Raw genomic sequence first — 142059 nt, 5'->3', positions numbered from 1 at the left:
GTAGTACCAAACTTGCCTATTCTGGAAATCAAGACACTACAATGGCCCATTTTCACTGCCAACAGTATCGGTTCTCAACCTCCTCTTCCCTGTAGAGGTCTTCTTTGTCATTCAAACTGGAAGAATGTCCAGCAACCACAGTGAAAAACAGCATCACTTTACAAGTGATTTGCAAGCAGCCAGTAGCAGAGTCAACAATAGATGTATTTAACCCTGGGATCAGAATTGTAAGGAGGCTTTAACTCTCAGTAGCTTTGACTTGACATGTTGTTTGGACATGTGACTAAGCACCGTCAGCTGATGTCTGAGCTGGAGTCCTTGTAGAGCCAGATGCACTGAGTACTTTTGAATTGCTGCCCAAGTTTTGAATGTTTGTCATCAGGACATTTGAAGAATGTTAGTGTTAGAGTGGAGTTGTTTTTCATTCGTGACTTCATGTCAAAGTAGCAGTTGATTGGGTTTAAATGAATTTTGGTTTGATCTTGACATATTCTGATCAGATTCATCATTGTCGGTGTGTTTCAATGATTTAATCAGTCCTCCTTTCAATAAGGGGTCTCATTTCAAATCTAATATCACAGCAGGTACCGTTTTAGAGAGTATATTCGCTTATGAAATTGTGTTAAAATCAGTCAGTTTAACAGCTGGCATGTGCTTGGACTCTGATCTGATTTAAACAGATTTATTGAAAGAGAGCAATGACTCAGATTTTCCTTCATGTGTGAGAGATCTACGGTACTTCCTCTGCAGAAGGGTGGTCTTGTGTGTTGTGCAAATCCACTTGATGGGTGAGAAGGTTCCATGGCATCCACCCAGATATATCTGGATTTATTCCTCTATTTCAACATAATTATTATGATGTAAAGTCTGCTCTCCAGGAGCAACACAAAATGAATTTCTTCAGATCTCAGGTGATGGTCCTCATGACTGATGATCTGATTTTCTCACATGTTTGGGCTGGTTCCAGGAAGACGTTCAGGGGCGACATCAGATCAAACAGATGCCTGTGCAGCAGGTAAATAATCAATGTCCTTTTGGAGAATACAGGCCACTAGGATATGGCCAGCGGGACTGAGACTGGACTCGGAGCTCAGCTGTGAAGGCTGTGACCTCTTCAGTCTTGGGGGAGGTGAACAGGGAAGAAGGTCAGTGCCAGGGGCCTAATTCATTTCTCTGGCCCCTCTCTTCAGGGGCTGTTGTCAAGCCTCAGGGTAGGCAACTGTATCAACACATTCTGGGACTCCGTGTGGTCTCATTCACCCAGACCCCTCTGAACAGTCACCAAAGCCGACTGTGCACATCGAGCAAACACAGGGAAAAACAGCAGACGTTGAATAACTATCGCCCTCGGGGGGCAGTTTTTTGGGGTTGTTCAGAATTGGCTGGAAAGAATGTTTTATATGCAGGCAGCACAGAACTGCACATGTGCAGACTTTGGTGTATTTTGGCATCGGGGCCAATACAGTCAAACGTCATTAACAGAGAATATCTGTTAATTAATAGAATATAAGTACCTGACTCCTCAAAACATTATCATACCATGTTATCACATAGTTTGGCTTTTAGTGGCATTAGTAATGTTGTTCTTGCAATAACAAGCAGCATTATGAAAATAAATCAGTAAAATTAAAATTGACAACAAGGTGCGTTTACCCCTGCTCCCAGTCTTTATGCTAAACTAGAGTGGTACCAAACTTTTAATTCATATAGTTTAACATGAACATAATGTACAAATTCAAGCTGAATGTGTGCCTCATCACTTAATCACAACTCAAAATTATGTGTAGAAGAAGCCACCATCATGTTATAACATGCTTTCTGAGCATGTTCCCTTGTTATTATCCCATTTAAGTATTTGTGGCCTGTAGTTTACACAACATCAGTGGGAGGTGGTGTTTCTATTGTAAGCCTTTCTGTTGTAGCCCTCTATGTTCAGAAGAAAAGCATGATGACAATAGAATGACAGGTTGTCCTTTGCTAGTAAACACAGCATTACTCTGACATGACAGGCACCTCATGTGTTATGGCAACACAGACATCAACATGCTGCACTGGTCACCCTCATAACGATTTCAGAGTGTGTGTATAGAAACGCCTGCCTTAGCAGCACAGAGGAATTATTTATGTAGTTTAATTGAAAGACTGTCCATACCTGTATTTATTTGATTGATTCAGATGTTTGACGAGCAGCAAAGTCACAAAGTCTGCTAAACGCTGAGGGATTTTATTCTGAAAGGCTAATTGTGCTCCGCATGTGCTGCACATGAACAGGACGCTGCCTGGGTGGCCTGAATGTTATTTGGACTGTGCTCAACCCAGGTCTTGGGTCAGGTGTTTACAATATACCAACATAGTGGCAGGTTTTGGGACAGTAATGTCACTTTGGTCCAGAATGAAACATCTCGATGACTTTTCATTTGGTACCATTGTGAGGTTGACATCTCCTTGTTGGGTATGAAACATTTCAACTAGTATTGGATGGATTGTCATGAAACTTAATACTCACAGTCATGTTAGAACGGAATCCTAATGATTTTTTTGATTCCTTGATCTTTCATCTAGCCCCTCAATCTATTGGTTTGATTGCCATTAAATATGGTTCAGACATTCATGCTCACTTCAGGATGAACTGTGATAACCTTGGTGATCCACCATCAGGTCCAAAAATTTATTTGTCCAATATTTTGATTTATGACCAAATACCTGCAAAACCAGCTTTCAGCATGCTAACATGGTATGCTAAGATGCCGAACATGGTAAATGTTATTGCTCTTAACATCAGCTTGTTTGCATTGTCATTGCAAGCATGTTAACATTTAGCACAAAGGGGCTGTAGAGCCTTTGTCTTCTTTATGGAACTAGGACCAAGTCCGTCCATTGTGTACACTTAAAGTTTCAATATTCGAGGCATCTTGCTGTGCAGGGCCTGCCTGAATCTGACTGGTTTCTTTTTTATTGGTCTAGGATTTTTCCAGGTCAAAACTTGAGACTTGAATATTTTTGCTTTCAAGTCTTATGTCCATTCTTTAGTAAATGAAGTCTCACAGCAGTCGACTCCAAGTCAAGTCCTCATTTTTTCTACCTAAGTCCAAGTCTCAAGTCAGCTCTCTGGGCTTCACTTGGCCGAGTTTGGTATGAGAGTGCCACTGCGTGCTATTGACATCCTACTGTTCAGACCTCAGGTCACGAATCAGCAGCCCTGATCCTGTCCAGCCTCGGGGATCTGTCATCGCCAGTAGCTCTTATGTTTGAGAGTGTCTCGTTTAAGTCTCAGACCTCCGATGGATCCGGGCCCAGAGGCCTGCCATGACCCCAGGATGTACAGCAGGAGTTGCAGCAGAGGTTTTGGCAGGGCCTGTGGTTCCCGTGCAACTGTTTGCTAATGACCTGCACAGCTGTGAGATCAGGAGGAAATGTGTTGAATAACGTAACATGGCAGGCCAGACTTTCTCTTTCTGACCAAGATCCAGAACATTTTTCCTCTAAGTATTTTATTTTTTATTGTCTCATCATCAGAGCAAGACTCCATTTGCCCTATCAAAGCTTTTCTGCATGTAATAGATCATATTCTGTGCTTACTTTACGACTTCCCATAGCCTGTCTTGGACATGACAAGAACCTGGCCAAAAATCAGACCTTTTTTGGCAGTTGTACACAGACATAACATTTACATGGACTGTAATATTTCCAGTATTAACTTGATTAAGACAACACCCTGAATAAGAAACTCAGGCAACAGCATTTTCTGATTATACTGACCCAACAAAAGGTTATAACTGAATTAAGAGTTGGAGTATTTAAACTTTCACATCAATGAAGGGCGGTTGAGAAACGCAAACACTCTTAATCAAACAATAATCCTCATTTAAGTTTTTAATGGCATTCTGGATCACATACAGCAAAGCACCTGTTGCCAGATTTGTCAGTTCAGGTACCTTTTGATTGTGTTGTGCAGACAAAACACTAAGATATTAGATAAATATTGGGCTTCTTTTATCTGTATTTATATATATATATATGCTAACATTAGTATATCATCTACTGTATATTAGGCTGCTCTGTGAATTTTTCCATCACGGCACAGGTTATGAGCATTTTAAAGACAGGAAACCAAACTGTCAAAACTGCTATGAGTCTACAGTGCTCTCATGTAACAGGCCAAACCACAGTGTTTCTGTAACTGAGCAAAAATAGATCCCACAGTGGCAAAATGACATAAAAAGCGGTTTGGGGTGAAAAATGGAACATTTAAATGAAGTGTGTAGGCGGCATCAGTTGTAAAAGTAAACCAATAGATAAAGATTTACCAATACTATTTGGAAATGTGCAGTAAGATCAATTAGAGTAGGGTCAATACTCAGATCATAACATAAAGTTTATGACTTATTTGCTTTATTTTGTGAGCTGTTTGATGCTCGCTGCCCTGAAGAACCGCATGAGCTCTGCTGAGGTAACCCTTGGGCAAGGAAACTCTTATTACAGTTTATCATGGTTGACCTGAACTGATCCAGTCAAATAGATCGTTCAGAGAATAAAAGACAGATCTGAAAGGCACCAAAGGGAGAAAAGTAATTCTAACGGCACTACAGTAATATCAATGTCTCTGCTTTGCATTGTTGTCTTGCCAAGGAAACACTTTTTTATTCCTTTGATTTTCTTTTTTTTTATGTTTGATAGAAATGCATCCAGTCGGAACGATATCTATCAGTGTCTGATATTCACCTGCAGTGCTTCTCAAAAGAAAACTTTTAGCTCATGACAGAACTTATTAGTCTGGGTTCACAACTTGGAATTAATGAACATGGAACAGGATTTTTAACACAGCTTGCACCAAACACAGAGTCAGGGCGTAGACACAGACTGACCTAATTGCTCAGATATGTTTTGTTTTTTTTTCAACCTGTGTCATTGCCTCACCTCTTGGCTTTTCGTATTGATAAAGTTAAGTGTCCCAAGGAGACCGAGAAAGACCAAATTTTTGAAAGAAGTGATGAGAAATCACTCTGCAGCCACTTTGGGCTGGAAAATAAAGCTCTGTGTTTGATTATCCCGATCAACATAACATGTAAACCATCAAAGCAGAGCAGTGATGAAACTAATCTTTTGAGAGAAACTGAAGGTGTGTGCTATTTCTGTCAGTTTTTCTTTTGTCTTCTGTTTTGGGCTTTTAGTACAAGCAGACACTAGACACAACAGGACCAGACATAATGCTTTTAGGTCAGGCAGCAGAAACACAATGCCCTGAAACAGTTAGAGGCATCATTCATCGACAGTCTACATGCTTACAGCTGGAGCTGGAGCCGTGTCAGCTCTACTTTCATGTGCTTTCACGTATCTCTCTGCTCACTTATGTATCTTTTCACTCTAATGATTACATCTTTAAGGAGGGGAAACAGCCCACCTTACTTTGAAAAAAAAAAGAAAGAAAATTAGGAATGGCATTCAACACAACAGGAAGACAAAAGGACAACAAAAGGTCAGACTGAGATTAAGGGCAAAAACAGGTGTATTACTGCCCTGTTTAGTAAATAGTGAGATCCAATCTCTAGGCCTTCCCGTTCCGCTGTCTGTTTGAGGGTAAATACCACCATGTGGCCCTGCAGAATAAATAAAGAAATGACAAAACAGTTTTGCCCGGGGAGCAGGACTACTGTAATAACAATCCAAAATTAGAGCTCCCATTGGTCGATATGAAATATCCTGTAGTCCTGACTAGCTCAGTCTATCATCATACCTCATTATGGAGAAATCCAAACAGTCAAGTACCCGATGTTTGGGTGTTTTACACCACCAATCTCGGACTCACAGATGTGTATGCTCTGAGCGCTTGGTTGCATGCAAAATGACATAACGTTGACAGCACATGCTCTTGCATTACACTTGTGTGTTTGGGAGTGTTTTTCACTCAAGTAGATTACACTTATTTTCCATGCTGCTCATCCCTGTGATGTATTATCCACCTAATTCAACTGATTATGAAGCCTTGTTTAATGTATTTAATCACTGACTTAAGATAAGTCTGATTCCACTTTGCGTCTGTTGTTGGGTAGTTTTTGCTAGGAATCCACTTTGAAGTGGAAAGCCTCTTTCCTGAGTGCACCTTGCAGAACAGCACCAGTGGAGGGGACAGTGTTTTAGTGACAACAAAGGACAAACATGACATAAACACAAAGTCACGCTGCAAGTGATTTACTGCACCTAGGAAAGAGTGTGCGTTTCATTAAGGCTATTCGCTCATCGCGCCTCTTAGATTTTCCTAAAGTCAGAGAAAAGGGTCGTGTGTGGATTTGGGTTAGGATGCTGAATTAATCTCCATTGGGAGTTCGCTCGGAGAGAATAACCCTCGAAGCTTCCAGGAGGATGAGGATGAGCTTTGTTCAGACATGTACAACACAATGCTTTCGCAAAACAGCAGCCCAAAGCTTTTTCCCACCCAGAGGGAGGGGGGTAGGGTGGGGGATTGAGTTGGAAAAGAGGACTGTTTTACCTGGCCAAGATGATTACCTCCCGAGAGGAAAAGAAGAAAACATGGAAAAGTCTTGCAATGGAAATAAAAATATATGTTCTCATGAAGTCACTCACTGACTTAACATGTTTGGATTTAACTTAAAGACATTTTTGATTGAGTTGCCATTCACTGTGAATGCAACTGGAATTTTGTTGTCTTCGGCTGAAAGCTTGTTTCTAATTCAATTTAGCTGCTGCAGCTAGGCTTTATGAGCAACATTTCTATGAATTCAACAAAAGAAATCCCCACGCAACACTTTGATTGCCTCATATTAGTGAGAAAATGTCAGAGTACCTTTGCTAACTAACTAGCTGCTCTCAGAGGGGATCTTCAGGTCAACTTCACAGAGGAAATTCAGGGGAGGATAGTGAAGGGACATGAAGTGCATCAGTCTTTCTGTAGTCTTTCTGTTTTCTTTTAACCTTTACTACCTGTCAGTGACAACGCAAAATGACAGTGACAAAGTCTCAGTTTATGTTCACTACATAGTAAACTACTGACCTTTATATTATATAGTAGTAAATACAAAGTACAACTGAGGCTGAATGTCAGTAGTTGCATTTGAACATAAATCAAAGTAAAATTAAGGCAAAAGTCAGAGGATTGTTTCAATTCATCCTCTGTGGGCCATGAATGTCTATCAAATTTCATGGCAAACCATCAAATGGTTGTTGAAGTGAATTTATTTTGTTTGCTCACCTACAGAATGAGTGAAACAGCAACTTCTGCACTCAAACCCATATTGGTAATGATATCCCTACAGGAAAGTGTTTAAAGTGTTTCCTCAATAAGAAATTGCTTTTTTTTTTTTTTTTTTCAAAGAACACATTCTCTCTCCTTTATCCTTCCATGTATCTGTATCCCTACACATTCTTGAAGTCCATGTAGAAAATCGGGGGGGGGGTAGGTTTTGCAGGAGAGAGATAGACTAAGCACAATTAGGGGGCTTGCATTCCTCTCGTTTTTCTATAAATATCCTGCACATTTCCTCTCTTGTGTCTGTGATTCTCATTAAACCAGTGGAAAATCTGCCTGCATCGTGTGGTACTGAGAGCCCCTTTATTTCTCACGGCCTCTGAAAGGGGACATACTGGGTGGCAGTTCTTGTGGGGCAGGCATGTGGGGAGGATAATGGAGCTCATATAATGTAGAGGCAGTGGAGTAAAAAAAGGAAATATAGCTGTGTTAATTCACCTGCTTGGTGTGGGCTTTGCAAACTTCCTCGGATCAAATAATGATGTTGCATGGTCGGGCTTTGACTCACTAAAACCCAGCATTCATCTCTGATATCCGGTGAGGAAACTTTGCAACTATCAAGACTTATAAACAGAGTTTGGCGTGTTTCAGTTCACTGAGCTCCAGTCAAGAAATTGATGGGCTTTGTTTTCTGTACACGAGCTGTTAGCCTCTAGGGGTACGTGCTGCTTCCAGTACAATAGCCGCTCAAACTTGGAGACCAGCAAAATTTAATGTGTCAGCATCCTGTTATTACCCCTGTGTGGCTGTAGAGGCCACAACAAAGACCTTAAGAAAGTAGTAATCTTTTTTTTTTCTGTGGTTTTTGAAGTACTGACAAGTGACTGACAAGAACTTGCTGGCTTAAAACATTAAAGTTTGTAAGATATATCACACTGTATAACACAACTGATTTCAAAAGTGTTTCAGAAATCACTCTGGGGTCATAAAGGCTGCTGACACTGAGGGGGGTGAGATGTTCACATCGCATAATCTTTCCTTAAAGGCATTCAAAGTGTTGAGCACATTTGTATGAAAAATGATGAATGTGGCTGTCTGAAAAATAAGAAGACTTTAACACTTGAGTTTAAAACCTGATTACATTCTTACCTGGACAGTTGTTGCATGATGTGGGCATGTCTGTTGGATTGCCTACCCAATTTCAGCCTGTGAGAGGTACTTGGGTGGGGGTGGGAAGGTCAGAAACTGTTTGACAACCCAGCATTTTAAGTATACTGACCCTGTATGTGTCATCTGTTGTCTTTTCCTGTGTGTTTCCAAAGTTAGACTGAACTCGGCAAACCCAAATATTTGCTGAAATTAGGAAAAGATGCTTCATTTTTCACATACTGTCACAGCCAGGACTAAACTTACTGCAGTCAGTTATCAGCAGTGTATACAGGCATATATAAACACCACACAAGGAAAAAGTTGTATTTCTGCAGCAGGAGTTTGAAGCACTTAAGTCATCCTGGCCATAAGTTGGGTTCATCACAGTGGCATTTAGGTGACACTTGGAGGCAAAAATTAAGCGAGGAAGTGTCTCATTAGGGCACAGGTGTTGAGTAATGTGGTGGAGTAAGGGGAAACGTCAGCACTTAGAACAAATGTGTAGGAGTGGTACACCTTCCTCGTTGCCCACAGAACCACAGGAAGGGATGAGTCAAACCCGAGAGTGGAGTGCTCTGGTCTGATGTCACAGCATTGGAATTCTGGGTATTGAAGTTCAGAATTCTGAAATGGCGCTCTCTTGAGACTAGCATGCTACATTGCTTTGTGAAACTGTGACGCAATTGTGAAATCGTTGTAGTACTTTTTTATTTCTCCACTGTATCCTGACACTTAAACTAAACCAGTGTTAGTGTTAAAGTGTGCACTAAATGCAGATATTATTATGATTAATTTAACATGTCAGTGCTAGAGAAGTGCAAGCATACAGTATTTGCACTACCTATTAATCATATTACAGCATCCTGGACTCTTTTTTTCCTCTTTTTTTCGTGTATAGCTTACAACATAGTCAGGATGAATAAGATCAAGTTGTTTATAAACGATGAAATAAATCCTGTTCTGGCAAATACACAATGGATTACTTTGTTGTTCTCCTTTATCAGTATAAAACATAAAATCTGTAGTAAAATCAGAGGTACACACTTGAAGGGAGGAAGTCCAAATAACTTCAGTGTGTGTGAGCTCTCTTAAAACATAATGTTCTCTGTCACTTTGAAACCAAAAGGTATTCATAGGCTGGAAGTATTTTTATGGTCCAAGCAGCGGAAATGTTTGACTCAGGTCAGTCCATTCCCTGAAACTCCAATCCAGAGCCATATGGACACAATAATAAATGCATACAAGCAAACACTTGATAGCACATCATCAAGCTCAAGTGTATCATAAACCCTTGGACATGAGACGGTAATAATGAGATGAGGAGACACTGATCGATCCGCCCCGGTGATATAAGGTTCACTGCATGCTACTCTGACGTCAAGAGAAAACAGAGCTGCTCCTCCACAGGTCCTGTGGTTTCGGTGCTTGAAAGGGACGGTGCAGAGTCCACACGAAAACCCCTCTGAGAAACTCTGCTTCTGCTCCTCCAGTTCTGGCTGTCCTCTGTGTAGCTGCGCTGAACTTTCTCAAACCCGATCCCACACCCATGGGAAGAGTTTTGTTACCTTAATAGATACACAGCACTTGTGTGAGATTTGACAAACTCCTCTAATGGAAGAAAAATACAAGGTGGAGCTCTGCTAGGTGAATGGATGGATGTTACATAAAGGGGAAAACATATATAAGCCTAAAGTGCAAATAGCACTGCTTCTCCAGTAGTTAAAGTATTCTACTGGATTTTGGATATTTAATGCATGTAATGGGTAGATACGATAATGAACTGCAATGAATTTGGGTAGATTAATGTCTAAGTTATAACTGTGATAGTACTGAATATACTGTATACATAGAAATATAGTGGGCCTGTCACTTTTTGAAAATGTCAAGTATGAACATATTCAAGCTAACATGTAATTTGATTAATTTAATCTGACCTCCTCTCCCAGCGCTGTCCATCTGTCGGTAGTCAGCGACTGTGTCCTACCCTTCAGTGTAGTCTTTATATTTTCCTGTATGATCTCAGACAGCAGCACTGTGTCTTGTGATTGTTGTGTGACTGTGAATTTTAAATCATGGCCTCAATTCTGTTATCATGAAGAAAACTTTGTTTTATCTTTTCAGTGATGGCTGTTTCTGGGCTTCTGGCAAGGGTCCTCAGGATGAGTGTGGTGAAAGCAGGCAGTCAAACGACGATGCTCCACTCATTTCTGGTGTCTCCCATCCCACCTGGGCTGCTGCAGCAGGTGAGTCCTCAGGTCGTAGAGTTTTTACACAGCCTTGTCTGTGCCTCAGTGCCGCATGACTTTGATGGCTAATGTCCTCCATGGTTATTGATTAGTTTAGTTTACTGATAGGTCAGTGGGGCAAGAACAGGTCAAGCTGATTGTAAATTCATGAACCCCCTCTGCTGTACCACAAGACAAACTACTACAAACAGTCTGTTGCACATATAGACTGTGAACTTTGTTTAAACACGTTTCTACCTTTGTTCAAAACAAACAAAATAAAACCACCTAAAATACAGGTATGTACAGGTTTCTAATGAGACAGAAAGACAGATATTAATATGGATATATAAGATGTTGTAATAATAATATATACCATGTCAGTCAAACATACATACAAGGCTCTGTTCTTACTCCTTGTTGACACATATGGGCATAAAGTAGCAGGCCACTCATGAGAATGAAGCTTCCTGGCACATTTTTGTTGATCACATTATTTTATGTTATTGGCTCTAACTCAACAATTCATGCAGCATGTAACCGCAACTGAACTAGTTAGCAGAGGCACACAATGGCAAGGCTGTAATTCTGGTTTATCCAAGTCCCACTAGCTCTTTATACCAAGTACATATCAGGCAGGTGTCGACTGCAATGATCACTCTTTACGGTGTCGCCCATGTAAATGTGTCTGATGATTAAAGACCCAAAACACCAGACACAGCACCAGAGGGTGTATTCTAGAACTGCTGTACCAGTCTTTCTCTATATATAATCATACAATCTACCTAGGTTGATAATTAGAATTATTAGTGTTTTCTCCACTAATTGTCCAGTCTATAAATGATTGTGAAACATGGTTTCCCAGATTTCAAATGTGTTGTTTAGTGCAGCAAACAAAAAGAGAGGCAGCAAATCAAATTGAAATATAGCCTGAGGAATGCTGTTGAAACAAGGGTTACAGTGTATTAAAAGTTCCCTTTTAAACCATATTACCTCAGTTTTAAGCTTGAAGTCTTTTGACCTCATCAAAGCTCTGCTCACTTTCCCAAGGTGACATGTCAGCTGTGTCTAACTGCTGTCTTGAGAGGTCCACATTTCATCTGCCACAGCTGCACACACTGTGGACAAGAGGCCATTTTCTCCCCAGTCAAGGTCATTAGGCCTCAATTTTCCAAAATCTGTCCTTTGAACTCACACCACCCATCTCATTCTGTTGTACTAGTGATGAGAGTGTCCACCTGCGCACATGTCATTGAGACCTAGAAAGAGTCACTCGCAGGACAGGCCGCTCTCAGTTCATTACCCACTGTCCTCCAATCTTTTTACTTCCTGAAAGACCCCAGTTGCCACACATACAGCACAGACTTACATTAGCCTCCAAGGGGACTTGGCTAATTTAAGGCCCTGACGCTGTAATTGCACCAAAATCAAGGCAACATAATTCCAGACTGCCTGAATATAACCCAGAGGTCTGCGGATGTAGCAGGGGGTGAAGTGACGTAATGTGAGTGGATGTTCGTGTCTTTCCTTAGTTCTGCAGGTGAAACTGGCATTCTCAGGCTATATCAAACTGAATTTTTTTCTTTTCATTTACCCCAAGAAATATAAAATAAATAAATAATAAATATATGATTTTGCAAAGTAATTAAAAGTTGGAAAAGTTAAGGGATCACCTGAGTTACTATAGTTTATTCTGAGGGTAACATGAATGTCTGAACCAAATTTCATGGCAATTCATCCAGTCAGTTGTTGAGATACTTCAGTCAAAATTGCGAATGTGAACCTCGTGGTGGTGTTAAAAGAAAGGACAGGGCCTTTGGGATTCATTGTCTGGGGACCATGAATGTAGAAAGAAAATTTCATTGCAGTTCATCTTTGAGGTATTTCACTGGTTAGGTAAAAACTTTGACCTGATGATGGCACTACATAAAAAATCAGGGGATCATCAAAGTCAGGAGGATACATCTTCAGGGGATGATGACTGTTTTTATAAACCCAAATGGAAATCCATCCAATAGTTGTTGAGAAATTTAAAATTTTAAACTTCAAATATGTCTACTTGTTTGTGGTGATCACCTGAGTCAGTAGGATTAATCCTCTGGGGATGATGAGTGTCTGCACAGAAACATCAAACAGTTGTTGCAATATTTTACTCAGGACCAAAGTGCTGGCCTGACCAACACTAGCCACTAGCACAACTAACAATGTTCTTGTTTTTTGAGTTCTATTACCCGGCAGATGAGACAGTATGACTTTTGATGGCCATATATCCTTGTAGTTTTGTTATTCACGCTAGGGCTGTAATTAATGATTGTTTTCATGATCAATACATTTTCAAATGTCCATAATGACTCCAGATGGTTTGATTCATCTGACCAATGGTCAAATACCCAAAGATGTTCATGTTACCATTATATGGAGCAGAGAACAGCAGTAAATTCTCACATTTTTGAAGCTGAAACCAGAGTCAGTTGAACATTTTTGCAACAGACTATAAATGTCTTTAAAGATTAGTCAATTATCAACATTTTTGGTGATTAACTTTATGTTGATGGATTGGGTGAATAATGTAGGACTCATAAATGTCATAAATTTTAAAGGTAGTGCAAATACTGTATAAAAAAAATTAACATATGCTATCAAACCTAGACCTAAGGGCAATCTGGAGTGCTTGTAACACACACTAACAAAGATAAGCTTGCATAACCTACACAACTGTCTAGAGGAGACACAGTTGGCATAAAAATCTCCACATTTGTGAGGCTGAAACTAGAGACATTTTGATATTTCAGCATGATAAATGGTTTTAATAATTAGTCAGTCGTCAAAATTGTTTGGCAAGTAACTTCTGAGTGATGGATTAATTGATTATTGACTTCTTGACAAACACAGGAACTGTGCTGGTAATACAAATTCTTCCCTCAGCTCTTCCAGTTTGAGTGGCTGTATTTTCCCAGTGCTGAGTCCAGCCGCTGAGCACTGACACCAGACTGCCCGGCCAGACGGAGTCCGCTGGCCAATGAAGCAGCTACTGCTCCTTTTTATGAGTCTCCACTGCTGTTTAGCTCCAGTCTGGTAAAATAATTTTGGTGTATTATTACCAAGTGTGTGCATGTGCGGTGCATGTGTGTGTTGTAATATTTAAGTAGCTAAAAGAAAAAGGTCTCCACGGCCTTACAAATTACAGCTTTTAATGGGATGAAGGAGGCTTGACAGTTGGCTGACTTTAAACACTGAAGGAATCGGAAGTTAAGTCATTTAAATCGTATTTGAATTATTTCTTCATTAAGTGTGACACTATGATTGATTTCTTTATTTTCAAGAGGAGTTGTTTATGATCAATTCAGAGCAGCACATTGATGCGGACCCTGTTTGTGTTCCTGGAGAGGTTCAAAATGAGAGGAAAATGTGACATCATGAGGCGAACCATAAGTCAGGACAGAACTTTTGTGGTCGGACATGTTTTTCAGTAGTTACAGAAGCCTGAGTCGCGTGTGCCTGCCTCCTTTGTGAATCATCTCTATGTGACAACGTTCATTTTCTGTTTTACAGTTTTTGTTTTGGTGAAGAATTTTAGTTGATTTTGTTGCAGCTTTTTTTCCTCTTTGTTTTGTTTTTTTCCACTTGTGTCAGATCTTGTGGTTTTCGCATGACGAAAGTCCGCAAGCACAGCCTTTTCCGGAACGGGGTGAACAGACTCGGCCAATAGGTCCTTGAGTTTCCACCGCATAACAACAATGTTTCAATTTGTCTAATCGGGGGTATTTAGGCTAAGTAAACTATCACTCTTCAGGATTTCATCTGTAGCCACAGCCCAGTCATGCAGACTTCTTATTCAAACCATTTGTGTGCGGTCGAGAGTGGGAGTGGGGAGGGCAGCCAGTGGAGATGACAGGGGGATTGGATAACTCAGGGAGAAAGTCTGGGATGCAGAGAGTGAGAGATCTTGGCAAGAGGCTGGAAACCACACGCAGCTTGCGTGATTGTGGTTCTCTCACAACTCTCTCCGCTTTTCCCTCTCCTCTTCCTCTTGCAGCTCTAAAGCACCTGCATAGTTCGCTGCTTGACCTTTGTGACCTCTGAACTGTGATGCAGAGACTCGGTTCTGGCGTTCTGTCATGTCATGTTGTAGATAGATACAGTGTGGTCTGTAAATATTTGGACAGTGATGATTTTTTATTGTTTTGACTGTAGTGCTATACCTCAGAACATACTAATTGTATACAGTACTGACTATACTACTTTCTATGGTTTACTGTTGTAATTGCAAAAACAGTATCAACATATTTTACTGGTCATTACTAACATGAAATGTGTGAAAAGTGTGCCATCTGGCATCAATCAGAATGTGACTTGACTAGTGATTTTTTAAAATGAATTCATTAATATTTCCCGAGACCCAGATTTTTATTTTATCTTTTTATTAGGTTTTTTTTTTCAGTTGTGAGTAGTTCCTGTATTTTCTTTGTGCCATGCAACAGTGAACATCAACAACACATTCAAAAATTAAGTTTTTGTCAAAGAGGGAAGGAAGGGATTTTCTGTTGCAATACCACAAGTGACCACAAGGGGAAAATTTTAGTTTTCAGTATCATATCCAGCTCCCTTAATATATCCGTGATTCACACACTCACATAAAATGGCGGGAGGTGGATGTGGTTTGTTAGACTGGAAATACAGAATCATTTCTGAGATGCTTTTTTAGGGTGAAGTGGTTGTGACCTGATTTCGATCTGTGAAGCTGTGGGGTGAGTAAATCTACCACAGTTTACAGATGTCATGAACCACACACACACAGCCGGTGATAACTGCACTGAGCTGATGGAAACTGTTGGCTTGAAAGCTGTTAATAGTCCTCTTGCTAACTGGTTAGCATGCTTGTCAGCTGATTAGCTCACTTTCTGGTCAGCTGTTTAGCTCACCTGCTGTTAGACTGTGGATGATGACATGTCCTTACTCTGTGTTGTGCGACTTTTTTTTGGAAATTTGTAGCAAATATGATGTCAAACTCTGCTCTCTCACTTCTATAAAACAAGGGCCACACTATTCATCTGATATGAATGTGAACAACCTCAAATTAATGCTGAGAGTTGGCATTTTAGTCGCACAGTTATTTCAGTGGTGGAATGTAGCAGGGTACATTGAAGTACAAATTTGAGGTGCTTGTACTTTATTTGTTATTGAGCTACTAGTTAATTTTCAGATTTAGATTTTACACAGAAAACGAATTAATATAAGTTGTACATTAAACAGTATATAATATAGTTATATATATAATATAGACTAATATTTTCTCATTCTCAATCAACTACAACAGTAAAATGCTGCTTACAGTCTAATAATAATGATGATCTAATGATATTATGGAACTTACACAACTAATATTATACATACGTGTGTATATATATATATATATATATATATATTTAACTTGTAATGGACAGTTGTTACAGTGTGATAGAAGTACTTTTACTTAAGTAAAGGGTCTGAATATTTTGGATACTTCCACTTCCAAATTGCTGGAGTCAACACTATCGTAATGCTTAAGAACTACACTGTAGGTAAAGGTATGTGCAGTATTGACCCTCAAAGTGGAACAATACAATATGTGATGATGCAAATAGCCACATAATCACCAACACTACCTTTTATTCGTGAGGTCATGGCACTGCTTACCTTGCCCAACTCCTCCATTTCAGTTTCCTGCATCGATTTAGAATCATAACTGGCCTCATAAAAGTTTGAGAGGGGACGTGAGAGCCAAAATCCAGACCCAGCCAGCAAGTTTTAATGGTACAGGTTTATAATGAAACACTCCTTGAGCCTCTCTCCCAAAGCGCTGACGTTATCCACTGGACACACGCGCATATTAAAAGCGCACGCTATTTATAAAGTGTGGGACTATCAGCAAGGCAAGGCGGCAGGGAGTTGAGAGGATGTGTGTGTGTGTGTATGTGTGTATACTGTATGTGTGTGTGCAAGTGCTCCTAAATGACCGTTACCAGGAGGTTTATCTGCCTCTGTAACACTGTGGAGTTTTGTCATGAGGGGTTTTGGCCGTTTGAGCGGATGAGCGGAGCGCTGTGTTGTTGTAAAGAGCAGATGTTTTGAGGTCACTACTTCTCGATCTGCCTCCCTGCAAGTGTTGACACTTGTGGGTTGGAGTCGTACTTAATGAGGGAATCATGATGTGTGGGTTGTGGCCCATAGGAAACACAGAATGAGCGTCATGGTCGTTCATATCCTCGAGCACTCCTCACCCCACAGTTCCAGGGTATCTGCAGGTCTTAAAGTCTTAAAAAGCTTTGAATTCAGTTGCCTCAAAAAAGGCCCTAAAAGGTATTCAAAAGTTTTAAATTTCATTTGCAAAGGTCTTAAATATTTTTTCTTGCCTGCTGTTGACAGTTGCCAGGAAGCTCATCAATTCACAATGAACAAGTGTTCATTAGACTTAAGACTTAGACTGAAACTGACATTAACAAATGTATTATTTACTTTACTTAATCAGTTATTCCACCATTCAGGTTTACAGCTTATCTGTGCCCAGGCATGGAATGTATTATGAAACAATGGGTCCCTGGACATGGACAAGTAAAAGGCCTCCCATCCTCCTATATAGGTCCCCCACACTGAAACACAACACAACAAAGTTTTAAGGCTCTGGCCCCTTTGGGCCCCTGGGCCTGTGCCCAATAGGGCTGTTCAGTAATCCAATCCATGGGTACAGGTCATGTTAATTGAAGGATTATATTAGTGGGAGTTATTGTCATTTGCAGCTGAGAAACAAAAATTCATGTACTTCATAGATAATTGTAGGCAGTTTGTTTTTCATCATCCTTCGACTGCTATGACCTTGAAAACAGTACTGTGCATCCTGTGCAGCAGTAGAAAGGTCTTAAAAAAGTCTTACTATTTAATTTGGTGAGCCCTTCAGACTCTGAGTTCTTAGTGTCAAATCAGTCCAACTTCCCTTTTGTTAAGATTTCCAATGACATTTCCACTTACATGAGATATTTTAAGGCATCCAGAAGGAGTTTCTATAATTATTCATCCGCTGCAGCCGTCTTGTTTCAGGTAATGGTGCATTCAGTCCGTCCATGTTGTTCATTCCTGGTCAGAGCCCATTGCCTCCACCTGCCCAGTTCACACAGACTCTAATTATTTCTTCTGATTAAAGTTCAAATATTCCCATGTGTGGCCACTACCAGCCTGTGGCGTCTAGTCACCACTCTCACCCAGCAGGCTTCTTTCAACATTCCTGAACTGCCCAGCCAACAATGATGTCATTTCCTGCTTGGGGCGCTCCTGCTATTTCCCTCATGGTTAACAGGAAGGTTTTCAGTGCAGCAGACAGTATCACCAACATGACTCAGGTTAGTCTTGATCTGATACCTCTGAGCATTACCTCCTGCAATGATAGCAAACCAGTCAAGACAGTCATAGATAAACTCTCCAACTAACTTTTCGGTGTTTCCCAGAGCCTAAAATTACACACTGGATGAATTATGTTTGATGCACGCAATGCTTCAACAGCTGCAAGCCGGCCACAACTTTACTCTTGTATCATTTCCTACGCTTCATCGGCTTTGACTAAATGCTCTCAGAGGAGTATCAAGCGAAGACAAGGTCGTCATTCGTCAGTTGTAACTTCTTCTTATCACGACCAGGCAGGACCGACACATGGAAAACCCAATGACTTAATGCATCACAGAAGTTTAAAGTGCCCTGGTTTCTGAGGAAGTGATTGGTGGATGCTGCGACAGGAGTAAACATGAAGCACCATCTGTAGCTCTTCTGAGGCAACATCCACTGATGAAATCTCTGTGTGTAATGGGCCACAGCGGGAACTCAGTCAATACAGTCTGGATGTTGTTCACTGTGCTTCTGCTGCCATCTGCTGGCAGACAGGAGAACTATTACCATGCAACACAGACAGAAATTTGCATGAGAAATATCAATGACCACAAATACAAAAAAGAAAAAAGCCATTAGGAAGAACTGTTCTTCGTTAAGCGGTGGCAATTATGAATACAGGAGAAAGGACAGGGTCCCCTGGAGTCTAGACACTGATTGGCTAAAGAAACGCAGGCAGAAAGATCATTGGTCAGGTGTAGTGGCGTCAGAGTTGTGTATGCCGAATTTTATCGGCGTGGGAAAGTGGAAGTGACCAAGGAAATTAGTGCAGGAGGAAATAGCAGACATTCACCAGCAGAAGAATAAAGGCAGAACGTGAGAGAAAAAGATGATTGATATTTGGCCAAAGAAGAATGGATGATGTTTCAATCCTTGCAAGATCTTAAAGTCAAAATGTTTAAAAATGGTTAGCACATACGCTGACAGGCTGTATGATTACAGGTGTGATTAACCATCCATCCTATCTAGAGTGATAAATATCTCAAAATAATTTTATATGCATACAAAAGTACACCAGTCCAAAATATACAAATAGATATCCTCAAAAACTACATGGGACATGATAAAAAGCACTAGGTATAAGTATACTAACACATTCATCATTAAACACCGGTCGGTTTGTTTTGTATTTTTCAGAACTGTTCAGCTGGTTAGTGCAGATATGTATGAGCGCGATCATCATTTTTAACATTTTCTCTTGATGAAGATCCAACAGAAAAGAAAAAAAGTTCAGGAGTTGTAGGTAGATGCAGCAATATAGAGTATATTGAGCCAATTTTCAGCCAATTTCATAAAACATAATATGTTTAAATCTCCATCTCTTAACATGTATGGATAATATTTTTTAAAATACTCTGAAAATGTTAAAAGAAACTAAATTAAAACAATCACAAAGTCACATTAAATAACAGTTAGCATTACAAAGGTTGTGATGTTGGGAATGAGCATCACCAGGACAGGTTTGTGTTTATCAACATACTGTACAGTATAAATAATAAGATCATCTCTGATTGTTATTGAACTTCCTCAGACATCAAGGATGTTTGATCATGGAGTAATTCAGACTCCCAGAGGAGGAAACAAACGCACCAAGGCGGCTGCTTCCTCCTGGATACTCCTGGATTAAAAAAGCAACCTGTTAAATTTAGTCAAGTGAGGGTGTTTGCATTTGTACAGCTGCTGGAGGAGGTTAATGTGTCCTTGTCTGCAGGCGTGCGTGCGTGTGTGTGTGTGTGTGTCTTCTGCTCTGTGAGTGTATGCATAGTGTTGGGAAAATGTGAGTCAGAAAATGAGGATGAGGGGATTCAGACAGCAGACAGGCCAAACAGGACGTAGTGTGTGTGTGTGTGTGGGGGGGGGGGGGGGCGTAGTCAGATCTTAATGCTTAGATGTTTCTACATCACTTTGTTCTAAACAAATAAGAATATCTTAAACATCTGTTGGATGGATTATCATGAAATTGTATTCACTTTAGAGATCATCTGACTTTTCACATGGCGCCACTATCAGGTCAAAATGTGAATTTGTCCAATAATTAATTTTACGACCATGTAAAATCAGATTTATGTTGTAGCTTATTTTGCTTTTCTAATGTTTATAAAGATCATTTTCCTGATTTAATAAATGGTAACTACATACATTCACTGAGCACTTTATCAGGAGCACCATGATAATATTGGGTAGTTCCTCCCTTTGCTTTCAAAACAGCCTCAGTTCTTCCTGGCATGGACTCCACAAGATGTTGGGAATTACCTTTGAGATTCTGCTCCATGTTGACATGATTATATTGTCAGCTGCACATTCATGCAGTCTCCAGTTGTACCACATCCCTGTGGTGTTCTAATGTATACAGATCTGGTGACTGGGGAGGCCACTGAAGTTCACTGAACTGTTCATGAAATTTTGCATGCATGCTGGAAGCAGCCATTAGAAGATGGTAAACTGTGGCCATAAAGGGATGAACATGGTCAGCAGCAATTCTCAGATATGTGACATTCAGACCATGATTGATTGGTATTAAGGGGCCTGAAGTGTGCCACGAAAACATTCCCCACACCATTACACCACCACTACCAGCCTGGACTGTTGACACAGGGCAGGTTGGGTCCATGGAATCATGCTGTTGATGCCAAATTCTGACCCCTACCATCTGCTGCCTCAGCAGAAACTCAGATTCATCAGAGCAGGCTACATTTTGGAACCTATGGAGTTGAACCTGATGTGGTCCTCTGCTGTTATAGCCCATCAGCCTCAAGAGATGCTTTTCTGCTCACCACAGTTATTAAGAGTCCTGTAGCCTGTCAGTTCCAAGCAGTCTGGCCATTCTCCTCTGACCTCTCTCATCAACAAGGTGTTTCTGTTCACAGAATTGCTGCTAGTAGTAGTAGTAGTTGTTGTAGTTATATAGATATTGACATTATTGTCCAAAACCTATACAACTAAACAACATGAAGTTGATATAGTTGTCTATCCAGATGTTGATTACAATTATTATTATTATTGGAGGTACAATATTCGCACTTAGTTTTTGCAGTTGAAGTTGCAGCCAAGACAATTAGATCAGTTATTTTAGATAAATTAAATGATAACCATTTTGATAATTGATTCATTATTTGGGACATTTTCTCTGTGTAAATCTTCTGGTTCTAGCTGCTCAGATGTGAAGATTTGCTGCTTTTCTCTGTTTTATATTGTAAATGGGAAATAAAACACATCAAAACAATACACACATATACATGCCTGTTTTGCAACCAGTAAGGTTACAGTTTATTGACAAGAAATTGACAAAATCAAAGGAAACAAACAGACTCTGCATGTAAATGTAGTCATACTGCAATAATAAGTACAATTTTGACTTGTAACTTTTGCCATTACTACAGCAGTAAAGGTTCTCAGTGTGAAAGATAATTGGACAGGATTTATGAGAATATCTTGGCTTCTTATGGGAATATAGAGCTGCTGCTTCTTAGAACCACAACATAGTTGCAGTGGTCGGGTGTGACCACGGGAGGGCAGACTGGTCTCATTCTCATCAGGCTGAGGAGAAACAGAAGCAACAGGTGACTGAAAATGAGCAGCTGGGTTATTATTCTAACAGAGACATCATACTGTGCCCCTGGTAGTCTATTTTTGCAGCTTATATGTGACCATAAAAAATCATTGTTTAGTGCACTTTAATGTTAGTCTGGAGAAATGCGGGTTGTCTGATTCTTTCGAAAGGTTCTTATCACTGTTGTTTTCAATCTGTATAATTAGTTTTCCTATTTCCTTTTCAGTTGTGCAAACTTTAATTTAAAAAATCTTACTAAAAGCGTCTAATTGAAGATGACATTTCAAAGATAGAGCCGGTTATTAGTTCCTGCAAAGAAAAATATTTTCATGTTAAGTACATGACATTGACAGTGACATTTAAAAGTTGTCAGGATTTGGCAGAGAGAGAGAGAGAGAGTGGGTTTGGGAGAGAGCAGATGATCAAAGCTTGACTGTAGCTGTGTCTATCACTGTTAGATTACATGAATTTTCCGGGTCTGTCGCCTGTTGCTGCGTCTGGATGTGGAAATGTTGCGCGCAAATGAGGCGCGCGTCTGCACGGGAGTCATTATCGTTGGACAGAAATCGGACCGCGTGAGTTATGAATGAATATAACATAAAGATGAATCTGTCCTCGGTGAACTCATCCTCTTGGAAAGCGGAGTCGGTGGTCATTTCTTTGGGGTTTTCGCTCATTTTCCTGGTCGGCACCGTGGGAAACTCCCTGGTCCTCGCGGTTCTGTTTCGCAACGGGCAGATGAACACCAAAACCACCAACCTGTTCATCCTCAACCTCGGCATCGCGGACCTGTGCTTCATTGTGTTCTGCGTGCCCTTTCAAGCCACTATCTACACGCTGGATGAATGGGTGTTCGGACCTGTGGTGTGTAAAGTCGTGCACTTCATCATTTTCCTCACCATGTACGCCAGCATCTTCACCCTGACAGCTGTCTCCCTGGACAGGTGCGTCCACTGCATTTCACAAGCTCCAAGTGTTTCTACGCATAAAACTTTATAACTCACCTGCAGCCTGTACAATCATATAAAGTCACTGTTTCTGTAGATGTTTTGTCAATATTGCACTGGACTTACTATAAATTGATACCAACAGGTGGCTGGATGGATGGATGGATAGATAGATAGATAGATAGATAGATAGATAGATAGATAGAGATTTAAAATGCAGTAAATAAAATACAAAGAAAAAAGGAAAGAAAAATAACATTTTAAGGGTAAAAGGTTTCAATCATTTACTGCCTTTGTCCTCACTCCTATTTAAAGGCTTTGTTGTGAAAATGCTCATCTTTTCATGTCTTTGCTGTAAAATAACACAAATTAATTTGTAACTCTGGAGCATTAAAGCCGCTCCCTCTGCTCTTCTCAAATCATCACATATATGCATGCACACGTAACCACAAACCACACAAATAACATAACCACCATCGGCAGTTAAGCTCAATTTGTGTCCTGGAATGCACATCAACACACCCAAAGACCGATTTCATGGACAGATCAGTGTGATCTGAGTTGATCATTTCCTGCATCCTGTTTTAAATGATCGTTTTCCACTTATAACGTTGTTCCCAGCAAAGGAAAACATGTTAATCTGAAGAAGTATTTGTCTAAAGTCACGTCTCCAATTTCCCTTTAATGTTGCAGAGTATAGAGAGTTAGAGGTTAAAGTCTAGTTTTAGGTGGTTGTCAAAGTCAGAGGCAAACAAATAGCTCTGGTGGGTTTTTAAAACGGGCATTTTAATACAAACATTGGATTTTTTTTTTTAATCTAAAAGTCAATCTGTGATATTTAAAACTTAACGCTCGAGGAAAACAAATAAGTGAACTTTGAGTTTAGTATATTTTATCACAGATTCATTTGAGATTGAATAAAAGCTCATATCAGTAATGAACACTTGGATCACGTGTTTGCCCTCTGCTCTTACAGGTATTTAGCCATTTGCTATCCACTTCGTTCCAGGGAGATGAGGACACCAAAGAACGCCCTCACCTCCATCTGTCTGGTTTGGGCCTTGGCCTTGGTTTTCTCTGGGCCGTATCTGAGCTACTACACACAGATGGACCTGGTTGGCACCGTGGTGTGTATTCCTGCCTGGGAGTCCAAACCACGCATTATAATGGACGTGTGCACCTTCATCTTTGGCTACCTCATTCCCGTCCTGGTGCTCAGCCTCACCTACGCTCGCACCATCCGGTACCTGTGGACCAAGCGTGGACCCTATAAAGGACATGTCTGAGTCCCGGCGGGCCAAGCGTAAAGTCACCAAGATGATCATCATCGTTGCCATTCTCTTCTGCCTTTGCTGGCTCCCTCATCACCTGGTCATCCTCTGTATGTGGTTTGGCCGTTTCCCCCTCAACCACACCACCTACATTCTCCGCATCCTCTCCCACCTGGTGGCTTACACCAACTCCTGCCTCAACCCCATCGTCTACGCTCTCGTCTCAAAGCACTTCCGCAAAGGCTTCAGGAAGGTTTTTAGCTGCACGCTGAAGAAGAGGGAGGTCAACAAGGTGCATGTCATCCAAGCGGTGAACACAGTCAGCAGTGTGGAGACATCCAACTAGAGACAGCAACTTTGAAATTGGACCAAGATGTAGGAGAGGAAAAGCCACCTGAACATTATGAACTACGAACATACCCAGCAGTATTCATTTCACCATCTAGGCTGTGGAGTAGATCGATTAAAGTTGAGTCCTAATTGGAGACTGCTAAATTAATTAGCAATACCTTCCAATTGGATTTAACATCACTACCCTTTTGTGTACAAATATATGCTGAAATTAGTATTTGTGTGCATGATTAAAGTAACTCTGGTCCAAACCAATTGGTCCTTCTGAACAACCAAATTATTTGTACCTCAAACCTATACCCCAACTGTACTGGCTGAAGCTATGGTTTTTATTCACCAGCAGTTTGGTGCCATGTCTGTAATTGTAAATAACTGTAACACAATAGTTGAGAGCTCTCTTAAACAAACCTCTAGCACCAACATAAGGCTCACAATTATGGTCTCAACAACTTTAATAACTTAAATGATCTCTTAACTTTTCATCTAGTGGCATTATCAGGTCCAAACTGTTTTAATTTGTCCAGTAATTTTGTTTAAGACCAGATACCTGTAAAAATAATGACATTCCCATCATCCCAAATGGTGAACATTTGTATGGTAGCATTCTTAGTGTGGGCGTGTTAGTATGCTGACATTAGCGATTAGCTCATAGATGCATATCGTCAGAATGGGAAGAAGAGAAAAAAACATGCCTCGTTCCAACTCGTATTGGAGTGCATGCAAGTATTAAAGTTGGTTAGCCCTAGTGCTAATCTCGTAGTCACAGAAAACCTAAATTAGCCGTGTTTGTTATGTTTTCATAGCCGTTTGTTGCAAAGTGAAACCAGATACAGTGTATAGCTAATTTTAAAAGAGCTGAAGTGTTTGTATTAGTGTAAGTGCTAGATTTTATTCTGATGTTCCTGCCGGGTGTGTTGCATTTGCAGCCTTTCTGCCAACAGTTTGTTGACACGTCTAGAAGAGATCATCAGTGTCAGAAATTCTCCTACTCGACCATTTTTCCCCCTCAGCTGCTTGTAGTTTAAACAGTTTAAACAATATGATATGAATGGGATAAAATCACTATGCCTAAGTAAAGCCTCACGGAGCAGTGAGCATGGCTGTAGAGTCGTAGTCGTGTTCACCAAGATCAAAGAAAAGTGGTAACAAAATAAAGTGGACTACACTCAGAGTTTTATGCTTTAATGGGACAAACATGAAGTCCTCAAATACCTTGTTTGGGTTCATTATTCCACATGTAGTCAACATGTGGCACTTATTGTACAGGATGGGCAGATTTTTCCCTAGAAGTCAACATTGTCTTGAAAAGGGCAAAAGCCCTGCTGATAGAACATGTGCTTTATTATGAAGATAATTTCAGAGAATTTGATGAAAAGCACATTATCAGTAATGACCATATGTTAGACACAGTTACAGTATAAAAAACAAGTTAAAGTTTACTAAAAACAAAGAAAATATAAAAAAAAAATACACATTAAATACAGCTATAAAACATTAAAACAAAAAAATACTAATCTAAAATAATGTGTCTTTAAAGAGATTGAAATGAAAATAAAGAGTTACCTTGCCTGATTTAGGTCTTCAGTGTTACGCAACATCAACAACAGAAAAAGATTTTGTAGACAAAATGACTAACTGCATTTTTAGACTGAAAAACACAGACATGTTTAACATAAAGAGGGTCTGTGGCCCAGAATTTGGCTGGAAACTGCCTGAGGAGTCAAAGAAGCTGTGGGTGGTGATGGACTGAAAAAATAAACAGTCAGAACGTTATGCAACCAGCATTTGTCGGACAGATTTTCAATCATTTCTGCATTTCTGAATATACATCTGTTGTGTCACTAATCTTGTACGGATACCTCCACAAGCTTCACTGTTATCTCTAGTGATTTTGACTTTTGGAAATATGTTGCATGATAATTTATTGTCATTGGAAACCTCAGTGTTATATGCTGACTGGTGTGCAGTGCAAGTCCTGCCACATTGTTACAGAACATACACTTGATTTGTTGTAATGTGAGATATACGAAGTAACTTGTTTTATATTCAAGTGGACAGTATTAATGTGGTGTACAGAACATCATAAGATTTATGTTAAAATAATAAATATCACTCTTCACTCTTCATCACTCTTTCTTTCTGCTTAGTAAAATTGTCTTTCACTCCCAACATGGTTTGTCCTCTCAGGATTGTCTGTTTTCACAGAGCTGTGTTTTGTACGGTCCTTCATAGAGTTTACATCTGATGAGTGGTTCCTGCTAAATAAAATCACATTATGACTAATTTGCTGATTGAGTAGGTACACAGGAGGAGGCTAAGAAGTACAGATTATGAGTTCAGGACAAGGAATTTTCTGTTTTATGGAAATGTGAAACACAACAAAAACCCTTGGCTTTAGGGCTTATATACAGTAGATGTGTTACATATGATTTTCTGTTGTTTAATTTGTATAAATGTAGTTTCTGGGTTAAAACCTTGTCTTCATGATCTGAATTCATCTTTTCCGCCTCCAGGAGAGATGCAGTCCCAGATGGTCCAACAGAAAAGCTCAGAGTGAACATTGGCATCATTTTCCACTGCTGGAGACCACTCTTGATGTGTGAAGGAATTAAGTTTGAACTCAACATTGCTTCTAGACTGGTAAGTAAACAGCTGGTGATGTTAATGTTAGTAATGTGGTGATAGCAAAAACTACATATAGCACCTTTTAATAAGATGTACTTTTGTCAAATCAACCAAAAATACAGAAAACACCTCATGAGGAAACAATGAGCCCATTCTACATTCAAAGGCCATGAATGAAACCGTCCCAGTCCCATGGAAAACAAGACTGAGTGACGGCTCCCATGGTTTAGTGGATACCTCTGTAGTTCAGTTTGGTCTAAGTTAATGTTAACAATCTGCACTGACTTGCTCCAACCCCCCAGATATTATGTAAAAGAACTTTGTATTCATAAATCACTCTGTTTACAGCACATATTTTTCTGTCTTTGCAGAGCAGAGCTGGAGTCTGGAGTTTGAAGACATCATCACTGATACTTGAAGATCATGAAGCTAAGGTGAGTAATCAGTTTTAGCTTCTTTCAGTCTGTTGTTTTGGGTTTATGGCCCTGCAACTTCAGTGTTTTGGTTCCTTCTTGCTGCTTTCATACTCCCCTCTAGTAGCAGGCAGCTGTTTCAGGATAATAGCTCAAAAAACCCACTGTCCACTACCTGCTCAGCGCCAAACAGCAAATGGTTAGAGCAGCTGGTGTACACAGTGGAGTATTTAGCAGCTAAAGAGCCACATATATTCCTCAGGAGTTGGAAAAATTGAGCTAAAAGTAAAGAGAATAGTGGACAAAAAGTGTATAGGTAAAGGACTGTTTGCTAACATGGTGGCATATCAACGTTCTGCAGTGATATGTTGTTTATGTGTTGTATTTATAGCTTGTTCTGCTGCTCCCCAGTGGCCAAAAAATCAAATAATGCTGTTTTAAATCAAGATCAGTCTGACCTTAATGTTTGAAGAGTAAAAGACACATTATAAATCATAATAATATCATGGGCTGTGTGCAGACTCTCTTTTAACTGTTGTCATTCTTTTTGAAATAAATTACTGTTCAGTTTAGAGAAGACAAACAACAGGCACAGATATTGAAGCTGCTGAGGATTAGCAGTTCATGACCCATTTATGACCCATTTCTTCACCAATTGTGTCATCATCCTAATTAGCATAAATGTAATTAAATACTGCTTTTATCTATTTGTAATTATTTAAAATTGCACTGAAAAGAATAGCAGATCACACAACATGACTCTGGTAATCAAGAAATTATAGGAAATATGAAATTATAATGTGAATCTGTACTGTACTGAAATTCCATCCCTACCCAGCCTGTACTAGCTATTATTTTATTCTCTATAATTAATTGAATACTGGCTTTTATTTGAGAATTTTTACAGTATTCTGATTTACGCTGCTTGACTGTCAAGTTCTCCTCCAATTAAAAGTTCCATTTAATTCGGATCAATGTGAAAGAACTTGGATTTATTCAAACTGTGTCAAATTTATCAACAATAAACCTACATTATTTTATGGCCACTTGAGGGCAGCAGAAGCGACCTGATGCTTAAAAATAATTATTCTCCACTTATCTGATTTTAGTCTCCATCAACTCCTGAGAAAAATATCAGACTATTGAAGTTTCTTTACACTGTGCACTTTTAAGCTGTCTTATCTCACTGTGGAATATGACCAGTGATAGTCAGCTGGGTGGTGGTGACTACTGGCTGACATTTTGTAGGGACTGATTGTTTATGAATAAGAGAAAAACTTTATTTACAATCACATGCACATTATATAATCTGACATGCCTCAAGTTGATATTGCACATTCTGCTAAATGCTAAATGTTACATTCAGCACATGAAGTCATTAACTGTGTCTGTCTGCTGTTTGGTGCTGGGCAGGTTGTATACAGTGGGTTTATCAGTTTATCAGTTTGTCATTGGTGTCGTAGTCGTTGTAGTAGTAGTAGTAGTAGTAACATAAAGATAATGATTAGAGCAGCCTTGACCCTCCAGTCTTTTCCAATGAGATGTGCTTGTGGAACATTGGACTGTTGTCAAGTTACGTAAAAGAAAACCAAACACAGTCTGGGCCGTTGCACTCGCTAACAGGCTCTCTCCTGCTGCTTCACTCCCTCTGTTCAAATGCATTTTAAGCATTTGAGCTCATTAAGTGTTTCTTCACAAACACGTCTGCTGAAGACATCTTCCTGAGGAGTGTCTGTTAGTCCCATAGAAAGCACTTCAGTGCTCATTAGGATGCACATAATCTGCTCCCAGCTCTAATGATGTGTTTTCTGCAAAGGGGTATGGGGAGCAGCAGCAGCTTATTCAAACAAAAGCTCTTATGTGGCAGTAAGCAATTCATGGTATATTTAACTAAACTGACAAAAGATGAATTTGCAGTAATTTAGCGTTGGGTAACAAATGAGAGATGCTGCTTGATGTTCACGTCTGTTATTTTTCATGTCAGTAGGCTGGGCTGATTACCTTCTCTGGTCTGTGCTGTTGTGTAAACGGTGTCAGCAAAACAAATTACGTCTCCAGCTCATTCAGAGTTCCCTTTATTTGTTTGAAATGCGAAGCTGGAACGGCTAAATTACATAAATACATCATGTTCATATTTCTGTACAAAACATTAATCAGACACAACGAGGGTTGACGGTAGTGTGAGGAGAGGTTGAGTGTGTCTTCTGTTAAAGGAGCTTGTTGTTACTGTGTGCAGTGTGCGCGGAACACGAGTTGGGGCTGATCAAAGTGCAGCTCAGGCAGACGTGTCAAACAGCCTCTCAATCATCTCCTCCACCTCCTCCGGTCGATACTTGTGATACTTCTCAGGGTTCTTGGTGAAAGAGATGTTGGCGCATCTAGAGGAAACACAAAAGAAGGAGGCATTAGTTAGTGTGAAGGGAATCAGACTGCAGACAGTTCTGATCGGCTAGCACACGTTGGTTAGAAAGCTTCAGTTGTTATTCCTGTGATTCAACTGTTTGTGATGTAGTTGAACAGTACTGTTTTATAAAGAGAAGGTGTTTCTGTTATTTAACCTACCCTCACTGATTTAAATGGGGTGGACAAAATAACAGAAACAGAAAGTGCATTAGTTGTATAATTGTACCTAGCAAACTGGCAGCGGAGTGCAGACAGTTGTATGCTAAGGTTTGGGTGCGCCTGGTCCATCACATATTTTGCTGTCATGTCATTCTCAGATATTACTGAAAGCACATTCATTGTGCACTATGCTGCAAGTGTTGGCCCGTTGGTGTAGGCGAGAGTGAATTAGGTCACGCCCCCAAATCCCATGGCGCTGCTGTTTCATTGGGCCTACCTGGCTGCATGTAATTAATCCTGACTTTGAGCAGCTGCTGCGAAAAGTTCCCCGCAAGTGAAGACCTGTAACTCAACTGAAGTAAGGACAAAATCTAACATCTTGGTTCTAAAACTCTGATTGTACTTAAGGGGCGTCAGCACATTCAAAATGGAGAGTAACGCCACATGGCTTTTTTTCCACAGAAGCAGAGGCCTGCGCTCAACAACTGAACAACGTAGGAGCCCGCCTTAGGATTTAAAACCAAGTAAGTTCACACCAACGGGTATCGACACAAAGTCTGTCAGCAAATTTTACAAAAAAAAAAAAAAAAAGATAATACAGCTGAGCACAGGACTGTGTAGCTTACATCCAACTAACTAACCTTTCTCTTAACCTGGTATCTTCATTTTACCTGAGCTGGCCTTTGAAAGACATGCTACTTTGTTTACCCAAGCCAATTCCTTAACACACTGTTAACAAAGCTAATATCTCTGTTATGAGGCCAACTCAGGTAAAATGAAGTTACCAGCTTAAGAGAGATTAGTGAGACACATTGTGTTTTCACTTGGTATTTTTTAAACAAAAGCCTCTTGCTAGTCTATTTATTGTTACCAAAGGGTTGAATGTTACCAACCTCTCCAAATCCTTCAACCCTCCTAACACCTTAACCTAACATGTCAAGCTAGCACTTACTATGAGCTTTTAGTGCACTGCTTTAATTCATCTCCTCCACTCCCTCATTATTTGCCTCATATTGCTGCACACTCCTGTCGAGTAAATGTAAAAACAATAATGATTTGAATGCAGCCTTCCTCCCTTACATAAAAGTCATTTAACACTACAGTAGAAAATAGATTAGTAACCCTAACCCTAACCCTGTTTGCTGAGGAGTCCTTAATTCTATTGTCTGCAGATTTTTAAAATGTGCAACTTTAGCACCCCTCTGTGGTAATATCAAAAAACCAGACCGTACCAAACCAGGCTTGAATTAACAGAGAGTACTTTATATATCAGTCTCAAATTGTTAAAATGGATTTCTAACGTTTTTAACACACCTTTGTATTTGTACATATTTATACTTTGACTTTCTTCTCTGGTTCCAGCTTCTCATTTAAGGACAGTAAACTGAATATTTCAATTAAGAGAAAATAAAACATTAGGATAAAAATATAATTAATTTAAATTAGTTAAATTGATAATGACCTTTATCATTACTTAATGGTAATATCTCCATTTGAAAATATCCAACTGTAGTGCCCCCACATGGTGAGAAATAGCAGTGTATCTTAGCACCAATATCCCAAATAAAACTATATCATTATAACTTCATTATTATTTGAATAATTTGAAAGAAAGATCTTACACTCAGTGCCAGCAACATATGATGTTAATGAATGTAACATTAGGGCTGTAACTAATCATTGTTGATTAATTTGATGATAATGGTCTATTCAACGCCAAACAAATCATGATGTTTTAAACGTTTAGTCTAAAACTCAGTTATTCAGTTTCGCCCCCCCTGAGTCTGGTTCTGCTCGAGGGTTCTGCCTCTTAAAAGGAGGTTTTTCCTCTCCACAGTCACCTAGTGCTGCTCATGGTGGATCTGTTAGGTTTCTCTCTGTAAATTTTATAAGATAAAGAGTTCGGTCTATATGTACAGTGCCTTAAGATAACTTCTGTTGTGAATTGGCGCTATATCAATAAAATTGACTTGACTTGCCAATGATGTATATCACAGAAAAATCCCTCAATTCTTTCATTGGAGGAGTTGAAACCAAAGAAAAATCAGTTCATCAAATAGCTTGATAAATGACTTAAATGCTTATTAAACTATCACAGTTGCCAATTTTCAGTTGATCAGATAAGTTGCAGATAAATGCAAGAACCCGACTCCTGATTTGTTAATTGTGTGTGCGTGATGTTTCTCTCACCTCTGCAGGAACGCTCTGTAAGCATCCGACACCACCTTCTTCTGAGCCTGTCGGATAAAGTCTCGCTGCTCTTTGTCTGGGATGGCCCAGCCCTTCTGGATCTTACACAACTCCTCCAAACCATCATTAAATCCCTGAGAGGCAGCCAGGAGAGAGACATGTGAGAGGTCATGTTTATGCTACAACAGTGTAGATTTTTACAGGCTCTGGTATGTGGAGAGAGATTTGAATATGTGGTGCCAAAAGTGATCTCACCTTGAACTTGTCTTTGATCACCTGTCGTTCTTTATCTTTCAGCTGGAGGACAACAAGACTTCAGTTAGAAATTTCATACAAAACTCAGACACATTGACGACAAAAGGCAACAAGATTCTCAGAGAACGCGATCATGTTAAAATGTTACTGTGTCCTCTGTTTGTCAGATCTGTGTTTTTGGATTCATAAGGGTGAAAGAATGTAAAAATTCTGAGACTTAATTGAATTTATCTCATCCTATTGGAAACTATAAGACTGTCATACAGATATAAATTAGATTTGACAGTATCAAACTATTTGAGCTAGAATTTGTGAATAAACATCAAGCTGATGGAACGCTGTGTCCCAGACTATCATCAGCAGTAAGTCTGTGTTGGGGTTGACCTGTAGCCCTCACTGGGCCTCTGCTGAACTGGCACAGTATAAACTTTTCATCAGTGCCAAAACTCATACAGGTGTGTTGAAGTTGACACGTCTGTACCAAAGTTGGTGAAGTGTTTGCTGTTCTCCAAGAATGAAAGATAATAAAGTTCTGACCTTGGTGCCAGGTTGGAAGACGGGCATGTTCCTGTCTGTCAGGTGCTCTGTGACTTTCACCCAGCTACGACACAGTGAAATACATTAGGTTAAAACACAGGTGTGAAAGACATGAGGCATGTGTGGGTTCATTTTTAACATGTCTGAGTTTACCTGCGCTGGTACATCTGGATCTGCTGCTCAATCAGCTCTCTGTACGAACGCTCAGCCACCTTCTGGGTCACTGTCACCAGCTGGATCAGCTCAGACCTGAAGACATTTACAGATGAGACTGAACAGTCAGATATGTATCTGTACCACAGATTTATCTACTCAGCTTAAAGAACCAGAGTTGCTACTTTCATTATCAATGAATCTGCCATTTCTTTTTTTAGCTTAATTGTTTAGTCAACATAACATCACAAATGCACAACTTCACTGAGCCAAATCATCTTCAAATGTCTCGTTTTGTTCAACCAAAAGTCCAAATACCCCCAAATAATTCACTTTTCAATTATATGTCATTACATAAAGCAGACACAGGGATCAAAAGCTGATATCAGAGAATACTTTGTGTTTTTGCTTGAGAAACGGCTCTAAATATATTTTTTGTTAAAGCTAAAGCTGAGCAGCTAAAACCTACAAAAACACTGGTATGGTCCTTAACTGTTCATTTGTAAATTACAACTACAAATTTATGTCTATTTTTTCATTTGTGTTGTGAACCAGTAAATCATCATATCAATGGTAATAAATATATGTCCTAAAGGATTCTGATTCATTGAGATGAGTCTTGATTTGCCAAAGCTGCTGTGATGACAGGACAATGAACAACACAGAGAAAATCACACTCACTTCTCCAGAGACTTGAGGATGTAGTTGTAGTTGTTGTGAAGGAAAATGGCGCTCAGAGCTGAATCCTCATACACTTTGGATTTACTGAGTAAGTTCAGCTGCAGGTTGCCCAACACCTTACCTGAAACAACAAAGCCACCCATCAGTTCACAGAAACACAAAACATGGACATTCAACAGTAAAAAGGTGGAGCACATGAAATGGAGTTCTTGTGTACTTACATATATAAGTGCTGAGGAGCCTTTTGTTGAAATCAGAGGTGTAGCTAGTTGCTGAACTTGTCTCTGGAGAAGATACAGAAGGTGTGTCAGTTTTACTTCATTTAATCTTTTAACACTTCTTTTACTTCCTGTTTAGATTAAGATGTCTACATCTCCACTAAAACTCTCCTCTTGAAGATTATTATTAGTTACAGTGGAAGTACTTTTTTTTTCAACCTGCACTTCAGCACATGCACATCAGAGCCCAGTGTCTCGTCTCATGTTCTTCTGACGCAGTAATTAGCTACAATTACAATTTCAAGAGCAAACATGAAAACAGAAGCAATAAAACATCGTCAGACTTCTCAGGGGCCTGCACACGGGCTTTTGCTTACCTCGGGGGTCTAAAGGGATATTGTAAGTGTCCCCCAGTACTAAAAAGGGCCGAGGCAAGGCAAAAGAGAAGAGAAAGAGAAAGAGGCACAAGTGCAAAAAGGTTAGAAAAGATTTGTTAGTGCAGAGTAAGCCAAGTAAGCAAACAGTCATCAGCCAGGCAGCGAGGGTTTGAGGAGAGTCGGATAATGGAAAGGAAGGAAAGTAAAGCTGCAATCAACAGGGAACAGGAGGGAGCCAGAGACCTCATGCTGATTTACAACCCCCCAAATGTGAGGTGACTGGATTAACAAATCTAATTTATTACAAACAAATGAATAAACATGATGCACAGCCCCTGAATCTGATCACATGCTGGACAGAAGTGTGTCACTGAAAGAAGAGAAAAGCAATCTGAGGCTGCACATGGTGAGAAGAGGAAAATGAAGGGGGGGGGGGTGCTCAGAGGAAGTTAAAGGTACAGAATGTGTGAGGGGAGATACTTGGAACACTGGCAGTGGTGAACTGGTGTTACTGAGACACAGCTTGTGAATGAGGTCTAAACAAACACGTGTGAGTCCATGTGATCATTTTCTATATTTAAAGATCATTTGTTCACCTCTTACATCACCTATCTACTCATATAGAGCTTATCTGGACTGATGACACACAAATACAGGATGTGGACAGTGATACATTTCTTTCTTGTCCCTCAGTGCTCTGACTGAGCTTAAAGCAACAATAGATGATTTTGTGGCTGCAAGAGCAACATCCTATAAATACTAACACTGACATTCATATGACCTATCACCTCATAAAGTTTATATGGTGAACTTATTACACATCCATCAGTTAAGCAGCAACGTTATCATTCATTTATTATTTAGTGTTAATTAGCTGAAGTTTTAACTATTTCAAACAGTCTCCATCTTTTCTACAGTAGCACCACATTACAAACTCTGCTCTGTCCAGGAGACTTCCCAACAATTTACAAATATCTGTTCCAATCTAGGAAATTGAGGGAAAATATGAGGCCTGTATAATAAAGCGATACCAAACACTCCTCTGACTGGCCTTAAAAATGTCCTGGTAGCTTTTGATTGATGATGATCACTGTCCTGCTGCTTTGTCCTAAGATTTGGGACTGTGTATAAAAAGGGCTTACAAGTCCTACACTCATCACTCACTGTGGGTGTGAACAGCCTCAGATTAAAGCTTAAAAGTCAGCACTTTAAATCAAATGTCCTGAAGAAAGGTGCCAAAGAAAGAAAAAATACCACTGTCCAAATACTGAAAGAGCAGTTATGAGTTACATGAAGGTTAATGGAGGACCTACACTAAATGTTCCAGGTTGTGCTGTAATGTTAGGTTAGATCATAGACATCTGACAGGTACCACTGCACCACAGGAGACGGCACTTTACCAGCATAGCGAGGCAGCAGGAAGTCTAAGCTGTGACTGTGACTGTACCTTGTGAGGCCAGCATGGCTCCAGCTGTCTCATGGAAGTCCAGCAGCTGCTGCAGGAACAGGATGGCCTGCAGGAGAGAGGTCAAGGTAAGCATCACCTCAGCTTATTCATTAAACAGACTCAGCGCTGTTAGCCGTTCCCATGGAGACCACCTGGATCCCCAGAGACAGACAAACAGCAAAATCCTTGTGGACAGGTGTTGAGTTTCAAGTGCAGACAGAGCACAGAGTATGGAGGTAAGTGAGGGTTAGCTTACGTTGCTGGTCAGTTCGTGGACTGTTCCATCTTTGGGCATGTTGTACTCTTTATCCGGGTCATTCTGTGGTTAGACAGGAGAGAATTCAATGAATAATGTTTTAATGATTATCACTTGAGTGATGACAGAGATTTAAATTCAAGTTTCTCGCCTTAATGCTGTCTGCAAACTCCTCCAGAGCTTTGGCTCCAATCGTCTCCATAGATGTGATGAGAGTAGGCAGCTTGTTCTTGGTGCTCGCTGCTGTTCCCTGCACACAAAGACAAATACATTTAACTCCACAAATGAAATATAAGCCTATTGCTATGCGCCATGTTCTCTCACTCCTACATAAAACAACGCTGTGCAAATACTGAGACGTCACTGATGGAGACCTGTAGTGTTGCGTCAAACTCAGACTTGTTCATTTTCAGGTGTCTCAGGATGGGGAAGATGGTAAGGACAGCGGAGTAGTCGTGACGCATTATGGCCCTGCGAGCTGCAGACACAATGTTGTCTCCCTCCAGCATCAGGTTGTCCAGCGCCTCCTGTGGACAAAGGACATAATGAAACTGATGTCGACACAACGGTGCAGAGGAAAGAGGAAGTAACTTATTTGGCAACTTTCTCTCGTCTGTTGCCCGTAGCATTTTCTCTAAAACCTTTTCTTTTATGTCTTTTGCAATTATCCCCATCAGTTCTGCAATAACTCGTCCATTTACTGGTCAACAGAAAATCAATCTGTTACTACTTTGATAAGCAAATAATATTTTGTTTTCAGCTTCTCAAATGGAAGGATATGTTGGTTTTTTTTGCATGGCAATTGTTTCTGCTTAACGTTTGCAGACACCTAATGAACATAACTGGAAGATTGAATTGATCTGAATTGATTCAATTGATCTTTTTAAACAGCATCTGACCACAAACCACCTGCTCTATGTTGATGTCAATAAAGGTGAAGAATAAACTCTCACACTTGCCTGTGACAGCTTACATGTTGTTACACTGAAACTTTCTAAAGTGTCAAGAATGAAAGAAAGATGTGTTTGTTGTGTTTGTTACAGCAACAACACTTCCTGCTCTAGAAGCTGGGATAATATACATTCAGACGTGTACGAGGTATGGCTATTAAATAATGAGACTGTGCTTATGAGGATAAAACCACATGGTTCACAGTCACACTGAGTGTTGTATATTAAAGGTTGGGCATTCACACACAAACTGCTGTAAGTTTCCTATAAGCGACGTCTTTAGTTCACTGCAGCTACTGATTGAAGTGCATGTTTTTGCTAAGGTGTCAGAAAATGATTAGCTGTTGAGCTCTTGGTAAAGCAGTTTCCCAAAAAACTGTGTGACTTCTTCCTTTTTCCTAAGATCAAATCTGTGCTCAAAGGAACACGTTCTGAGTCTGTGTCAGAAGTTAAGAAAAGAACCACAGAGGTTCTGAGACAACTGAAGAAGACCTACTGCACTGCTCTGATCAGTGGAAGACCTGAATGCAGCGCTGTGTTGATGCAGAGGGGGAGGATGTTGAAGGAGAAAGACACTGAAAAATGTTTATGTTCAGTAAGATTGTATTACAGCATTAGTCTCCTTATGTAATAGCCATACCTTGTAAATGTTGCTTGGCAAGTCACATTTTGTTGCTTTAACAGAATCTGATCAACTCTTTTCAACAAGTCAGACTTGGGAACACTGGAAACCTCGGGCTCTAGCGTCACTTGATGGCGAGTATCTGACCTGAATGAGGGAGTCAAACGTCTTCTTCTGATGGTGCTCCGGGATGATTTCTGTCAGGAGTGCGTACTCGCTTTGAGCCAGTTTGACAAAGGCACTGATACAGTGGATGTAGGAGTCGATCTCGATGTCCAGGACATCGTCCTTCCCTGAGAGGTACACGAGGAAACATCGAGTCAGCCACAGAACCAAAGGATTCTGACATAAGACATGAGTTCTGGTGCTGTGGCTGGCAGCTAAAAAGCAGTTACTGAGTCAGTGTATGTATTCACATGAGGGTATTAATCTCCAGACTATGTGTTATGCTGCAGGCTGTGACTATAAAGGGAATGAGACGTGTTAAAGCTGCAGCAGGTGAGACTTTTATATAAAATGACACCTTTCTTATCAGCCTTGTTTTGGGTAATGTTCCTTCTCTGTCCCACACGTGCCCGTCACTCACCTGTGGTGGCCCCATGCTTCTCGGTCAGGGCATCAGAGTGGTGTTTGACCCGCAGGTCATGATCGTAACCTGGTGGGTGGGGTGGGGCAACAGGGAAACAGGTCTAGTCAAACCACCGGGGTCGTGACTAGACCAGAGGGAAGGGGGGACAAACCTGAACCTGGAACAGCTGCACCAACCACCACCAAGCACCAGAAGAGGGGAGGAGGGGAGGAAGCAGGGCACACCCACTGAGGTCAGCTGGGGGGAGGCTGAAGCCCCCAGAGAGGTTTGTTTTGTGCGTGTGACTCGAATCTAAAGTTAGTCAGTGTGTGTTACAACTACAAGACAGAAACCTGCTTCAACAAAAACATCACAACAGCTTTTAATTCACCACAGTTCTTCCAGATAAATTCCCTCCTCACACACTCTGACACTGGTCTACTGAATTCCTTGTAACAAGCCCGGTCAGCTCAATTTTCTTACATTTCAAACCTCCAAAAGGATATTCCTGTCTGTATCCTTGAAGCTTAACAAATGTGTCAAATGCACTTTCTTCCTCTTAAAAACATTTTCAGGTCTAATTTGGAGAATGATCTGATGTTGACGTCAGTGTTTGCTGACTTGCTGTTTTCTTCTTTGGTGCCTTTGCTGGTACGTTACTACATTACCGCCACCAGCTGCCAATCAGTGGAACAGCAAGACTTTGTGTCATCCACATGCTAACGGGTAAAGCACAAGATACAATCAGTTTAAACTCAGCGACACAAAGACATCACCTTGGACTGGAAATTTAAATGGGGACTAGACAATTAATCAAAAATATATTTGTGTGATAATCTTGATTATAACATACTAAAATGAAGGCTTTCTTATTTTATTCCAGTTGCAGAATAATAATGCTAGCACAGTTGTTCACATTCTTTTGTTGCAGACTCAGTTTATGTCTGTATTTATTATACTGCAGTTGTGTTGTATTTTTAATGAGTGCTGCAAAAAGATTTTTCCTTCAAGTGACATCCAGTATAAATGATGGATTTTTAACCACTGCTTTTTGATTCTGGGGTATTTACTCTAAAAACTGATGTCTATTGTCTTTGTTAAATATAATGGAAATACTTTCTCCAGTGCTTTTTTAAGCTCTGCTGGGAATACCTAATCTTGCTGTCATAAAAACTGTATATTATTTACTGTATATTTATCCACAGAGAGAAAATGACAGAGCAGATCCAGAAATGATTAGCACATTGTTGAAATACTTGTTTAACAGTGGATGAATCTACTGAGAGGTAGATCTGGCCTTATTCAATATAACTGAAGTTTTAATAAGAACCTGCAGTGTCTAAAAGCTGTTGTGACTGTTGTTGGGAGGTTTCACTTTGCCTGTTGCTCTAACTGAACAACAGTGAAGCACAACACAAGTAACACCAGTACACTGTCAGCGAGGAGAGAGAAACAGACACCGAAGAGAAGACAGAGGTGCGTTACCTTCCAAAGGAGTGAGGTTAGAGCCCCCCTTTTTCCCATCCAGCCCATGCTGTGAGTACTGTTTCAGAAGGTTCTGAGCCTTGCGAATGGTCCCTGGTCCCATAAACACAGAGACAGAGTCCAGAAGAGGAGGAGTAGTGAGGGGGGAGGGGGAGAGTCAGCGAGGTCCAGACAGCCAAGAAACAGAAGATGAAAGAGAGAAGAGGAAAAGGGAGAGCTAGGAAGTGAGTGATGAAACATAGACACCACATCCCTCCACCACCGAGACAGCCAGCAGAGGTTTATATCTATGGAGGAGGGTGGGGGCACCGCCTAGCACCACAGCTACACAACAGGGAGACCAGGTGAGAGACAGAGCAGACTACAGCTACACTGGGGCACATGTGCTGAAACACACAGTGCCCTGGGTAATGTAAGAGCAGAATAAACTGGTTAGGTCAGTGATAAACATAAAACAGCCATCACAATTCATACAGTTAACAGTCATATCCAGAATTAATGTCACTAATATTATCATCACAGTTTGTTACATGGTTTAAACAGGCAAACATCTACAGTACATTCATATTCTCAGGATTAAAAACAGAATATTTCAGCTTGGTTAGTGAGTTAGTGAACATATTGCACACTTAAAGCTGCTTCATTGATTAGTGTTTGTTTTGTTTGACACTTGGAACAGAATAACTGCACAACAAGCTGAGAAACACAAACCTCTGACTTACTGTTGAGACTTTAAGGCCTAAGTGTTAGCAAATAGTTGCCTCTCTTTACACATGCAGAAAACACAGAGCAACATTAGCATCAGACTCATGTCCACTCATATGAGAATTTCATGATAGGATTTTTTGGCCACGTCACTGGAAAAAATCTAAATGTCATTTTGTAATTGTTTTCTAGCAGCAGTTTGTATCTTCAAAGGTATTTCTGTGATTCCACAGATGTCTACTTTCTGTCCAGATTATGTCCCAAGCAAACATACACACAACAGACGTCTGTAAGACCACAAAAATACTGTTAAAGGTGCAACATGCTGTTTTACATACATCTATCTCTCTCTCTCTCTCTCTATATATATATTATAATATATTCAGTTATAATAATATCAGATATATTATATAGATATATTCAGTAACTAGCATATCTCAGTTATAATAATTCAGATATTTTATAGATAATCAGTAACAGGCAGACTGCTGAAATCACATATTGAGCTTGCTCCATTTTACCAGCTGGCTTCTAACTTTGTGTTTGGTGCTGAGCAGACAAGAGTACAGTGGGTTACACTCAGAACAGCTGCTGAGACTGAAGCACACAGTAAAAGTGCCACAAAACCAGAGTAAGTGAGTTAAAAGTGACACTAGAGCTGGGTGAGAATTCTTGGGTTCATCATCATGAGTACAAACATAAGTTCAGTAGTGGAGCTTTAACAGAATACGACTGGAGCTAAAAAATTCTCTCATCTATTACAGCAGCTACCACACTTCATCTGTCCTCAACTATTTTCTTGAACTCTCTGGAAGAACATCATTATTTGTGTTGTTCTAGCATTTCAGCACAAGCAATAACAAGACCAAAGCTGTGAGCGCATGTCGATGGAGTTCATTCAAATTCAAGCAACACTGTCAACAAAAAGCCTGTTTCATCGTTTAAACAGTGCAAACAGATTAGTGCGAGGAGCGAGATTATCAGCTGTTCATTAGCTACAGACTCTTCTGATCAATACTAACACAACTCTGTTACAAACCTGTCACTGCACACACATCGACTAATTTACACAAAGACTGTGGAAACTCTGCAGCCTTTAGTTTCATGCTGGTGAACTGCTCGTAACACAGCAGCGGGAGCTCTTCATCAAAGTCTCAACAAACACTCCAATAAATTCATGATTTGCTCCTTGTTAAAAGCACTTCTCACCAGCAGCACTCACTGAACCAGCAAACTGTTCCAGCTACAGGTTACTAAAGGTGAGTGATGCAGTCCTTCCTCTAGTGCATCTCCTGCTGCTCTCGTGACTTTATAGACACACAATCTATTTTCAAAAATCACATCATCATTATTTTGCAGGTGAGGGAACTGGAATGGATGCATACACCGATCAGATATAACATTATGACCACTGGTAGATGAAGTGACGCAATGTTCTGCTGAGGAACCTTTGGTCCTGACATTCATTTGGACGTTACTTTGTCACATACCACCCCCCACCTAAATACTGTCACAAACCACAACACTCCCCAATGTCAGGGGCCTCCCCCAGCAGGATAATGTTCCCACCACACCATAAAAACTGCTCAGAAATGTCTCCAGGAACAAAGAGCCAAAGCTGTTGACCTGGCCCCCAGACTCCTAAGATCCCAGATCTGACCCAGCATCTGTGGGATGATCCAGAACAAGTCAGATCCATGGAGGCCCCATCTGCTGCCAATGTCCCGGTGCCAGACACTACAGGCGATCTTCAGAGATCCCATGTCCAAGCCCCAACAGGTCAGAGCTGTTTTGCCAGTGTGAGGGGGACCTATGCATATTAGGCAGGTCCCACAGGTACTGAATCAGATTGGGATCTGGGGAGTCTGGAGGCCAGGTCAACAGCTTTGGCTCTATTTCTGAGCAGTTTTTATGGTGTGGTGGGAACATTATCCTGCTGGGGGAGGCCCCTGACATCCACCAGTGGTCATAATGTTATGGCTGATTGGTGTAAGCCACTTCAGAAATTAAACACTAATTTGACTGGAGCCAGGCAATGAATCAAGATAACAGTGATATTATATATGATTTATTTTGTATAGTCCTTCTCAGGTATTTTCTGAGCTCACTGAGCATTCCAGCTCAATAAAATTAACACTGCATCATTCCACTTATTTAGTTTCTGATAGAAACCTTAAAAGTGAGAGGAACAAGAATAGGATTTTGAAAATATTTTGACATTACGCCCATTCACACCACTCACCGCTGACTCTGAAGACAAAGGAGATGCATCTGCTCATTTTTAAAAAGATGGAGCAAGTTTCAGAGTGAGATGATATCAGTAGCCGATTTGGCTGTTACAAGGACAACCCACACAGCTCATTATTTTTAATTAATTCTACCTTTTCAGTCGTTTGCTCACGCCATCGCTGCAGTTCCCACTAGCACACAACACCATGAAACCAGAGGCCCTATGTGGATGCTAAAAATAACCTGCTACATCTCTCTAGAGAACAAATAAACTTCTGCCAATGCCACTTTTACACTCTTACTTCTCATTACTGAGGGGGAAAAAAAACAAAACAAAAAACTCATGCTGTCTCTCATGTGCCGTGAAATGTGGCATCTGACGAACAGCAGCAAGCACGAGGCACACACTAAAGCTTTGTGTTTACCTGGGATGTAGACTGTCATCACAACACAGGGATTATGAGAGAGGAAAGGATGAAGGATTAGTTAGAGCGGACTGTAAAATCACAGGGATACACAGTGTGGGCTGGTAGCAAATAGGATAATTATTACAGAGAGACTGTGGAGGATACTTAAAACAGAATAATGTGGCTGGATGGTAACCTAATCAACAGACTGTGAATGTAATGAAGATGTGGAGGGTTGTGTGATGAAAGAGTGCCATTATTTAATAATGCAGAATCATGCTCGTGTGTTAGGCTAATCTATTAAAGAGGTCTTGTGCACCGGAGTGTGATTACAGACTGAAGTGGAGTGATAATGGATTTTGTTTGAGAAGGCGTATCTGTTGCTGACCTGGTCTCTTGGGAGCCTTTTTGGTGGGCGTATCCTTGCGTTTGGTTTGGACAGCGGGCGAGTAGAGGATCCCGGAGGAGGCGCTGTTCTTGCGGAAGTGATCCTTGAGGCCTTTGATGGATCGATCCAGCTGGTTGGACCTGATCTGGAAGTAGACGTTCATGAAATCTGCAGGGGAGACAGAAGGAGAGTGTATAAAGGAGGAATATAACAATGCTCATCACCAGTGTTTTTCTATATTTCTTTAAATGTCAACATATGCCTGTTTAAGCTTAGCAGTGCCACGTAAATCTCTCTGTACTTCACAGTATACCAGAGTTTTAAATCTCGGGTCTGTGGCAACATTCCTGCACTGGTGCACCTGTAGTAGGAGAGTAACTGTGGTGACAGGCAATGTTACAGCAACTAGTAATATGGTGGAAAACCTAGCAAGTCTCCAAGACAAGTTTCTGATACTCCAGATGAAGAAGAAACTCTGCATTCAGAGTGAGGATTACAATCCAAAACAGAGAGCAATCGACAGCGAGGACAAACACGGAGTACCAGTGGAGTGGCTTCACCTCATTGGAGAATGCTAAGAAAAGTAATTACACTACTGGGGAGACAAAAGTTCAATACATCAGTTTGAAGATCACAAACATATATTTTCTTTTTTCTCTTTTTAAATTTCAGTCATTTCAAAACACTGTAGTTTTAACCAAATGTTACTCAATTCGACTGTGCATTTGTTGGAACTATTTTCAGCAGTGGATGAATCCACATGTAGTGCTCCATTGAATATTTCGCAGCACGACGGAATACGACATGTACAGCTTTGGATACACAGATATATTATTTGTTGGTTTTGGCCTTTTCCTGAAAGAGTTTTATGTCCTACCTTTTTTAATCACCTCATGATTCCTCAGATTTATCTTGAGGCATCAAATTCAGCAGCAGGATGTGACTGAAGAATTCCAGTCATTCATGAGAAGCACCAAAAATGTTATCTCTTCATCTTTAATCCATCCATCTACTCTGGTGAATGTGTCACTAGCTTGGCCACAGACCTTTTCTCCAAGTGTGAGTTCCTAGGACACCGTTCAGCTGTTTCATTCTCACCATGGCCTCAGTTCAGCGAATACTGAGACACCCTGAAGCTACAGAGAAGAACTACCCTGTTACAATGGAATCTTTCTGCACATGTAAGGCTGGTGCTCTATTGACTGACTGGGAGATTATAGTATATGTAACATTAATGTACAGCTATGCATCTCATCGCCACTGTCTAATTATAGAACAAAAACACTCAATACTGAAATTTCACGCCTCGGATTCGACCACCTTAACAACCTCAGTCTTCTCTCTGTGTGACGCCTGAAATACAGAAAAACTAAAGGAGGAAACTGAAATAGAAGGAAAAAGAAATCTGGTCAAGGAGCAGCAAAGAGACCACATCAGCACAGACTACAACCAGCTGACGGATAAAGTCGTACCCTGGTTTCGTCCGTATTCCACCAGCCAGCCGGCGATGCAGATGATGTCTTGGCAGCACGGCTTCAGGCAGGTGCTCGAGCACCACCTCCTCCTGCACCTCCAGCTCCTCGTCCACACTGATGGCGTCCAGGATGAGGATGGGGGGAACGGGTTTACTGTAGCGGGTCAGCAGGCTGCGGAACTCAGCCTCCAGCAGCTCTTTACCCTTCTCAAAACGTGCTTTCTGCAGAGGAGGAACATTTGTCTATTTTCAAGGACTCTTTGACTCTTTGTGTTCTTATCCTGCTCACATAAAACCTTTACATTCAAACCAGAGTGTACATCAGCTGACATATGCTGCATATATGTCTGGTGGAAAATATGACAAAAAAAGAATCTAATACATGAGAATACTGGTTCATTTGTTTGTGTTACTGTGCGACTTTCAGTGGTGGAAGACCTTTTCAGATCCTTATTATTGGTAAAGGTATCACACAAAAACACAAACAAACTAAACATTAAGTTGAAATGTTTAAAGTTAACACTGTACCACTGTGTTGAGTTCAGGGCTGTCAGGGTTGTTGTCCTGAAAGTATTCCACAGCTTTCTGAATCTTGGCAATACAGGCGAGATACTCATCCAGTCTGCCTGTCGGTCTGGGGAAAAAAAATGCAGTGTATGAAATCAAAATCCATCACCATTTCTGAAAAGGCAATCGTTAGTCTACCAGCCAGACAAGTCTGTCAGAGTCTCACCCCTCTCTGATGATCCTGTCGGTGTCTTTGGCCACATGGTAGTAACTGATGACGTGGTCCATGCAGGACAGAGTTTTGTCCACGTTCTCCTGCAGCCGCTGCAGGTTCTCTGTCTGTTTGTGGACGGGGATGATGGAGTTCTCCAGCTGCATCAGGCGGCTCTCAAACGAAGACAGGATGGAGACCTTCCACAACAAGACAAACACATCAGAACACATGCAGAGAGACACTTCCAGGTATCTCACATCTGTTTCCTCAGGTTTAACAGCCTGGACAGTATTTATCAGACATGCCTGATATTTAAATCAAAATTAAATAAAATCATATTTTGCTTGCAGATTTCATGTCTTTTTTCTAACCAGACCACATCCCACCAGTTGTAGCTCAAACAATTTAAACCTGGTTCAGAGACTCTACAGACTGTTACTTAATTGATCAATTAGACACAAGATGGAGGACCCGACATAGCTCATTCTTCAGTGGCACAAATTTATAACAAATTTGCAATTACTCAAATTATGTAGACCCAAATGACCTATGGCCTCAATCAGACTGGCAAATAGACTTCACGGCCTGGTTAAAATCCTGGTTCAGATTTGTGAAACCTTTATTTTATGCTGAAAACTACAAACCACATAACGCCAGTTTACAGACCTGAACCCAATACACCTGATACTACACTGAATGATTCTTCAGCTATGACTTCATGAAGTGGATGTGTTTTTTAAGTAAATGTAAGATGAAGCAGACTTCGTGTGTCTGTGTGTGCTTTGTATTCATACCATGCCCTTAGTCAGCTGATCACTCTTCTCCAGGTTTTCTCTGATGAATGACAGCGTCTCCTGCTCCTGTAACAATACACAGAAAAGCTGTGACTCGCGTCTCTCATAATGTAGGGAGAACATGGCATTTTATTTGTCTGTAATTAACAATATAGGAATGTAAGCACAATTAATGAACAGTAAGAAAACACAGCTGGCTGGGATGCTTCCTTCCTCTGCAGCCATGTCTGACCTGCTTCAGTTTCTCCTCTATCTCCCGCTTCCTGGCGGACGCATCCTCGGTAGGAATCATCCTGGGTGTAATTCCTATCGAGGACGGTCAGCGGTGAATTAAAACCGACCAATTTACTCGTTTAAATCATAGAAATAACAGCAACGACGCCCAAATGCTAATGGTGATAGCTAAAGGCAAGTTCGAACAAAGTATCCAATACAGAACATCCTCTTCCGGTTAGAATTTCAAAGTAAAACACGCTACTGTCGGAAGTCGTGATAATTCATTCAAGACCTCAAATGTTCTCAACGCAGATATTAAGTCGTCACTTACCAATAGAGTCAAGATTTTTACATTGTAATGAATATACATCACATGCACCCCAGTATGTTAGGTTTCACATCTCAGCAATTAGCTACTACTTTTTTTATCTGTGAAAAAAAAAAATTGATACGCCTTTATTTTGAAGGCACGCACGCCGGTATGTGTGTAAACTTGACGCGCTCAAAGTGGCGAGGCTTCTTTTCCGTATCCACCTTGTGATCCTGTGTTTCTGGAACAAAATTGACGTCATGTTTATTGTGGCAAATACAAATGATTAAGTTTTTTAATTTATCCTTTACATGGTTATGTTGCGTGCTCTTGGTGACGGCTGTAGCCATCACGTAAAGGGTTGTAAAATACTAAGAATAAAACTGTACCCTCATGAGAGGGTGCATGCAATGACCCAAAAAAACCGCTGGGGTTCGCTGTAGTCAACTGAAGGACCAACACACACTGTTAAACATGAAAACCCATAGTGTTGAATATTAAATACATATATAAATGTGACATTAACCCATGAAGTAAATAACCATATGAGCAAATATTGAAAAAAATTAAATAATAAAAGAAAATGCATAAACTCAGCTCGTTATTATGTAATGTGTTTTCACCCAGCTCATTCTCACACGTTCATTCTGCTGCATCAGTACTTTAACTTTTGATATTTTTTGCTGTCTATCTTATTCCACTTAGGTAAAATTTTGAAGGCATGACTTTTACTTAAAGTGGAGTAACTCTACCACGAGGTATTATTAGTAGTATTACTTCAGTAAAAGATTTGAATATTTCTTCCAAACAACAGAAAAAATCTGTTGTAAAATAAAAACACACTCTGGAAAATGGAAATGTTTAGCACTGCAACCAAAAATGATTTTCATTATCAATTAATCTGCTGATTACTTTTCCAATTTCTTGCTTAGTCAATGAAATGTCAATAAAATAGCAATAAATAAAAACATAAAACCACAGAGTACTTGGGAGAAAAAGAGAAAAATGACCTAAATGACTTTACCAAAAATCTGAATAATTGATAATTAGTTTTCTATCAGTCAACTATCAATTTGTAGAAACTTTACAATAAAACTGCTGCTATGAAACAAAATGACCTGCAACAAAATCTCAGTTCATGGTATTATTCATATGATTATTTTTCCCCATACCAATTTTTTATTAGTACAGTCCATAATAAAAATCTCGGACTTAAAGAAGAAAACATATCAGATTTATAATTATCATAATTATTTCACAAGTTGTGCAGTGTGTAATAACTATTCTCATAAATAAAAAAACTACCACAGTGTTCGGAAAAATGTTACAAATGTATTTGCACAAAAGAAGATGTTGCACATAGTTTCTTTACATACATATTTACAAATCCCCTGGAATACTTTACACTGTTACTTTAAAACCCTGTCCATTATACAAACAAAAAAGTTTGTACAATACCTCTCAGAAACTATTTTGTTATTTTAATTTTATAAGGATTAAAGTTAAGAGGCGATGAAAACATAAACTAAATAAGATATCGGAGGAAGCTGTGAGACTACATGACACATCAAACTACAGTCAGTTTAACATTTCTAGCACTTGCACCTGTTTTTCACTCATGCATTTACACTAAAGGATCAGTTACAGTCTGTGAGGATTTATTGCTGAGCTTCAGTTACGGAAAACAGCTACCAGACCTCTGACCTCTCTGTGGAAATTCTCTCTATTGGGACTGATGGAGTCACACATTACATTACAAAAGAAAAAAAAGTCTGTTATTTTCGATTCGTGTTGCAAAAAAGATCTCTTTCTATGTGTCCACTTGCTAAAAGAATACATATTATAGCATTAAGAATAATGCAAAAGTGTTAAAATCGCAGAGCTGCTCTCTACGATTCCTCCTCTTTAGACAGTGTCTGTAAGAAGAAAAACACGACACACATCAAGATTTTGTGGAAAACTGATAAATGACACAAATATTCGGTGTTTCACTCAAAACTGAAGTCACCTGTTTGAGGAACTGTCGTCCAAAGTAATTCGTAGCCATGTTCTTTAAGCTGGTCTTCCCTCCCACTTTACACCTCACATATCCATAGAGGTTGGCTCCTTGCAGAACCACACCCATGATCACTACAGGCTGAGTGGAAGATCACAGACAACAATGAGACCTTTGAGGAGTTTTCACTTTAATAAATCCCACACTTTATAAACCTTTGGCAAGATGTGATCGGTTTGTGTGATTCTATACAGTAACGTGATATAAATGGCTCTGCCTTCTGAGATCTATTCTGCAGAAAGTAATGCATAAAATGTTAGTAGAAAGTACTAATTGATAAAACATTATGACTCACCAGTTTATCCAGATGAATTTAATAAGATACAGTAAGGTCACAGTCATTTCTGCCATGTTACTGCATTTATATAGCTACAGGATATCTGACTGCATATATTAAGTCTGTTGCTAGAAATCTTGGCATCTGGTTTGAGCTTTGAGCAGCACATTACAAAACTTGTACAAACATGTTTTTACCAGATACCACTGCCAGAATTTAACCTGTGCTAAGCTTTTACATGCTTTTATCTCATCGCTCCTGTATTTCTGGAACAGCCTTTTGCTTAAATAGAAACAGTCAGAACCCTGCAAGATTTTTTAACCAGAGTTAACAGGTTGGAAAACGTCAACCCTGTTTTAGCCTCTTTACACTGACTTCCAGTATGTTTTAGAATTGATTTTAAGGTTGTTTTATTCACTTAATAGTCTAACTCCACAGTATATCTCGGATCTTTTATCCCTGTATGACCCTGCTCACACTTTGAGATGCTCGACCAGGGGCCTTTTCTCTGTTCCAGACTCTCGGCTGAAGACTAAAGGAGGGCAGAGTTTTTCAAACACCAGCCCTGAGGCTCTAGAACATCCTGCCCAAGGAAATATGACAGGTTGAGTCAGTGGCTTCTTTTAAATTCAAGCCTAAAACCTTTGTTGCACTGCCTTTTTCTGATTTCGTCTGATTCTGTTGATGGGTTTTACCATTTTTAATTACTAATGTGGTTTACTGGGGTACTTTTATTCTCTTACTGCTGTGTTTTTATGTGGTTTTTGTTTTATGTATTTTTTGCTGACAATTATTTGGTTTTAATACACATAAGACTGTATAAATAATTAATACACTGACACAACGTTTTAGTGTTGTTTAGATCACTATTTCAAAGACAGGATAGAAGCTTTTAGGTACTTCAAAGTTGTTCTTAATTTCTGTGTTTTCAGTTGGAAATACTGCTTTTGCTTTTTTACTGTGTGCTATTACTGTGAACTCAGTAGTCCTCTATGAAGCTGGTCATACTATATTTTCTTATTGTCTGGATGACATGATCCTTTATCACCATGTACTCACACTGTAGTTTATTTTGACTCAGTCCCACACACACCGTCCTGCTGTAAATACTCACTAAAACACCAAATGTGAATTAATCCACCACTGAAAATAGTCCCCACCAAATGCACTTTTTCCTCCTGTTAAAGCAACTTTTTCTAAGAACTGCGGTGCCCAGCTGTTGTAGGAAATAACTGAGACTTTTTGGGTTTGAGAGCCACAGGAAAGACAAAGAAGTATTGAGAGACAGATAAACACATTTTTGACTTTGCTCTGGTCATGGGATTTGCTAAGAAAAAGAATTATGCCAGTTTTATCCTTAAAATCTGAGGACTTACCACCCATTTTATCTTAAAAGAAAAGAGGGTGCTGAAGGCAAAGATGACCCAAAGGATTGGACAAATAATCAGTCCAAGCCAGAAGATTCGGGACTCAGAATCTGACCCTTGTTGCTTCCCAGTACCCTGAAGAAAACAGGATATTCTCACAGTTAGGACATCTGCAAATACCATGAGGCCAAGTGACAGCAAACAAATGGTCAATGTCACGTAAGGTTAAAACCCCACAGAAATTATACTGTGACACCAAAGCACAGAGAGCATCATGGAACATGATAAGGAGCATCGTACCTTTCTCGACTCAAACACCCAGTGGCTTCTTCCATCATCATCCACCTGGTTCCACCACCTGAGACCAACCATCAACCTCCCAGTGATGTTCTGTTAGTATGATGAAGATATTTATGGAATTGTCACAGAATTGATGAAAAAAAGTAGGGCTGAAAATAACAACTGTTTTCATTATCGATTAAGCTGCTGATTATTTTCTCAAACAATTATGTAATTTTTAAAAAAGTCACGAAATAGTGAAAAGGCTCTTTAGATTTTCCCACAGCCCATCTTCAACAGTTCAAGAGGGTACATCTAAAAGAGTAGACATACAAAAGCTATACGTCAAAACATCAACAATTTATCAAAAAATACAGTTCTAACATAGAAAAAGGGGAAAATGTACAAAAAATGAGGAGACAATAATTAGAAGCTAACCCTTAAATATATCTAAATTTGATTTTACAAAAAGATATAAAAGTACTCCCTTTGAGGAAGGAGGGTTTTCATATCTCCTCCTATGATATAACTGGATACAGTGAAAACAATCACAAATTTATCTTGTAAAAGTAAAAGTAAAAGACGAACCTTGACTGTCCAGAAGTCACATGACAGCAGGAGGATGATTGCAACCATGCAGGCGATGAAACTACGACTGAAAAACTCACAGAGCAGGTAGATGATGATGGCACTGACTCTAAAGAAGAGGTGGAAGAAGGACGCCACTGGATGCCTGGTGACAGATACTCATTATGTTTAACTCAGTGTGGAGTAAGTTTTATCTGCTATATTCTATGAAAGGCCTGTAACTAATGATTATCTCCATTATTGATTGATCTGCAGATTATTCTCTACATGATTGGTCTAAAACATTTCAGGAAATAGTAAAAAATACCCATAATAATTTCTTATAAGAATAACTAAAACGGTGTCCACTGTGTAGCTGTTCAACAAGTACTGAGAGGAAGTTAAACTTCTCTGTAAACTTACTTAATAGTCTTCTTTGACTTTTTCCCTGCATCCTCCTCCGCATCAAACAGAGACACATCTTCATCATTGGTATCCTAAGGGATCAATAAGGAAGATACTTAATCCTTGGGGGCACACATGTAAACAAAACCATCCCAACTCATCTTTGTTTGCATATGGACTAGTCATGGGTCATGTGAACTTACGAGATAACAGCATGTTAAAAACAAGAATCCACGTATGAAAATTACCACACCCTTTACAACCAGCACTGAAACGTTTTCAAAAATACCTTCGTTTAACTAAATAACAGACTATAATTTAAGTGTAAGCAGGTATTGCGTTTATATGTTATGTTATATGCAGAAATTATACCTTCTGCTATGAAGACATCTGTGTTTTGCTGTATAGTCGTTCTTTTACTGCCTCTACAATAGCTACTACTTATGGGTGTCCGCAGTTAGAGTTAGAGTTAGAGTTGTTGACAAATACGTTAAAAACACTCATATCTGCTTACAAGTACATTACAATTATGTGTATACACACTGCTTATAAAAGCTAACGTCGAGGACTTGAAGTGAAATGTTAGCTTCTTCTGTATTTAGCTAGTTCAGCCGTTCAGGTTGCTAACTGATAAATACTGAGCCATATTAAGACATTTACTATCTTTAATGACATATGAGTACTACTACACAAACGAGCCGATGTCAGGTTTATCAGCAGGAGTGTTGTCACTAATTTGATTTGAGGGTTTACATATTTGTTTAATGACTATAGGGATGGGGCAGGGTAGCAGCGAAGCTAACTTTAGCTATGAACCAACGTTAGCCATCTCCGTAGCAAAGTTTGAATAGAAGTCTACATGCCGAAAACAAAACAAATACTCTTCTGGGTGTTGGTCGGTAGAAAACTGAACTACTATATGGTTTTAAGAGCGGTGAAGTGAAGCTAGACTAAAGATACAGAGATGTAAATAGCGGCTAAACTTAGCGTGCTATCTACTTAGCAACATTAGCACGACATATGTTCACCTCAGCTGCTAAATAATTTGAGCTGATTAATTCATTTTACAGCCATTATTCAGTCATGTTAGATGACGGTACATGGGCTGTTTGACAAATAAAAAAGTAGGTAAAAGGTAACGTTAAAATGCATCACTTACTTCTGTTATCATGGTGAAATTAGAGCAGGCTCTTCCTGCTTACATGCTCAGCTCCACGTCACTGTACACTGAAGTCACGTGGCCAAAGCGTGCCACGTATATTGTTACGTGATTGCAGCGTCATGTCTTTATTTTAGTGGTTGAAAGTTTTGTTCATCTCTCTATCTATTCCCTTAAAAGCAGAAAGGACAGTTTCACAGTAAACAGTTTTCAAAATAAAACACTCTGAGAAAACATCTGGACTTGATTTTAGTGTTCTGACACATTCTGACACACGTTTTTTTCATCCTTGTATGAAATGGTTAAATCCAATCCTCCTGTGTGGCCCTGTAATTTATTGAACGAAAATAGAATCCTTTTACCATCTTTGTATATGTTTAATTTTTTTGTACCTGTTTTTGTTTTTTTCCTGGTGTGCACACCTGACCAACAATAAAATCTACCCTGAACTTGAACCTACACATTAACTACATACTGTACTGTGCAAAAATGTAAGGGTTCTATAAGTTTGCTTAGAACAGGTAAGCTGTTCCAAGCATCTTGGAGATTCAGCTGACTCCCTGACAAGACTGAGTGATAGATGTGTCTAAGCCTTTGCACAATGCTGTATATGACATGCAAAAAGCCAAAATGCCATCTCAGTCTCAGTCAGTCTTTGTGGTGTAGTTGGCATGTTTCCCATTTATCCACAAGACAATTTCCAGGGAAATCCACAACACAAAAGGCCAAATGTTCCCACAAACTGTGAACAAACAGCAGACTTATCTACAAATGAAGTAACAATATTTTATTTGCATACAGGACATTTTCTGAATTCACAGTGTGATGAAAAGTACAGTAACAGTAGTCCACAACATACACAGGAATATAAATATGACTTGAGTCCAACAGATACACAGTTTATCATATTAGTTTTACCACAAAAATAATCTACAAATTTATTAAGGTAAGACTTTCCATATTTGCATGTCTCATTTATAATAAGTCTATTGTTAACATTTTATGCAACAGTACTCTCCTATTGTTGAATTGTCACTTGAATCACTGAAGAACAACTGACTTCTATTCATTGCTGTGCTGCTGTTTATGGAATAACAGCTCCATTTGCAGGTGAGGTGGGAGGAGAGGGGCTCTTGAGCCGTAATGGTTCCCCAGGTGCCACCAAGGCGACGATGTTCTCCTTCTTGGACAACCAGAAGGCTGGGTAAAGAGGCTCCAGGAACTCTGCCTTGTACTCGTGGATGAGCGTCATGGTGTCCTCCTACGCCGTAGAAAGCCAGGAGGCCTCGTGTGTAGTCCACATACACCCCGACACGAGTGAACTTCTCCACACTGAGGGGGGTCTCCACACCGCTGTGCCAGGCAGAGAAGGTGCGTCCGTTCCACTTGAGACACCAGGAGAAGTCGTTTCCCGTGATGCAGCTGTTGCTCTCACTGCCTTTGCGATCGATGCTCTTGTAGGTCAGGCCCATGTGTGTGCCCTCACCACTGATGTCTGCCTCAAAGTAGTGCCGGCCCAGGTAGAAGCTCTCTGTGGCCAGAACTTGGCGCCAGTTCTCAAACCGCTCAGGTACATCGGGATAAGGATGCTGCCAGGGTGTGGTGTTAGTCACCTTCCTGTTTTCTTCTGTTAGGCGCAGGAACTTGTGAGCTGTGTCAGCATCGAAACTCACGTGGGCGGAATCTGGGAGAGGAATTTTGAAATGTTTGTTTACTATAGGTATGTAACTACTACCAGGGTGACCAAGGGGTCTGAGCACTAGATCCTCTCTGCTCTCAACTTGCAATAAAATGCACTTGAACACTATCATCTTCTGGTTTTCCTGTTGATGTGGGAATGAGGGTCTTGGACTCAAAGCTTTATTAAAATCCTGACTACAACCATGACGGCACTGTCTCTGTCCACTGACCCACATTCAAACATATAAAACACTTACACTTGAGGAAGTCAGCGTGCGTCTCTGGATCTGGTATTGACATGTTCTGCTTCGCTGCAACGATGGCATGAACTGTCGTCTTTATTCCCATTTTGTCTGAAACGGAAAAAACTACATGTCTGTGTCTGATATACAACACAATCTAGAAGTATTCATATACAAGTTAACTTCAATTGGCACAGCACTGCACAGAGGGAAACATGTATTTGCTGCTAATCTGCTCCTGCTGGTGACCCGATTTGCATCACACACAAAAGAAGTGACTCACAGAAAATACATGTAGATTTTACTCAAGCAGTCAAAGCATATTAGACACATGTTATGTCAGGCCAGCTCCAATTGCACGGGCAGAAAATTCTTGACATGTGTGAACATGCCCAGATGTAGCCTATCTGTATCTGTGGATAGGGTAATTCGCTGCTGGAGTGTGGTTTCCCCAGTCTTTAATCTTACCATTCTTGCACGTCTCTTTAACTTTTTCTATGTATGAAGACACGATCATGGTGCAGAGTTCCTGCGTGGAGTCTACGATCACACGACTGAAGGAATTCAGACGATCCATCAGGCCGATGTAGACCCCAGGCAGAGAAATATCAGTGGCTTCTTTCTTCCACTCGGAGTACTCCTGGAAAACAAACCAGGGGTTTCTGAGGGGCTCATAAAGTAACATTTAAGACGGTTTGAAACCACATAGACCTAATTTTTAATGTCTGTTAATATAAAAAAATATTCCTACTATTTTTTCCCACTGATATTTTTCATACGTTTCAAGCATTACATGTTAAACATGACCTAGTCCTGGATAAGCAGCAGAAATTGGATGAATGAATTTGTGGGACAGTCTGGGACAATAGTTCTGGGTATTTCTCAGCTGCTTTGGCCTAAAATCACCTCCATAAACATTTTATAAGTAATGTCATTGTCAATGGCAGGTTAGAAAAAGTATTTAAGAAACTGATATTAGTGCTTTTTAAGCTTTTTCAAGACCTGCAGATATCCTGACAAACACAGTGTCTTCAAGAGGATTTCTGTGGCCTGTAGTCATTTATCCTTGAGAGACTCAATGTCTTGATCCCAGTGATGTTACCTGTAAGAAATCCACATCATTCTTGTTCCTGGAGAGCTTCTCCACCTGCGCCTGAGTCTTCTTCAGCTCGGTGCACCTCTGCTCCAGGTGTACCCGGATGCCCTCGGCCTGCTTCAGCGCCTGCTTCTCCTCGCCCTCCAGGATCTCCGTGACCTCCCTCTTGGCCCGCTCCATCACCACCTGCAGCTCCTCGAACTGGGTCTCGATCACCGCTCGTACCTCAGTCACAGATTGCTGTGGAATAATTTCACATCACATTGTATGGACTGAGAATTCTTTACATCCTGAGAGAGGAGGAAAGCGGTGACAGATAACAGCTGAGGAATGCCTCAGATCACATCATGTAACTGCTACTTTGTTGAGGAGACACTTTGTTACCTCACCACCACCACCCTGAACAACATGAAAAACATGGGATTTCCTCCCACACCTCAGGGAAACCTGTCCGGTCTGGTTGGTTCTGATTCATTGGGGCTTATAAGTAGCGGGGGCGGGGGTTGTTCTCAAGCCAAAAATAGAAGCCACAGACTTATTGATTGTGACATTCATGTGACACACACAGACACACACAGTAAAGCGAGGTTTGAGATCAGTCACATGATGGTGTTTACCTCAATGGAGACTGTGTTTAGCTGAAGTTTGTTGATGGCGTTCTCGGCTGCTGTCACCGTCTTAACCATCTCAGTCTTCTTCTCCCTCAGTTCCTTCTGTGAACACAACGAAACGAGAACAGACCTCAGCGTGTCTCCTTACAGAAACCACAAACCATGCTGTAATGCTGAAAATATGCCAGATCCTGGCAGAAGAGAAAAGAACATGTATTTGCAAATGTAAACTTCTGGGCTGTTTCTTCAGGAAAACTCTGTTGTGTACCATTTCCTCTACTCTGGACTTAAGTTACACATCCTGATCTACACTCAGATATTTGAGGTTTTCAAAGCATCGTCTCATTTCAGATTCAAGTCTGAATTCCTTGGGCAGGTTCAGACGACTCTGGATCTGAGGCTGGTGCTCAGGGAGAATACCTCTCCAGAAAGTTTAGACCCTGAGGGGAACACTACACTTCCTTTGCTTCATACAGTGTGACGGGCCATGTTAAAAATGAATCAACCTGAAATTTGTAAAATGACTGTATAAATACCCCACAGCTACAACGCACACTAATAATATACTGTCTGGAGAGTTTACTTTGGACAGAGCTACAGGAAGCCCTCTCTCCCAGATCCTCTTTGTATCAGCTCTAGAACCACTTGCAGGAATCTTTGTGTATCAGTGTTGGTTATTGATGCTAGTTGTCTTATTTACTGCATCATGCACTTGGACTTAGAGGACAATAAAAGTTGCAGGGGTGTGTATGACTGGAAATACCTTCAGAATGTTGTTAAATGACCCTCTAGATTTTAAAACATCACTTTGGGTTTAAACCCCTTATTAGACAGTAGCTTTGAACAAAACAGAGGTATGAGTCATGTAAAGAGTTCTCCAAAAGGACACTTTCTAAAGTGGAACATTCGCTTTGAACAGGAAGTTAGTCCACTCTATTGTCCTCAGTGTTTTTTTTAGAGTTGGTGTCTGCTCTGTGGAAGTAAATCTCTCTAAAGAAACAGAAAGTTGAAAAATGCAAGTTGAGTTCCTGCATCTAATTTCATTTAAACTTTAGTATTATTATGTCCCTTCATGTTTTCTATTCATGTAATGTTAGAGATTTCAAGAATTTCTTTTTTGCAGGACATTAAATGCATCACAGTGGCATGTGGTATTTTCACCTACATTTTCAAACTGCTTTACCTACACCATGAGCCTCGCAGCAGTGTTTGCTTTACAGCTCTAATGAAGCAGTTTGAGGTTTTGCAACCACACACTGCAAATAACAGGTGTAGGCTTAGAGCTACAGATCTCTGCAGGAATGTTGAGTGGAATGACTGAACCTGAGGGTCACAAAGAGAGAGAGAGACAAATGACACTTCAGCTGAAGCCTGAGCTTTCTCTGTGTCAGAGCGGCTAAACAGATCTGAGTATTGAGTTTCCAGACGAATGCAAAGCCTAAAAATGTTGTTAATCAATCAATCATTATTTGACCTTTACAGTGGATATTAAATGAGAATTACTGTTTTAATTGGATTAAGTATTCAGAGCTGCATTGAATTGCATTTTGAAGACACAGCTCACCCCCCTCTCCACTAGAGCTGAAGGCCACATCCATCAAAGCAGCTCAGTTGGATACTACTATATATATATCTGTTCTACAGTCTGTGAAAGCAACAGTGTGGACAAGGGTTTAAAGGATTACATCTGAGCTCCTGAACTCAAACTGCACATTAATTACATGTGCACTGTTATATTTTGTTCTTCTCATGTTGAAAACTTGTATTTACCCAGTGTGGTTATTTTTATGTCGATCTGCTCAGACAGTGGTGAACTCCACCTTTGCCACTAATCGAAAAATAAATAACAAAAGGCAAACAGTCAGCCAAGGCTTGGATGACTGTGTCTAATCTGAGAATGCTGTGGACTTACTGTTTGTTGAAAAACTACAAAAACTAAGAATTATTTTCATTACAGATGACTTTAAATAAAAAAACAAAACAACTTCTAATTTAATTAATAAAATGTCAAAAATGTGTGAAAAATGCAAAGATTTGAACCACTGGTTCCTAATCTGTGGGTCAGAAAACTTTGGGGACACCCTTTTTCTTTCTTCTTTTCTTCATGGAAAATATTGGAAACTTTCCCCTCTAAAAATCCCCCAACGATACAAATTAGAATAGAAAATGGGCTATTAACTGTGCTGAAAAAGTTTGAGATTTGAATTGAAAATTGATACATTTAAAGATAATTTCTAAATGTTTCAGAAGGACAGATGTACATTAGACCACAGGTAAATTTCAACTAAAGCTCTAATTAAAGGACAATTATACGGAATAGTAGAAAAGTATCAGAGAACACTTGCTTCTATTTGTTTGCGAGCCTCCACCACAGGTACGGTGTTGTGGCCCTTGTGCTCCTCCGTCACACAGTCCTGACAGATGCAGCAGGCGTCAGCACAGCAGAAAATCTCCAGGGGCCACTTGTGGTTCTCGCAGGTCCTCCTTTCGATGTCCCTGAGCGGGTCCACCAGCCGGTGGTTCTGAAACTTTGGGTTCTCCAGGTGAGGCCGGAGGTGGGCCTCGCAGTATGACACCAGGCAAGTGAGGCAGGACTTCAGGGCCCTGGAGGGGCTTTCAATACACGAGTCACACACCACATCGTCGGGGCCCAAAGGTTCCTCTTTCACCTCTTCTTCTTTTACCTCCTCTTTTGCTCCATTTTTCTCTCCAGCTATCTGTTCTTCTGGTTCTTTCTTCTCCTCCTCCGGCTTCTCGGGGTCATCGGACTCCTTCAGATCTTCTTGGATTTTGATCTCCTCTGCTGTCTTAGAGTCCAGATTTTGCTCCTCTTTGCTGTTAATCACTGGAGATTCAGCCTCAGTTCCGTTCTGTTTGAGACCGTCAGCAGCTTCAGGCTTGTCAGGACTCTTCAGACACTCTGGACATCTTTTACTTTTGTCCCCGTGGCAGGAGCTGCAAACAGAGTGACCACAGGGCGCCTGGCTTGTCTCCACTCAGCACACCTGAGCAGACACCACACAGCTGCTGTTTGGTGATGGGAGCTGCTTCTACAGCTGCTGTATCTGCCATGTCTCCAGTCCTTCTGCCGAGCCTCACTTCCAGAGAATAACTGGCTCAGGCACTTTTTGTCAGCCGGCAGTTCCTGAATCTCACTGAAGAGCTTGGAAGCCACACCTAGATGATGTGAACGTCAGTCCAACGCTTCATAGTTTCAGTCTAAATGTTATCCGCCCCCTTAGCACTCACATGCAACCAGGCAGCCAGGGAAACACTGATACACACACACACACGCACACACACACACACAATCACTGCCCTCCCCACCCTGAAGGAAAGAGAAGCCACAGGGTGGAGCTTGCAGCAAATGAGGAACACAGAGGTGTAGGGTTGCATTCCCCAACATGCATTGTATTTGATCATGAACTGACACTTACTAATCTGTTTGTCTACAGACTTCTTTTACTCACCGTGCTGATGAACTCAGTTACTTCATTGTTGCTCTGTTCTATCTGCTCCAGTGTGACTGAGCTGTCTTGATAAAGCTGAGGAAATCATCCCTGCAGCCTTTTGTCCCACTTCCTCCTCCTCCACGTGTAAACCTTTCTGCTGTTCCAGAGTGGAAAACCCAGCTCAAATGCAAATATTGGATGACTCAGCAAGGTCACAGAGACAATTCAGAGCAGATGCTGCCACCAAGTGACCAGAGCCAGTGACTATCAGAGAAACACCCAGAAGGACATTACTCTTGAGTATGTGTAGAAACTGAAGTGAAGAGTAAGAAAGTTTCATCAGGTGACTCACTCACTCTCTCAGCTGCATGCAGGAGTGGCTCTCGTGTGGTCATGTAATTAATCACATGTGTGCTCAGCCAATCAGAGACATGGATTTCACTTTTTTGTTCTTTCTTTGTTTTTATAATTTTATTTAGATATTTTATCTGTTAATCAGTTTAGTTCTATCCTATTATGTGTGTGTTTTTACATGATCATCAAACAAATACAACATCTCTTTGGGAAAATGGGTCTCAATTGTTATTCTCAATTGTGCCCTATGAATAAATTGATGTGACTTTTTGTTGTGATTGTATTCTGCAAATACAAGTTTGATTTATTTTTTAAAAGTTTAATTTATTAGAGTGAAATCTTGAATAAAAGCAATTTGTCAAGACAGACATATTTTTCTCAGGAACAGGTAGAAATCAAACTAAATAAAAAAAGGAGAGACACATGATTCTAAATGTGGATAATGTTGCTCTGCTTGATGAGTAACAGCTTCACCATATTGTGTTTATATTTTGTTTTACTGCCCCCAAGTGGCCAAACAAATCAATTGCATCACTGCATTTTAGTGTATTTACAGTGTGTTACAGTACATGAGCATTTCCTGTCAAAAAAGAAATGGCTTTTTTTCTTAAATGTGTGAAGTTTCAGTCATAGCTGTCTGTAGGCTTCAAAGAAATTCCGAATGCTTTAATTTGACGTGTAAATACACAATAATTTATTTAATCACAAATGTCACTCAGAGAACAACTTACTGTCAGCAGACGTTTGGATTACATGAGACAATGTGTCCATAAAGGCAATAAAATAATATTGATGAAAATGAATTCTGAATTATGATGGTCAAGTGCATACACACACACACACACACACACACACACACACATACACACACACACACACACACACACACACACACTGAGACACCTCCATGTCCTTATGTACTGTCACTACAGTGCAGTCAAGGATGTGCTTTTGTGCTTCTGAGGTGAGAACACAGCAAATCAAAAAAAAACATCACCACTGTCCGTCACTGCAGGAAAACAGGGGCCTGTCTCACAAAGCAGGTTCACTGTTAACTACCAGTTACCAAGGGCAACCACCACTGCAGAGCTAAACCTGCCCAAAGCAGGTTTTGTTCAGATACTGATAAAGGAATAGTTTGGTATTTTAAGAATTATACTTATTTGCCTTTTTGCTGAGAGTTAGACAAGAAGATTGATACCACTTTATTGTCTGTACAATGAATACAGAGCTGGAGACAGGAGGTGATTAGCTTCGCTTGACATGAACAAATGAAAATGTAATTCTCTAAATGTGTGAAATATTCCTTTAAAGGTTGGATATTATATTAGGATTCATGACGAACAACTAACAAGTCTGTGTTTGGCGCGGATCCTAATGCACCATGTTCTGATTTATTTCATTTTAGCCTGCATTCTGAAAATAATATGCCAATAAATTACACTAAAGACCTGTTAGATAGTGTAAATCTAGAGTAATTTATAGCATGCTTGGTCATAGCCAGTTATCCAGGACTGCCAGGAGCCTCAAACTGAGCCTAAACTAGAATGAGCTTACCTCCGCTAAGGCTGAACAATCCCTCATATGTCTGTCTTGTTTTTATGCCCCTGACTTTTAAATCAATCCTGGATCTGCAGCAGATTTTAATGGGTTCTTTCTTGGCCCATGTCTCATCCTTTCACCAAGCTTGGGGAAAAGTGGTTCAGTCATTTTTCTGTAATCCTGCTGACAAATAAACAGACATATAACCTCCTTGCAGAGGTAATAAGTTGAACTTGCTTCATGAGACAGACCCCAGATCAGTTTAGAGACCTGTAATTAATCTCCCATTGTGACTTTTAATGCAGCACTTACTCAGCCTAATCATGCTTTTGATTCAGTGCTTATCTTTGTGCTATTTGTTCAGTTCATATAGTCATTAAAAAATCAATCATGATGTTAATTTAACTCCTAATATCAAAACAAACTACATAAATCTTTAATGTGTCAGTATTGTATTGATTTGTACTCTATCATGTATGTTAGAGGCAGTTCAAACCTGGACGGTGGAGGTTGTAGCATGTCAGCAGAAATGCACTGTGCTTTCGAGCAGTAGCAGCAGTCATTAGTCTGAACAGTTCATCTTCATCACTGCACCCCCACCAGCTCTGTGATCGGGGGGGCAAACACCATCAGTTCCTGGTATTTGTTGAAGAAGAGGTTCAGGCGAGAGAGGTAGCTGTCCTCCTGGTACGGAAGCTGTTTTTCAGTCAGGTACTTGGACACCACAGGCTTCACCTGGACCGGGGCGAGGAGAGAATTAAGTAAAGAGTAAACAGTAAAAATTAACCAGGTAAATGTTCTCTCTGGTCTCTACAAGAATAGGAAGCAAAAACAATCACTGTGTTAACTGTTTGGTCTACAAAGCATCAGAAAACAGTGAAAACAATTCATGTTAAGCAATGTTATCCTGTGCACTTCAACTGTATTATGATCTTAAATGGTTATTAACTGTGCAGTGTTTATTTAAAGGGACACTCCAGAGATTAAGTATCACTCTCCCATAAAATGGAAAATATTTTGAGAACCACTGACTTCATTCAAGGTGTTATCATGTTCTACTTATTTACCTTTAAACACATGTTGTCAGACAGAAAGGGGAAGAGATGGTGCTCCACGTGACAGTTGATAAGCGAGTGTCCGAACGTCCAATCCAACACAGGGTTCCGTGGCAGGTTCAGGACTCCGTGGGTCATCTGGTAGATCCTCTTTGGTCGACGAGTCGGAGAGAACATGGGGAGGCCGATGTGCTGAGAATTACACACAGTTTAGTTAAGTTGCACACTGAAATTGCATGAGCAATAGTGTATGGGGACTAAACATGAAAAGCTCAAAATGCACAGACATGATGAAATGCCTTTAAAAATGGCGCACCATTTATAATCTATGAATGTATAGTATAATCTAGTAGAGAGAAAAATCTCAACATAAGGTCCATTCAGCAGCTGTTCTGGAGTTTTTGATCACACTATACCACCTTCCTCAGTAAATGATGAGGACTGAAATTTCTACACCAACTCAAAATTGTTAAATAATGAGAGGAAAAGACCAAATTAAGCTGCAGGCTCTAACTCACAGATCAGCGCCTCTGCTTACTGATGCTGCTCAAATGCAACAAAGTGCAGACTTAGAGAATCATGACGGACATGGAGCATATGACTTAAATGTTGATAACAAACTGGCTGATGATAACATCAGGTCTGAGTGGAGCAATGAAACTTTGACCTTTACAACCTTTACGAATACAGTCGTGATTAGGTTCAACTTAAAGATGAATAATGAATTAAATTCCTGATCTTATTTGTTCAATTACATTGAACAGTGTATGTTATGTATAAGTCTTGAAAACCTCAACATTATGAACCACTTTAAAGGGCCTTAACATTTCCACTAATGATATAACTTAAGTGACACAGATTCCAAAACAAATTGATCCCTGTATGCATTTCCACAAAACAGGAGGGGCCACAGGGTAGTTGTTTTGTCCAGTTGGTAAATCAAGACCCAGATTAACCAAATTGGTTTTCACTTCAAGAAAACAAGAAAACTGTTGCCACTGCTTGAATAAATGCAAATTTTAAAAGTATATTTTATGTTTTTCATACAGTGTCAGTTTGTAAAATATGTGTTTCTCATACATAAAGGAAATGAGAAGAGTTTTCTTGTACACTTTTTTAAAAAAAAAGAAAAAAAAAAGGTTATCCTCGGTTAGAAAGAACAGAGGGACATTAAGTTCAGGGGGAAAAAAGATAGGACAACAGCCAACAACAGCACCAGGAGACAGGAGAGAACAGGTTTTCAATCTGACATCCCCACTGAGAACAAACATTTTCCCCTGTTAGACCCTCAACTTCACATCAAGAACCTGTGGTTTCTAATCCACCACACACTTTGATCAGAACAATGCACAATGACCTGCAGGACTCAGGCTCCATCTGGGAAAAGCATGCATGAATTGTTCCATTTTATCCCTTTAGTTCACTGACTGGTCTGATCTATGAGAACACAATGCTGCATTCAACAAGAGTTTCTCAAAAGGCTTTCTAACAAGAGCTGCTCTCACAATCATTTGGTGTGAAACGATGCAGCGTGAAGTCTTTGCCAAATCTGTGAGAGGTGAACACATGTGCTTGGCCAATTTTTGTCTATTTGTTTCCTTTTTTCCAAAGAAACAACTTTCCTGAAAGAAATTCATTTAGTCAAAGCACTGCTGTGCCTCGGTACAACCTCACAGAGCTGCTGACTTGGCTGCAGACTCTTACTCTTGTTTAAAGGATAACTCCATCATTTTTGAACCTGAGCTTTATTTTCCCATGTTTTGGGGTGTAAATGACTGATAAGGACAAAAACCACTAAACAGAGTACCCAAAACCACTAAACAGCTGCTGCAATGTAACCAAACTGTTCGCTTCAAATTCCGTCCACCAACATGCTTGTTTTTGAAAGTTCAGGTTATTATTATGCATGTCTGACAACATTACAGATAGGATTCCTACAGAGACCTTTTTATTAAAGAGTAAAATCCTTTCTGTTTGACCAGAAACATCCACTTAATCATACTGTTCAAAGCCACCAGACTCAGTCATTTTACCAAGCAGAACACTGCTCAGTCTGTTAGTTTGTTTGTGTTATTGTCTGGCACTCTTACATATGTAAAGGATCTGAATACTTTCTCCACTACTGAAAGTCACACAATAACAAACAAACTAACAGACTGAGGCAGTGGTATTCCAGCAGCTCCCGTGTTCTGCTCAGTAGTGATATAGAGCAGTTTTGTAGTAAAAAAAAAAAAAGACTTAGTCTTTAATTTTAAAAAAAGGTCACTTATAGAAACTTATAATAATAATCTGAGACTGTCAGTGGACATATAGTAACATAGACAATTGCCCATTGCATTACATTGCAGCAGGTGTTAGCAGCATTCTAGCACACTGTTCTTGCTCAATACTGCACTGATTCCAAGATTTTCATTTACACCCAAAAACATGGAAAAACAAAGCCCAGGTTCAAAAATCCCAGAGTTATTTCAGTTATTTAAGGAACATGCACTGAGCATGTACAACACATTCAGCCTGCTGCAGGTATTTCTCACCTGGAAAATGTTGACATGGATATACGGCACAGAGAACATTGCTCTGCAGATGAGCATGAAGAGCAAGGCGCTGTGAGGTGACTTGAACCCAGAGACGTGGATAAGCAGCCAGTACTGTGAATACAGGCCCAGCGTGACCATCAGGATGGTCCTGATGATGTGGGCCAAAGAGTGTCCTTTAAGCTGAGCTGTAAGACCAGAGAATCAGAAAGTATCACATGTGTGAGAATGAACTCACACCCGAGTGATGGTGGTGAAGTAACACAGGAACTTGAATAAGATCAGAGGGTAAGAAATCTATCTCAACTTCATGCTGGTAATGACATTTGATGTTGAAATATTTGAGTAAACACCTAAGCCATCTGTCTGTCTTTGGTCCTTTGGCGCCTCTTACCGAGTGCAACGAGTGGAGTAATGACAGGCACAGCCAGGGGAGCTACAAACAGGTAGACAGTGCGAGGCAGGAAGGGGACCTTCCATACGCTGGAGTCACCCAGTCCAATGACATTAGTATGAGCATGATGCATCTTAATGTGTCCCTGCACGCCGGCTCGCGCTGAGAATGAACCACAGATCTGAGTGGATGAAGGACACACACATACACAGACAAAAACAAACACAGATGGGAATGTTTATGAGAACCATCAGTGATGCAACACATAAAAACAATAAATGAAAATGATCAAGCAGGAAAGTCAATATAGGTATTGACTGACCCTATCCCAGTTTTATGTTTTTTCCATTTGCTTTGATAAGCAGCTAATAACAGGCTGAGGGCAAAGAACAGCAAAGGTTATGATGAGTTTTTGTTTACCCAAAGAGCTACAGAACAGTACACATCCACATCCCAGTTCACAGGTTCAAAAGTTCACTGAACTGATTCTTCTGGTACTGAAGTTAAGAAAGGTCATTAAAACATATGTAATATCCTGATTTGCAGGATGAACATTCGCCCTTGTAAATATTGTTCTTTCCAAGGTCATACATGGTCAGTAAATCATTTTGTTATTTTATTTAGTTTCATCTATCTATCTGGCAGATCAAAAATAAGTTTTGCCTGAAGTGTTAAACAGTGGTCTTCAGTTTGAACGTCTTACCTCGATGAAGAAGATGGCCCAGAACTTCCCCCAGGCCTGCGACTCGCTCAGCGCCCCGTGGCTGGCCAGATGTGTCCCTTTGACAGTGATGACGGCGTGGGCCACGCCCATCAGCAGCATGCCCGCTGCGAACCACACGATCTGAGAGGAGGACAGCAGCAGGAAGGCTGCAAGACAGGGAATAACACAGTAGTGTTTTATCTGCATCTGAATTCTAAAAGATAAGGTACTGATGTCTTGACCTTGGTAACAGGACTCAATATGTCTGAAAACCTAAAGCAAGGTGGTATTATTCAATCACTGTAAGGCTGCAACCAACAACTGTTTTCTTTATCAGTACATCCAACAGTTATTTTCTTCGCCCATCATTACTTCCTGAAGCACAGGTGAATAAATCCAGGGGTATGCTACTGTGCTAACCTGCTAATGTCATGCTAACATTTAACATGAAATGTTTAGCATACAAGCTTGTCAGCATGTTAACATGTGTACATCTAGTACAATAGCATAGCATGCTAACAGATTGCATGCCTTCACTGTATAGCTTAGGCTGACAGAAATGACTTGAAACACCAGAGAGGTGGAAATTCTTTTCTACATGAAAAGTCAGAGGAAGCAGAAGGAAATCTTCTGCAGACCATAAATGTCTGTTGTAATGGTAATCCATCCAGTCATGGACGGATTATGAGAAACTGGGATCCTGGGCACAGACAGGTAAAAGGAGCTTGTAATCGTTTTATGTCTCTGTGTTCATTTTGTGTCTGTTTTTGGTCATTTTTTGTCTCTTTGTGGTCATTTGTATCTTTCAACTGAGCTCTTTGACTTTCAAACAAGAAATATTAAACAGGAAAGTCACTTCATACAGAGGCTCTGGCCCAGGGCTCCTCTGACCTCTCTGGCCCCTGGGCCTGGGCCCAGTGGAGCTTTTCATTTGTTCATCCATGCATCCAATAGTTGCTTGGAAATGTATCTAAATCTGGACTAAAGTGTTGAACCAACAGACCAACTGACTGACTTTGCCATCCCCACAGTGACACTGCTGTGTGGCTAAAAACACATAGTCACTCCACTGCAGCAGCAGTGTGACTCTCCGCCATGATGTGTAGAGAGATCAGGTGAAAGAGGGAAACTTTATCCACCACTGGAGGTGACTATGCTGCTTTGTGCCTGATACCATTTCAGTGCACAGGGGTGTTCCTTGCATGATTACATCATTGTGTACTGTCTTTATTTACATGTTGCACAGAAAGGTTTTCACAAAGTGCAGAAATGTGTTTAAATTCTTAGGATTTTCTCAATGGTTTTGTCCTGTATTCAAATTTTATTTTCTGATCATTCTGTCCAAAAGTCGTCGCAGACAGTTTGATGATAGCGTGACCTCAGTCTGACCTCAGTCTGATCACATTAAATAATTAATGAAATGCAGCATCAGTGTGGCTGTATCTGTAACTATAATAACCCTGCAGCACCAGCTCCCAGTGCAGCCTCTGGTTGGCTTTCACAGCCGGTTTTAGGTGACACGCTTCCTAACCCAATAAAATGGTGCTAATATACTGCACCTCCTATTTCAAAGCAGCCTATTTCTAGGTGATAAGTCACAAGCTCAGTGATACACAATGACAGATGCCACCACAGCTCAACTCTGCAACTAAATTCAAACTCAGAAGTGAACATTTCTTCACCAGGAATTTCCTTGACAATGCAGTAATAAGACACATTCAAAAGTTTAGATTACAAATCAAGCCTGAAGCAGGTGTCCTGTGCTGCTGCTAAAAGTTGTCACTTCCAATGATCCAGTGACATGAGGCACAATGGACACCGGTCCTAATTGAGGTCAGTCCCTGACCACCAGTGACCCAGATACATAGGAACCATGGACTAACATAAATGTGCAAACTAGTTGTGACAACAGTGTTGGGCTGAGGGGTGACAGTGACAGAAAGAGTTGCAGCCAGATTTCAAAACTGGAAGAGTTATTAAGTTATTAGTCAAGTTTTATTTATTTTGTGCCAAATCATAAGGACCATGCACAATATTAAACATAAACTGATCACTTGACCAGTTGATGGAACATTTCAGTCACTAAAGCTTCTCCAATGTGATATTTATGATTTTTTTTCTATGAGTACAGATATTTTTTTTTGACAAATAAATTCTAAGATATATAGATTATCGTGGACAGTTTTCATTATTGGCTGTTATTTTACAGACAAAAGTAATGATTTTGTAGAGAAAATAATCATTAGTAGATTAATCAATAATTTTTTAAGATGTTACCTCGGGCTTGAGGAGATTCTACTGAATTTTTTTTCTTTTCTTTTTTTGCTATTTTCTGATTTTATTTTATAGACTCAATTTGGCAATAAACCAACTCAAAACAAAACACCACACAGTTTAGCAACGGATGTAAAGTCCACAGGTCAACGCAAGTCAAAGTTAAGTCAAAAGTTTATCAGAAACTTTACTGTGAAAGTCCTTATTGGCTTGAGAGATTGTGAGAGAAGCCCAGCTCCCTTCCTGCCACTTATATAGGTACGTTTGTCATCAGAATGACTTACAGGATCCTTTAGCAGAAATTGGTTTCCAAAAAGTACAACACATGCAGTATTAGACATTTCTAGTTTCTCTGATACCTTATTTTCCCTCTCTACTAATAATGTTTAGGACTTTTTAACCATTACAAAAGAGGTAATACAGCAGCTGAATGAAGTCTTACCGGGCGGCAGACAGAGGAATGCTGCTGCCAGGATGCTGCAATCGATCCCCCGCCTCTCCCACCAGCTGCTCTCTTTCACCATCCTCTGCACCATCCTTGTCAGCTCCATCATCAGCGTCTCTTTCTCCAGCTCTTCACCACCTGTCCCTGCATTCTTCTTCCACTCTCCCTTCATCTCGCCGCTGCTGCACTCTGAATCACCTCTCCTCTTGACTAACATCTCCCCCATCCCCTCATCCCGTCCTTCCCTCCACTCTTCTGGTACACTCTGCATGTCAGCTCCTCTGCTGACGAACTGGCTCAAAACAAAGTCACCATGCACTCTGTGTCCTCTCTCAAGCAGCCAGTGCTAAACGCTGCACCCTCGTTGTAAAGTACACAGGTCAAAGTTAGCATTGCGAAAGTCTTTATTGGCTTGAAGCATTGTCAGAGAAGCCCAGCCCCCTTCCTGCTGCTTCAAGAGGCTCGTGGACCCTCCTCTCGTACTTCCTCTTCATCTCTTTTTCTTCTTTTCGCCCCGTCAGCTGACTCCTGATGCAGTCCAGCAGCAGAGGAATTTAGTGTCCCACGGCCTGATGATCTAAGTCTCTCTGCAATGGGTCCAAAAATCCTCACACACGCAGCCACACAAAACTGCAGCTGCTCAGCTCAGCGTCTCATACATTCTGCATGTCGTTCACCCCCCTCGTGCTCCTTTGTGTCAGCTCCTCTCCCCCTCCCATCCCTGTAACCTTGGCAAATGTCCTGGGAAACAAGAGGGAGAAAGGAGGGCTGAGGAGTGGATTAACAGTGGCTGTTCAGTTGTTTTCTTCACTAGGGGAAAAGGTTCAGAATGAAAAGGAGAGGATGCTGGTGTGCAAGAATGTGTCCTGATAGATGGGGTGTGTTTATGTGCTGGCGCAGGTGAAGGTATATGTGAGCTGCGTGCATATATCTGTGTGTGTCAGTGCTGCCTCTTTTTTTTTTTTTTTTTTTAACTTCTGGAGAGAGGCCAGTGTTCTGGGCTTGAGGCCATGCTGACTGCAGTGTGCTCTTTAAAAGATACAGTGTCTGTGTTTTTTACTCCAGAGGACAGCAGATACTGCAGAGAAGGGAACATAAGAACACCAGGCTGTCTAACAGCTCATCTTACATCCTCCCACAGCTCTCAGCTTGTTGTTTTTATTTATACAAGCACTAATCATCAGTGTCAGGTGCTTTGATATCTGTAAGAGGATATATTTGTAGTTTTAACTACCAAAAACCATTTCAGTATAATTTTACATCTTCTCCCTGGAGATCTAGCAACAGGGCATTTATTGATGACTGTTTTCTGAGTGATGCATGGCCAGGCTGACCACAGGTAACAGAATACAAATGGTGATGGAAACCACTGAGGAAAATGTTAAACAGTCAGCGCTGAAATGAATCGAACAGACGCTCGAATTCAGACTACTGCTCTGGTATTTCAGAAAAAAACAAAGTTTAGCCGCTGGTCTCTAATATTAGACTGCCTGGTGTTGTTACATTAGCCTTGATGGCTCATTTAGAGGCACAGGTTTCTGAATATGGGCTGTGTTCGGGTTAGGGTTAGTATTTATACAGGACCTGGAACTTTAAAGGGTGCAGAGGATTAAAATGGAGCTGCAACAATAAGTTGATTTTCAGGTATGAAGTATGAAGTAGTAGAAAATGGAAATACTCAAGTTAAGTACAAGAACCTCAAAATATTGTTACAATTAAGTACAGTATTTGTGTCAAGGTATTTAGTTACTCTCAACCACTGGCATTGACATTTTATAACTAAATAAACAATTTTTCTATAATGAAAATAGTTGCAGCCCTAGGGGAGTAGATACATTGAAGACACAGTCGGTCACACACAAAATAATAATTTTCACTTTATTCTAATAAAAGATAATTATGCTTGTGAGGACATCTTAAGATGATTATTACAAAAACTGATTTTGCCAACATAAAAATGTACATTCATGCACAGCCATTCTCTCAAGTGCACAGGCAGACAAACCTCCAGTGAAACCAAAGAGCAACCCAAGATAACAGTGTTATCTAGCACACACATACGTAACCTCACAGTGACACCCCATTGTTTTTGCTATTGCAACAGTGTTTGTAGAGCAAAAGTCAGTCAGTCGGTCAAAAATGTATAGTTACATTTGTGTATGTGCCAAGGAGTAAAACAACATATTCAAAGTAAGAAAACGGTACAAAGAAGACATAATAAACAACAATATTTAGGTACATTCACTAATATGTTAATTAATACATTATGCAGAGATAACAAGGTGTCACAGTAACAATTGGACTAAATTTCACTGATTATCCATACAAACACAATACAGAATGTGTGTCCATGTGTCTGCATATGTGGCAAAATTTTCCCATAAAATGTTCATTACTTCTTTTCTAAGTCTCTATCAGATGCTGAGAATCCATGTTGCCTCCACAGGGGAACAATAACATTACATGGAACTGGCATCAAGTACGCATAACAACATTACTGTAACTTTATCCTGTGAATATACAGACAAAATAATATTATACATGACTGTACTCTAAGTGTGTAATGAAATATTAACACAAGTGTCATGTTACTAAAATGGCTTTAGATCATCCGGCTCTTAAACCTCATCTTGTTATATCCCAAAAGGCCACAAGATGGTGCTATTTAGCCAGTAAACAGGTGTCTGGTCTTGTGGAGTTTCATATGAAAAAGGTTCTTTTTCTTTTGCACACCCACACAGGTGTTTTTTGGTTGAAGTTGGGTGGAGCCACACTGGGAGTCAGAGGGGAAAATATGACAAAAAAAAAAAAAAATCATATTCCCATGATGGAGAGTAAGACCAGGACAGACTCACTGATATTGATACCTATACTGATACTTATTATAGCTATTATAGCTTATTAGAAGTGGCTAATTATATAATACTAACACTTACTTGTACTACTCTCTGTTTAGAGCTGCAGCAATTAGTTGATTAATATTGTAGCTAATAAACTTATTATTCTTATTAATAACTGTATTTTTAACACTAACAAATGTCATCCACACTCTGATTCATATCCTCATAATTCTGCGATGTTGGTCATCCTTAGTAAATGGGATCTAAGAGCTATGCTGATGCATGCAAACACAGTAGCTTATGTCTTATCTGGTAGGAATGAGTGGTGCAGACTGGTGCTTCACTTTTAAAATAAAATATATATTTCTCGGCACTGACCTTCAAAGTTCAGTGTCTTCAATGGCTTCTGGTCCATCTAAGGTGTCCAGGCGTCTCTTGCAGGCATCCAGCAGTTTTTTCCTGGGGCCCAAAGGGATGTGAATGCTAGAGAGGTCCTGATCTGAACAAAGTAGCAGAGCCTCCAGGTCGATCTTCTCTCTCCTGAAGATCTGCAGGAATTCACCGAGGCTCTGCGAGGCCAGGAATGTCTCAAGAGGACTGTTTTCTGGCTCCATGTCCTCATCCAGCTCAATATCAGCCTCCTCCCAAGGCAACTCCTGCAGGTTTCTTTCTTGAAGGCTCAAGGCACTTCCGATGCTGTCCTCGTCAAAACTGGGTGAGCGTCGCGGCAGATGTCCTCGCAGACGAACATTAGGCGCCCGGCCCACAGGTTCACTCCCTGCGACACTCCCCTCATCCCGTGTCCCAATCCCAAACATGCCCCCACTCATGTAGTTCCTCCTGAAAACCATGGTGCCAAGCCCAGGTCGGGTGAACAGTGAATCACGACCGGAGTCAGCGCTAATCTCTGAATATGCAGCCTCATGGAGGCCCGGGTCGCTCATGGCACGGGAGACAGTGTCTGCATCGTCATCATTGTCACGGGGGAACATGTCGCGTATGTTGAGGCGTGACCTCTCCTTGGGGTTGGCGTAGGTGCCCTGTTTAAGGAACATTACATCGTTGCCTAGCTGCAGGCCAGACAGCGAGCGCACACTTTTCCTCCCGTCCTCGTAGATCTTGAACGTTCCATCAACCTGTTTCTTCTTCTCCAGCTTCCTCTGTATCTTGGCCTTGCCCTTGGCTGTGGAGTGCAGAGTGGCCTGAGAAGAAAGTATACATTTAGAAACCAAGAATCAGCAAGGTTTCTTTTACACAACTAAAACCCACAAATGTAAATAACTGTAAATGTTACACCTTGTATAGAGTCAAAGTCCTGCTCCCTAAAGCTAGCCTCTGTCCCAGTAGGCCCAGCCAGACAACATGTATTTGGGGATGTCTTTCATGAGCCATTTTAAAAAACTGAAACATGACAGTGGTGTTCAGACAACACCCTTTTCCTACCAGTAGTCAACACTGATTTCCTTTTATCATGACCACAATCTTTCTCTAACCTTAAGTTTGATACAGGGTGAGATGACTGGTTGTATGCCATCTACTAACAACATTCAACGTGACCAAGATCTTTCCCTACTACTCACCAGGTAGCTCTAATTTTACTGTGGCTTAGTTAAAACATTGACCATAAACCCTAATGCTCTCTGGCTGAGGTCTTAAAATGCTTAAAATGCCCCTGCAAAAAGACAAAAGGATTACTCCCTGATGACAGGAGTGTAGGTTGTTTTGGAGGGCAATGACAAACGATCTATACTGTCATTAAGGTCAGAGAAGTTGGAGTTGGTGGAGTAGAAGCTAATCCTGAGGTACAGCAGGACTTTGATTCTCTATTGTCATCCACATTAACACAAAATCAAAGAGAGACCACCTGCGAGTATGGCATGTTGGAGGTGACAGTGTTGAACTTGCGACTCAGTGTGCTGCTGCTGGTGTAGCTAGAAAAGCTAATAGCATCCATGTTGTCTAAAGCCACGGATTCCTTCATAAACTTCCTCTCCATACGCTCTCGGTGCTTCTTCTGAAGCTTTGCGCACTCTTTGATCCGGCGCTCGGCGGCGCGGAAAGCCCGGTCCTTAAGTTTGCTGACCAGCTTTGGGTTGAGGGTAATCTGCTTGGCAGCGATGGAGTCCAAGTAACGAACACAATCCATGTGGCCTTTGGTGGCAGCCATATCCAGCGGTGTGTGGTAGTCATTGTCCAGACACCACACGTTGGCACCGAAAGCCACCAGAAAGGACAGGCAGTTGTGGTGGCCGTTGGCAGCTGCCAGGTGAAGTGGTGTGTTCCCCCAGATGTCACACTTGTCTGGGTCCCCTCTGGAAGAAGAGGGGACAAGAGGCCATGTTAATCTCCACATTATTGGATGCACACATTATTCTTATTCAAGTCGCATTAAAAAAGAGCCAATTGTTTTTTGTTTCAGTTCTCTCAATACTGATAGAGGAACTCAGTATTGAACCCTTTCTGCAGGTTTCTAATTTCGTCCTCCACACCAAACAGTTGGTTTGAGAAACTCAACCTCACTTTGCTGATCCCCTTACACTTAAGACTAAAGTTAGGAAGTAAGATGACTCAAATGGCCTATAATTATGTCAGTTCAGCTCCTCTACAGTGAAAAGGACCCTGAGGATTACAGTCAGAGATGCTTTGATGAATTACAGCACATTATTACTTGAGCTAGGTAATGTTAACATCTTATTTTTTTGCCTATCACTTCAAAACTTAGGTACTGTATACTGTCTGTATAAGACAAACATAATAGAAATATGATTGGAATATCATTAAAGTACTACTGATAATGCTGCACCAGCGAAAACAGGATAAACAACAACACACACTGAACTTTGGCTTTTAGTTACAAATTGATTCTGGTTCACTGATGTTTACTTTTCCCACATGCAGCATCCTACACTGCAAACCACTTTCTGATAAGGCAATATTTATAATTCATAAAGGGTTTATAAGCTGTAACTAATGACTTGACTAATAGTTAATAATAATTTAATGCCAGTTATAAGCCATTAATAAGGACAAGTTTTGGGTTGCCAGATTTGTGGAAAATTCTCCACCAGCACAACACTTTTCTACTGACGACTTATCTTCTGGAAAAAAGCTACAGGACCAAATACATTTAAAAACTGATCATTAACATTTAAAACGGCAGATTTGCATTGAACATTTATTACTGCACGCATAAAGTTTGACAAGCTGCTGATCTGTGTGCAAAACAAAACACAGAAAATGTGAAATAATGATGGTAAGAGCTGCTTTTATTGAAGCAAATGAGCTCCTGTTTTGCTTTAGTAAACATCCACTGGAGAGGTCTCCCTAATGAATTAAAGAGATAAAAAGACAAAAGTGTCTGGACAGAGCCAGACAAGCTATTTTGCCCTGTTTGCAGTATTTAGGCTAAGCTAACCCAGTTTATAAATGGTGCCTTATCAGAAAGTGGTACCCAGCTGGTATACAGGGATGAACTCTGCATTGAACTAATTTCACCTCTAAGTCCCTCCCCTTCCTGTTTTCCCTCCACCCACATGGCCGGGTCATCTCTGAATCCTGATCAATAATTGAAATGCTGCAGGTTAAACATGACAGAGGTGACTTTGCATTATTTATCCCACACACCAAGTCTTTTTTTCGCAGACACCCAGAGACACACCACAGACGCAGGGTCACCACCTTTATCAGTATGAACCTTGATTTTAGTCCCTGTCTGCAGTGCCACACCCTGGCACAGTGTGCAAATATGACATTAGATACTAGAGCAACAGAGCATGCAGTTTATTTTAGGGTTTGGAGCATCATATTTTGCTTCTAATTATTTTACTGTCAGCTGAAAAGGCAATTAAGCAGATCATACTCCAAAGTTACGTGTAAGAAATGTACCACTGTATTAACATGAAGGAGGAATCACACCTAAGTATCTCAAATAGTAATTTGACCATCTGTTGTACTGGCAGGAGCTGTGAGTCAGAGTGACACAGCAGCCAGTCATCAACCTCCAACTACACAAACAACAGCAATCTGTTTACTAGCAACATGCAGGGCTGAGTGTAGAACCTTAATACTTGTTTTCATCTATAGCATGAATATAAAAAACTCAAGTTCCCATGGCCTTAGTAACCCAACAGGGGCCTTCTGGACAGAAACGTGCTTGTTGAACCTTCCATCCCCGCTGAAGTACAGAGCATAGGGCAGACTGCACATGGAAACCAGTCAGTACGACGGGAACACCATCCTGTTTTTAGCCACACAGCAGCGTGACTTTTGAATGGCAGTGTCAATCAGTCCACCACTGTGGTCCAGACTGAAATATCTCAACTACTATAGGATGGACTGCAATGAAATTTTGTACAGACACTCATGGTTCCCAGAGGATGAGGCACACTCCCTTTATTTTTCATTTAGCACTTCAAAGTTTTTACATGTCCCGTGACTATACTGACTCCAGAATTAAACCTGTTATTTTTGGAGCCCTGGGGGGTCTGGCGCTCTGGGGCAGTTGCCCACTTTGCCAAGTTGGCAATCCAGCCTTGCAAGTACCTAAATAGTACTGCAATTAACAATATTTTTCATTATTGATGAATCTGCAGATTATTTTCTCAATTAATCAGTAAATTCTTTAGTGAGTAAAATCTCTGTTTTTCTGAGTCCAAGGTGTCATCTTTGAATGTCTTGTTTTGGCCTAAAAACCAAAGATATTAATTTACCAAGACATCAAACAAAGAAAAGCAGAGAATTTTAATGTTTGAGAGGTTGTTTTTTTTTTTTCAAAATCTCGCTTAAAAATTATTTATCTGATTAATCAGATATTTAAATAGTTGCCATTTATTTTTCTGATGATCAACTAATGGATTAATCAACTAACTGTTGCAGCTCATTTGTATGATTTCCTATTACTGAATTAGATATTTACTGATTTTATCAAAATTCTTCCTGGTTTTACATGTGTATTATTACAGTGGAGTTCCTTGTGTGACTACACAAAAGTTTCTGGATTAGTTTGGCTGCTTCTGTGAAATGTTTTTTTTTTTTTAGAAAACTCTTTTCGATTCTCAGTCATCCAGGTCATGGTTATCCAGGAAGGGCTGAATCAAAGGCAACTGGACTTGGTTATAGATACTGGAGGACCTTTCACTTCTCAACCAGGAGGCTTCTTCAAGTCATGAACTGAAAAATTCCAACTTTGATTCAAGCCTCCTTGTATATCTTTTTGTATTGTACCAAAACTCAGGTGTCATATTGGTGCTAATTTAAACATTCTAAATAATACTCATTTCCTAGTTACATTTACTTATAAATGAATTTGAATCAGAAAAGCTACACAAAGCCTCTAAAGAGAAAACATTTCCTCTTCTTCCTTCATTTACCTTTTGCTGTGAACTCTGATCTGCAGCTGAGCTTTAGTCCTGTTTCTTTGCTTCATATCCACTCTGCACTGGATCCTGCAGCAACTGTTGCAGGACGAAGATGCCCCATCCATCACTGTGACCTTTCCTGCATCAGACTCAGCTGCCCCCCACTTTACCACTCGCCTTATAAACCTGCCACCAGCAGCATGACATACTGGACTCTACCCTGCTCCTGTGAGTCTGCTGCCATAGAGAACAGACAGTAAATGCCACACTGCTTTATCTGCTTCTTAAAACCTGAACAAAAGACTTCTCTGATACATTACCTACAACTTATCTCACCAGAATATAGACTTACTCCTAAACCCTTTGTTTTCTCTTACAAATCCACAGTACACACTCTGTGATCAGGGTATAGGAGTGTGCATGAGGCTTTCAGAGCAGAGATCATATCGTTCATGAGCTTACAGTCAGTTTCTGTAGAGACATAGTGCCCTTTCAGTAACTGATCAGGATAAAAATGGCTTCTGTATTGTAACTGAATCAGATTTAGAGCATCACTTTGCTATGTAATGGATCAGCCTAAGCCACATTTCTAAGATTAAATATATATATATATAAGTTATCATGCTTCAGATGCATACAGTGTTATCCCACTCAATCAGCATGTGTGTGTATGCGTGCATGATGCAGCATTAAGTGGGGATTTCCTGCTGCATGTGACCTTTCTCTGTAATTAGGCTGTTAAAATGTAAAACCCTTCATCTCCAGCAGCGCTGATCAGATTAGCGATGGGGGTGGAAGCCGCACTGGTGGCACAATATTTCAATATTGTTAATGCAAGCAGGCACAGATCAGTGAGGTAAAGTTAGAATATGACTAATATTTTATGTTTCTTGATGATAACTTGGGTTGCAACTAATGACTATGTCAATTATAGATCAGTTATTTGTCCAAAAAATGTCTGAAAATGGTAAAGAACACCCATCACATATTCCCACAGCCCACAGTGACTAACCCAAAATATATTTAATAAATGACTTTCTTATGAGAATAACAAAACCAAGAAAAATATATATCTGAAAAGCTGGGACCAGAGAACTTTGTCACTCTTTCTTTTGTTTTGTTTTTGATCGGTCGTTGCAGCTCCAGTGATAAGAAAATATTTTGGGAATATGGTAATGTAACTCACTTCTCCCTGTTTAATTCTTTGTAACTTTTAACAAGGTTCTGTTAACAGTGCTTCTAAACAGAACTTCTCTTAACACCTGAAAGGTTTTTGGCTGAAAAAAAAAAAGTTATTTGCACTTAACTTTAACTCAGATGTTTTAACAAAAATTGTCAAAATAAACAAATAAACAAAAAGTGAGGAGAGACAGACAGCAGTGTGAGGGAAATGGACTGGTGGTGGTCATATCAGGAGAAAAGTGAAATTATTTCACCCCCCAGTGATAAGCTGAATCACCAATTGAGAGAAAACCACTTGTCCTACTTTATGAAATAACTTTGTGATAAGATGGATGGATGCTCGGATTCTGCCCCTTCAGGTCCCTGGTCTTCAGACTCACCCTCTCCCCACGATGAGCCGGAGCGCCTCCAGGTTGCCGTGGTAAGCAGCCCATAAGGTCGGTGTCATCCCATCTTCGTCCGGTGCGTTCAGCTCCTTCCGTGTGGCCTCCTTCAGCACGTCCAGGTAGCCGTCACTGGCCGCCCGGTGGTACCGATCGTTCATGGCGGCGCCTTCGGCTTCGAAAGCCCGGCTCACTCTGGCTTCGGTTCCATAGAGGGTCTGGAGGTTTTGCCCCGCTTTTTAGGCAACTTTTAGTCCGGGACGCGGCGTGTCCGGAGCGGGCAGAGAGCCTGTGGAGAGGGACAGAGAGAGCTGGCGGACTGGTTGCTAGGAGATGAAAAAGAGGCGTGCTGGTTGTCAGGGAGGGGCGGGGCAACGATAGCATATTGATGATAACTCTGACATGTTTGTTACGTTTGAATGAAAGAGAATCCATTAGCCTACCTAGCATTGTAAAAACAATTTGGATTAATTCAAGTTATTTCATACTGAATAAAACTGATGGCAGTGTGTTTACGCAATTTGTCATACTATTAAAAAAACTTGACATTTTTGATTAATTAAAAAAACATATTTTTTATAATCATTTGACATATTATAATGATGTGATTACTTTCTTTTTCTTTTTTTTTTTGCATTTGGTGCTATTTCTAGTTATTTTGGATTTCTGGTCTTAGCTTTGTAGTTTGTTTGTTCTTAGTTGTGTTTCCTTGTTACTGTACCTACAACATGCTTTGTTTTCTGTGGCTTAAATAATATATATGTTATATATTACATGGAAAAATACATATCAACAAGACCAGTTTTGGTCTAACTTGACCTTAGGTAACTGGTAAATATGTAATTACTGTATTTTGTATGTAGGGCAGCATGCATTCGACACTTGATTGAAATATGTTTGATGATATGATATCACTTCCTGTATCAAACAGTCATTGTCTGATTTTTGGCCACCTTCACTCCTGAGCTGTAGCCATGCAGGAACACACATCCTGCATCCTGTGGCTTCAGTGTGCTGATTAAAGCAAACATATCTGCCAGAGTTCTAAAAATAAAGAAAATAATTTACATAGTGGATGCGCTCTATTGGTTGCTGTTTTATATCATCCTCGGGACAGCTTTCAGCTGCCATTAGCCTACCACAGAGCCTGAGCTTGGAGCAAGGCACTCATTTGTTAGGTATGTTCTTGTGGTTTTGATGGACAAAGTTTTGGTTTTATTTGCCTGGGTTTTATGGTTCCACCCCAGTATGATGGAGGTGAATGCAATTTCATTTGAGCTGCCCTTGGCCTTGGTGTGTCTTGGTTACTCCAAACAATCCACAGATCTCACAGTGGAGCTGCTTTCTAACACAGAAATGAAAACTGTTTGGTGAGTGCTGTGGATTAATTAGGTGTAAATTTTGACCACACTAAAGAAAACCTACTATTAAGAGTTAGCAAATCCCAAATGAACCCACAGTTTTGCCTCTGTAGACTTCATCTTTCTAATGGTAAAATTTTTTATAATTGATCCAAGAATAACTGAAATGCTGGAGGATCATTTTCCTTCCATTATAACAAAATATATTTCTTTGCAAAGTCCTTTTTCTGTTATCTAAAAAATAAAAAATCAGGCATTTGGATTCATGTTAACCTTCATAAAAATACACTCAACCTCTAAAACACAGCAACACAGTTTGCAAAAGGCAAAATCATGATATAGAGTACACATGATTTGCTGTAAATGAGCTAAAATATGCAGAACCACCACCTGCAACCAGTTGCAGTGGCTTATCAGTTTTGTCTGAATGATTAGCTGCTACTTGGGGCAGTGCAGTGATAAGACTGAGGTTACACATTTATATCAAATCAGTTCCTGGTGTAGACTGTACGCAAACAGTGACACTACATGGCAGAGGGCCCAGCTGATAAAGACTTTCAAAGTAAAATAACATCACTAACTTTAAGGAAACCCAGTCTGTAGACTGACAAAAACTCTGTTCTGGTCTCTTGGAGCCATGCAGTAAACTTTGTTCCAATGGCACAATGGCTGAAAAAAAGGTCAACATGAAAAGTAAACACGATACCTGTAGCTTTTCCGATGAAAGGTGTGTCGTTATTAATGTACTGGATCATGACCACACCCACAGCAGTGCAGGAAGGCGGATCAAGTGGATCAGCAACTTTCAGGTGCATGCCTTCACAAGTTCAATGTTTCAGCTATAGTGCAGCTGCCTGAGAGAGAATCCCAAAAGTGAATGAAAAAAGAAAAAAGAGGGTCAAAAGAACTGAAGAGAATCTTAAAGAGGAATAAAAAAAAAGGTGAATATGAATCTTGATCCTGGAGCGACAGAGCTGGAGTTCTCTGGGAATCCCACAAGTGATGAACAAGACAACCAGATTCAGGACCAGGAGATGGATCCGGTGCTGGTTTGGGTTCCCAGCGGGAGGCGTCTGATCTCTGGTCTGCTGGGGATGAATCTGGTCCTGCTGGGAGCGGCTCTGGTTGGCGGCCAAGCTTTCAACCCCGACGGCCTGAGGCACCAGGAGCCCCAGGTGTTCATGCTGCTGCTGATGGGGATCAGTTTGATCTGGATGCTGTGGTACCTGCTGTGGGCCAGGAAACAGCCTGGCATCAGCCCACATAAAGACCACCATGCTGGGGGGATCACTGTCATCTGTAAGCACCTGTGTAGTATCATTACAACAAAATTTTGATTTGGATATTACAGTGAAATCTACCTTGTTTTTCTCTTCTGTTCTGTTCCAGTGGTCCTCATACTTTTCGCTGCCTTCAGTATGCTGCTGTACATCTGCAGGATTGGTTATATGATCAGTGTGAAGGAGTGTAAACCTGCTGCTACAGTGCTCTCTCCATTCATAGAGGCTCCTTTTCTCGTGATGCAGGTAATGATATTTATTTTCTGGTGTTAAGTGTCTGCTGCCACTTCACTTGCTGAGTAAACAGAAAAAAGCAGAGGAGAGAAAAATGTGTTGAGCAATGCTTGAGCAATATGTTTAATACCTATGCAACTTTTTCTCAACAGCAGCTAATATTGCCATACATGGAAAGGAAAGGAAAGGAAAGGAAAGGGTGGGTAGGGCAAAAAGTTTTTGTTTGCTGAATTGAGGATCTTGAGGATTGTCTTTTTAAAATCATTTTGGAGGATGGGGGCATTCAGTGACATCAGGTTTCCATCTAAATGTAATGAAAATCTTAGCAGAATTTGCCAAAAACCAGCAAAAGAAATTGCAGATCAATACACATTTTGCATCCACTACTTTTATGCAAACATTAGGAGTTGGTAAATTGAGATAAACAGCTGGTGGTGCTAGTTCTTCAATCAGCACAATGTCAGGTAGGGGTAAACAATGTGGAAAATCTAACTCTCACATTTCTTACAGTAATGTTATATTTATCTTAATTAACACAGCAGACATTGTTGAATTAAAATGATAAGAATTAGTAGTTGAAATAATTCAGTTGTTAAATAAACTGCAAACCCGATCACTTAGAATTTTGAATCATGATATAATCCATAAATCCTTTAATAACTAAGGATCTGTGTGACAAAATAATTTGAGCACAAAGGACTACTTACCAGATTTGTTTCTACATCTGACAAATTGTTAAATTGAATGTGTCCAGTATTAATTTTACAAGATAAAGAACAGACTGCTTAAATAGACCCTAAATTACTAAACAGTTAGTGATGTGAGAACAGACTGTGTTAAGCATTAAGATATGAAATGAAGTAATGTTGCTTTGCACTGAATGCAAAACAGAAATGATTTGCATTAAGTGTATGTTTTGGCTCATTATTTGCATGTCTCCGTAACATTTAATTTCAGTTCTTTTCTGTAGCACTTTAAGATTTGTATTGTTTAAATATAATTAATTGATGAATTAATTAATGAATTTTCTTCTTTATTTTAATAGACATATTTACTGTGGGCTCACTCCAAAGACTGCATTCATAGACACAAGATAATCACCAGGTGAATCACTCTATATATTTGCTATTTAACCTTTCTACATTGTTACATATGTTTTAGTTTACAGTAAAGGATTGTTGTCAGTTCCAGCTTCAGGTGTATGTTACTTAGCATCTGTTTTTTTTGTTTCTGTAAGCCATATTTGTTTTATTTGCATGCTGGTTGGATGCAGGTCTGGGCTGATGGTGATCCTCTCTGCTGACCTGCTGCTGTGGTTAAACGCAGTCACGGAGGACACCATCCACGAGGAGATTGAGCTGGAGAAGGAAGATAGGCTTCATTTCAGCAACACAAACTCATCTGAAGCAGACGGCTCTGATTTAGCAGGTAGATTTACAGTAACAGGCCAAATTTTATTAAGTTGAAGTAAAACTTAGACTATCAAAACTTGAATAAGTCTTTAGAGGAAACTCTGTGACTTTTAGGACTCCTCCCAGTGGTAAGATAAGAAGCTTTGCGAGAAATACCTCTTTGTATAAGAAAGGGAAACTTTATAGTATAAGTATAATCATATATCCCTGCCTTGTACTGTACATTGTCAGAATATTTCTCCATGTCTGCCTCAGGTGATTCCACCTTGTGTCAGTGCAGTGCGAGTGCAGCCTGCCTCACCTTCAGGAAAGGCTTTGAGATCCTTTATCCCTTCAACATTGAGTTCTACCTGATGGCGGGCTGCATGATCTATGTCATGTGGAAGAACGTAGGCCGCAGGATGAGCCCAGGTCATCACGTCACTCAGAAGGTGACCCTTCATATCGTCTACCAAGGCGGGATCATATACGGCCTCGTGTTTGGTGCCCTGGTCCTCGCAGCAGGAGTGACAGTCTTCATTCTCTACCAGGTCTGGGTGAGCCAGCAGCAGCTTCGCCTCACCGCCTTCCTCGTATTTTATGGCTACCATTTAGCTGTCATGCCTGTTATGTCTCTCTGCTCCCTGACTGGACTGCTGGTCCACAGGCTGGAGAGGAAGGCGCATGAGGGGGGACACAACCCCACTCGTAGCCTGGATGTGATCCTCCTGGTGGCAGCTGCCCTGGGCCAGCTCGCCCTCTCCTACTTCTCCCTGGTGGCGGCCCTGGCTTTGGGGACTGGCGGGCTACTGGGGGACCTGGATCTGTCCTACTCCCTCCTCAGCCTGCTGGAGCTCATCCTCCAGAACATCTTCATCATCGAGGGCCTCCACAGGCACCCAAATCTGTTCGCTAAGAAGAAGGAGAAGTGGAGGAGCAGCATATTTAAGGTACTTTCATTTCATTTGAATGTTTTGTAAACTTGCATGAAAAGGTTTTGTTTAAATGATAAACTGTCCCGCAGCCTAAGAGAAAGGTCACTGCAGCAACACAAGAGGAGAAGAAGACAGACATTTCACTGCTGGAGGGGAATACGTCAGCACCCCCTGCTGTTCAAGAGCACGATGGGAAAAAGTCCTGGACTAAAAGAGCGATACAAGAAATCTGTGCTTTCCTCATCCTTTCTAATATCATGGTACTGTCATATATGCTTGTTATAAACAAATATACTTTCCTTGGTTGTGCCTGCATCTATGTCACTGATGAGTGTGCCCTCCTCTTTCAGCTGTGGGTCATTCCTGCTTTTGGAGTCCACCCCCAGTTTGAGAACGGCCTGGGGAAACAGTTTTTCGGCTTCAGCGCTTGGTTTGTTCTGGTGAATCTGGGCCAGCCACTCAGTGTTTTCTACAGGATGCACTCAGTGGGAGCTTTAATGGAGCTGCTCATTTCTGCATGATGAGTGGCCACGGACTTACACAGACTTACACAGACTGTTTAAGTAGATAAAACCCATATAAAAACAACATGATACACATTTATGGATGATTTAGTTTATATATTAAATGGTCACACCTTTGCGTATGCGGACAGCCATGTATGCTGCTCATGTGGGGCTGTTTTTCTTTCTGTTTGAGCCCCGTACATCTAGTGAAGGAAAGCCGTAATGCTACAGAACACAGTGATATTTTACACAATAGAGTTCTTCCAGCTTGTTTGTGCTGTATTAATATAACAATACCAATACCATGTTTATGTATCCACATTCTTTTGGCCATGTAGCAAATTGAAGGAAAATGTTTTCCATGACAAAACGTCCTCTGAGCTCAAACTGATCAGTTTTTAATTCTGACAGGATAAAACACATCATATTCACCTCTCCTCTGATTTTCTTGTCCTTTCAGCAACAGAAAACATTTTCAGACATTTTGTTTGTCAGGACATGAGAGAAAAGATGTCCTCATGTCACTGAGTTTCAGTCCCCTTTTACACCATGTTTAGTTTCTTTTCAGCACAGAGTGAAAAACTTCATTACGACAGTGTCCTTCAGCCAAGAGTTTCTCATTTCCAGTAGTTCATACATGGCAAGATGAACAGAAAGCATTCAGTGTGTTCTGAGACACACCAAAAAGCTTTGTGCAAACATTCATCTTTGCACCTTAAACCACAGATTACCTTAATTATCTTTTTGGCAAAGCGAGTAATTACATGTTCAATAAATCACATCTCATGATTACGTTTGGCATTGCCTCTACTGCATCTGCTCATGATACAGGCTCCATGTAATGTATAGAGACTAATTTACTGACACACTTATACTTTACAAGAAGTAGAAGATTATCACTGCTTGTTGTCTTTAAATAAAACCAAAAAGATGTGAGATGCTCCTCTGATCAGAGCTGAGGTGTGAGGAAGTTAAACTGGCAGAACTTGTTGTTGAGTGCATGAAGGGAACCAACAGGAGTCAACTGAATGTCTTCAGCAGCTCCTCTAAATCCTCTGGATCTCAAACAGCCTTATGTCTGTGTCATACCAGACTGGCGGATCCACGTTGCTACGGCAACAAGAGTCAGAGAGGAAAAACAAGACATTGTGAAAACTCAAGAACCATGACAGACAAAAGCTTATTCAACACATGACTTGCCAGGCCAGTCTGAAATAAATCTACCAGGCTGCTTTGTTGTCCAAAAAGCAACAGGTGAGACAAACAGGTTCTTACCGTAAATAAATGACTCCCCACATGTATGTGCGGAACCACATGGCCGTGCCAGCGTTGGCTTGGTATTTTCTGATGAGTATAGGATGAGGGATGGGCAGGAGGCCAACAAGTGTCCCGTGCTGAAGGAACTTGAGGATTTCTGACTCGTCTGTCAAACCCCTGAGGACAACAACAGCTCTGATCTCATCTGGATGTGTAAGATTAAAGCTGCACTAACAATATTTTTATATCAACAATGAATCACATCACTATGTGTGAGGTGTAAGGGGTCATTCATAGTCACAACGAAACAGCAAATTATCACTAATTTCTCCTCCACATAGCTCAGAGGAAGCAACCTCTGCAGCATTTTAGCATCTTTAAAGGTGCTATAAGCTTTGCTATTGCTGCCTAGCTAACATTAGCATTAACAGCAGTTTACTTCAGCCACTGTTTAAGAGAGGAGGTTAGAATATATCCTCTGGGCAGCACTACTTCTTCATCCTCTCACACTAGACTAAGGGTAGAAAGGACACTACAGTGACTCACTATCACAAAGTTGCATTATGATATGGGATGGGATGGGGCTAGTTGGTTAGCATGCTAAAAAATCACTGATAAATCCACTGTACACCTCCTACCCAGCTTCAAATGGTAGACATCAACTGGGACTGGGAAATTATAACAGGCGTTTTCACTATTTTCTGGCATTTTATAGACAAAACAACTTCTCAGGAAAATTAATTGATAATCAAAATAATAGCCAACTACAGCCCTAAATAAAACACATCAGTGATTTACATCTTAAGTTTTGATAGAAGCGAATCCAAACACCAAACACAATTAGACCTTGTTGACACTGATGGTTGAGAAAAAAAAAAAACCCACTTAACATATATAACACAGTTATATAGAGTAATACATTTGATTTTGACTGTAAAAGTTACCATTTCTTACTTGTCAATGCAAATCTTCTCTACCTGAGGGACCAGCACTTGTAGCAGCCGCATAATAGTCTGTAGAGGAAGTTTTGCCTTCCATGACAACACCTGAGAAAACACAGGTGGTATGTTGGAGGAGGTCACGTGAACTATTCAGTGTATACAGAGCAGTTATAGTGTTAAAGAGGCACCAGATGAGAACAAAAAATAGAAAATAAATATAGATAGTAGCAACAACAGATATAGTGGAAAACACTCCTACTAACCCAGTCTGGACTGGCACTCCAGGCCACTGATGAAGACACACTTGACAACCGACTCCTTGCTGCTTCTGATTCACTGCGGTAGACCTGATGACGTAATAGAAAACACAGGAGTCATTAGGCAGGAATTAAAGACAAAACACCTAAAACAGAGTAAGAGCATCAGTGACGTGTCTTCTGTGTACCTCGTGGTCTCTCTCCGAGTTGGACTCTGTGTCACTGGCACCAGTCGTAGCACCGTTGTCTGCAGTTACCTGTGGAGATTCTGACTGTGGGACAGCAACCATGGTACCATCCTCACTCACCTGGGACTTCTCAGTTATCTTATCGATTCCTAAAGAACACAAGAGACTCTATTTTAAACTGCAGGAGTAAGAACAACATGTAAAAACATTGTTTGGGCATGTGCACGACTGTATCTACTGACATGAGAAGGGACATTAAGCAAAGTAAGCAACAGTGCCTGATAAATGTAGACTCTTTATACATGCCACTAACAGTTCTCATATTGATTATGTCAAACAATAATCTGGATTTTTCTAACAGACTTTACAGAGGAAACTTCCCAGGGCCTTACGTGTGATTGCTGAAACTGAGCATCAAGTAGCCTACAGACTGCAAAATGAAACACAGTCCTGTTTCAACTACAGAAGCAGCAGCGCCCTCTGCTGATGAAAGACGGAGAGAAAAGGCTTACAGCACCTGGTATTCCCAGGTGGCCTCCCATCCAAGTACTAACCAAGCCCAACCCTGCTAAGCTTCCGAGATCAGGCACGGTCAGAGTGGTATGGCTGTAAGCAACAGTGCTTGATGAATGTAGACTCTTACATGCTAAAACCCCACTAACAGCATATCAAAACATCTAAAGACACCACTTCTGTAGTATGAACCAATCCGTATGTAAAATAAATAAATACCTAAATATGCTACTATCGTGTTGCACATATATTGTTTTTTTTTTTTTTGGATTGAGTGCAGCAGTTGTTTTAACATAGGAATCAACAGCTGAAAATTGGATTATGCTGCAGGAGAGGTTTCACATTTTTTTGGTGCTTTCAGTGCTCAAAGAAGTACTCAGATAAAAGTAGAAAAATAACAGTGTAGGAACACTCAAGTAAAAGTCCTACACTCAAACTTTTTCAAAAGCACTGAGCAGGTTGGGTGATTTCAGAATAATGGGTATTATATTATTGAACTGCGTTTACTAATGCGTTCATGTTTACATCACTTCAATGTTGCAGCTTTAAGAGCTCTTATGCAATCAATTTTGTACCTGGAGTGGCCTCTAAGCTGGCTTTCAGGGTGCCGGGCTCAGCAGGTACAGCTGGTCTAGAGCCCTCCATGGACTCATTCTCTGCAGAGTTAGTCCTGGAAATCCCGGACTTCTTCTCCTTCTTCCTCTGCAGGGCTTTCTGAATAGACGGCGCGTCAGAAGGCAGGTTGGCTAGCTGGTGGAAGACATTTCGCTTACGGATGATGGCATACACCAGATTGCAGTTGCCTGTGAGGAAAATTTTCAGACAGATTTTCAGTTATAGGCACCATAATGGCCTACAAGGTGTTATATTGTTAAGTTCACGTCACTGTTCTCACCATCAAACTGATACTGGATGATGTTGTTGAAGACCTCCAGCAGAAAGAAGACCAGATGGTGGTTCTGTGAGGAGGAGAAGAGGAACCAGGGTGTGGTGAAGGCCTCCAGGAGATGGAGGAGCTTGTTGGCAGCCACCATGGACAGGCTCTTCAGATAAGGGGAAACTGTAGAATCACAGTAGAAATGATGGTAAAGATGAGCAGGGAGGCGTTTAAAAACTGAGCCACCAGGGGGTGATGTTTCATCTGTGGTACTCACTGTTCACTATTATTGTGAGCAGGCAGTCAAAGAGAGGCTGGAGACGCTGGTGTCCACTGGTGATGATTTTGTGGAAGATCTACACATGAAAAAGTCAGAGGAATATTTAGGAAAATACTGACTGAATTATATTTTTAGAATATTCAAGAAAATAATAATGATAATAATAATCAACATCATCATCTCTAAAATGAGATATCAACACAAAAAAGGAAAGACAACACTTATATTCTTAGATCCTTACAAAGAAAAAAGAAATATGGGAACAGTTCTTTTTTTCCTTAGCTTTCTTTCCTTAGCATAGCACCATGCCAGTAAAATTGACATGAAAATACCTTTTAGCTTAGTAAATTCATGTTAGCATGTTAACAGTCATACAGTTAGCATGTTTAAGTGCTAATGTTTACCATGTCAGGCATGTTAGTATTTTACATTGCAGACAGTTAACATGATAACATTGTAGTGTGTAACATGCTAAAGGTTAGGTGACATGGTTAGTTGCACAGCTGAGGTTGATGGAAATCCAGTAATTAGCAAAAAGTAGGAAATGTGGGCCTGCTGCACTACATGAAGTCAGATGAACAAACTGACAAAACTGTTAAGATTCATCCTGGGGATCACAAACATTCATAATATATATTTCTCTCTCAAAATATAAATATGTAAACCTAACACACGAAAAAGTGTCTTTATATACAAACTATGGGTGCTATCAGATCTATTCATAAAATGTTTCACCCCAAAAACCTACCACAATCAGGAGGTCAGCATGATTTCCTGTGAAAACAGGAATGTCCATGGGGACACGGAGAGTATACGGCTTGTTCAGTCGAACGCCAAAGTTTCTCTCTCCACTTAACAGCAGGATGATGAACACGCCAATATGCATGAGGCCCACACGAGCTGCAGACACACACAAGCAAAAAGGTGGATTCTCCAGAAACACAAACAGTAAGCTATTATATTTAATCTCTCTCACACACACAAGGTAGAGGGCATGACTCACACTGATCTGCTCTGGCATCGTTCAGGTAGAAGAGGATGGGAACCAGCATGTCCAGCACATCACTGCTCTTCAGGACAAAGAACAGGAATTTCTAAAACACACACACACACACAACAGTTCCACAAAGACACAAAAAAGTATAATCACCACTTCATGTACTACTTGCTAAGTACTATGTGCTAATAATTCCTTAACTCTGGGCTCCACATTTTAGAGATGCAAACGTAACTATTGTGTGACAGCTACAGAGTCAACACAGCAATGATTTTTCAGTGCCCAAAATCATGAATTTACTGCTCACTCCAGAGTAAACTACTGAGTAACTGTTCTATGGGAGTAGTAAATAAGTGTAAGAGGGAGGAATTGCAGACACAGTTGACAGCATAACATCAAGATTCTGTGCCAGAAGTAAGAAAACCTCATCCAAAATCCCACTGACATTTGCAATAACACACATATTTAAAAACCCTGCCTTGGAAGAGCTTTCCTTTGTAGCCAGAGAAAACTTCTTGGATGAGCAAATATTGGAAGTACTGCTGACATTTAATTTCAACAACCACTGCTTGTTGCTTCAAGACCATTCATAGGAAACTGAGCTCCACACCTTGTTGAAGTCACAGAATTTCCAGAAGAGGATCAGCAGTTCCTGGTGGAACTGGATCTTCTTGGTGGAACGAGGCAGGTAGGTCTGAACCAGAGGATTATTCAGCAGTCGAGCCAGGCCCTTGAGGATGAAGCTTAAGTCCTAATAAACCAAGTGAAAACACACTTTAACTTCCCACTGTATTATTCTTTTCAGTGCTAAATGGTTATCAGTATTCCACAGTACCTCTTCTCTGTGGATCCTGGAGAGATAATTCACAAAGAGGTTCTCAGGTCCAGCAGGCTGAAATAACACAATAATCAGTATCAGTGCTTTTATTACAGTTCATATACTATATTAACTCATGGATTCATTCATTTCCCTCGTACCTCCTGCTCCTCCTCAGGGGAGGGGGATGTGGAGGCGTCCAGGGCCTGGAGGGCGGCACTGGCGGCTGACCCAGCTTCGTGCTCCAGGGTGACGATAAGGATCTGGACCGCCTGCTCCACCAGCTGCTCCCGGTGGTCGGAAAACAGCAGGTGGTTGTACGGGATGCCATAGCCCACAGGGTCGTAGGCACACACCACGTTGAGCAGGGAGGTGAACAGAGGCAGGGCATGTCTGGGTGAAGCGGTGAAAGACAGGTGGAGGTCACCGAGTGGTCACACACAGTGGGCTATCAGAGTTTTCCATGTGTTAAGAAGTGAGGGGCTCTTCAGAGGGGCTGTCTTATGTTCCATAGTGTAGGTTAATGCATAGCAGAGGGTGACGCATGTGTATGTGTCTGTGTGTCTGTATTTGTAAATGGTAAATGGTAAATGGACTTGTCCTTGTAGCTCTAGTCGTATTTCTAGTCGCATTGTTACACTACGTGTCACATTCACCCATTCACACACACATTCATACAGCACACGAAGCGCTCTAACACATTCACACCCATTCACACACTGATGACACACATCAGTGTGTGGGGTTCAGTATCTCGCCCAAGGATACTTCAGCACGGACTGGAGGATGGGGATCTAACTGCTGACCTTTCGATCAGTGGGCGACCCGCTCTACCTCCTGAGCCATGGCCGCCCCATTTGTGTTACCTGTTGTCTGTGGAGCAGAAGAAGGCGACCCAGGGATTGATGTTTTTACGTTCAGAAGATGGAGGGAGGTACATAGCTTCAGAGAAACAGGTGAGGAGCAACTTCAGCAACTCTGTCCTGAACAAACAGGAACACAGGATGAATGGATGAAACTAAAAACATTAAGAGTTCATAACCCCATCAAGGCCATACTATCATTTAAATTTGTCAGTTTAATAACATATTTCTCAAATATATTGAAATCTGCATTGTTTACATCCATGTTCGTATCTGCTAGCAGTGTTCTTCCCTGACTTTATCTGGAGAACTATAATGTTCTTAGTGCTCTGTCACCACCAAACTGTTGATCAGTGGTGTTGTGTGAAATCAAAAAATGCCATATGGCCATCTCTATGCGTTTCATAGCTTAGCACCACATATTTGCATTATCACTCCGCAGATGGTAGGAATGTGTCACATTCATATATACATACATATACATGTGGTGTTATCATGCATATGCTAGTAGAGCGTGAGATGCAAACAAAACTGGGATGCTCATCAACACATTGCTTCATAGCACCACCAGTAGTCAAGAACTAGTGGAAAATCTGTTTAGGTAGGGTAGGTCCCTGGAATTACATTTTTAAACATACACACAAAGGAAACAAGATTGATAAAATGTTGGTAACAAACAGGAAAGCAGGGATCGTTATCCACTGCTGCTGATGCTGCAGCCTCACCTGTTGAGGTCATGGACGTAGTTTAGGGGAGGTGACTGAGCGAATCCCACCCCGGCCTCCCAGATGTACTCACAGCTGTCTATGGACCGAATGTCCTCCCCTGTATCCTGCAGCGGAGACAAGAGTTAGAAAAAGTGCACTCATGACATGTTAACATGTGCTGATGGTAACAGACGCCTTAAAATACACTATATTGTTTGTGGTTCAGTAAAATGAGTATTCCTGGGACTGTGTTCACACCTACTTCCACCATGTGATTCAACAAGTGGACTAAGCTAAGTACTCTGCTGACAGTATCTGTGTGTGACACTTCAGCACTGATAACTAGAGCCTTATGACTAGATCTGACTAGGTGCTGCTATTGTTCTTCACAAGTAAACTGACAGGAAAGGGCACCATGCCATGCACACAAAAGTTCACCGGTGTTCAAACACACACAGAAGAACTGCTTTTATGATTTTTGACTCGTCACTCCCTGAAAAGCAATGTATTACTTAAGAGCAGATCAACAAAGGAATCTCAGATTGTTTTATGAATAATTTTTAAAAGCTTGGAGAAGTGAAAAGTATTTTGTATTCTACAAGAAAAAGCTAATTCTTTGAACAATAAACACATTTTTTGTATCCCTTTAATCTTCTCTGTGAGGTTTAGGGCCCCATAGGAGAGGTCCAGACCCCTGGGTTAAGACTGCTGCAATGGTCTGTATGTTTTAGGTAAAAAGTGGGATAACTTTGGTGAAAAAGTGTTAGGTTACATGTAACTGTCATTTCAACATCTAAATGTTGATAGATAGTTTACCAGACTTTTAAAATGTTTATTAAAGTAAAGAAAAAGAAGTAATTATATTTTCCTTGAAAGGTCAAACATTCATGACACTCAGAAAATCCACTTAAGTAATGAGTTTCTGTGCTTCACATGTCAGAGGCAGGTGAGAACAAATGACAGCCGCTGGTCATTTTCCACCTTCCACTGCACGATTTCACCCACACTCCACTGAGTTTAACATTTCCTCAGGGAGGCTGTGAGGTGTGAGGAGTGGTCTGATCACAGACAGGTTGCAGCTCAGCCTTATCCTCTCACCTCCCGTGCTTGGGTGTTTGCTTAATGTGGCTAAGAAGCGTCCACCCACTTCTTCTCAGCCCAGTTAACAAACATGGCCACTCCTGCCTCTCTCTGTGTCACTCATTAACTCGAGCTACTGCCTGAGAAGGTTGTATGAAGGAGATAACAGCACACTACACCGCTACAGGGCTAAATAACAGGGACAAGGCTCTTTTATATGAGGTGTTGCTTAAGGGATAAAAGAAAGTAAACACCAAGTTGAAGTTAGCATCATTTTCTTTTTTATGTGGAAATATTATTGCATGAATAGTTAAACAATTGCTTTTTTCTGAGAGTCAGGGTGTAATTAGCCTAGCTTAGCATACGAACTGGAGGCAGGCAGCAGCTAGCCTGGCTCGCTCTGTCCAAAGTTAATATACTACTCCCATCACCTCTAAAAATATATGATATACAATGTTCCCTTTAAGCTGCACGCCTGTGCAATCGCGCACTGCTCCCACTTTCTCCGCACACAGCAAAACTACGTAGCGCATATAATTACTGTGTGCGTCTGATGTTGCTCACAGTGGTCCAAGGAATTCTCAGGGAGTTTGTGTGTATGCTCAGATACATGAAAAATTAGGGGGAACATTGGTGATATAGATAATTTATATAGTTTTTTAACCACAGCAGCAGCATTACGCAAGGAATAGCACTGTGGGTCAGTTGGCCAGTTCACCACCAGGTCCAGATCTCAACAACTATTGGACTGTCATATAATTTTGACAATAAATCCTAATGACTTGGATCGTGTGACTTTTCATCTCGTGCCTTCATCAGTTCAATATTTGACTTTGTCCATCACTTTGGTTCATGACCAAATACCTTATTACAATATTACTATATATTTCAATAAGTTACCTATTGTTTTTGCATTTCTGTTTCTGTACAGATTAAACAAATGTGTACATTTGGTTCAGAAGTATTTTTTTGCTTTTGTTAGAGAAGGTCAGCTCTAAGGCCAAATCTTTAAAAAAAACAAAAAACAACATCTATCACAAAATGTTGACTGTTCCTTTAAGCAACACCAGATGTAGAGCAGAAATGTCATCCAGTTAATAAATAAGCTCGGGGCAATGTTTTAGTAAGTCTCCTTAATTAGATACTGAATGTTGGCTGGTGTTTGGCTGCAGCTGCAGTGTGGCATCAAGAGGCCGGTGCAGACCACAGCTGAACGTCTGCTGCACAGAAATCACAGGGTGAGTGGACTCACTGGGCTGTTCTTCTTGTGGCTCTGGACGGTGAAATCTGGACAGAAGAGCAGGTCGGCGATGGCCAGCAGCAGGGATTCAGCCAGCGGTCGAGATTCATCATCATCGCCATCTTCATCCAAACGCTAGAGAGACAAGTTCAGAGATGTCACATGACACAGTTACACAAATGATTCATATTTGAATATGGAATATGCCAAGAACTAAAATGATCAACCTTGACTCTGTCCAGACTTATCCCATTTCATGAGTTTTTCCTCTGTTGAATCTTAATTTGCAAAGAAACAACTAATTCTAGCTGATCACATGAATGCAACAGGACACATCAGTCATCAGTCTGCTCCTCTATCAGCTGTCACTGATTCCCAAACTGAAACTCGTCAGACACAGGAAAGCAATATTCATTAAACAGTCTTAAAGACACAGGAACAGTGACCTTGTTTATTCCTGCAGTTACAGTGAAAAACCAGACAGGTTTCCTTCTTGAGATACTGAACATTTTCCTCTCATTACTTTTCTGATTTGTGTAGTTTTAGGCACAAAAACACCAGAAACTACAGCCTCAGAAATCAGCACCTACTGCCTCGTCACCATTACAGGTGTTGATTAGTATTAATAGTTATTCTGTCCACACCCAGTATTTCCCTGCAGAACAACAAACTGAATTCATACGATTACAAACAGCGCATTAGCCTGATTCAACTGCTGCAGCTCTGCTTTTTACCTCAGTCCCACACTTTAATTAAGGGACATCCAATCCTTCCTTAATTCAGCCACTGGCCAGCGGGAGGGGGAGATACAATATGGCCAGTGTTTGGACTGTGGTCCCCGGCCGACCAGGTAACCAGAGAACCAGCAGCCGTCAGGAGGACGAGGGGGAGAGGTGGGAGAGGAGGGAGGGGGTGGTTGGCTTTGGACAGTGACCTCAACAGCATCAACAGCAGCAGCAGCAGTCTCATGTTACACTCCATATCCTGCTCTGAAAATCAGGCAGCACCATCACTTCTAAGCGGTGTAGATTATTAGAGCTGAGAAGCTCAAAGGGCTTCAAATCCTCAGATGTGTGCAGAGCTGAATGGCTGCTGATGGAGTAAACTCCACAAACTGTCTGCAGAGGGATAGGATTCCTCTGTCAGCTGCTTGTCTCAGGCAGCAGAGGTTTTGTACAACAACTGCAGCTGTGAATCAGATCAGTCTGAAGGCTTTTTTCATGATTTCTTTCATTAAATGTCTACCAGTTGTGTTGAATAAGCAAAAAAAAAAAAAAAAGAATTAAAATTACAATTCATTCTTCTATGGTAAAAATACAGATTATAGCTGCTTCAAAGATACCCTGTGGGGTTTTCTTCTAAACAAAGAAAGTTGTGTTTACATTCTGTTTCTTAGCCAAACACACTGCGTGAATCTTTGAGCAGCAAATATGTTGAATGCAGCCACTTCCTCATAAAGCTGCTTTTTGTAAATATTCTGAAACCTGCATTGTTTATTTCTCCTCCTCCTTTTCCCATGCCGTTTGCTACCTTCTTTGAGTTTTGGTTTAGCCACTCCAGCAGCAGTGCTGGTATGTTGGCCCACTACTTTGGTTCAGATCTGAAACCCTGTTTCTTTCTTTTTTTTTTTGCCAAAGGTTGTGTCAACATGTTAATGTAATTAATCTCTGTCTCCACATCAAACAGAAAACAGCTCTGCCAGTTAATGCCTTCCTGTCAATTAAAAGTATGAAAACAGTCATTTAGATAATAAGAATGAGGAAGAAAGAGGCTGAAGAGACACAGCTTTCGGGTCTTACAGTAAATACAGCATGGGCGCACACACACACACACACACACAAGCTGGTTTGTAATTTAACTTGTAGAAACAGGGCTAGTTGCTTCCTCAATGCATTCCTTTTGTATTACAGTCCACTCACAGAACTTAAGTAGATCACAGCATCACATTCTCTTTCACCAGCTGAGATCATTTACGAACTTAACTGTGACCACTCTGCAGTTTCCAGCCTCCACAGTGCTGAATCTTTACACTTATCATGATTACTGAGCAGAGGGAGCCAGACTGAGTGTCAAACAGGAAGTGACACTGCAGAGAATGGTGCAGCATGAGTGTTTGTGAAGGATGGCCTGGCATCTCTGCACCACCTCCTGTGAGAGATTTAGTGTCATGTCAGACTCATACCCCTGCTCTGCCAGCTCCGGGCACGGTGGACCAGAAGAAGCCTCTCCAGTCGGCGTCCTCGAAGATGTAGGGCAGGATGCGGGTGAGCAGGCGGGTGCAGTTCAGGACAATCTGACGCTCTCTCTCTGAGGGGCAGCCCGACTCCGCGCCCTGGACCAACCTCTCCACTGCCTGAGAAAAAAAAAAAAAACACAAACCGTGAGGCTGTACTGATGCTTTTAAAGTCATCACAGGGTCAAATAAAGACGATCACCAGCAAAAAGAAAATTTTTAATTTCAAGTATTTTTAAATAGTTCCATTGATTTCTGTGATAAGATTCCTTGATTCAAGTATAACATTCTTTGTACAGTGTACACATCATATGAGGTCCAAGGAACACTGGATCCAGACTTCACATTCACCCAAAAAAACTTTTCAATTAATTGCAATTGGATATTTGTCAGGTTATAGGCAGTCCCCTCTGTCCTTGAGTACAGGCCGTAACAGCCCCTTTAATCACATATATTATATGTGTTGTAGCTGTGTAGTGAAAAGCAGAGTGATATGAAAAAGTTTCATGAGTCTAAGAGGAAGGAGAAATGTCTTAACCCATAAAGGAGTACAGACACAGCCTTCAGTGCATCTAAAAAAATAAAAATCACTAAACCGGACGTTAAATGCATGTGGGCTGGACAGTCCAGATCTGATATTACAGGTTAAAGTAACATTTTGACTGCAGGTTGTTTAGTTCTGACTGAGTAGTTTTAAATTGTGGTGACGCTATTTTATTTTTTTCACCACCAGGGAAACAAAAAAGGAGAAAAGCAAGTAAACAAGAGAGAGAATAAATTAGCTAAACCATGAGGTGGGTGACAGAAGAAATATGAGAACTGCTGACAAAGTCTTTTAACAGTTATCAAATGATGTGCTTTCATTACTGTGCATCGCTTAATACATATTATTCAAATATATATATGCATAAAAATGCTAATTAGCATTTTTTGACACTAGCTCTGGTATGATACTTGGATTTTAGTATAAAACCAAACCTCATTTTGAGAGATATAAGTCATTCATACAGAAGCAGAACAAGACCATTAAAAAACTGATTTAAATCAAAAAAGGAACAGAATCAGAAATTCAAAGCCAACTTTCAGACTGTTTGACACAGAGCTGTAAACTTGTGATTAAAGTCACAAAAATGAGAGGCAGAGATGTTGACAGCTGGGAGACTTGACTTCCTACAGTTTGAATTGAGAGTAAAAACATTCCTTGTCAAGTTTAGACCTTGTAAAATTTTAAAATGTCTGCCAGCCAGGCCTTACATTGGCACACATCTTAAAAACTGAATTATTAGGCCTTTGGACTGAACTTTGATCCAATTACATAAACATGCTTATGTAGACTTGTGACTTGACTCTGACTTGTCATTAAAGACATGAAAGCAGCTCAGACATTTTGGTTGGTGTCAACAAAGTATTCAGAATCTGACCCTAGTTAGAGCGTATTTACTTAATTTCAGTTAAAAATTGTTCTTTATTTCAAGAAATCTTGAAACTTGTGTCTTTATTTCACTTTTTCTCATCTGTTATATGCTTTAACATAAATGACCTTTAACCTTTACAACCTGACACTCACAGTGTGGGAACAACAAACAGCAGCATTCCTTTCACCCTGACTGTATCCAGGATGGATCAAGGCATAAAGACTCCTCGCTGCCTGTAACTACTAACACCTGACAGATGACATCCTGTTGGGGGCGGGGGGGTCTGTGCAGGTTACCTTGTAGCAGAGGGTTGCCAGGTTTGACGGAGACTCCTCTCTGACGGCTCTGATCTCAGCTGCCGGCACCAGGGCGAAAACATCCTGGACGGTGGTGGAGGCGTCGACCCAGAACTGATCCCAGAAGGCATCGTCTGTGGCTTCAACAGGCTGCAGGAGAGGACACACAATCAGTCTGTGTACAGCGTGTGTGTGTGTGTGTGTGTGTGTATGTACAGCTGTTTGGGCAAATTCCATGTTTTGTTCATTTTTGAAGAGAGGGAAATACCTGCAGCAAACAGACTTCAGACATGAGCCTTTGCTTCAAATGTTAATGCATTGTTACTTTAGATTTCATCAACTTAAAAAACACGCAACATCCATGGGCTCCTGTCAGCAACTGCCTGAGGGTCTGGACATGAAGTTAACCGATGCTACAAAGCAGAGGAGGCTATAATAAATGTTGTGGAAGTCAAGACAAGATCTGGAAAATCAAGAATATTTCCAGATAAAACTGCAGCCCTGCAGGGCAGAGAGGCAAAGCCAATCACCACAGGTTTGTTTGGAGAAAAAAAAGCAGCAATACAAAACCTTGTCAACTATTGAGCATGGGGGTGGAAATGTTCTGGTTTGGGTTTGTTTGAAACATCTCAAAGACAGAGGGGAGAACAGATTTCACTGAATATCAGTAGATTCTGGAGGCAAATGTCCCGCAGTCAGTCAAGCAGATATCAAAATCCACCATGAACTACTTCAATTAACACAAGCTGAACCTGCTGGATTGGCCCCGACAGAGAACCATCACCTCTGTCCACAGCAGCCTCATCCCTGAGCTCTAAGCTCACAGCGAGGACAGCAGCTGTGATTCTGCAGACACTACTTCATAGATTATTCATGACACAGCAGCTAAATATAAATGAAAACAGAATGTAATATTGCTAATCATCATCATGAAATCAACAGAGCTCTTGAAATTATGATGGTGTTCATGACTTTTTATGTTAATTTAAAACCTTTTCCATTTATAAAAGTGAATTTATTACAGACAAACTGTTATCCGCCACTTTACTGTAATTACTTCCTATTTCCTCTTTGATAGTTTTATCCCTGAAATGTGGTGGGAAGTAAGTTTTAAGTTAGGGTTAGGGTCAGTCTGCTTCATCTAAACTATTAATGTTTCATATTTTTGTTTGACTTAAATGATCAGTTATCATAATAAGTGCAGATTACCTTTCTGTCAGTTGACTAAACTAACTGTTGCAGCTTTAAGTCACATACACACAGCACTGAGTAACAGCTGGTAACAGCTCATGTATCTACTTAGTTCCACCTTAAATGCACCTGTCAGATACGCATCTCTGCTGCCTGTTAAAAAAAGACTTATTAAAACAAACATTTTTCAGAGCACGTGCGACATGTTCAAGTTACTTAAGGATCATTTAACTAAATAAATAAGAAATGCTGAAGACCCAGTTTATCCAGAGGCAAAAACGAACGTTTTCTGCCTCTAAAAGTGCAAAAATAATGACATTAACAGAAATATTCCAGGAAGTAAAAGTAGTTCTTGTCTGAAAATCCTCATTTCTTATCAGACTGCAGTGTTTTTCTCTTGTTTTCCTCTCCACTTCGTGTTATCAGGACTGCAGTTCGGGCTACCATCTGGTACCAACTTTATCTCCACAGCCTGAAATTAAACCACAACCGACGCGCTCCGCCGCACGTTTCAGTATTTTATTCTAGAATAAAGCGAACAGACCTGTGTTTTGGTGGTGAGCTGAATCACCGCCTTCCTGAAGTGAAGCTTGCTGTCGGCGTTTCCCATTTTCTGTCACAAACCTCCTGCTGTCTGTTTGACTCCGCGTTAACACTGAGTCGCCGTAAAGGAGGATAATCTCTCTCATCCACCGCTCACGGCCGCTCTGCGTTACTGGCGCGTTCAGCTGCTGCTCGGAAACTACAGCTTCAAATCTGTGTACGTCGAATACACCTGCTGCTGTTGTTTATGTAGCCTTGTATCCACATCATTAAACACTTAAACAAAATAAATAAAAGAAAACACTGACAATGACAGTTACCACCACAACAAATTCAGAAAATTAAAGCAAAACAACAAAAACCCAAAAATCGCATTTGATTTAAATTAAAATGTTTTTATAATACCCAAAAAAAATAAAGGTAAACCACATTGCCTTGATGTGGTTGTTACCTTATGCTTTAGCTTTATGTACATAAAACATAACAAAAGTGTTCTACATGTCATAAACAAAAAACTATGTTAGCGAAATAATTCAGTAAACAAATAAAAGTACATCGAAAACATCAACAATGAAATAAGAAAAACTGTAAAATAAACAAATCTAACTTACTGTAAATGTAAAAATTACAATTTTTGCTTCTGACCTAATGCAACACACCGTGTTTGTCTCTCCTGTTTCTCAATCTACTTAATGTGTTTGACAATTCCTACGGCACTTTAATGTAACGTCGGACAAGCAGGATCCAAACTAGGCAACTTCCGGGATCCTAATGTACATATTTGCTTTCATTCACACTACGTATTGTTAAAAAAATAAAAATAAAAAAAAATAAATAAAAAAAAAAGAGTTTAAATTTACATATGAAACAAGAATGATGATGACAGTGCCTTTTGTCATCAAATGTAGCATTATGGTAGTTGTTTTGTGATTTTTCTCCTGCTTTCCTCACCAGTTTAATTGTCCAAAATGAGACAGTGAAGTGGACATGGGTCCATCATGATACTTCAGGTACAATCAGGATAAATGAGTTCTGATATTAACAGAGCAACAGTGACATCCAGTGACTTCATCTTGTCCCCAGACCTCACTGAAAAACAAACCAATTAGGCAAATACAACAGCAGTCAGTGTCTTCAAATCCACTTTAGATTTATGTTATCAGTTATCAATTAAATGTGTTGTATTAAAAATACACTGAATACTTAAAATTCTGACTGAAAGGAACAAAAGATAATTAAGCACAATGTCTTTCCTCCTTTTTTCCCTGTACAATAGTTCAATACTTATACTTAATAAATAATAATATTTAAAATAACATACCTAACAGCTGCTCTGGCACTGTTTTTTATTTTTATACTCATTTCACTTTCATTCTCTCTATTAGAAAAGTAACACAGTGAGTTTATTCTTACTGTGTACAGCATTTTAAAATGAAACAATTCACAGGCAAAAATCATTTCTGAGTTCGACACAGCAATTTAAAATCTACAGTCTTTTTATAATCTTAACTCTGGGTCTTGGGTTGGTGACCATGAATAAATCTGTGATCATTGTTTATTGTTACGATTGTTATGACAGGAAAACAAAGATCTACATAAAAAATCTACAAAAAATTATGCCAATAATTTCACAGTAACAACGTAAATAAATCAGTTTAAACCATACTGCACTTCTTGGATATAGACCCTGAAAAAACACAGAATTTATCAGAATTTAACTAAAATAAAATGCATAAAGACTCCAGGCAAAACACAGCATTCACATACAATTAAAAGATTATATACGACACATTTAAATGAATACAGGAACAAACAAACAAAGAAGTAAAATCATAAATAAATGAAACATTTCTGAGTCAGATTCGTTTTGTTTCAGATTTTTAAAGTTGCTTGTGTTTTTTTCTGTTTGCAGATGCTCCTATAACAAAGTCCAAATGTATTATCTGGCTGTGAATATTTTAAAAGCACATTACAGACACCTCATGACCTAACATTAGACACCCATTAAGGACTGAAACCATTTCTTCTTCATTTAGTCATTATTAGTTCATGGACCAGTATCAGTTTCCCAACAGATGTTGTGTTGTCACTGCTGAGACTTTCTGAGGCGTCACAGGACATGGAAACAAAAATGCCGTGGGTTTGTTATTTCCAGACAGTTACAAACATATTTAAAGAGCTTATCTCATCACTGATCTAGATTCATTTTAATCCAGAATCTGTAAAATTCACCATGTAAACAGCTGCAGCTCTGATCTGATCTCACAGTGTCTGACATACCAGAGTTATTGATATGCTTCCTGAGAATTAATGAAGTGGATTAACAGCTCTGACTCATTCACTCGCCCTTGCAAACACCTATTTCTTCACACCAAATCAAATGTCTGAGAACTCCTCAGCCAATCACGTTCCCCCCCCCCCCTGCCCCCCTGCACGCAGGAGACAAAACAGAATAAACCCTGAGGAGCCTCTCATACAACTCTCTGCAAGCACGCTCATGCAAAGTCTGCTTGGATTTCAGTCAGCGAGGCGACATGATAGCGACGAAAAACTTTGGTGTTTTAATATGGACCCTGGCAGCCCTGACAACAATTGAAGCTGTAAGGACATTTTTATCTTACTTATGGAGAGAATTTGCTTTAATTTTCATGAATTTATCAGACTTTTTATACTTTCAGGGCTCGTGGAGTGAAGGTTCTGTTTTTTCCTCCTCCGCCTCATCCTCCTCAGCCTTCTCATCTTCGTCCTCCTCGTCCTTCTCATCCTCATTCTCCTCTTCCGTTGAAAGTTCAGGTGAGAAACCCTAAATTTTCTCAAGGCGTTCTGGTTCTGTACATTGGGTTCAGGCTGTATTGAGCATGTGTGTCATTTCACTGGTTAGGTGGGATCTGTCTTAATGGAGGCACCTCTGTCCCATCCCTGACGACTCGTGAACACATGTTTTGTTTATGTGCTGATGGTTTTGAGGGAAGACAATGTGAAACAGGTGAGGAGCTTAACTACAAGCCAAACTGTTTTCTTTGTTTTCACATTTTTCATCCAAAAAAAACAATAACAAACCCCTGCTGTTTCTTTAGCAAAACTACTCGGTCCTCACTGTTATGAGGGTGTAGGGTTGTACTACAAAGGCACGGTGTCTTCATCAAAGACTGGAAGAACATGCGAGGAGTGGGATTTGGACACCAGGCAGCGATACATGTCTTCAGATGTGAATGCAGGGAAGCACAACTACTGCAGGTAGGCTGATAAAACATATTTTGGCTTTGCATTCACTGACGTCCACTGGTCACTGCTCACTAATGCTGTCTACAGATTGACTAATGGATCTGCACACATTTACTTGAACTCAGTCACACAGGCTTATGGTCCTCCTCGGCTGCTGCGTTCCTCCAAGGATCGTCTTTGGCATTACCACACAAGGCATTCTCAGTCCAGACTGTTCTTGTTTGTGGTTTGAGCTCAAAAATACAACCAATACAACAACAAGAGTATCCCACTCTACCTTCAAGAATATCTTGAAGAGTCATCTCTTCTGAGAGTACCTCCTCTACCACTCACCTCTAACACCCTAAGTAGCTCTTTCTGTGGACCTCTTTAACTGATCTCCTTGAACCTTGTCTTATTTAACAAATGTAGGGTTTACTTCAAGGTCTCCTAATGCACTGAAGCTTTGGTGTTGTCCCACACTATGTTGCTTTGAGGGTCTGCCAAATGAGTATATGTAATCTGAAATAAATAAGTTATGTTGTGGACAGTAGTAGCTCAGGTGATTGAGCAGATTGAACATCAATCCTTGGAGGTTTGATGGCCAAAATAATTTCCTCCAAATTTCAGTTTCCTCTTTAAAAAAAGAGACCTTATATGGTATTAAAAAGTCCTAAATTTAATTAGCTATGGTCTTAAATCCTGGTACACTTTGTGGGTAACCAAAAACGTTTGATGGATTTTATGTTCTTCCCACAGAAATCTTTACTTCAGACGTCGTCCGTGGTGCTATGTTCGGAGAAACCACCGGCTGGTGTGGGAGTACTGTAATATCCCACATTGTGGCTCAGAGTCAGGTAAGTTCATGTTCTCTCTACAGTCTCCAAGAAAATCTAATCCAGAGTGCATGCTTCACCAGAGTTAAAAAAAAAACATCTCTAATCTCATACTTCCAGCTCCACCTTCACCTTCACCTTCACCTTTACCTTCACCTGTACCCACAGAGTCACAGCCAGGTGAGTTCACCACCTTACTGAACAGTAAATGTTGACTGTAAGGCTTAGGAGTTGGCAGAAATGGCTGATCAGGGTTAGGGAATAGAGAAAAATAGATAGGGGAACAGACCTCATCACACCGTCTGCTCCTTAACATCCACTCTTACTGAATTAATTGTGTCCCATTTTCATGCTTTTCCCTCAACTGTTTTGAACTCTGTTTAATCCCCCAGCTGCAGAGTTGACATGTGGCCAGCGCACCCAAAGAAAGCTGATGAAAATCGTGGGTGGAACAGTTGCCACTGTGGAATCCCACCCGTGGGTTGCTGCCATATTTTGGCGCAGCAAATCCAAAGAGAAGGTTTTCCGCTGTGGGGGGAGTCTGATCTCCTCCTGCTGGGTCCTCACAGCTGCCCACTGTTTCCCAGACGGGTAGGAAGTGAGGTCATTTACTGTAACCATGGCAGGTGCTGGAGAAGAGCAGGATGATCGGACTGATTGTTGTGAATTTGCCTTTCAGCTCAAACACCAAAGAGCGCCGCTTCTCCGTCATCCTGGGGAAAAATGCTCTGAATGAAACAGACCTGACTGTGGAGCAAAGATTCAGGGTGGAAAAAATCATCATCCATGAGGGGTTTGACAACAGTGAAGGCAGCTTCAACCACGACATCGGTATGAACATGCCTCTGAATAACAATCTGTGATGTGGTTTTTTCCATAAAAAAAACAGTTTGCCTCCTGCCTTCATACAGAATCTATGAATATTCAATTATTGTTTGGTTCAAAAAGTCCTACCTATCATTTTCAATGCATGTGCAATGCAGAGTTCAAGTTTCCAAATCACTCTTGTGTAAGTTGCAAATTAGACCAGGATTGGCTTCCTGGCTACTTGTGATGACAAATCATGCTCGCAGATACACACCTCAGACATAGAGTGCAGAGAAACTTTTAATCTTCAGGAGATGAATTTAAAAAGAGAAACTCTGCACATGCATCATTCATTAAGGAGACTTTAAATGTGGATGATGGTGTAATGTAATCAAAGCAGTAAGTCATTTGTAACTGTCTTGCAGCTCTGATGAAGCTGAGGGCCAATCAAGGTAAGTGTGCAGTAGAGAGTGACTCTGTGAGGACGGTCTGCCTGCCACCACCTCAGCAGCGACTCCAGCCTGGTGTCACCTGTGAGATTGCTGGATATGGGAAAGAGAAATATGGTGAGGAGAGTCCTCTGAATGCTGTTGAGCTATCTGACTGCAATTTACAGAAAAGATTATGTTCATCCAGTTTAGCCCAAAATTGTTGGAGGTATTTAACAGCTTTTCTTCTTCCCAGCTTTGTGGTACAGGTCTCAGTACCTCAGAGAGGCTCAGGTGAACCTCCTCGCAGACGATGTGTGTCGACACAAGGACTATTATGAAAACATGATCACTGACAACATGTTTTGTGCTGGTCGTCCTGACTGGAGCCAAGATGCCTGTGAGGTATTCCTACATGTCTGGACTTGATTAGGCTGTACTTCCACAGATCCACTTTGCTGATTTCCTTTAATACTGCATGTCTCCTTCCCACAGGGAGACTCAGGAGGGCCTCTGGTGTGTGAGGTCGACAACAGGCTCTTCCAGTTTGGAGTTATCAGCTGGGGTGACGGCTGCGCAAAGGAGTTTCGACCCGGTGTTTACACCAGAGTGACCAATTATAACAGATGGATTGACGAAAAGACCAATCTGTCCATCACTGCTGGAGCCATGTTCCCTCAGAAGTGAGACTGTTAGCTGAGGACACAAACTGTGGCTGGAACAACTAACTGCAGCACCAATGTGTATTAATCCTCTACTGAAAATAGTCCATGACAAGTAGTTCCTCCTGTTTGAGTAACATTTTATTAAAAAGAACAGTGCCCAGCTGTTTAAGAAGATTTCTGAGCTTAAAATCAAAACTCTATATTTGTGAGCAGTTTTATGAAAATCCTCACATGAAGCAGTGGGCCTGGACCCGAGAACCGCAGACAGGTTAAGGAAGTCAGAAAGTATGAGAGTCAGACTAACACATTGTGGTTTTGGTCTTTTTAGGGATCTGTAGATGATCAGAAAAATATTGAATATTATATAAGGATGAGTGGTTTTATTTTACAACATTTGCTACATGTCATGTATAATTTACATGACAGAAATAAATGGAAACCCATGGCCACCTAGAATGGAGCACTAATATCATGTACAACATGCATCTGAAAATGGTTCGCAAAATATAAAGGGGACACGATTGGTGTTTTCTTTTTTTTTTTTTTTTTAAGTCCTTTAACCTATTTTTCAAGCTTTTTTTTATTTATTGTTTTGTTTGGTAAAGAAATTTAATATCACACATACAGTATAATGTAGCTTCAGTACCAGCGTATTTGCACTTGTTGAAATCAAAGTTGTTCTATGGTAGTTGGGATTTTTTGCTCTGAATGTCTGGCTTTTATTTCTATATTCTATAGAGAAAGGATTTTCAGATATAGATCCTATTTTAATATTTTTGTATAATATTCATTGAAGATTTTATCTACAAAGATCCATGTGAACATATTGTCTTCAGTGAGGGAAACATACACAACCAAACTGTTGCATATATACTTTGTAAGCTTTTAACTGTTAAATCAATTTTCTGTGAAGTAAAATCTGTTGTTTTGTGTCCCATAACTGCTGCTTCCATCTCTCTGGAAGGTTGAAAAAGGGTTATTAACAGGTTGTCACATTCTTAGTGCTGACATTAATTAAAATAATGATCAGGATAAAATCACTTGTACAGAATCATGTCACAGGCTTGCCATGATGTTTGTACTGGGTTATATTGTACATATTTTATATTGTGTATGTTCTATATTTTCATGTGTTTTACACCAGAGCCTCAACAGAAATGACTGTTAAACATCTGCATCAGTACATCAATAAAGTGGACAAATATCTGAAATAAACAAAGAAAGTATTTTTCTTTATAACTGGCATCACTGACAAAACATATGCATACATGTAACAAAAAACCAAGATAATGTTTTGATGCAAACTTCACACAAGTGATATCATAACCGATAATCTTACCAATTATCTTTCTTCAAATTCATGTAATGGCTGATGGTTGTCCAATAATGCTCTGTATATAGTATATACTATAGATAGTTATTGCTTATTTAAAAGAAGAGGAGTCAGAAAAAGATGCTCTAATTAAAGACCAGTGTCTAGAATTTAGTGACTACCTCGTGGTGAGGTTGTAGATTGCAAGATTGGCCTCCAGATATTTTGCCACTCTTGTCAGGTCGCAGTTTGAAACTTATTAAATATTAACTGTACTTCTCTGTTAGCCTTTTCATGGGGGATTTCACCATAACTGAATGACAGCTATTAGATAGATTTAAAGCTTTAGCTGAGTATGTAAGTTTTCTACCAATTCACTTTTTTCACTTCCACTCTGGTTAAAGGTGTATTAATAGTGCTTGCAGTAAATGAATATTTACTTGTGCCTTGCTTAACAATGGACAAAAAGGGCTTCAGTTATGTATATTTTATAAGAAGGATGGTGCTACAGTGTGCTGCATGTGAAAATCAACCTACAGGAGCTTGTTCATTCACTGACATTCTTATGGCCACTTGAAAGACTAAAGCTGTGTCCTGACTTATTCATCTTTTTCAAACTGCATGATTCAAAATTTCATCTTTTTGGGCAAACAGAAGGAAAGTGTTAGAAACCACTTTATATGCACCTACATATATGATGTATTTTATAGGGTAATCAGGTAATTCACTGATCAACCCACCTTTTGTGTCACCTGTGTTGTGACCATTTTTTCAGGAGAATATAGAAAGTACATTAATTTTCAGTGCGTTACATCAAGACAAGATGATCAAAATCAAACTCTGGTCATGAGAAAATACTTTTTACAATGTAGCCTAAATAATCTATATAATCTACTATATATCTGTGTGTATTCAAATCCCAGTTCTGAGTGGGGATGCCTTCATTTGTCAGGTTATTTAATTCTACTGTAAAATAGATTAAATGCTGGTAATGAGAAGTCGTGAGATCAGAGTGATGTCAGATGTGTTTTTATGGATTATATAATCATAGTCTAGAAAGCAAAAAGACTGTACTTTGGCCACAAGATGGTGCTACAATTTTACAAATCAAAGAAGGGCAACAACACAGGTGAATCACTTAATCACTGAATGCTGTAATTATGCTACAGGATGCCTCATATATGATCACTGAAATTTCACATTAAGTCACTAATGCTACACACCTCCTCCCCAGGTGTGGTCCCCTCATGTTGTCAAAGCTTTTCATAAAACAATTGACAGCTTGACTCATCGAGATATTGATATTCATCATTATCACCTCATTAAGAGAGAGAGAGGGAAGTTGGCAAACAGAGAAGTATGATAATATGGTAGTTTTCAATCTGTCAAACTGTGACTGAACTTGAACTGATGCTGAATATAGAGCACCCTCTACTGCTCTTTGATTCTCAATGGATGTAATGTTCTGTGGATTAAAATGAGTTTTCTTTTACATCCTAGGAAAGAAATACAGTATGCACACATACTGCATGTTCATATACTACTACTAATAATAATAATAATAATAAACTACATTTACTCAAGCTGACTGTAGTGACATTCTGAACTTGAGCTGCCTGGAAAGTTTCAAATACTTAGCAAAAGTGTGTGAGGTCTATTGCACAGTACCTGTTCTTCAAGAATAAAACACACATATATTCATCTACAGAAACACAGTGGAACAATGTGATATACCAGGGGTTCATGGGGGAAAAAAACAACTTTGGCAGTTCACAAGATAGTATAATACAGTTTGCATAGCCAGTGTCTTTAAGGGTTTGCAGATAATTAATTGAGCAGATATTGTTGTAAACTTCTTAGTGTAATGTGTAATATTTCACAGCTTGGCAGATTTGTACAGTCATTAACAAGACTTACTTATTATGTTTGTGCTGCCTTTATTCTAAACATACATGAGCTAAACATGTACTTTGGGGGATGATAGGTGCAGAATGGTTTCTATTTTTTTCTTTAACATTTCAAACATAGTTTTCTGTTAACTGTACTTTGATGAATATGAAGTTTTGCCAAGATGACAAAAAGACATGGGAGCAGCAAAGACAATGAAGTGTTGTTAAACCAGCTAGACGACTGTATAAGCAAGCACAAAAGTTGGTATGGAACATTACTGTGGTTCTGTTTGACAGACTGCATAATGCAGGTATCAGGAGAGATTAAGGGTGACATGCAACAAAGATCCCCAACCAGACTGCAAATCCCTGACATTACATGGTCAGTACCTTAAACCAGAATGCCTTGTTATTCTTCATTTAAATTAAGTTTGCAGGATGGCACTGTGACTCCATGGTTAGCAACGCTTTTGCTTTATCAACAGTAACAACGATTCCTAGTCTTGTCTTTTTGTTCTCACCCATAGTCCACAAATATGCATGTGCTGAGAATAAGTACACATCTGCAGCATTGGAGGAAGTAGTCAGATACTATATTTAAGTCAGGGTAGCAGTATAACAATGCAAAATTACTCATCCTGCCTCAGTAAAAGTACAGTTTTATCAGCTGATGTGCTAAAATATCAAAGGGAAATACTCATTTTGTGGAAGGGTGTTCCCTATAACTTATGTGACATTATTAGATTGCTAATTCTGATGTATCAGTCAGGCAACTAAAAAGGGTCATAAAATAATTCTGAGGGGTCATTTACAAACAGTGTAGTTGTTTTGCAGTTCTTTGTGGTTATTATGCATCTTTTTCTGCGTCGTGTGTTGTTGCTTTGCATCTACTTTGTAATCACAGTCATTGCACATCCTCTTCTATTTTATTTATTTTGCATGTCTTTCAGTACTGTAGATGAAGGCAAATGGGCTGTGACAGATTTAAAGACCTGTTCAGTGACCCACCCACGTGCAGTCAGGCTTTTTGTGTGTTTGTAACCTGCTCTAGTGACTGGCTGGGACGCCTGTACTTCAAGTCAGTGCATGCTGGGACTGACTCCACCTCCACCAACCCCATAGTGAAAAGACTGACTGGATACATGTAAGAAATGAACTAGAAACTATAATTCATGACCAACTGCCATGATGTGTTACTTTAGATGAACTGGTCTGGAGGGTTTGGGCTTCACCTAAGAAGAGTCATCACCATCAACAGATCAGCTGTCTGATGGGTGTGGCTGCTGCTGTTTACCCCTAAAATCCTACCATATATTCAGGTATTTCACCCAGCAACTGTCAACCACTGACAGCTGATCTATTGACCACCAGTACTTTTCCATCAAGAGCTGAACTGTTTAAATTACACTAGAGAAAATACCAAATGTCGCCGTGCACCAATCTATGTTCGGACTATCAACTTAAGAGTTAAAGTTATCACATATACTGACATCACATGCTCATTGGTGCAGCCACACCTACTGGAAGCTCACAGCATGTGAGGTGTGTCTTTGTACATGCCACTAAACCGAACTCTGTCTTCCTTTCAGAGGACTCTCTGCCATCCTGGGTGTGTGACATAAAGAGACGTAAGTACATTTACTTTGAGATTCTTGTGCAGAATTCACTAAAAGCTAGAACAATTTCAAAAGGCAAATGTAAAATGTTAATATTAGTGGATAAAAGTCTGTAATAATGATCAGTGGAGGTGTCTCTAGAGCTTAATTTTGTGTCCAGATGAAGTTCTACATGTTCATCTGCATGTCACAGTGTGAATCTAGAAAGGCTGTTTTCATCTAACACATCGCACACAGGTGCATGTTTAAGCAAAACCAGTGATTGTACTTCTTTGCATTTAATAAAAAGCTTCACAGCTGTTCATTAAAAGAAAATAATATTAAAAAAAACATATATAACAATATAATGATGACAAACTTAAAACAGTCTTCTTTACCTCTGTCATTCAGCCGTTTCCAGCAGCCGCCACCATGCCTGAGACCGCAGAGTCCCACTCTGTCTCCCTCACCACCAACCGCAACTGCACCATTGAGATCACCAATGTCAGCTCCACCTTCTGTCTCGTAAACCCAAAGTAAGAACCGCTGATAGACATGTGGCCTTTTACTCAAACATGAAATATTGAGTCTGAACCAATGCAGACAGTCAACACGATGCCTGAAATATACTTGAGGTATATTTTTCTTGAGTATTTCCATTTTATACAACTTTATACTTTAAACTCCATGACATTTCAGAAGGAAATATTTTATGATTTACTTTGTACTTTCTTTAATTTGTCTGTTGACCCTTTAGAGGGGCCCAACCCCTAGGTTGACAACCACTGGACTATATAAAACTAGGTCCACTTCAGTATTGTTGCACAATATATCAGTCACAGGGACCACTTTTAGTGGTAATGGAGTATTTTTACATTGTGATACCAGTATATTTATGCAGGTATGATGATTACATCTACCCTCTTCTACTCTCCAGGGTTCACATGGAAAGTGGCTTCTCCTTCAGCCCTCCACAGCCCACTGTGCGCACCACCAAGAGCGAGGTGTGCTCTTTCACCAAGGACGACAACACGGCTTCAGGTGCTGTGGGCGTCCTGACCTATGAGCTGTTTCGACATGCGCAACCGCCACTGCAACGAGCTGATGGCCATCATGTTCTCAGTGCCTTTCGACTATAACTTCTACAAGAACTGGCTGGGGGTGGGCATCTTTGAGCACACGCGAGCCTGTGATGAGAAGCTGTTCAAGCACATGTATGAGGGGAAAGACTTCACTAACTTTGTGCGCCAAGAGGCCAATGGCTCGGGGGTGAAGTACACCGGAAGGGCATTGGACGTGAGGGCCTGCATGTCTGATCAGGGCAGAGCTATGATTAAACTTGAGATGTATGACAAGATGGGCTGATAAGTCTGTTTGTATTGTTGCAAGAATGAAATGCTCTGAACCAAATGAGTGCATTGGTGTTGTAGGAACACAGTTGATGCAGATATTCCTCTAAGTCATGTCATGTATGGGTGCTTTAAATGAATAAAAAACAGTTCAACTGATTTCTTGTCGTAGACTTTTATTGCATTATCTTTAATTTGGGCAGAAAACATTTGCATGCAGCAACAAACAGATGAAAAGTGATGTAAAGTTTAAAATGAATTCTACTTCACTTTGAGTCAAATTATTACAATAAACACAATGTTAGTCAGACACAGCATGCAATGTAGAGGTATGGCATGGTTGTCTCCCCATGCAGACAGTAAATACAACATCACAGACCTAAAAAAAAATAAGGTGTGGTCCATTTGGAGACACTGAGGCATGACACAATGTCCCAGAAAACTTAACAAACCGGCTTCCAGCTTGGAAAAATAAAAGCAGTATGAAAACAAAAAGCTACAGTTAGGCTGTTATTGTTGGTTACACCCTGTCTTCATGCCTCCATAAAGCACACATACCTATGATGAAGACAGGACAAAATGTTTGAGGTGGTGAGTGATAGGAGCACTGAGGGTGTGTACTGTGGGTGGAGACAGTTTTGGGTGTCACACATTCCCCAACAAGAACGATCTAAAGTGTGAGCCCAGCGTTTCAAATCTGGCACTGCCTGAGTGAGAAGCACACCTGTGATCCGGACAGGTAAGCCGATGCTGTGTTTGTGTTGTAGAAGGATTTAACACAGTACATCTTTTATTACAGGCACTGTTAATGACAGTATGTGCATGTTTTACTGTTCCACTGCATTGTAGTACAGATCTGCAAATCACATTCTATACCTCTCCTGCTCTGTCACAGCTTTTACAAGCAACAATATGAGTGAATCAGCAGAGGCTTTGGCTGCCAACCTCAAAAGCCGGAGAAATGTCACCATCGAGATCACCAACCTCACCAATAACTACTGCTTAATGGATGCCAAGTAAGTACAACACTTTAAAGACAAAATCCAACAGAGGAGGGCTACATTGTAAAGCAGGTTTAAAATTTAGATGCAGCTTTAACAAAACTATACCAGTTTCTGTGTGTTTCTCATCTAATTTTCCCCCTATATTTTTATTCCTGTCCTTTCTTCAAAAAAGGGTTTACTTGGAGAGTGGCAACTGCCACAGCCCACCCCAACCCACCGTGCGCCCACTGAAAACAGAGGTGTGCAACTTCAGCAAGACCAGCGCCAAAGCCTGTGGTGCTGTGGGTGTCCTGACCTACGACCTGTTTGAGAGGCACAGCAACCGTGCAGCAGAGAAATTAGCCATAATGTTCTCTGTGCCCTACGACTACAACATGTACAAGAACTGGTTTGCAGTGGGAATCTTCAACCACGACAAAGAGTGCAACGAGGCTCTGTACAAAGAGATGTATTACAACAAAGAGCAGCAGGGCTTTGTGCGGCAGGAGTCCAGCGGTAGTGGGATCACATATGAGGGCTCCAACCTGGACATCAAGGCTACCATGTCCCCAATGGGCAGGGCCATTATGAAGGTGGAGGTGTGGGACAAGCTCTTCAGTGCGCCGATGCACCAGAACTACTAAGCTGGTGATTCATTTTTGTCAGAGTAATCCAGTTTGACACACAAGTGTGTAGTGTTAGATATGTTTAACCCATTGTACTCCTGTGCTACTGTACCATCTGTTCATGTAATAAATCCATAATGAGTCTGAGACGAAATGTGTGTCTTAGTGATCACTGCAAAAGAAAAAAAAAAAAAGAAAAAAAAAAAAAAAAAAAAAAACCTTTCTTGGCAAAGCTTCAGAGCAGTCCAGACCAACTCGTGGAGCAAGTTAATGTCTGTCAAAAATGATTAATCTCTGCATTTCAGTAATTTGCTCTATTTGTTGCTGATTTGAAGCACAAATATAATTTCTACTCTAATGTTCACAAAACCTCCAACAGCAGTGCCTTCTGCAAATCAGTCAATAAAAGTGTGATTTCAGTTTGAAATATAAAACAAAAGAAAGATAATATACATTATTTAGTGAGCCATAAGATAAAAGACAGATTGACTTACAAGATAGTGAGGTCTGATGTGTTTTTAAGAAATGGATTCTGTACAGATGAAACTTTATTTCCAATTCCAACTAATTCCAAGTTGCAGCAAACAGTCACCAGAGGCCAGCACAAACTGATCTCCACCAGCTGCATACTCAAGTATACCATCTAGTGGTCAAGAGTATTTGGTGCATGAAAACCTGCAGTGGAAGTGTTCCCACACCACTGCCAAAATACAGTAGACACCAATGAACAACAACATTAAAACTACTGACAGATTAACTTAATGTCATGATGATCATCTTGTTACAATTCAGTGCTCTGCTGGGAAACCTTGGATCCATCATCATCTGGATGTTCCTTGGCAACAACACTCCCCAGTGGCAGGGGCCTCACCCCAGCAGGACAGTGCTCCCACCACATCATTAAAACTGCTCAGAAATGTCTTGAGGAACACAACAAAGAGCCCGAGGTGTTGACTTGGCCTCCAAACTCCCCAGATCCAAATCTGACCCAGCATCTGTGGGATGGGTTGGAAGAGGTCAGATCCACAGAGGGCCCCCACCCCACAAACCAGAGGACCCAAAGGATCCCTAGAGGTCTCATGCCCATGCCCCCAATGAGTCACAGCTGTTTTAGCAGCACAAGGGGGACCTACACAATATTAGGCAGGCATCCCACTAATGCTGGATCAGATTGGGATCTGGGGAGTTTGGAGGCCAGGTCAACAACTTGGACTTTGTTGTGTTCCTCAAGACGTTTCTGAGCAGTTTTTGCAATTTGGGGGGGGGGGGGGGGGGGGTGTGTGCTTTGTTTGGTGGTGGTTGGCATGTGTGCAAAGTGACATCTGCAGGAATCCCAGGACCCAAAGTTTCCCAGCAGAACAATGTATTGTGACAAGATGATCATTGTTCACTTTATCTGTCAGTTTTTTTTTTAGTTTGCTGTTATTTTTCACTTCATCTGTCAGTGGTTTTAGTGTTGTGGCTAACTGGCGTATATAGTATACTTATTCTGGCATAAACACAGCCACATTGTGTCAGTCTGTGCAGGTTCAGTCTGATCCAGAGCACTGCTCATAAAAAACACTGAAAACAGTACTAAACCTGTCCTTCAGATACATCTCAAGTGTTTCCAGTGGCATCTGTCTCACATCGTATCCCCTGAACAGTAGCTTAGCCGTCTTGTTAACAGGCTACAATCTCCTCAGTGCTGTTGGGGTCGTTGCGGCCTATAGCAGCATATGTGGGAAAGGTGTCCTTCAGTTCTTTTGGAAGACTATTGTTGTAGTTCGGGCAGCAGTAGGCTGACCAAAGATACTCAGGCACAGCCACACGATGATTCTTGAGCCAGTGCTCCTCAGTCTGGTAAGGGATGATGCCGGTCACTACGTAAGCCCTTCCAAGACAGTAGGCCACTAAGGCCTTGTTGACAATCTGCTCCAGGTCCTTCCAGGGCCCTTCATTAGAGCCTTCCTTCTGAGGAACCACATTAGTGAGGGTGAAGGTGGCGGAGCGGTCCTCGTGGCTCTGGTGGTGAAGGCTGGGGTTCAAGTGGCCACGAGAGTAGGTGGAATGAGTGTAGTCCATCTCCACCGCCTGGCTGTCCACCACGTTCTGGTCCACAGGGCCTGGAGGGAAGGTGATCATGTTGCCATCAGCTCCTGGGTAGGCTAACTGTTTGTTGGAGAGTGGAAGAAAACAGTGATGACATCATACTTCATTATGCAATTCCAAGGAAAACTGACTTAATTATGTGGACAAAATATCAGACAAATGAAAATTCATGTGTCACTCTCCCAGAAACAATACTGAAAACATGATGAAAACATTGGTATGTTCGATGGAAGCTACAGCGTCCTACAGCTATATTTTGGACAATGTGTTTCCTGTTTAAACAGATCCATGAGCAACAGCCCCTGTGCACAAATCCAGCTCCATAAAGAAATGGTTTTACCAGTTTGGAGTCAAAGAACTTGACTCGTCTACACACAGCCCTGACCACAACCTCATCAAGTACCTTTGGGATGAACTGAAACATCGACTGAGAGTCAGACCTTTAAGCTATTTATGGCAGCAGGTTAATGCCCATTGTTATACACTGACTGATCACATATGGAAGTAAAATTTCAAGCAGTGTCTACATACTTTTGGCCATGTAGTTTTCTATCTAGCTATTAAATCTAAAAAGATATGAACATTACATTTGTATTATTTGCACCTGTGAGAGTAGACAAACTGTGAACCCACAAATAAGATGAGTTCTCCTTTACTGGGAGTCATTTCCTCATTTTCTTGTTATTTGCTGTCTAAAAACACAGCTGCAGAGTTTACTACCATGTGAATATATATAACTGATGATAAACTAGGAGATCAATATTTCAAATAAGTCAAATTTAATATTCTGTTTTTTTATGAGTTATATCTTTTTGAACATGTTGAGGAATCATATCACATTTTAGTGCAGATATATGGTGTTATAGCAGTTCAGACAAGCTGTTAATTTAAAGACACATCTGAATATACCAGTAAATTAAACCTCTTCACAGATCACCTGCATGAGTTGTGCATCAATTCAATATCAAAACTTTCTTCTTTGTTTCCACTAAAAACAAAGCTGAAAATCACATTTCACTTACCTTAAAAACTCAACTCTCTGTCAACTCATGTTTTAAATCAATAAATCAAACAATACAATATTTAAAGATCCTCACCTGTGGCTCATACTTCCAAGATGCTGGGGGCCTCTTTCCTGCTGGTGCTGTGTACAAATAAGCCGAGAACAATGGAGAGCGGCGCGGTCGACTGTACAACGTGGCAAATCTATACTGGTTGATGTAACGCTGGCAGATCGGGGTCCCTGCCAGGCCTTTAGGAGGCCAGGACATGTAGAAGAACTGCAGGCATGGAGCGAAATCCCCAACATCAGCTGCACACAGGCACCACGCTCCAAAGAAGACCAGGACGAACACGGACGGAGAATAAAAATGGGACATTCTGATAATCCAGCAGTCAAATGCTCAAAGGCCAAATGCAGTGGTGTGTGAATGAATTGAGAGCTGTTCCCTTTCCATTAACAAATGATGTCTAAGTGAAAGCAGAAGCAGTTTCAACATGAGTTTCAGCGTTTGTTTTGTTTTGTTTTTCTATTTATTTAACAGGAAGGAAGTCCACTGAAAGTGCTTGCTAAGAGTGTGCCAGAGGAAAAGAAAATCAAAAAAAGAGCTCTCAAAAGTGTTTCATTTATGTCACCTGGACAGTTGGAGGTCTGTGTGAAACCAAAATGAGACTATGGCTTATTTCTAGTGTCTCTCAGTTTTTTTCTCCAGAGCAGAGAGACAAACAAAGTCTCAAATTAGCCTCCTTTTAAGCTTCAAATGAAATTCCATCGAGCTCTAAAATAATTCTCAGATTTCCACAACTTTTGTGCCTCTTCTTGATCTCAGGTCGAGTTATCAGAGAGCTCTCTCCATGAACTGAATCTATTCTCATCCCAGCCTTCTGTTAGAGTCAATTCATGCATCTCAAGCTGAACTCAGACTGCAGTTTGCTCTTGTACAGCTTGGGAAACGAAAGTGTGATTCTCACTTTAGCCTAGGTGAGACAGGACAAATAGCAAGACAGGAGTCATACTTGAGACTTAAGGGAGATACCTTGCTAAGCTCCTTTGGGGAAAAAAAAAAAAGAGTAATACTAGAACAGGTGACTGAGGCGTCAGAGCTGTGGCAGAGCAAACTGACAGCTAGGACAAACCTCCACATGGTCCCTGAAACAACACCAGCCTCATGTTCATGTAGTTGGTTAAACACGGGTAAAGGCTCAGTGCAGGTACAAGACTAAACACTAAAGACAAAATTCCTACATTTAGTTAAAGACTTTAATCTGGCCAAAGAGCAGGTGTTCTTCTCCTCTACTGAACTCCATCCACTTATATTATCAACATCACTGTAGAAGAAAACCAGAATCACACATCTATACCTCTCTTTTCGTTTTTCTCTCTCTCCCTTGCCTCAACTGGGAGTTAAAATAACTGGACCTTGACTGTTTGTCCTGGTAAAAATGCAATAATTCATTTCCACTGGGCGCGGTGTTGTTACTGTATGTAAGGGGAAGTCATTGAATGAGAAGGTCTGTCCAAACTTTATACTAGTACTGTCATAACCATACATATACAGTATGTATGGGCGCACGGTGCTGCAGTGGTTAGCACCGTTGTCTCACAGCAAGAAGGTTCTGGGTTTGAGCCCCAGTTTGCCCAGGGTGGTGCAGAGTTTGCATGTTCTCCCTGTGTCTGTGTGGGTTCTCTCCAGGTACTCTGGCTTCCTCCCACAGTCCAAAGACATGCAGGTTAGGTTAATTGGTGATTTTAAATGTAGGTATGCAGTTATGTGTGTAAGCTCAAATATTGCTCCATAGCGGTTCTAGTATTGCTCATTTTTGTTTCCAAAGGAGCTTAGCAAGGTATCTCCTTTAAGTCTCAAGTATGACTCCTGTCTTGCTATTTGTCCTGTCTCACCTACAGAAACTAAAATGAGGCTGAAGTGAGAATCACACTTTTGTCTCCAAAGCTACAGAAGAGCAAACTTTGAGCAGTAATTGTCACTTGCAGACACAGTAAAAAAAAAAAAAAAATAATACATTCAAGTTCTAATCCTGTGTCCCTCTGTTAACTGTTAAAGTAAGTGAACCCTTTAAAATTGATCTGCATTTATGTATTTGTAAGTCTTGCTATTGCTACACAATCAATGTTAGCATTAATACATTTTTACTTACCAGTGTAGAAGAAACGTTGTAAGTTCAGCGTCAAGCTTCATTTCTTTTACTTGCTAAGAGCTGTCTCCAGTGGTAGAAAGCAACACCAGTGTTTTGTGTTTTGTATTGTAAACACAACAATGGCTGAAGCTTTTGGCTGGTGTCCATCACCACCACCTGCTCCTTGTTCGACTGTAGAGAGAAATTATAGCCCTGTTTAAAATATGGTCAGATTTTCATATAAATTACAGTTATGAAGAAACTCAATCTATTTTAACTAACAACACACACATCATTTTACTGTTCTGGTCCATATTTAAAACTTCAACACCATTCAAACTTTCACAGTATAGGCTGAACAAAGTATGTGAACCCCTCATCTGATGAAATCAATTAAAGCTAATTTGAGTCAGGTGTTAGTAACCCTGGAGTCCAATCAGTGAAGCAGGAGATGTGGGTTAGAAATACTTTGACTTATTGGGTGCCCCTGTAGCCGAATGGTTGGGGCACATACCACATGGGCTCATGTACTCCTAAGCCAGATTTCCCTAAGGAGCTGGTCCCTGGATCGACTCCCAGGGTGGCCAGACCTTTACTGGTGTGTCATTCCCCTGCTCTCTCTCCCTGTTTCCTGTCTCATCTCCACTGTCCTATCCAAATAAAAGTGAAAAAAAGAAATACTTTGACTTATAAACAACACATTTTGATTTTGCTCACAAGAATCATCTGCTGATATGAACCATGCCTCACAAACAATAGATCTGAGAGGAATTAGGATCAAGAATTGTTAATTGCGTAAAGCTAGAAAATGTTACATAGTCATTTCATACAGTTTAGATATTTACCAGTCCAGAATTAGACTACATTTATACAGGGTAGGCGTAAGACAACAGGTTCCTATGCAAGATTTTCTTTTGGGACCCTCTTTACCTTGCCTGGCTATATATGAGTGATTATATATCTAGAAAAGAGGTTTTCAAAGGGCAGCTACCTGTGGAGGTTCTCTAGGCACATGCAACTGGGAGGAGACCCTGACCTGAGACGAGCAATTAAATATCCCATGTCTCAGGTCTTTTAAGTGGAACTGCTTAACGAGCTCCCAACAACTAATATTCTATAAATACCAAAATACAATGTGTGAGAAACATGTGGCCAGAACAGGAGCTGCACAAAAGCTGCAGCTGTCTGATTATAAATGTTAGATATCTATATCTATGTTTGTGAGAGAGACAGAGAAAAGAACTACATGACAGAACACAGGGAAACTATCCAAGTCTCTGGAGAGAGAGTGTCTACGAATCAGTGTCTTCAAGAGTCTTTTGTGTCAAAGGCCTGGTGGTTGTGTGGCTGCATGGTTTACTTTTTTTCCTCTCCTCAAGAGCAGTGGATTAGTTGAGTCTTAAAATTCCTCCTAAAAATACAAAGCACCAGTACCAGTGCACCAGAATGCACCATGAACAGGAATTAGATCAAATTAGAGCTAAAAGGAGAGTCAATACTCAACTTATATTCATCAAGCATCGAGAGACTCAACTCAGAATGAATCTTAAAGTTGCGTTGTGTCTGTTGGATATGTATGCTAACACACTAGTTAATGGTGTTAATATGTCATAGTCACTTGGCCAGAAATAGCAATAACTGTAAGTTCGAGTTTCTAAAAAGCCAGTTCATTTACTTGTCCAAATGGACTTTAATGGACTGAACTCACTGTCAATAACTGTAAATAAAAGCCTTTAAATCTTTTTTTTTTTTTTTTTTTTTTTTTAAAAAAAAGCTTACAAAGCTTTAAAACTTTCTTGTCAGTGGAAGGAAGGTCAGAACAGGCTAGATTTTCCTCAGTCTTTATGAGACTATTGTGGGAAAATATTGTGTTACTGTAGAAAGTGTGTGCGTGTGTCTGAGTTGATGTGTGTGTGTATGTGTGTGTGTGTGTGTGTGTGTGTGCACTCCCTGCACTTTCCTGTGTGTGCTACAAAGTGGGCGGGCTCAGTGCAAAACTGCATGTTTCCCCCGGCAGCTAACTTCTCACTTACATCTGAAGTGTATTTGTTTAAACCCCCTCCCCCACCATCCCCTCTCTCTTATGCAACACAATAATCAGGGAGTTTGGATTCTTTTCCATACAGACGCTCGGCTTCACTTGTCCAGAGAGGACACAAAGTGCATTTCTCTACAGTTTCAGGGATTTAAGGTAGGTCACAACACTTCTCTATTTTCGACCAACTCCGTTAAAGGCCTACACAGCATTACAGAAAACAGGAGACTGTTTTGCTGACACTAACTTGTGCAGGACTCAAGCTATTTACAACAGTTCTTGATTCTTGGAAGTGGCTGATCCATATGCAGAAGTGCCGTTAGATTCCTCTTTTAGCTTTCTTGACAATGAACATTATGCAGACACTGGGCACTTGAGGGTGTCTTTTTTCTGTTGTTTTTAGTCTGTTAGCAAGTCCCTGCTGAATGCAGATGCTGAATTTGCAGATAGCAGCAACACAAAACCTTAGTCTCTGCATGATTTCCACTGGACTTTGAGCTGCTTAAGAAACATTTCGGGGTTGTTTTAGGACCGTCTGGTTTCATAAGCAAATCCTAGCCACAGACACCATGTAGGAAATCGGATTTTGTAGATATTAAAGGCCAAAACAATGAAAACTATGTGTCACACAGGAGGCTTTGTTAGTGGTCTGAAGTTTCATATATGATTTTTATTTTTTTGGAGTCTCTGAACACAAGTGTTTCCCACTCATGTTTTTCTATTGTTGGGGGTTCAGGTTTAGGTTAATAGTTGTGAACATAAATGTGTAAGTGTTAGGGAGAGGGGCCTCCTTCCCTTCCTCTCTGTTTCTGGTAAAGTTTAGAATATGAGTGAGATTCCGATGTCTCACTATAAATCATAAAGACAACTAACTATATATATACTGATGTTGAGAGCTGTTGGGAGAGAGATCCATATTGGCTCGATCCTCTCACAGGATTGTTTTGATGCTGGACTTCTTTGTAATAAACTTCTATATACAAGCAAGACAGTGTCAGCAGAGATCTCTTCATCATCTACACAGCATCACCATCTAATATATCACATAAGTAAAACAGTAAAACATCAGAAATTGGCAAAAAACACAACATCCTAGAATCCAAAAGAAAAGAAAAGAACAACAAATATTTTGCATTTGTTGTGTATTTTCTTGGAAATTCACTTAAATGTTTGTTTGCTTGTCTGTGTTATTGTGTGGTACTTTTAGTTGTGAAGATCTGAATACTTCTACCACCAATGAAAGTCAAATTACGGTTTATGTCAGTGGTAGTCTAGTAGTGATATATAGTGATATTCCTGTTCAAGCAAAAAGGATCTTACTCTTTAATAAAAAGGTCTATCTCTGTAAGCAATCCATAATGTTGTTTGTCCATTGGAGGGAATTTAGTATAGATAATAAGAGCTTCAAACATGAAATATGGACTCATCATAATTAGTTATTGCTGCAAAATTCACAGTTGCCCACATTAAACTTGTATATATTATTCTTTTCCTCAGAATTAATCCATGGGGAGCATCTCAGGACTTTCTCTTCTGGCAGTGAGTCTGTTCCTCCTGATGAGTCCTGGTATCCAGGGAGGAAAAATCCTGGTGTTCCCAGTGGATGGCAGCCACTGGGTCAACATGAACCTGCTGATCGAGAGCCTCCACACCAGAGGCCATGAGGTGACAGTGGTCCGCACAGCCACTAGCTGGTATATCAAAGACAATGCGCCACATTACCGCACCATCACTGTCACCCTGCCAGAAGCCATCAGCATAGAGGAGCAAGACTTTTTCGTCACCTTCCTGGTCAAGATGCTGGCAATCCAGAAAGAGGGGGCATCTCTAATTGGCTTTATGAGCTTCTACCGGGAAATGCTCGGTGCGCTATCAAAAATTCACCAACAGGCCAGTCTGTTGGGTGTAGAAATATTCGAGAACAAGACTCTCATGCAGAGTATTCGTGATACTCATTTTGACATGGTTCTTCTGGACCCAGGCTTGCCTGTAGGGGTTCTGGTGGCCCATGAACTTAAGTTGCCAACCATTTTTAATGTGAGATGGGTCACCAGTGGAGAGGGGCATTTTGTGGTTGCTCCATCTCCAACATCCTATGTCCCAACTTCAGGAAATGCTGCATCAGATAAGATGACCTTTGGGCAAAGAGTTAAAAATACATTCCACTATATCCTCAACATGTGCATTGACAAGTTTATAGTATGCCCTCACTATGATAAACTGGTGGCCAGGTATTTTGGTCCAGATGTGACCTTCTATCACCTCCTACAAGGGGCAGACATCTGGCTCATGAGGGTGGACTTTGTCTTTGAATTCCCCAGACCCACCATGCCAAACATTGTCTACATTGGTGGTTTTCAGTGTAAGCCTTCTAAGCCTTTATCATCAGAGCTGGAGGAGTTTGTTCAAAGTTCAGGAGAGCATGGGTTCATCCTGATGTCTCTGGGTACACTGGTTAAAGGTCTACCTATAGAAATCACCTCTGAAATCGCTGCTGCCTTTGCCCAAATTCCTCAAAAGGTCATATGGAGGCATGCTGGTGAACGCCCCAACAATCTGGGTAACAATACCCTTCTGGTCAAATGGATGCCTCAGAATGACCTCTTGGGTCACTCCAAGATCAAGGCCTTTGTGGCCCATGGTGGTACGAATGGGGTCTATGAGTCCATCTACCACGGGGTGCCGATAATAGGCATTCCTCTTCTGTTTGACCAGTTCGAAAACGTTTTGAGATTGGAAACACGAGGAGCTGCTAAAGTGGTGGATGCAACCAAACTCACCAGCCAGAACTTTCTGGAAGCAATACAAGAGGTTCTTCACAATCCCTCCTACAAAAGTAACATGAAGCGTCTCTCTGACCTCCATCGAGACAAGCCAGCGCATCCTTTGGAAACTGCACTTTTCTGGATTGAGTTTGTCATGAGGCACAAAGGTGCTTCACATTTACGTACTGAGTCTTACAAGATGCCCTGGTATGCCTATCATTCTGTGGATGTTATATGCTTTTTGTTAGCAGTCCTCTTGTTGCTGACAGCCACTATAGTGGGATCAATACGATTTCTATGCTCTCGACTGTGTGGGAGGAGAAAACCCAAGCAGGAGTAGTCATTGACTCCTCATAATTAAACTATTTTATAGGATAAAGCTTGTGATAATCTGTATGTTCATACTTGTCAACAAATTTCCTGGAAAGAAAAAGCAGCAATTAACCGCTCCTATTACCAAGTAATGTGTGTCTATCTAAAGCATCTTATTCCTCTGTGCCATAGCGCACCATTGTTGTCCAAAAACTATTAAAAAAAAAAAAAAAACACACATTAATGAGCCACATTATTGCACTGGGTGACATGTTCTTCCTTCACCATGAAAACACACACACACACACACACACACACACACACACACAGTAGTTTATGTCAGTCCTACATACACCATCATGCTGCTGTAAATCTTCATCAAATGTGTATTTATCTGCTGCTGAAAACAGTCCCCAACAAATGCACTGTTTAATCCTGTTTGAGGAACTTAAGCTAAAAAAACTAATAATATATAATAATAATTTCCTGCTTTATGAAATTACTGGGCCTTTAAAAAAATGAAACAAAATATTTGCGGGCTGTTTTAAAGATTTACTGTATATCTTAATTAGAAAGCAGTGGGCTTGGAGTTAAGTAAGTCAGTTAAGTAAGACCAGGGACATTAAGGACAGTAATAAAAATGTCAAGCCTTATCCTTCAACTGATTCATCTACATTCACACAAGATAAATGTGACTAAGCTCAAGATATTTGATATTTTGGGACAAATGTGTTCTCATCATCTGAAATCTAAAAGGTCCCGGATGCAAAGAAATCAAAACATCTGCACACTTTTCACTTTTGCATAGGTACAGTGCACCCATTGTAGAAAAGCTGGTGGATGCTTTGATTTCTTTCTCAGAGGTGAACCATGTGCATGTACTTACTTCCACCACAGTAACAGAAAAACATCTATTTTCAATTGTACTGTCAATAGTCTGAAAAATATTTTAATTTTCTATTTCAGTCTATACAGTTCTGAAATCAAATGAGGTATAGAAAAACACACACAACTGTCTCATTTAATGTTTTTGATTTGAATATATGGCAGAAAGTAATGAATCATAGATATATTCTTATAATTTGCTACAGTTAGTGGTTTGTTTACAACGTAAAATGAGGAATAAAAATGTTATAGGATAATCTAAACATTCTTTTCACAGATCCATCTGTAAGGTATCTTACAGGAGCCGTCCATCCAGGACACAAATGTGTTTTCGCTGGTATCTATGTGTCCACAGTCTTCTCCCAGAGGGTCTTCCACCTTCCAGTCATCGGGCTCAGTCCCCATTCCTGGTCTGTTCAGCCAATACCTGCAGGAAGAGCGGGCGCAGCTGAGTAACATAACACAGTGTTAAATAAAGTCTCTTTGGTGCAATGTCCCTAGTTATATCAGTGCATCTGCACTGTTAACATTAATAGACTTTTCATTTAACCTGATGTTTTGGTCACTAGTGGCTAGCAGAAACAAGCTGTAAGCACAACATGGACACACTATATTATTATTAGTTTGTGTTATTAGTTGATGTGGCAAACAAGTGTTGTTAAACATCTAACACAACAACATTATTCATGTGGAGTTATTTTCAAGGCCAGCTGATGAATGTTAGACCAACACTCACTGTTCTGTTCTCCACCAAATCCTGAGGGAAATACCTGGCTCTTTAGCAGCTAAGCTAAATGCTCCACTATGTTCACTAGCTAATCTTTAACTGTTTCTGAGTTTAGCAGTTTAGTGCTGAGCAGGCAGCGTACTGTGGGTTTAACAATGCTGAAAACGGTGAGACTGGACCAGAACAGTACAGCTGCGGGCCAGAAAACAAAAGCAGTGAGCTGAAAGATTCTAAAATACTGTGTGGAGCTGAGGGGAGCTGCAGAGGTGGGAGATAAACTGCTGTGAGTGACACCGCTCACATTACACAGTTTTCTCATCTGTCTCTGTTGTTACAGTGTACTTAACAGAGTACAAAATATATCAACAATCACTTGTAAAGTTCTAAATAGAAATAGACAGCCCTGTGGAAAATTCACAAAGATTCACATTAATCTTAATCATATTTTTGATATCCCCTGTAGTCACCACTCAAAATGTCATCAATACATTTAGGTATAGAGATATTTTGTGTTGAGCTCGACAGTGACTTGTGACAGTGATTATCCATACATCAATTATCTATACCGCTTATCCTCGGCTGGAGTAAATCTCTGCTGACACTGGGTGAGAGGTGGGGTGCACCCTGGACAGATAACAATTCTATCACAGGGCTGCCATATAGAGACAAACAACCAAACCCTGTTGTGTCAACAGTCACAGTGTCCCTGTGCTTTGACTCACTGTACATCTGAAGTGACTTTGCTGCCATCCACCCAGCGCCAGTCGCCCTCCTCCTCTGCATCAGTCATACCGATCCACAGCCTGGTGCTGGACCGCTCCAGAGCCTGGCTGGTATCAAAAATAAAGCTCTAGAAAGGGAAAGAAAGGTGATCTCAGATTATAATATAAAGTGATAGTATTGCCTTTGTAGTATGTTCTTTTCTTTTTGTCCCCCACCTGCTCCTGTTCACTGTTGATGATGAGTAGGTCGCCCCCTTGTGTCCGGCACCAGGCTCTGCTGGAGCTCCAGGTCAGCATGCGAGAGGAGAAGTAGTAGCACTTTGCCTCAAACAGTCTCCAGCTGTCGTGGCATTTTTTACAAATCCGCTCTGTGGAAAAAAGGCATTTTCTCTGTGTAGTTACGCTGATGATACACAAATTAAAATTTTGGTTGAACCAAATGAATATTTGAAAAGCATATTAATTGCTTAGAGAAGTGATGGGACAGGGAAGAACCCATTAAATTTTGGAGCAGATCCATTTAAAGTGGCAGATTTGGCTTTAGTGAAGGTATGTGCTGTACTGTGTGACACTCTAGTTTTTCCTGTTTGAGTAACATTTGCTAAAAACTGCAGGGTACTACAACTACCTCCTGAGTTGTAACTAAAGGACTTGAGAAAGTTGAAAATTATGAAAAGACGGATTAATGGATTGTTGCTTTTGATGCATATGTGTGAAACTCAGACCAGCCTCATAAATCTGAACTTTAATTTCATCAAAGCTACTACTAATACTGAAAAAAATACTGGTATGTACCTTTGGTCTTCTGGTTAACCACAGGGCAGTAGAGGTCTACAGACTGGTAGGTCTCATTCACTGAATGTATATCCGCCATCATCTGATCCATCTCCCTTGTCCTGCTTCTGTCCTGCTCCGCTGCCTCTTGCCTCTCTTTCACCAGCATCATACTCAGGTTCTGGTTTTGTTCTTGAAGCTGTGTTACTTCCTCCTGAAGCTTCTCAAAGTCATCCTTTGAAAAAGCTCCAATCTTCCCACTCAGATTGCGAATTTCTCCTTGAAACTTGTTGTTGATTTCCACAAGCTCTAGATTCTTTCCTCTCGCTTGAAACAGCTCGTCCCTCAGAAGGCCGCTCATCTCAGACAGTCGTCGTTTCTCCTCCTGTAGCTGAGTGTTGGAGCTGACCAAACATTCAATAGTTTTAGACATGTTCAGCTTCTCTTCCTCCTGCTCTGACGTGTACTGGACCAATTGCTCGTGTTCTTGTGTGAGCTGTAAGTTTGTAGAGGTTAAATTCACAATTTGCTCCATTAACTCGCTGCTTTCCAAACTCAGAGCAAGATTCGTGGACATAAGTTTAGCTGAAGTCCTGTTGAGGAGTTTGGTCTGTTCTTCTAGCCAGGCACTGTGCTCCTTTAAGATTGCATTGTCTTTTTTCAGGTCACTGTTTGCTTTAGTATGAGTCAGGTAGCTGTCACTTATGTTCTGGTAATCAAAGAGGCTTTTCCATTCTGGCTTGCTTTCTGACTCATTAGTATCTGAAAGTTAAAGACAAAGAATTATTTAGAAAGATAAGGCAACATGCTTGCAAGGGTAATTGTTAATAAATTAAATACATTGATTCAATTTTGTTATCAAAAACACATATTGCCCTTAAAAGACTAGTTCAGCATTCTGTTAAATATGGTTTGTTTTTTTTTTGTTTTTTTGGTATTTTCCCAAGAGTGAGAGGAGGGCGTCAGTAGATTGATGTGTCACTCTGTCACTCTCAGCAAATATATATAATAAACATATTTCCCAAGATGTTGAAGTGTTCAGGTGCTAAAACAAAATTCTCTTCAGTGGTCACTCATCATTTTGACTGATCTGCACTTTGAGTTTCTCATCAAATAACTTGCACTTACACAGGACAGAAAGTGCTGCACAGGTCACAAGCAGCAACAAACAGAGCGATGAGAGACCGATCACTGGACAGAGGCGGTGACAGCTCACTTTTTTTCTGGTACAGAGGCAACCTGAAGCTAAAACAAACAAAAAACAAGCAGATTAATAGATTGCAATAACAATAATTAGTAGTAGTAGCAGCAGTTGTACAGAACTAATTTTATAGTTCACCTGGATAAGTTTTGTTACAGTTTTTTTACAGGTGCTAACTCACATTTCCCTACACTGAGTATCACTTTTTCAACACTCAGACATGCAGCCCAGCACCTCACTTTATCTTCATCAAGCCAACATTCTGCTTCAAGATTGTGCTACCTTACAGTGTGACAGAGAAATGAGTCAGAAATGCTACAATAGGCTTTGTATTTAAATTCCAAGTACAGAAAATGAAAATCTGAACTGAACTTACACCATGAATTAAGTGTTACAAATTTTTCTAGCCCTGTCTCATCCTTTCTTGTTTTGAGACACAGATGCTCATTTCTAGAAAGTTCTTGAAACTTGCTGATTTCAGCTGGAAACAGGCTGAAATGTTTTCATTACACCAGCTAATTTCTTAAAAATAAGGATTTTAGCGCTCAATCACATGCACATATGATAAAACCCCTGGTTAAGCTGAATCTGTTTACTTCAGGATTTGACTTTATCCTAAAGTTAGTTATTATATTACTTACATATTTCATGTTCCTGCTTGGCTGAAGTAACTGAGACTGCTCCGTGTGTTGGGTTATTGATCCAGGGGAGCCACTGATGACTGACCATTGTACCTGCGCAGTCTCAGAAGGAGAGCAGCAACGTGAACACACAGAGGAAAGCTGCCGTTTACCTCTTCTTTTAAAACCCTCCTAATGTCAGGGCCAAACAGTGATTGAACATATGGTAAAACCAGATACTTACAGATTAGAAAAGGGACTATTATGTTTGAGTTGTTTTGATCACAGGTGTGTCAGAGCATAAGAAGCATTAGAAAACCAAAAATGCCCTACTTGTTCTAAATTAGCCCAGACATCCTCAGACAGACTTTGTTTCGTGTGTCTAGACATCAAACATAGACAGAAAAAATCTTTTTAAGGTTTCCTAACCCAACAGTGTTCCTGTGGTTTTCCTGTTATGTATCATAAAAGAGCATCACACTGTCTCTTCAGCACTGTTGGTCCCACAGTCTGATACATACACATACACCTACAGAGGTAGAAACAACACATACTGTAGCACTGCCCTGATGTAATGTTTTAAGGTAATTGTACTCATACTCCACTACATTTCAGTGGGGAATGTTTTACATTTATCTGATGGCTGTAGTTATACATAAAGTCTTCACGGCACATACAAAACATATAATCAGCTTATAAAATATCATGCACTGAAATAAAAAAAGAGTATATACTTGAAAAAAAGAAAGTGAAATGCTGTATATTTGTGCATCAGTAATCATGACAATACTTTAATACAATTTACTATAACATTCAATTCAATTCTGCTTCATATCTACTGCAATTCAGAGGAAAACATTCTACTTTTTACATTTACAGTATGTTACTTCTAAAGTTACTTAAAGCACATACTTAGAATTTCCCATATGCATTCCATGATGCATTAAACTTTAATAAAGATAATACCATTCATTCAGGGGCTATTTTGTTGCCAGTATGTTGCTGGTACTTCTGTAATTCTACTTAAGTAAATTATGAATATTTCCTATATATGCTCTTTTGCTTTTGATATTTTTTTATTTTTGGATTTTTAGTATAATTTTGCATGCAATACTGTAATGGAGTATTTTTTACTCCCTCTACTACTGCATTTATAGCACATATGTGTATAGACAAAACAAACTGCTGCCGATCAGGACTTACCTCAGATAGTGTCCAGCCTATAGAGTAAATGTACTGGAACCTAAACTGTCCTTAAAACCACAGACTGCTGTTTCATAGAAGATGTGCCAGGACTAACAGTCCTTGTGAATCTACAGCTCCTTTATAGCCACTTAACCCCCCTGCTGCTTTACTTCAAACAGGTGGTGATACTGTAATAATGGCCAGTTGTATTTGATGTTACCTTATCTTTCACGAAAACAATGGCCACTAAGGATACGACTGTATGTCAGTGTTTGGCTTCCAAACAACACACTAAAGCTCTCACTTATAAGATTAATGATTTATTTGATGTTTCTCTGTGGCTTTTTCCAGCCTTTATACATACATACATACATACATATATATATATATGTGTGTGTGTGTGTGTGTGTGTGTGTGTGTGTATATATGTATATATATATACACACACACACACACACATACTTGGAACCAGTAGGTGGCAGTGTGTCCTCAGTGCACTGAGCAGTTTGCTACATATTTGTGTAGTGTGGCACATATATTACAGTAAATGGTCACATGATTAGGTACATCTATACATTCTACTGCAATACAATAATTGACCTTTACAAATTATTAATGAGGTTATAGTTTGTAGTGGTGTTGAACTGGACTGCATCATATAGAGATTCTAATGTTCTTATGTTCTTCCCATTTACAAACATAATGGGGGATAAATATTAAAAACATATCTTAATACAATCGTGTAATGCAGTCTGGAACAACACCACCACTAACAATGACACAATAACAAACATACAGGTGTAATTACCAAAAAAAAAAAAAAAGGCCATTATAAAGCTTTGTAAAAGTAGAATATGTGGCAGAGCTGGCTTGCATTAGAGTGTATAAGTGCAATCTACTAAAGTATTTAGGGAGGGTACACAATGAACTGGTCACACATTGAAGAAATATGCGGGGGAGGTCGTCATTAATATAAGCACTGCTTCATTTTGAAAAACCAAAAGCCAAAACAGCTTCAGACAATGAAATGTTTCCAACTTTATGGCAACAGTTTGTGTTTGTCCCTTTCCTGTTTGAACATGACAGTGGTCCTGTGCACAAAGCCAGCTCCATAAATAAATGTTTTTTTTCCCCAGTTTGAGGTGGAAGAACTGGGACACTGACTGTGAGCCAGACCTTATCACCCAACATCAATGATGGATGTCGCTAATGCTCTTGTGGCTAAATGGGAGGAAATTCCTGCACCCAGGTTCCAATATCTGATGGAAAGTGTGAAACCAAAAGAGTGAAGGCTGTTAGAGCAGCAGAATACTGGGATGAGATGCTCAACAATCCCATGAATGTAATATCTGGTACCTAAAGAATCTCACTGGACACATATTTACCTTAAGGGGCAGAATGAAAGCCAATTGGAGTCAATATACGCACATAAAATACATCTAAAAGTGGCCTACGCAAGACGTTACTAAAATTTTGAATGTCTGTTACATTTAATGGTCAGATTTTGAGAGACGGTAAAATGCCAAACATGCCAAACCAGTATCAGCAGAACATCTAGTGTCAACAGTCTGCAACAGAGGCTGCAAGATAAGGTAAACAATACTCTCTGCAGAAAGAGTCACCCTTGGGAAACTACTGAGATGTGCTGAAAAAATGTGCTGTTACTGATACATGTAAAGCCTCAAAGGAAATGCAGATCATCATTGTTTTCACAGCGACGATCTTCTGTTTGTGTAACAACAATGTTCTCAGTGTATTCGATGGCTGGTGATTATTTGTTGCTGTAGTAAATTCAGCAATTTTATAAGCGAATAAATCAGTCAATGATGTTTTTGCTCAATGTAAATCTGGGGACACCCAGGATTAATAAGAAAAAAAAAGAAACGTCACGTTTGGGTGACCTGAAACTGGTGGGCTGATCGACAATGTCGCGTTGGGTGGTGTAGGTGTGATGAAGCAACATGGTTTTAGTTTTAGTTGACATGGCTGACACAAATTGTGTGCGTGTGTGTGTGTGTGTGTGTGTGAATTTCATTCCACTGCATACAGAGAACAGGCAGATACGGTGTTAGTGAGACTCTGTGCTAATGGATTCTCCTCCTCTTATCTTCAGCATCCTTTACAACCCAGCAGGAACCAGCAACATCACAGAGCTGTTATCACCATAGATTACAGTGCATTTCTACACTTGTGAGAACGCTAACCTCTCTAACCTCCCACCTAAAATTATTCTAATGTTTAACTTGAAACCCCCGCACAGACAAAGACAGACAAAATGTTCTTATTTTACCAACCAAAAAAAAAAAAAGAAAAGAAAAAAAAATACACACACACACACACACACACAAGAAGAAACCACAGCAATTTAAGTGAGAGTAGTTTTCTTAGAAATTAGAAATGTGTCAGGAACACAGATTCCATGATGCATTTTTTGTTCATTGTGATTCACTATGCTACTTGCAGCTTTGCATGTGTCATTCTGATGCCGGTAAAAACCCTAAGTTTGCTGTTAAATTAAAAATAAGAAACCACATGTCAGACTTACCACTGTACAACAACAGCATCATTGCAAGACACTTTTAGGCTCACTGACCCCATCCACGTTTAGTGTCTTTGCTAGTAGCTGGTGCACAGTCAAATTTTGCTCGCAGTATTTTCTGCAACAAAGCAACAAACTACAGTAGACAAACTACTTCCTGTTTATACCATCATGTGCATGCACAGTGTATGTGAAAGGTCATGTGTTTCCAGGTATGTTAATATGGACAGAGATTATTTTACTTTTAAAACTGTGTTTTAAAGACATAGTAATGTGATACAACAAGCCCTGCCAAGCACAGTATTTATAGTATATTTCAGCCAGAAAATGATGCATTTCCTCCTGTATTTTCAGCTTCAGACACTTAGTTCCAGAAAGGGGCATGTAGCGGACAGTCATACGACTCTGTTTTTCCCACTTTTCCTGTATATCTGAGTAACCACTACATGACTAGGAGACCTTAGTAAATGTGAGTGTTGTACAGGTCAAGCTGACCTTGCCAGAAGACTGTTGCTCTGTGTGTGTCAAAATCGGGAAAAACAATTCCTGGAAAGTCCCAAAGTAATCATGTGTGTTATTGTTATGCAATTAGCTTGTTTTGCCAGAGTTATACACCATATTTGGCAAGAAGTTAAAGCACATACATACCAGAGACTAATATGATAGAGGGTTGAGTTAACTTTATCTAGAGATAGATGATGCTAGAATATGCTCATTCACTTTCTGACAGAGAGTTAGATATGAAGACTGATACCACTCTCATGTCTGTATGATAAATCTGAAACTACAGCCAGGAGACAGTTAGCTTAGCATAGCAGAAAGACTGGAAACTGGTAGTCTGGCTCTGTTCAAAAGTAAGAAAATCCACCTACCAGTTATATACAAGATGTTCAATTCCAACTAAAAATGACTTCTAAAAGCAAAAAAACACTGAATTATCCTATATTTGGACCAAGCCAGGCTGGCCGTGTCCTCCTGCTTCCAGTCTTAATTCTAAGCTAAGCTAAGCTAAGCAGCTGCTGGCTGTGCCATAATATTTAGCATATAGACATGACACTCCAAGCTACAAGTATATTTCCCAAAATGAATTTTTTCAATTTATTACTTCTGTCCTGTAAAAATATAAAGCAGTTTCTGGAGCATATTCTCATGTATAACATGGTTTAGCTTAGGTGCAGCAGGTCTAACAGGACTCACTCTTGGACCTTACTTTTCCAAACCACCAGGTAAACCATAAAGGGGATGAGGCTCACGGGGATAAGTGTGAGGGCCATCACCAGCCCGTGAGGTGCATCCTCAAACAGGAGTTCCTCCTTTGTACAGTTGTGGAAGTAGTAGGAGTGGATGTAGAGGAAGATGTCTTGAGTGTTGGGGTTCGGGTAATAGCAGCTGACGATTTCACTCAGCTTCTCCAAGCAATATGTCAAGTCACTGTATGGTCTGTAACAGATGCAGAAAGTAAAATAACAGTTTAATCAATAACAAAAAGCTTAAAACGGTCACTCCGGAGTTTGCACGTTTTAGAAATTTTAAGTAACAGCATTCTGGGTTTTGTCTGCTATTTTAATAGTTTTCTTCTCATAATGTGTAATGATAATGATAAGCAGTTCATAAGAAGGCACTGTTTTTAGAAAAGTCAGTATCTCATTTTTGAAATGAAACCCTTTAGTTGGACCGTGAACAGTGTGGTACATCTGCCTATAACTAAAACTGAGACTGGTGGTTTCCTGTTTGGGGCTGTGGAAGGGTGGGCTGAACGAAAAGATCACCAAACACATTTAAAGCATTTTACTCTGCAGGGGAAGAGACACACACTCAGGGTTCAGGAGACTGCTTGCCTAGATGTGATTTTTAGTATTTTTTTTCACTACTTTACAAACATTTTGTTTCATTCAGTCAAACATTCAGTGGTCAGTGTTCAGTTAAAACTTTGTAATTCCCTCATAGGCAATCTGTGGGTGATTTCAACACTTGCTCTGTAATGAAATATGCTGTGGTTTTAGGCTTAGGACAGGTTTAAACCTGTGTTTTGGGGGATCAAAGGATCATTTAAACCTCACTGCTTTGTCCTCATAACCTGTGGTTTTAACTGCAACACTCCTGTAGAGGTCACTGTATCTGAGGTTTGACTTTAACCTGCTGCAGACCCAGTTTAACTGAGGTTTAAATGAATATGGTTTACAGAAAGGAGACAGTATCTCACTTAACATGATTCTTTGGTTTAACTAAATTCATTGTCATTGTTATTACTGTTGTTCTTATTATACCTTTTATACAACTGTTTATCACATACTTATTATGTTCTCTGTGAAAATTAAATATGTTCTGAAAGTTATTCTTATTTGTTTTATTTTGTTGTTGCAGCTATCTCTGATCATTGGTTTTCCTCAAATGTGTGAAACAATGCCCCTCTGGGTTGTAAGGCCTGCTAATTGTCTGGAACTGAACATTACATCCTTCTATAATGGGGAATTTTTAGCTGGATGTTCCTAATAAACTGACAACTGAGTGCGTATCTGGATATCCTCTCATCAGGTTTACTAACTAAATATTTGTGGTTTGTTGTATTCTACACAAATGGTAAATGGCACATTGTCCTACTTTCTACTTTATTTCAAGATGACCTGTCTGACTTTGCATCTGAACCAGTTGGCCTGAGTCTGGTCACTGTGGTACAAATGACCCAGATTTACCATTTAACCCTAAATCTAAAAAATTCAAATACCTTTGTTTTGTATGTTAACGTAAGTTAACCAAAGGCACTAACAAAAGATGGCATCCTGCTGATGGGGCTGTCAGATAAGATAAACACTCTTATGATTAGGGAATGATTATTTGTATTGTTGATTTAACTCTCAATTACTTTCCAGATTAATGAATGAATCATTTGGTCTATAAAACACCAGAGCACTGTGAAATTCCCATCACAGTTTCTTAGATCCTATGGTGTTTTTATCCAACTTGCAGTCCAAAGAAACCTAGTTTGCTGTAATCTATGACAAGGAAAAAAAATCCTCACATTCAAGAACCTAAAATTATTAAATATTTGGAATTTTTGCCTGAAGAATGACCCAAACAATGAATAAAATATCAAAATAATTTGTGATTATTTATATTTTTATATTCTCTCTCTCTCTCTCTCTCTCTCTCTCTATATATATATATATATATATATATATATATATATATATATATATATATATATATATATATATATGTTTGTATAGATGTTTTCTGAAAATGAGATGAAGATTTCAGGTAATTACTCACTTTTTAAGACTACTAATACTGTTGATGCAAAGAACAGACACTTAATTCTAGAAATAAAAAATTGCCATACTTGGTGATACTTTCCATGAGACACCAGTTTTCTGGCCTGATTGTCATCATTTCCTGATGAAAAGTTGTTTCACAATACATGCGACTGAACTCCATTAGCTGGTCCTGATGGCAGTGTCTGTGAGGGAACTCCTTTTCCTGGTCCTGAAAACTCTCTGCAAAATAAAGTAAACAAAAATACTTATGACATACATGAACTAACAGGAACAGAAACATACAAATATCAAGCCAATACTTTGATCAATTCAAAGTGTCTTGCTGTGTAAAATGTATGAAATATTTCTGAAGTTTCCCGTGATGTGCATTAAGCAGACAGGTTCTTTAATCTCAATCAGTGGCTTAGTCAAGCATGTTTCCTAACCTACGCTCTTACTGATAGCTAACCACATAGACTGATAGTGTTTCAGCTGCATGGTAAGAAATTACGTGCACAGGAAATTTAAAGGCACTGCTAAGGACGGGGGTTTCCTTCCCTCATGCAGAGGGAGCAGAAGCACTCACCATTATCCTCTGTGAGGGCTGTAGATGTTAAGTTGTTTTGCAGTTCGTCCTCAATTTCACTCTCCACAGTATTGTAAAAATCAGATGTCACATTGCCTGGTTTCATTGGTACCTGCATAATAAAAAAAATAATAATAAATAAAAATAAAAATCTCAATGAAATCCATGCAACACGTATAACAGATACTTCTACAGAGGGAAAAAACATTTGTTTAACTTAAAAATGCTTAAATCTGAATGATTTAAACACTATACATAAATGAATTCAAATTAAATTTGAAGAGAGAGAGAGAGATTCTGATATACTGAGATTTTAGGTTTTTATTGGCATAGTTCAGTGTCTCATGCAGTGCAGAGGTTGTTAGTAAACTTTTCTCACACTGACAGTGGACCTCAAAAGGTGGGGCTACACTACCAGGGCTGTGTGGCAGCATAGAGCAGTGCAAAGAGAACAACTCTCCCATCAGAGATGGGTGTTCACATCCGAAGTCTGTCTGTGATTTAGGCCAGAAAAGCTCTTTGGTTAAGCTTACAAAAAGATGGTGGTTTTGGTTAAATGTGAATATACAGGGTGGGGCTCAAATCACTGTCAACTTTTCCTGTATTATACCATAACATCAGATCACAGTATTTCTCTAATCTTAGCCGAGTCTAAACTGAACAAATAAAAGGTTTAATAATACTAATAGATGTGGACAATTTAATAAGACTAATGGATTACATTACATATAGATGTATAATGTCTCCTATGTAATGTAACACTCACTTGTAAACTACAAGTGAGACTGGTGCAGCAGTAAAACTAATACACAAGCAGTTTGTGATGCCATCGAGTTGTATCCATTATACAGAGGTGTGTTATTTAGCCTGGCCTGACTCATATAAATGGAGGGGACAGAATAATAGAAACACCTGTCAGTTTTAGCATAAAATAATTCAACAGAACCGCAGACTGCAGCCTCCAAAATGATCATACAGTTGAATCAACTCCTCTCTAAGACAATTTCAAGACACACTGAGCATTGACCTTAACCTGGCTCCAGCTTCTGTTCTGGTTTAAAATGTCTTAATTAAATGCTGATAAATTGAGGACCAGATGATTAATCAAGAATATTATCAGCTGATCAATTAAGAGTGAAAATAATAATTAGTTAGCCAGACTCATAAGTAGGAAATGAAAAACAAAATGTCTTACGGTTAGACTTGTGAAAGACACTGAATGTTTGGTTCCGTTCAACTTTGTTCAGTTCTTCCACTGTCATGTTGGCTGTTTGTGATTCCTCAATACCTGCGAACAAAAAAGTTCTTAAAATCACAGGGAATCTCACACTAGCCTCTTGATTGCTTCAACTAAAATGTCTTTTTTTTTCGTTCCTCCATCAATCCCACACACTACGAGAACAATGGACACGCATGGAAACATGCAGGAAACCCAGGGAAACCAGGAAATTCCAAGAGAAGAGAGTAAACCATTAAACTACAGCCCATGTAAAACATGAAATGTGTGTGCATGTGTGAAGTCAGATACTTACTTATGATTAGAAGAGGGAAGAGCAGGTACAGGAACATGGTGGACAGTGACGAGGGGAGCAGCAGCAACCTGTGAGGCCAGGCTTTGACCTGAGATGTCATTATGAAACTCAGGAACTGAGGGATAAGTGGGCTGAGGAGGAAGCCCAACCCTCTTTACTACCACAGATTGTGTATATGCATGCATGTGTGAGTGTGTTCATGCTTCAGTGATGGTGAAATACACCTAATAAATAGAGTGATAGAAAATGAAAGCAAATGAGGGACAGATAACAATCTAATCATAAACGTGTGAAAAGTGAGAGTGAGAGAAAGATGACAGGAGGAACAAATTAAAGCTGCAACTAATGATTATTTTCACTATCCATTAATCTGCAGAGTACTACTTAAGGTCATCACATGTCAGGTTTTGTCCAACCAACAGACCAAAACCCAAATATACTCATAAAGCAAATCCTTAAGGTTGGAGAAGCTGCAACCAGATCATTTTTGGCTTAAAAATGGCTTTAACAATGAATCAATTACCAAAATAACTGTTAATTCCGTTAAATTGTTCATAGATTTAACTTTAGAATATAATCAAACTGAGAGCTCTACTTACATTTTAGACAATATAATTAGAACCTTTTTAGGTTTTAATTTTTTGAAAATTGCTGGTACTGTCATGTAACTCCCTAAAGAGTAAATTATGACTGTCCTGTTTTCCTAGAGCCCGAGGTGACATCCTCAAATATTGTGTTTTGTGTGACCAACAGTCCAGACCCCAAAGATACTCAATACACTGTGATGTAACACCTGACATCTGGAACCATCAAAATGTAGACATTTCTGCTTGAAAATGATTTATAAAAAGTTATTGATTCAATGTCTTTGCACTGACTAACTGATTAATCTTTCCAGCTGTAATTATCAGACAGTAGAGCTCCTGTCGTGGTGGTAGGGATGGTAAAAGATAAAGTCAAATTAATCTGCATAACCCAGACAAGGTTGTAAATAAGCAGAGAATATCTGGTGTTTTTGCTTAACAAATCAAAAAAAAAGTGCCCAGCTGATTTAGGAAATTGCTCAACCTTTTTAAAAAAATGAAATTTTACATTTGTGAGCTGTTTTTAAAGATCTTCCAGCAGGCTTGGGGCCACAGACAGGGTGAGAAGACAGAAAGTATTGCAAAACATGATCTTTTCATGTGAAAAAATCAGTTCAAACCAGACTTGTCCTTTGGTTTCCACATTCATCACACACCATGCATACTTGCATATGATACCATGTGTATTGTAAATAAAGGGAAGTACTGGCTATGCACTCGCCTATTCCTATGGGTCTTCTGACATAAACACATGACTCTACAGTGATAAATCCCCTAATTGGAATGGGAATGTCCTGAAATGTGGACAAAGCTGGGGAGCATGGCCCAGTTTCCTGCTCCTCCTCAGATAGTCTGTGAAAACGCTTTTAAGGGATTTCCTCCCTCACTTACCAGCAGTGAAGGCGGCTGCCTAGACAGATTTTGGCCGGGGGGGGGGTGGGGGGTGGAATCAGGAAGCTAAAACACACTAAAACACACATCATCTCACAGAAAGCTGCGACACAGACACAACACACCCTCACAATCATTACAACACACCCTAAATCATTATGAGTTCTGCATAAAACACAGGAACTGTGTTTTGATTTAGACAAAATTAGGGGAAAATATGACATGAAAGTAAGTTTGAATTTTATAGGAGTACGCATTTGAATCACACATACACCGAGTATGTGAAGTGACAATTTCCTGTGTTTTGTGTGGTCTTTTTAATGTACAGGATGTACAACAATGTAATAGCGTGTACCTCAGCTGAAGTAAGGAGGTTGTGAGGGTTAGCTGCATGTTAAAAGACATTCAGGAATGTTGTTGGAATTCAGAATGGCCAATCAAGGACATGAAGCGACCAAATAATATTCAGAACCACACCCCATATCATAGTGATGCTGTCTAATAGGAGAAATATTATATTGTATAACAACACAGTGTGTGATGTTGAAATTGGTGAAACTACTAAACCCTAACCCTGAAATATAATAAACTGATTTTGCAGCAAAAGTTGATTTTTAGAGGCTGTAAATGTTGTACACAACATTGTTTTTAAAAAATCAGGACAGACACAGCTCTTTGTGTGAATGTTGTCTTTAGTGTTGCTGATATCCACATTTTATTGAGCATGTTCATTGAGACATTTCTTTATGAATGACCACCTTTAAAGCAAATTTCCTCCACTGGTCCTGCTGGAGGAAAAACTGTCAGAGAGATTATATGAGAATGACTTATAACACAGATGAGGGAAAATCATACTACCTGTAACATGCCCACACATCAAATGAAGCACCACAGTCTACTCCACTGAAAATGTATATGTGCCGTACTGACACAGTAGACTGCAATCATTTAAAAACCAATAAAAAGGAAAATACATTGTGATTAAAATATTAAGTATGACTGACTTAAGTATTTGATTGTTTGGATCGTATAAGAGCATTTTTACAACAGTTATTTGCCAGTTTTAGATCATTTTATTTAGGCAAAGTTCTAGTACAGTCACTTGTGTTTATGCACCATCCATTGAATGCAAGTAACAAATAAAGAAAAATCTATATATATCTTAAAGGTAACAAATGCAAAGTTTTGGCATCAGCACAAACCGTATTCCAATGATGCCCAGCTCCAAACCACTCTGGCTATTCTGCCAGTATGTCTGACCTCCTAAGAGTGCCTCTATAAACTGCCAACTCAGCCGTGTCTCAGTCTCTGTGCAGCACCTAACAGCTTAATCTACAAAGAATAATGTAGAATAAGTACTGACCTTTAAGATGTAAGTGACAGTGATTTAATGTTTGAAGAAAGGCTCATTTTACTGTGGGTTTGCTGCAGGGGTTGTATTTACTTTGTTTCCCAATTCAAAAAGCAAGAAAATATGTGATTTGCATATAACTGGAGTTTAGCACTGGCTGTATCATCTGTGTCTGAGCTGCACTGCTGCTAAAGTTATCACTAACACTGGTTTCAATTCACACTTAAGCGGTTAAAATGAACAGCTGGTCATTTGTTTGTCATTTGATCAAGTAATGTTGTTGCCTGCTCTACTAGATCTGAAACAACATTTCATTTTCACACCATCTCTGCCTATTACACCCCCCTCACACCTTTTTTTCAGAATTACACATTTAGACATTATAGGCTTAAACTTAATGGTGTTTTTCCAATAAAGAATGCAGATTAAAAAAAACATATTGTCTTATCTCTTGGTCTTTAAGTTCCCACACTTAAAGCTCATTAAGTACCAAAGAAGCCAAAACACCTTCCTAGAACAGATAATGATAATAACTTATAACTGTATCAGTTTACCTACATGTAGTGTACAATAGCTATAAACATCAGCCTTTCAAAGTAACAGTGCTTAGAAATTTGTATTTTATTCAGATCTGCAAATACATTTTATCAGTTATGATTAACTGCAGTGAATTTTGAAATGGAATTTACATATGGCAAAGAAGTAGCTCATTTCATTCATGCATAAAGCAACAAAGCATGTACAGAAGAATTTATGATCATAATAAATAAAATGTTAATAAAATAAAATGGTCCTGTAGACTAGACACAGAATTAGAAGTACATTTG

At 40.2% G+C, this 142059-nt stretch overlaps 14 protein-coding genes and 1 pseudogene across 15 annotated transcripts; 6 read left to right on the top strand and 9 right to left on the bottom strand.

Annotated features, from left to right (window-relative positions):
- The first annotated feature begins 21989 nt into the window (after positions 1-21989).
- On the top strand, positions 21990-25487 carry LOC108892029 (galanin receptor 2a). The gene is given in 3 exon segments (XM_018689457.2): positions 21990-22485; positions 23465-23744; positions 23746-25487. Coding segments are annotated over 3 exon segments (1002 nt in total). The 5' UTR covers positions 21990-22123; the 3' UTR covers positions 24106-25487.
- Positions 25488-29207: 3720 nt separating this feature from the next.
- exoc7 (exocyst complex component 7) lies at positions 29208-46600 on the bottom strand. The gene is given in 22 exon segments (XM_018689456.2): positions 29208-29526; positions 31901-32034; positions 32156-32197; positions 32693-32756; positions 32846-32941; positions 33527-33647; positions 33748-33810; positions 34122-34160; positions 35569-35635; positions 35825-35887; positions 35976-36074; positions 36199-36351; positions 37544-37689; positions 39450-39542; positions 42809-42820; positions 43179-43346; positions 44651-44702; positions 44704-44874; positions 45181-45286; positions 45386-45570; positions 46168-46233; positions 46400-46600. Coding segments are annotated over 22 exon segments (2103 nt in total). The 5' UTR covers positions 46460-46600; the 3' UTR covers positions 29208-29423.
- Positions 46601-48005: 1405 nt separating this feature from the next.
- tvp23b (trans-golgi network vesicle protein 23 homolog B (S. cerevisiae)) lies at positions 48006-52908 on the bottom strand. Its single transcript, XM_018689492.2, has 7 exons — positions 52804-52908; positions 51663-51736; positions 51261-51405; positions 50694-50783; positions 50403-50528; positions 48702-48830; positions 48006-48609 (listed from the first exon to the last, which is right to left on the bottom strand). The coding sequence occupies exons 1-7, from the start codon at positions 52813-52815 to the stop codon at positions 48583-48585; spliced, it is 603 nt and encodes a 200-aa protein (XP_018545008.1). The 5' UTR covers positions 52816-52908; the 3' UTR covers positions 48006-48582.
- Positions 52909-53575: 667 nt separating this feature from the next.
- Positions 53576-60252, bottom strand: trim16 (tripartite motif containing 16). The gene is given in 9 exon segments (XM_018689461.2): positions 53576-54065; positions 54067-54487; positions 54741-54836; positions 55194-55365; positions 55828-56061; positions 56439-56534; positions 58778-59416; positions 59418-59609; positions 59903-60252. Coding segments are annotated over 8 exon segments (1923 nt in total). The 5' UTR covers positions 59505-59609; positions 59903-60252; the 3' UTR covers positions 53576-53887.
- A 322-nt stretch (positions 60253-60574) lies between these two features.
- Positions 60575-70014, bottom strand: fads6 (fatty acid desaturase 6). Its single transcript, XM_018689468.2, has 6 exons — positions 69183-70014; positions 66467-66633; positions 65764-65944; positions 65370-65557; positions 62848-63027; positions 60575-62515 (listed from the first exon to the last, which is right to left on the bottom strand). Exons 1-6 carry the CDS (start codon positions 69454-69456, stop codon positions 62366-62368), a joined length of 1140 nt encoding a protein of 379 aa, XP_018544984.1. The 5' UTR covers positions 69457-70014; the 3' UTR covers positions 60575-62365.
- Positions 70015-71063: 1049 nt separating this feature from the next.
- On the bottom strand, positions 71064-79445 carry LOC108892034 (pre-mRNA splicing regulator USH1G). Its single transcript, XM_018689463.2, has 3 exons — positions 78945-79445; positions 73890-74337; positions 71064-73227 (listed from the first exon to the last, which is right to left on the bottom strand). The coding sequence occupies exons 1-3, from the start codon at positions 79106-79108 to the stop codon at positions 72406-72408; spliced, it is 1434 nt and encodes a 477-aa protein (XP_018544979.1). The 5' UTR covers positions 79109-79445; the 3' UTR covers positions 71064-72405.
- A 1494-nt stretch (positions 79446-80939) lies between these two features.
- On the top strand, positions 80940-84686 carry LOC108892033 (proton channel OTOP3). The gene is made up of 7 exons (XM_018689462.2): positions 80940-81607; positions 81698-81834; positions 82868-82926; positions 83096-83250; positions 83490-84163; positions 84238-84408; positions 84499-84686. The coding sequence occupies exons 1-7, from the start codon at positions 81256-81258 to the stop codon at positions 84667-84669; spliced, it is 1719 nt and encodes a 572-aa protein (XP_018544978.1). The 5' UTR covers positions 80940-81255; the 3' UTR covers positions 84670-84686.
- Positions 84687-84780: 94 nt separating this feature from the next.
- hid1b (HID1 domain containing b) lies at positions 84781-100537 on the bottom strand. Its single transcript, XM_018689458.2, has 19 exons — positions 100351-100537; positions 98616-98765; positions 96854-97024; positions 94684-94806; positions 92370-92476; positions 91648-91764; positions 90943-91174; positions 90800-90856; positions 90575-90715; positions 89971-90061; positions 89716-89867; positions 88965-89043; positions 88706-88870; positions 88386-88613; positions 87298-87446; positions 87116-87199; positions 86866-86957; positions 85930-86088; positions 84781-85764 (listed from the first exon to the last, which is right to left on the bottom strand). Exons 1-19 carry the CDS (start codon positions 100414-100416, stop codon positions 85701-85703), a joined length of 2427 nt encoding a protein of 808 aa, XP_018544974.1. The 5' UTR covers positions 100417-100537; the 3' UTR covers positions 84781-85700.
- On the bottom strand, positions 87803-87911 carry LOC127139222 (uncharacterized; annotated as a pseudogene).
- Positions 100538-102823: 2286 nt separating the features above from the next.
- plaub (plasminogen activator, urokinase b) lies at positions 102824-106923 on the top strand. Of its 2 annotated transcripts, none has more exons than XM_018689378.2 (11): positions 102824-102949; positions 103028-103142; positions 103231-103335; positions 103427-103586; positions 104313-104410; positions 104510-104569; positions 104782-104980; positions 105069-105220; positions 105622-105762; positions 105881-106029; positions 106120-106923. In XM_018689378.2, exons 1-11 carry the CDS (start codon positions 102884-102886, stop codon positions 106309-106311), a joined length of 1437 nt encoding a protein of 478 aa, XP_018544894.1. In that variant the 5' UTR covers positions 102824-102883; the 3' UTR covers positions 106312-106923. The 2 variants fall into 2 exon arrangements, with proteins under 2 accessions (XP_018544894.1, XP_050922251.1); XM_051066294.1 differs by having other exon boundaries at positions 105881-106024; positions 106120-106287.
- Positions 106924-110688: 3765 nt separating this feature from the next.
- On the top strand, positions 110689-112593 carry LOC108892059 (DELTA-actitoxin-Aeq1c-like). Its single transcript, XM_018689499.2, is given in 5 exon segments — positions 110689-110809; positions 111080-111118; positions 111497-111621; positions 112023-112155; positions 112157-112593. Coding segments are annotated over 3 exon segments (531 nt in total). The 5' UTR covers positions 110689-110809; positions 111080-111118; positions 111497-111517; the 3' UTR covers positions 112451-112593.
- Positions 112594-112817: 224 nt separating this feature from the next.
- On the top strand, positions 112818-114197 carry LOC108892058 (DELTA-actitoxin-Afr1e). Its single transcript, XM_018689498.2, has 3 exons — positions 112818-113173; positions 113330-113450; positions 113611-114197. The coding sequence occupies exons 2-3, from the start codon at positions 113347-113349 to the stop codon at positions 114059-114061; spliced, it is 555 nt and encodes a 184-aa protein (XP_018545014.1). The 5' UTR covers positions 112818-113173; positions 113330-113346; the 3' UTR covers positions 114062-114197.
- Positions 114198-115303: 1106 nt separating this feature from the next.
- LOC108891978 (endonuclease domain-containing 1 protein-like) lies at positions 115304-117593 on the bottom strand. The gene is given in 3 exon segments (XM_018689374.2): positions 115304-115713; positions 115715-116194; positions 117232-117593. Coding segments are annotated over 3 exon segments (903 nt in total). The 5' UTR covers positions 117514-117593; the 3' UTR covers positions 115304-115572.
- Positions 117594-121262: 3669 nt separating this feature from the next.
- On the top strand, positions 121263-124513 carry LOC108892052 (UDP-glucuronosyltransferase 1-2). Its single transcript, XM_051066345.1, has 2 exons — positions 121263-121460; positions 122802-124513. The coding sequence occupies exon 2, from the start codon at positions 122811-122813 to the stop codon at positions 124407-124409; it is 1599 nt and encodes a 532-aa protein (XP_050922302.1). The 5' UTR covers positions 121263-121460; positions 122802-122810; the 3' UTR covers positions 124410-124513.
- A 6286-nt stretch (positions 124514-130799) lies between these two features.
- On the bottom strand, positions 130800-138572 carry LOC108892055 (uncharacterized). The gene is made up of 5 exons (XM_018689493.2): positions 138407-138572; positions 138067-138162; positions 136875-136982; positions 136375-136528; positions 130800-134474 (listed from the first exon to the last, which is right to left on the bottom strand). The coding sequence occupies exons 1-5, from the start codon at positions 138504-138506 to the stop codon at positions 134228-134230; spliced, it is 705 nt and encodes a 234-aa protein (XP_018545009.1). The 5' UTR covers positions 138507-138572; the 3' UTR covers positions 130800-134227.
- Between the last annotated feature and the right edge of the window lie 3487 nt (positions 138573-142059).

Source organism: Lates calcarifer, linkage group LG23 (genome assembly GCF_001640805.2).
Source record: "Lates calcarifer isolate ASB-BC8 linkage group LG23, TLL_Latcal_v3, whole genome shotgun sequence".
In the NCBI taxonomy this organism is placed as follows: domain Eukaryota; kingdom Metazoa; phylum Chordata; class Actinopteri; family Centropomidae; genus Lates; species Lates calcarifer.
This window is presented reverse-complemented; position numbering and strand designations above follow the sequence as displayed.

Excerpts from the sequence above, each read along its gene's own strand:
- tvp23b (XM_018689492.2), bottom strand. Across the intron at positions 50,784-51,260 it reads GTGACTTCTGGACAGTCAAG|AACATCACTGGGAGGTTGAT; the intron begins GTTCGTCTTTTA and ends TCATACTAACAG. Across the intron at positions 48,610-48,701 it reads GACGACAGTTCCTCAAACAG|ACACTGTCTAAAGAGGAGGA; the intron begins GTGACTTCAGTT and ends TTCTTCTTACAG.
- fads6 (XM_018689468.2), bottom strand. The coding sequence starts at position 69,456 with ATGCAGAGTGTACCAGAAGAGTGGAGGGAAGGACGGGATGAGGGGATG. Across the intron at positions 66,634-69,182 it reads ATTCCTCTGTCTGCCGCCCG|CCTTCCTGCTGCTGTCCTCC; the intron begins GTAAGACTTCAT and ends CCTGTCTTGCAG. Across the intron at positions 63,028-65,369 it reads TCCATGTCAACATTTTCCAG|CACATCGGCCTCCCCATGTT; the intron begins GTGAGAAATACC and ends TGTAATTCTCAG.
- LOC108892034 (XM_018689463.2), bottom strand. The coding sequence starts at position 79,108 with ATGAACGATCGGTACCACCGGGCGGCCAGTGACGGCTACCTGGACGTG. Across the intron at positions 74,338-78,944 it reads CGGCTCATCGTGGGGAGAGG|AGGGGACCCAGACAAGTGTG; the intron begins GTGAGTCTGAAG and ends CTCTTCTTCCAG. Across the intron at positions 73,228-73,889 it reads CCAACATGCCATACTCGCAG|GCCACTCTGCACTCCACAGC; the intron begins GTGGTCTCTCTT and ends CTTTCTTCTCAG.
- LOC108892033 (XM_018689462.2), top strand. The coding sequence starts at position 81,256 with ATGAATCTTGATCCTGGAGCGACAGAGCTGGAGTTCTCTGGGAATCCC. Across the intron at positions 82,927-83,095 it reads AGACACAAGATAATCACCAG|GTCTGGGCTGATGGTGATCC; the intron begins GTGAATCACTCT and ends GGTTGGATGCAG. Across the intron at positions 83,251-83,489 it reads AGACGGCTCTGATTTAGCAG|GTGATTCCACCTTGTGTCAG; the intron begins GTAGATTTACAG and ends TGTCTGCCTCAG.
- hid1b (XM_018689458.2), bottom strand. The coding sequence starts at position 100,416 with ATGGGAAACGCCGACAGCAAGCTTCACTTCAGGAAGGCGGTGATTCAG. Across the intron at positions 89,868-89,970 it reads CGATGCCAGAGCAGATCAGT|CTCGTGTGGGCCTCATGCAT; the intron begins GTGAGTCATGCC and ends GTGTGTCTGCAG. Across the intron at positions 86,089-86,865 it reads GAGAAGATTTGCATTGACAA|GGGTTTGACAGACGAGTCAG; the intron begins GTAAGAAATGGT and ends TGTTGTCCTCAG.
- plaub (XM_018689378.2), top strand. The coding sequence starts at position 102,884 with ATGATAGCGACGAAAAACTTTGGTGTTTTAATATGGACCCTGGCAGCC. Across the intron at positions 103,587-104,312 it reads GGGAAGCACAACTACTGCAG|AAATCTTTACTTCAGACGTC; the intron begins GTAGGCTGATAA and ends TTCTTCCCACAG. Across the intron at positions 106,030-106,119 it reads GGAGCCAAGATGCCTGTGAG|GGAGACTCAGGAGGGCCTCT; the intron begins GTATTCCTACAT and ends TCCTTCCCACAG.
- LOC108892058 (XM_018689498.2), top strand. The coding sequence starts at position 113,347 with ATGAGTGAATCAGCAGAGGCTTTGGCTGCCAACCTCAAAAGCCGGAGA. Across the intron at positions 113,451-113,610 it reads TACTGCTTAATGGATGCCAA|GGTTTACTTGGAGAGTGGCA; the intron begins GTAAGTACAACA and ends TCTTCAAAAAAG.
- LOC108892052 (XM_051066345.1), top strand. The coding sequence starts at position 122,811 with ATGGGGAGCATCTCAGGACTTTCTCTTCTGGCAGTGAGTCTGTTCCTC.
- LOC108892055 (XM_018689493.2), bottom strand. The coding sequence starts at position 138,506 with ATGACATCTCAGGTCAAAGCCTGGCCTCACAGGTTGCTGCTGCTCCCC. Across the intron at positions 136,983-138,066 it reads CTTTCACAAGTCTAACCGTA|CAATGAAACCAGGCAATGTG; the intron begins AGACATTTTGTT and ends TTATGCAGGTAC. Across the intron at positions 136,529-136,874 it reads AGCCCTCACAGAGGATAATG|AGAGTTTTCAGGACCAGGAA; the intron begins GTGAGTGCTTCT and ends TTTATTTTGCAG.